At 40.0% G+C, this 143,670-nt stretch overlaps 10 protein-coding genes across 11 annotated transcripts; 6 read left to right on the top strand and 4 right to left on the bottom strand.

Moving 5' to 3' along the window:
* Positions 1 to 614: 614 nt before the first annotated feature.
* camk2n1 (calcium/calmodulin dependent protein kinase II inhibitor 1) lies at positions 615 to 1,683 on the bottom strand. The gene is made up of 2 exons (XM_062416372.1): positions 1,515 to 1,683; positions 615 to 688 (listed from the first exon to the last, which is right to left on the bottom strand). The coding sequence occupies exons 1-2, from the start codon at positions 1,681 to 1,683 to the stop codon at positions 615 to 617; spliced, it is 243 nt and encodes an 80-aa protein (XP_062272356.1).
* A 2,611-nt stretch (positions 1,684 to 4,294) lies between these two features.
* LOC133978054 (trypsin-like) lies at positions 4,295 to 8,587 on the bottom strand. The gene is made up of 4 exons (XM_062416395.1): positions 8,439 to 8,587; positions 6,954 to 7,095; positions 5,999 to 6,265; positions 4,295 to 4,465 (listed from the first exon to the last, which is right to left on the bottom strand). Exons 1-4 carry the CDS (start codon positions 8,585 to 8,587, stop codon positions 4,295 to 4,297), a joined length of 729 nt encoding a protein of 242 aa, XP_062272379.1.
* A 5,277-nt stretch (positions 8,588 to 13,864) lies between these two features.
* LOC133977304 (anionic trypsin-2-like) lies at positions 13,865 to 16,683 on the top strand. Its single transcript, XM_062415415.1, has 5 exons — positions 13,865 to 13,925; positions 14,142 to 14,292; positions 14,508 to 14,649; positions 15,052 to 15,309; positions 16,534 to 16,683. Exons 1-5 carry the CDS (start codon positions 13,865 to 13,867, stop codon positions 16,681 to 16,683), a joined length of 762 nt encoding a protein of 253 aa, XP_062271399.1.
* Positions 16,684 to 19,639: 2,956 nt separating this feature from the next.
* On the top strand, positions 19,640 to 25,423 carry LOC134004403 (cytidine deaminase-like). Its single transcript, XM_062443660.1, has 4 exons — positions 19,640 to 19,870; positions 21,935 to 22,046; positions 24,546 to 24,603; positions 24,900 to 25,423. Exons 1-4 carry the CDS (start codon positions 19,684 to 19,686, stop codon positions 25,029 to 25,031), a joined length of 489 nt encoding a protein of 162 aa, XP_062299644.1. The 5' UTR covers positions 19,640 to 19,683; the 3' UTR covers positions 25,032 to 25,423.
* Positions 25,424 to 25,474: 51 nt separating this feature from the next.
* On the bottom strand, positions 25,475 to 35,757 carry dnajc16l (DnaJ (Hsp40) homolog, subfamily C, member 16 like). Its single transcript, XM_062443592.1, has 15 exons — positions 35,396 to 35,757; positions 35,112 to 35,178; positions 34,800 to 34,945; positions 34,077 to 34,252; positions 32,710 to 32,894; positions 32,473 to 32,577; positions 32,200 to 32,358; positions 31,951 to 32,081; positions 31,578 to 31,755; positions 30,944 to 31,126; positions 30,764 to 30,840; positions 30,182 to 30,262; positions 29,846 to 29,935; positions 27,851 to 28,021; positions 25,475 to 27,567 (listed from the first exon to the last, which is right to left on the bottom strand). The coding sequence occupies exons 1-15, from the start codon at positions 35,572 to 35,574 to the stop codon at positions 27,069 to 27,071; spliced, it is 2,427 nt and encodes an 808-aa protein (XP_062299576.1). The 5' UTR covers positions 35,575 to 35,757; the 3' UTR covers positions 25,475 to 27,068.
* A 1,671-nt stretch (positions 35,758 to 37,428) lies between these two features.
* On the top strand, positions 37,429 to 40,859 carry b3galt6 (UDP-Gal:betaGal beta 1,3-galactosyltransferase polypeptide 6). The gene is made up of 2 exons (XM_062415989.1): positions 37,429 to 37,704; positions 38,202 to 40,859. The coding sequence occupies exon 2, from the start codon at positions 38,206 to 38,208 to the stop codon at positions 39,223 to 39,225; it is 1,020 nt and encodes a 339-aa protein (XP_062271973.1). The 5' UTR covers positions 37,429 to 37,704; positions 38,202 to 38,205; the 3' UTR covers positions 39,226 to 40,859.
* A 4,181-nt stretch (positions 40,860 to 45,040) lies between these two features.
* Positions 45,041 to 49,075, top strand: tmem167b (transmembrane protein 167B). The gene is made up of 3 exons (XM_062443671.1): positions 45,041 to 45,180; positions 46,276 to 46,407; positions 47,464 to 49,075. Exons 1-3 carry the CDS (start codon positions 45,171 to 45,173, stop codon positions 47,544 to 47,546), a joined length of 225 nt encoding a protein of 74 aa, XP_062299655.1. The 5' UTR covers positions 45,041 to 45,170; the 3' UTR covers positions 47,547 to 49,075.
* Positions 49,076 to 50,785: 1,710 nt separating this feature from the next.
* Positions 50,786 to 71,266, top strand: mapk14b (mitogen-activated protein kinase 14b). 2 transcript variants are annotated; one of them, XM_062443648.1, is made up of 12 exons: positions 50,786 to 51,171; positions 58,215 to 58,344; positions 62,283 to 62,341; positions 63,531 to 63,642; positions 64,221 to 64,250; positions 64,471 to 64,518; positions 64,634 to 64,748; positions 65,687 to 65,758; positions 67,182 to 67,261; positions 68,455 to 68,533; positions 68,792 to 68,965; positions 69,102 to 71,266. In XM_062443648.1, exons 1-12 carry the CDS (start codon positions 51,053 to 51,055, stop codon positions 69,167 to 69,169), a joined length of 1,086 nt encoding a protein of 361 aa, XP_062299632.1. In that variant the 5' UTR covers positions 50,786 to 51,052; the 3' UTR covers positions 69,170 to 71,266. The 2 variants fall into 2 exon arrangements, with proteins under 2 accessions (XP_062299632.1, XP_062299623.1); XM_062443639.1 differs by lacking the exon at positions 67,182 to 67,261 and adding an exon at positions 67,811 to 67,890.
* A 1,032-nt stretch (positions 71,267 to 72,298) lies between these two features.
* On the top strand, positions 72,299 to 95,508 carry srpk1b (SRSF protein kinase 1b). The gene is made up of 16 exons (XM_062443603.1): positions 72,299 to 72,338; positions 72,986 to 73,040; positions 85,717 to 85,844; positions 86,125 to 86,233; positions 86,646 to 86,733; positions 86,832 to 86,919; positions 87,859 to 87,965; positions 88,266 to 88,431; positions 89,709 to 89,734; positions 89,840 to 90,062; positions 90,232 to 90,684; positions 92,078 to 92,172; positions 92,347 to 92,454; positions 93,270 to 93,339; positions 93,565 to 93,657; positions 93,936 to 95,508. Exons 1-16 carry the CDS (start codon positions 72,326 to 72,328, stop codon positions 94,118 to 94,120), a joined length of 2,007 nt encoding a protein of 668 aa, XP_062299587.1. The 5' UTR covers positions 72,299 to 72,325; the 3' UTR covers positions 94,121 to 95,508.
* Positions 95,509 to 95,922: 414 nt separating this feature from the next.
* lhfpl5a (LHFPL tetraspan subfamily member 5a) lies at positions 95,923 to 99,287 on the bottom strand. The gene is made up of 3 exons (XM_062442769.1): positions 98,882 to 99,287; positions 96,301 to 96,537; positions 95,923 to 95,933 (listed from the first exon to the last, which is right to left on the bottom strand). The coding sequence occupies exons 1-3, from the start codon at positions 99,282 to 99,284 to the stop codon at positions 95,923 to 95,925; spliced, it is 651 nt and encodes a 216-aa protein (XP_062298753.1). The 5' UTR covers positions 99,285 to 99,287.
* Positions 99,288 to 143,670: the final 44,383 nt, after the last annotated feature.

Raw genomic sequence — 143,670 nt, forward strand, 5'->3', positions numbered from 1 at the left:
AAAAGACATATTCCAAAGGATCAATAAATAAAGTCTTCAACACAGAGAACAAACAGTTTACCAATTCCCACTTTGTGCAAGAAAATATGGGCTACCCTTTCCATATTTACAAACTGTTATTCATTTGCCCTCAATCAAAATGAAGAGCAGAAAGAACGCTATCGTAGGTTTGATTGATAATATATAGGAGAAGTGTGTGCTTTAGTTTTTATATTAGATTTATTTTCTATCCTGTCCCTGATTTCTGCATTTCGACAGCGTCGCCTACTTCATCCACCTAGCCCCCCCCTCCGCCCGTTGTCTTCTCCCACTTTTGGATTTATGGCGAAACCCTGTAATCGAGGGTGTGTTTGTTTGTGTGTATGTGTTCGTGTATGTTTTGGGGGGGGGGGGGGGGGGGTCGGTCCACCTGGGGGTCTCCTTCGCTGCCATCTCCCGCCCCTGCCAGTGTGTCACCCAGATGGTCATGACTGACTGGGAGAGGAGGGTGTGGAAGTGCTGCTTGCTGCCACATGAGAGAAAGTGCTTATATACAGTGTCTTTGGATTAAAACTGGTAAATATCGCCATAAAAAATTTCAAGAGTGTCTTTTGGGGGGTGGTGAGCCGAGCGCTCTAAGCCTCTGCCGGGGTCTTCTCTGTTCCATTTTTCAGTGCTTCCTCGTCGCCATTCTCATCCTCGATCACAACTGTGGATGACAGGGGAGAGAGTTAATGAAGGGGGGGGGGGGCTCATCTTGGTGTGGTGCCTTGAAAATTCACCACTGACTGACATGAAGGCATTAAAGCCCACAACTATTAGCACTGCGCTGTATGAGCTAAAGTGGTGTGTGCATGCATCAGAGAGTAAGAACATGCAAAAGAGAAAGATAACCATGAGTGTGATTGTGTGATGTGTGCGTCATGCACATTTGGAAATGTCTGGATTTCTGTGTCCTCTCACTGTGCACCTGCAGATTCAGTTCCTTCATGTCTGCCTGTTTGCCCATGTGTGTGTCTGTGCACTACTGTACATGCAACTGTGTGCCTGCCTGTGCATGTATGTGGCACCACAAGTGAGCCTCAATTTTTCAAGGACCATCAGGGTTTCATCAGGGATGCAGAACACACAAAAGCAAAAAACACTAAAAGTCAGATATTTATCATGCTAACACAAATCATAATTACTCGGCAAATAAATCATAATCATATCAACCACTTATTGAGGGAGAGGGCATTCAGCACAACTCTGTAAAGCAGCATTCAGAAAGCATTTAACAGCACGCATTGCGCATCCAACTTGTGTTGCAATGCGAATAGAATATTTTAAAAAAATAAATAAAAAAAACCTTCATCCCACACACATTCAAAGAAAATACCATTTCTCTGATCTTACACTCTGCTGTCCATGTCAAAGGCAACGATGTTGCCTATCTGGCTTCACACAGAGCCATCCTTAATTATGGTTCACTAGTAACCTATGTGCGCATTCAACACACAACCATACAAACGAAAACGCCTTAATTATATAATTACCCCGTTTGCTCCTGCCTATTTGTCCGAGTTTCGGCGGACGTTTATTCTGTGAGCCATTGAAGAAGTTGTTGGTGTCTTGAAGACGACAGGTGAAGGAAAGGTGTCCCTCGTCGCCCTCATTTCCATAATGACTCATTTTTTCTTCGTTGAAAGGCAGCACTTCCGACATCTCCAAATGCGTCTTTATCAGCAAGGCGCACAAACTGAAATGTATAGCTCGTCGCCAAGCTTGAACCCGGTCGTCTATAACAAACAAAAGGAGAAAAAAAACAATGCAATCTGCTGACACGATCTAGTTCTTTCTGTTTACCCCGAAGACACGTGTTTGTCTCCGTAGGTACGCAACAGAAATAACAGTAGAATCAAAATGTCCTCAATTTCCCCGCTCCTGGGGTTTCGGCAACATTATTAAAAATTTCCAGAGGGGTTTTTTCTCTGTGCGTATTGCTTTGGAAATGGAGGCGCATGTACAATAGAGCCGTGGAGCGCCCGCTGGTTTCGAGCGGCTGAACCCGTCGCACGGAAAATCTGAGGAAGAAATGCAAATTGAGGAGCGATGCAAAACACGGATCCCAGGGAGACCTGGCGAGGGAGCTGTACGGGGGTTTTCTGGTGCAGCCCAGAGAAGCTTCCAGCTGGAGTCGTGGTTTACCAGTGCTCCACTCTCCGGGATCTACATGCAATCAAACAAATGGCGATTTTATATTCAAAGATGGCACGTAAATGTGGGCCAGTACAGATCGTTGGTAAATGCCGTTTACGCGCCACCACCACACAACGAGACAGAGGTGTTAAATCTTAAAACCTGCTTTACACTTTTACATATTTTGTACTTTATTTGGCCATAATTAGGTTTGAAATATATCAGTCGAGTCGGACATCGCCAGAGGATGGCAGTAGTTTCATAGGCAGGGATGTGACTTTTGGCCCCATAGCGCACTTCCAGTTCCATCTTAAGGGCCTGCACCGTTTTCTCCTGTTTTAACAAATTCTGGACAACTATGTAGTATAATCGTGGAAGGGGTCAACAGCATGAGGGTTGAAACTAGTTCATTTAAATGATGTGCAGCTGGGCAAACCCCAGAACAGATGTTTGTTTATTAGATAATTTCATGTATCCAGACTTAATCAGATTTAAGTGAACCCTTGAAATGCAAATTATTAAAATATAACATCACACTGAGATGTTTAAAAGAAAAATAAACAAAGTATTCCTAAAGTGACTTTACTCTGTACATTTTGGTTTATAAAATGATGAGTTATAATAGTTTGCTTAAACAATGCCTCTGGATTTTCCTTCAGGTTGGAACTGACCAATTCTCATTGGATTTACCAAACGTGCTACCTGTAGTGTTTACTCAAATATGTCTTTTGTATAGGAACATAAACACAAAGGGGCAGTCTTACAAAACACATTTACAGTAAAGGATGGGTGTCTATTAAATCCTGACCGAGACCATCCTTTCTTAGAGCAACTTAACCAAATATTACCCAGACAATGAAGTGATAGGTGATGAAACAAGATATTAGACCCATACTATGCCTTCAACTATTCAAAGAGGAGGTGCAACTGTGGCACACCCACTCTCTGTGGACTTACAGACGCCATGATTTTATCAGAAGCTCAACTTTCATATCAGATCACCTGTCCCAATTCAATGTAAGGCAAAAGGGAACAAGTTTTTTTTTCGTAATCTTTTTTTACACAAAAAATAACTTACCAAATAATTTTAGCAGGTATAAGATCACACATGAGAGAGAGTATTACAAGAAGGTAGCACCTCTGATAATCCCTGAGTCAGTTGAGAAGTCAGATAAGAAAGAATAGAAGAAAATTGATGAGATTTTATAAAATGTGAAAAAAGGATATAGGAGAAAACCTGAAAATATCGAAACCACAGAACTCCCACAACAATGTAAATATACTACTCAAGCAAACCAATACCAGTCCAGCTGCTGTATTACTTCATAATGGGAGTTATGCAATGATTGGTTTGATAACTGGTTTCAAATTGTAAAAATGTCTTTGTAACATAAAGATATTTATGAATAACTAAGTAAAGATCAAAGTTGAAGTTAAGAAAAATCTTTCATTATTATTTATCAAACATTTAATACTAAAAGAAGCAGATAATCTGCTTCATTGGGCCTATGTGGCAGTGCATTATTCCAATTTTGATTGACTGTGGGTTTACAAATAAAACAAATGACCCCACAACTGTTATCAGATTGTGACTCAAATGTTGCTGAATCTCAACTGATGCATGAAAGTTTGTGACATGACATATTTCTACCACTTCAAACCAGTGAGAAAAGCACAATAAAAAACACAAAGACATCCAGCACTAAAGTCTGACAAACAGCTCCATGCCATCTCTAGATATATGAATATTTATTTTTCACAAGCTATGCACTTCATATCATAGAAATCACTTTATTTAGTCTAATAGTGTGATGGTCACAACAAATCATTTCTGTAGTACTACCTCTGCTGTGACAGTAGGCCCATGCACACAATTAACATACTGTAGCTGGCAGTGTTCACAACTAGATAACTTACTGTGAATATGAAAGCAATACTACTTCACGCCAGGTGAAAACTTAACATAACATAATCAACATTTTATTGGTATTAAAAACATTTTGAAAATAATCAGAACAGTGATTTGCAGGAAGCACCATTTCCACAGAACTACCTCTGGCCTGTGGCAGCTTCAATCATTTCAGGGGGACTGATCCTTTTCAGTGGCCATTTTAGTTAACACTGTTTTATTATTTTTTCAGTATTTGGTGCAGCGTGAGTAGGAACCGTAGATGACTTGGTCTATCCAGCGGCGGAATTTGGACACAGATGTGTAGACTCCTGGAAATTTAGCATTACCACAGCCATTGCCCCAAGAGACCACGCCATAAACACGCCCCCCACACACCAGCGGCCCGCCAGAGTCTCCCTGCAAGGACAAGACCACACCTTCCATCAGTTTCCATGCCACAGCCGTTAGTGTTGCTGTGATGCTGCTTTAGTGTCCTCGATTGGTGTTACAGGAAAGATTCAATTATAGGCTACAGTTTGACAAGAGAGGGGCCTCAGTCGCAATGGGTTTAAGAAGTATTTACTTCTCCATTATCTTACGATGTCCCAACAAGGTTAGGTCACTTCTATGTTATAAAACAGGATGGAAAATCAAGAATAGGATGGTCAATCCATTCATTCCCAAATTACATGTCTTGGTGCAAACAAAGCCTTACAAAAAAGCACATGAAAGCACATGAAATTCATATTTTCCTATGTAAAACAAGTCTACTACACTTAATATGTAAAATATTACATTTCAGAAAACCATATATGCCTCCATTATTTGAATTTAACTCACTTGTAATGCAGTTTCACATGGATTGACGTACATGGACTCATTTGGACATATCTCAGTGAAAAAAGCATTTCATTACACATGAAACTGACTGTAGACCAGTACAAACAAGAAATATAAAACAGTTTTCGTATTGATGCCTTACATGTCAATGCAAATGTAAATTATTTAAAAACTACACACGTCTTAATGTAAATTTATCACATGTGCTCTACTGCTGCTACTACATGTGATAAATTCATATGTTCTTCTTTTTAAGGGCCATGGGGAATTTTTACAGCACATTAGGGACCAATGGAGACGTGAGTTACAAAATCTCATAAATAATCATATGTAGCTGAACCTGCTGTGAAAAGCTTCTCTCAGTATTAACATTGTCATCAGGGAAAGACCTGGTTCACTGATTATTGCAGGATTTTTGGCTTATAAACCTTCATAAATTTGAATGGTAATATATTGATGCCACTTGGAAATGCCAACACACAAGTTGCTTACTTTTAATTAGTCATTCATCTCTTTACCTGGGGCAAAAATATCACCTACTGGTATATCACACATAGAATTTCTTGACATTTTCTTTGCACCAAAGACTGTGGCAAGAATTCTTTCATGATACAAATAACCAAATCAGTACATGCTGTTGTCTGTGAGCGAAATCTCAAAATTACAACCATGGATTCAGTACTTATGCTATTTCAGGTTGCTTTTCTTTCTTTATAATATACTCTATTATCATAACCAATACAATTCCTGAGGGTGGACCATCACGTCTGCTTAATAAAAGTTTGTATCTGAACCAACACTGACACAATCAACTGCATCTTCATATTGTCATGATGATAAGCTTCCACAAACTGTGTTATTGTTTCACTCTAAAGTGAGCTGTTGAGAAGAGGATGACCTTGTGGTATCTGATATTTACTAGGAATTGAGGCCCGTACCTTGGAGAAGGTTTCAAAATGGATTTAATGGCTATTCAAAGATCAAATATCTTGTATTTCACAGGGGTGCAGATTGGAAACATGCAACACCCACTTACCCTGCAGCTGAAACAGTTTAAAGTAGCTGCTTGACATGGACTAAAGAAGGTGTAACCTAAGTTGTCCCTTGTACCTTGCATGCATCTTTTCCTCCAGTCCTGTAGCCAGCACAGATCATGTTTGCTGTGATGTTTCCATTAAAGGAATCACTGCTGTTACACCTTGCAGTCGAGACAATGGGAACTGTGACCGTCCTCAGGGTGAAGGGTGCATGTCCTCCAGACAGACTGTTGTAGCCCCACCCAGACACCCGACACACCCTGCCTTCGACCACACCTGTCCCCTGCCGGGGAAGAGGTGCCAGGGACACGTATTTGTTCAGCACCATGGGGGCTCGTAACTGGACAGAAAATAAGAGGAGAGTTTCTGAGTGACACTGAGATGTTTTGTATGATTATAATGTTAAACATTATCTAAATATACTCTTTATCTTGATAAATGAATGTAAATGAGTCGCTCATAGTGATGAATTATCGTCCAACACATAAAAGGAGACTGAACATTGAGTTTACATTTGTCAGGTCGTCTGAGACACAATCTCAAATAAATGTTGGTCTGCTGGGCGTGCAAATGGGCAGCTGTTTGCTCACCTGTTTACCACATCAACTTTATAAGGTGATAATATGTAATTGTTGTGTGTATAGCTTGTTGCGCTGTTGGTATCAAAATAAACACACAGACCTCCATTGATTAAAAAAAAATCAATTCTAAGATGCTGAGTCTAAAGGCCATGGAAGGTTATGATGATGATGATGATGATGATGATGATGATGATGATGATGATGATGATGATGATGATGATGATGATGATGATGATAATGATGATATTAGATTTATTCAACTAACAATAAAATATAACTGTTTTAATGTTCTCTTGACTGATATCTATGTTTATATGAAGGTGTATATACTGCATATAATATTTCATATTTTTTAGCTTTGCTTTTCTCTGTGAAATTATTTATATCTTAGATAAATCCCTCTTATGTAAGGATTTGATAACATCTGTGCAATGCTTACTGTGGTACCTTAATGAGCATGATGTCGGCGTTGTTGGTGCTCCTGTTGTACAGGGGGTGTGTGACCAGCCTGTAGGGTTTAGCGTACTGCTCAGTACCCTCAAAGGTATTTACGATGTAGTCCCCCGCCACTATCATCATGTGCTCTGCCCTAAAACAAGGCATTTCCATTTTACATCACATTTATTAATAGATATAGCACATCATGCCTTTGAGATTTGAGTATTACTGACCACTTCTGAAGTGAGAAAGATGATGATAGTGTTTTTGTTGAATCAAATGGTTTATCATCAGAGAGGCGGGTGTGATGTGGAATTATATGCATTGCCATTATGACCAGGATTCAAAGTCACAGCACGTTGTGAGCACACCAGTTGACCGTGGCCGCCATGAGGTGTTTGTCTGTCAAGGAACAAAGGCTTACTGTGTGCAGGCAGGGCTGGGACAGTATAACAGAAATATGGCCAGTTCCCTGGATCCAGACAAGATCACACACACACACACACACACACACACACACACACACACACACACACACACACACACACACACACATCCTGATGATGTGCCAAGGTCAGCTGACTAGACCGCATCTGTGTGCTGTTTGACTTCCCAATGGCCTGTATATAGATTTACTTTGCATAATGATCAAGCAGCATCGTTTTGACGTTACCTACCCGTGGCAGAATGGATGTTTGCTTTTAGGCATCTGTTGGGACCATCTGCTCACAATATAAAATCATGCCAAGTTTGCTTCTACACACTGACGTCTACAGCGTCCACTGAAAGAATGCCAGTAAGAATGTCATTCCCTGTGCAAGTGTTTCAGAAACGGTTTGATCTTTACCTCAAGCAAAGTTCAAACAAAACTGTCAAGAGACATTTTAGATTCATGAGGGAAGTAGTATTTAAAAAATGATCTACACAGGAGGCGAAACCAGCCTTGACTTCTTGCTTGATGATACTTAACCAGCTAGTGGCTGATAGGCACAGCTGTGCTTTGAACTAAATGCTAATGGCAGCATCATGGTCAGCATGCTGACATGCTCACAGAGACAATGTGAACATGCTGATGTTTACTAGGTATAATATTCACCATCTTAGTTTAGCATGTTATCATGCTAACATTTCCTACATATTAATACAGTTGAGGTTGATGTAAATATTACTTTTGCAGGTATTTGGTGATAAAAAACCAAAGTATTGAAAAGTAATTTAGACCTGATGGTGCTAAAGGAGAATTGATCACCTAAGTCATTAGGAGTCATTATCTGGAGAACATGAATATCTGCACCAAACCTCACAGCAATCTATCTCATCATTGTTGGGACCGACCAACAAACTTGAATCGATGGATGGATATTCTTACAGATGAAGAAGTGTGTAATCTTCCCAATATGGAAATCATAACAAGCTGGGTAGGCTATTTTCACCCAACGATAACAGCAAAAACTGATTAACAGCTTCTCAATAAGTAGTATTTGATGTTCTTACCCTATGTTACAGTGTGCAGCAGTCAGCACCCAGTGCCTGTGAACCAACGATCCACCACAGAAGTGTTGGCCCCTGGTGCTCTGCAGTGACACAATGTATTTGATGGAGTTTGGTGCAGCAGTGTAGCCTCCCACTATACGGCCCTGCATGAGGACATGACCTGTGCGGACACACAGACATTTACAAGACAGGGGAGCTGTGGCAGACACATTTTTAATTGTCTTTCTAAACATTCTCAGTCATTCATCTCATAGGATATCTAGAAGTAGTGTACTGTCAATTGAACTTTCCCATATGTATGTAAAAACATGTCACAAATATGTCATATTCATATCAAAAATGGAAATGGTTCCTTCATACTTTATTCTGATGATTGAACTGCTAAATAATCTGAATGTCTACTTTGTATACATTGACTTTACCTCCCTTGGTATACATTTCACTAATGCTTTAAAAGTGTATCTTATAAACACAAAAAGATTTCAATGAACAAAAGGGAAACATGATGCGCAAGGCCCTCCCAAATCCCCCCCTCAAGCCAGTTGACTAAACCTAACAATTAGTGGTTTTCTGTCACCTGGGAGGCCATTGCGTAATGAAGGTAATCCAATATAACCTGACCTTCTAGTGTCACAGTCTCACTATGGGCTCTGAAACATTAGAGTGGGGGCTCTACCAACCACTCAACTACCATACATTGGCTTCAGGATCTACAGAGGAAGAAATGAAGGGAGCAGTAAAGACTGTTTCCCAGAGATATCTTCAATTTCTTCCTGTAAACGTGGGTAACCGCAAACTAAGAAAGCAATATAAAGGAATAGTTCAACATTTTGGAAACTACCTTTATTTGCCGTCTGACAATTAGATGAAGGTAAATATGAAGTTATAGATGTTAGCTGAGTTTAGCATAAGGACCATAGACTGTATATAAAGATGGAGGAAGCAAGGTGTGCATCAGAACTGTATTCAAATATCATTAACAGAATAATCATTTCCAAAATGACCACCAGCACAATTGTTAGAGGGTCTGAATTTCATTGACCATATTGTCTTGTTGAAAAACTTATTTCTAGACAAGATGACACTTTTTGAATAGGAGTCAGTTGGAGTCAGTGATCTTTTTTTGGAGCCAGCATCTAGTAGCCGTTGGTGTCGTTTCACTTTAACATACTTCTGCATTGACTTCAGCCTAAAACTGTTGTAGTTGCTTGCTTGATAAAGACTGGAAGGTAGGCTGACAATGTATGCAGGCAACAAAATCCACCTACCGGCACCTTGCAGTCTTTGTGCCAAGGTAATCTATTGCTGTTGGCTTCATATTTACTGTAGGCCTACAGATATGAGAGTGGTATCTACCATCTAACTCTCCACCAGAAGGTGAAAAAGAGTATCTCACAAAATGTCAAACTATTCCTTTAAATAAAATCTCTTGTCTTTTTAAATTACAAAACAGGGAAGTTTAAATAAACTCTGAAAGTAGCACCTGATTAAACATTTGACCTGATTAACATCAGCTACAACCATTAAAATGCAACACAATCCAACATTTTAAACTGAAGAAAGCATTGCACAGTTTGTTCACAAAACTGAAAAACATGTACTCACTGTGGACTGTTAGCAGGTCCAAAAGGATACCACATAAACACACAAGAGGATTCATTGTAGTTTTCGAGGTTTGGGTTCGTTCTACACCATACCTACAGCTCGACCACTGCAAACTGCAGCCAGACGACCTGGGTCCTTTGCTCATGTGCAGGGCACCCACTCCTTTCTGGAAACACTGGGATTCAGTCACGGACAACCTTGTTTTTCATTTCATCGTTTATCATGACATGAAAGCACCACGGTTCAACACTGTAGCATTGATTGAGAAGGAAAAAGAGGAAGAGAGCAACAAAGTTCACCTTCAAAAACTGCACGGCCCCCCTACCCCCTCCATCCTGCCACCACAGCACTATCACAACTCTTCCTCCTGACCCTCCTGACTTGTCGAAAGGCCTTATTGTTGCCATGGCAACACAGGGTACTGTGCCGGGCGGGTTCATCTATACTGTATCAGCATGCTCTGTCTGTGTCATCATCCAGGCTTATCCGTGCTGAAATATTTCAATGGCCTACTGTGTGCCGTGTGTGTGTGTGTTTGTTTGTGTGTGTGTGTGTGTGTGTGTGTGTGTGTGTGTGTGTGTGTGTGTGTGCGTGTGTGCGCAGGCGTGCGTGTGTGTGTGTGCTGTTTGTTCACGACTTTGTCTTGTGTCTGTGGGGAAACACGTCTGGGTCAAGACAGAACAGGTATTCTACGAAACCGTATGAGTATGAATCATCAATCATCATTGAATTTTTGTCGGCAGTGACAATAGCTCATTATCATCAGCCTGATTGTCATCATCATCATCACCACCACCATCATCATCATCATCATCATCCTCCTCCTCCTCCTCCTCATCATCATCATCAGCCTTCTGGTAAGTCAGCATCATCCACAGCATGGGAGCAGAATCTCCCTGACCTCCTCTTGTCCAACATTTAGTGCAAGCTAAATAATTGATGCTTCACCCGGTGGAATGGGAAAGACGGCTTTGTGTGACCTCCCACTGTCAGGTATTTCCTGGACCAACAGTCACCTGACACACAAAGCAAATGTATTGAAAACATGCCTTTTGGTATCTAGTCATTGATATACTGCATCATGGTTTTGGTGTATTTTTGCTACCACCCCAATACAGTGAAGATGACTAGAATATAATTTTATAGCTGTGAAACATTACTTGTAAAGAAAAATCAACAGCAGCCTCTCTTGCAAGAACAGTGTCCTTGTTATTCTGGATATTTCACAGAACAGGATATCAACAAGTTGTATAGTTTTCTAATGGTTTTAGAAAGTTGTTCCAAGGAAATTGGTTTACATTGCTGACATTGTTTCAGGAAAGTCAATACATATGAAGTCATTGCTTGGGAACCCTCTGTTTGGATTTCTATGAACACCTTTAAAAAGCAGCTGAGGACCAACGTATTAAGACTTTCCTTCTATGTATTTTTTCTCTACCTACTCATTACTTTTATACTGTATTTCTATTTTATATCTTGCTTTTATCTTTATTGTCAGGCACTTTGAAACTTTATTCACTTACTAACTTTACTGTTGTTGAATTGCTTAGAATAACTAGTTTGACATTTAGATAACACACTGTTTTTTTCAAGTCCAGAGTTAGTTGTGAGCATTGATAACACTCTCAGATATTTGGCCCTGTCAAGAAATTCCTGCATTTAAGATCCTGCTTAAGTAAAAAGTAGTAAAAGTACTATCAGAAAGTATTAAAACTAAGGTGTTTGTTTAGCAGAAAATCAGCCACTGATATCAGTCAGGTGTACGAACAAAAAAACCCCAAAGTGAATAAAAGTGACAGCGATTATTCGACCAATAAGTATTTGGTCAGACTACAGCCCTATTTGTCAGATATTTTATTTAGCCAACTGCAGAGGTCTTTCAAAACACACATTTTGACATGTCACATAGAAGAAGCGCAGGTGTTTGTGTGTGGGGTTTTTTTTATTTGAGTGTGCTGACCCTTTAAATATATAGATATATCTTTTTATAGCAACACAAAAGCCCGGATGAGAAAAACAAGTGTCTGAGTGACTACATTTCAGTGACACGTGCTGCTCTCAGACTGATGTGTCTACACTGCAGATACAGTTTTGTGCAAGGCATGTTCCTCACTTTCTCTCTGTCACACACACACACACACACACACACACACACACACACACACACACACACACACACACACACACACACACACACACACACACACACACACACACACACACACACAGACACACACAGACACACACAGACACACAAAGGCATCCTGTTTGTCACCTCAGCTTTGCACCTGAGGGAGAGAGAAGCGTGCAATATCGCCTTTCACCCTCACAGTTGGAATGACACCTTGAGGAGTGTAGACTGTATGGAGGCTATGAGTTACAAACCAAACACTCCCATGTGTGGGAGCTAAGAGTGGAAAACAAAAGAAACTGCTGGGAACCTAAATGAGAGTGACACCTGGGGGGATGGATGAGCATGGGAGAAGAAAGGAAGGACACAAGAGACAGGAGTTACAACACAGTGTGTGCTTGCTGGATCAGACTTATCAACATGAACACAGGCTAGGCTGAGGCACTGATTTAGCACTTTTTGCTTTTAACATGATTGTTTTATGTTGACATTGAGTCAACTGGAGGGGAAAACAAAGGTACAAAAGACATGCATTCACCTGAATATCATCCTGAGGCACACTTAATCCCTGTTCCATTGAAACTGGATTTCTGAGAAACGGTTTTCCATTATGAAGAATTAATATTGTTATGTCCAGCTGCATCTCAGGTTAATATATATCAAACTCAGACATCATAGTAACTTTTGTCCTGCCCCCTGCAACCTCATTGGATACACAAACAACATGTCGGGCGAGTATATTCTATAATTTGTCTGGCTTGTTGGGTTTCATATCCATAAAGCTTCACTTTGTCTCCACTACAAGACAATGGGCTGAATCTGTGACAACAAAGGCCTCAGAAATAGAGGCATAATGAAAGAGAAGGCGACTGTTTTTGCTCCCTTCTTTTTCCCATGTACTAGGTCAGACTCACTGCTCTCTATGTGTGAGAGACTCACTGCTTGTGACTTAGATATATGGCGGATAGTGGCAGGGAACAATGAGAGTGACAGATATGGTTACAGTATAAAAGAGGCCCGAGAGTTCTCATGCTGTACTTCATGTCCCGGTATGAGAGGAGTGTGTGAGAGTGTTTGCATCAGTGTGTGGATGCTGGACTTGGATTGTTTTCTCACTTGACTCTTAATAAGGTGAGGCAAATTTGCATTGAATGGATTTCACTTTGATCATGTGTTAGATTAAGATTAAGGGCTGCAGAGCAAATATCACTTTTTTATTTCAAATTGACTGCAAAGAAAGAATGCCATTAGTTAAAATGCCACCCTGAATGTATCTAATCTCTAGCTTCTGTAATTATAAATTGTAAACCACTGAACAATGATTATCCTTACTTGTTGTAGAAGTCTCAGCACACACTTTTTTACTTTTCTATTACTGCATGAGATCAGAGAGTTTTCTCAAACATATTTCTAGATTCTTCAGGGTGGCTGCAGAGTTGTGCAAGAGCAAATAAACTTGTTCTGCCATTCTAACGATCTTAGATGCAAGATGCTTTTTTATTTTCACATTTCAAACCAACAAAATTTGGACATTGTAAGCCCTTTTCTTTAAGTGTGCAATCAGTCAAATGAAAAATGGGAGACAACCCAGTGTTATTCAAGTCTTTCCTTCATGTTTACCAGTTTACAGCCTGTGATACTGACCACATCTGTCTGTGCTTTTTTCATTTTTTGTTTGGTAGCAACTAAGATGAACTTGGCTCCATCCCGTCAGCTCTCACTGCTCCTGCTGCTTGTTGTAAGCCTAACAGGTGATGAACAATGGCATCTACTACTGAGAATACATTTACAGGCACACAACTGGCTTCATGTAACTCTACCCAAGTAAAACCTAAAAGCTATGAGATTATTTTATATTACATATTATTTTAGATGTTATCATGTTATCATAAAGTGTTCTTTCATTTATGAATACAACATGATACTTTAGCAGAAGTATCTTCATGTCCTCCTTGTCTAACTCTCAGGTGTGACTGGGAACAGAATCATTGGGGGTGCACAGGTGTATCCCTACTCCATTAAGTATCAAGCCTCCCTCCTGTTCATGAACTACCACTTCTGTGGAGGCACCCTCATCCACCCACAGTGGGTGGTGTCTGCTGCCCACTGCTGGAGACCGTAAGTTACTGCAGTTCTACACTAGTGGCATTGAGAGGTCAGATGTACTTGTTGAAGCACAGGCTGCACCTTACATTTGATTTGGGCTCATAGCCTGTTAAGTGTAGAGGACAAACATTCAAATAATCTGTTCTAATTTAAAGTTTTACATGGTGTTGTATTGTTTTATTGTCCAAAGACAAGCACTTTAAAAATCTTATACTTTCCTCTTGTAGGAGACACCTGATCCAAGTGGTCCTGAATGAGCACAGAATCAACCAAGTAGATGGCTTTGAACAGTTGTTCAATGTCTCCTTAGTCGTCAGGCACTACCAGTACCAACACTGGACATTTGATAACGATATCATGCTGCTTAAGGTAAGTGAAGACTGTGAAATAAGAAAAATTACTCACTGCTTTTTAGTGTGCACAGAAGGATTTTTTTTTTAAATTGTATCTGCCATTCAAGAGCACTCCAACTATTTCACCACACCAGGAAATAAAGAGATAAAGATAAAGATAAAGAAGCTTTATTGTCATTGCACACAAGATACAATGAAATTTCGAAATGAAAATGTCTGACTCCCTTAGCAGTTTACTACCTATTGAACTATAAACATGTCTGAAACACATACACATTGAACCTTTTATTGGATAACTCACAGCCATAACCATAACCATAACCGTCTTCGCTCATTTTTTAATGTGAATAAATTAATGCCACTTTCAGTACTAGCTTTTTATAGTGACTGACTGACTGACATGTTCTCTCTGGGTCAGCTGGACCGGCCAGCCACCATCAATGCCATGGTAGAGCCAGCTCCTTTGCCAGCCCCCGATTCGCCCCCCTTAACTGGCCGTACCCAGTGCACAGTCAGCGGCTGGGGTGTGACCTGGCTCAACAGCTACAGCCTGTCATCTGTGCTGAGGTCTGTGGATATAGACATCATCCCCAACTGCTGGTACTACTACTACTTCAGGATCACAGAAAATATGATCTGTGCTGGCTCCTACCTGGGGGGGAAAGACTCCTGTCAGGTGAGGAATGAAGCCATTTAACAGAGAAAGTATGTGATTACTTTTGCTTGTCACAGCAACAGATAATCAAATACTGCCAGATAATGTAATAACATGTCAAAATGTGATATAAGTCTTGCACTAACCAAGACCGATATGCATTTTTCCGAATTGTTTAGAGATACATTCTTTGATTATTATTCTGAAACTTGGCAGAACAATTATTCACTCACATGGTTTCTCTTTCCATCTTACCACTATGCTGACGGTACCCAGCTCTACTTGTCCTTCCTGCCTGACAATCCTACCTATATCAATCAATGGTATCTCAAAATGGATGACGAAACACCTCCTCGGCTTCTCTGAGACTGAATTCCTTGTAATCCCAGCCAGTCCTTCTGTTCATCACAACCTTAATATCTAGCTCAGTCAACCTCTGCAAATGGCCCAAAATTTAGCAGCATCAAAAAGCTCACTCAACTTCTCATTTCTCTCCACTGTCATTCAGGTCAGAATACTAATGGCGCGTACTCTCCTCAATGCCGTCCTTCAGGTTTATGCGCCTTCTCATTCACTACAACCTGAAAATGAAAAATGACTAGTCCTACTTTGTGAGGCAGGAAATGTCAGTGTATTCTCGCGTATGTTTGATGGTGGAATAAGTTAACAAGCTTAATTCGGTTACAAGAATGTCTGTCTGTCTTCAAAAATTGCTTAAATACCTACATCTTCTCAGAGGTCTTATTTTCCTACTCTTACTTTTTGTATATATCTGTCTCCAAAAATAAAAATTATCATTTGCTAGGCACTTGTGTGTACTACGTTAGACCAAGTTGTGTCAGGTGGAACATGGAACTGAGTGTTGCAGAACTTATTCTCAAAGGCTCCTGCATTTTTTTTCCATCTACTGTTTGGTGCTAACCAAGCAGCACATTATCAGTTTATCAGAGCTTTTTCCCTTAAGACCGCTGCCTTCTATCACTGGAAACAAAGCTGATGAGAGAATTCTGGCTTTATTTGATCTGTTGTTAATATAGAAATATCGAGAAGTGCAGCTATAAAGGTTAATTGCACTGATAATATTTGTAACTACAGCAGGAAGACAAACACATATTTCCATTTATGAATCATAAGTTGTACATCATATAAAAGTCAGATTTTTCATCTGTCAAACACTTGTTTTATATTAACGTGTTACACTCCCTGAATGAAAAGGTTTTTAATGAACGACTTTTCCATTTTCAGGGTGACTCGGGAGGACCTCTTGTCTGTGACGGTAAATTTGAGGGTATTGTGTCCTGGGGCATCGGCTGTGCCTATGCTTACTACCCTGGTGTCTACACTAAAGTTAGAAACTACCTCGGATGGATCAACTGGGTCATCCAGAACAGCTGATGAGACTCTTTATAGCGAGCCCCATCAATATGAAGCTTTGAGTTGATCCTAATGAAATCAAAGGCCTAAATTTATATTTTTGTTGTTGTTGATGTTGTCTTTTATATAAACAATACTTTAGGTAGGAAAATAAATATATTTCATATAAATAAAGTACTGTATCTGTAACATACATACATCCCATGAGTGTGAACTCATTAAACACACATGTAAAAATACATAGTGAAGTGACTTTTTACCCATTTAGTGAACACTCGGGTTAATCTAAAATATTTTTTGTGTTTTCCAAAAGCTACACTGAACAAAAATATAAACGCAACACTTTTGTTTTTGCTCCCATTTTTCATGAGCTGAACTCAAAGATCTAAAAAATTGTCTACATACGGGTCAATGACGTATAAGGATTTGCAACAACTCAATTGTAGAATAATAAAAAATTAAAGCTGCGAGCAGCGTTGGGCGGGACCTCGCCCCCTTGCGCACGTCGGGCCGCAGCGAAACGGAAAGGTTTCCGTCGGGTGCATTTAGACGCATTCAGACCCGGGCATTTATTGGACACTGCAATAAGTAGATACACGTTACACACACGATCTCTCTCTCTGTCTGTGTAGACATTTAGACTGAGCAACTGAAATGAACTGCCACTTTGATGAGTCAAACAGGAGAGGAACTTATTTCCAGTGAAACCTGTAGATATGTTTGTAGTTCATGCTCATGTAATTCGTGTTTGATTTAGACTTTGACAGCAATGTCAGTGAAATAGTTGACAGACTGCACAGATATCTAAAATCATAATAATACAGTCAATAAACTTGAACTAGAATCAAAAAACTTCCTTATCAGGTATCATGACAAGTTTTCTCCACTGGGTGGCACACTAAGACCACAAATGAACCTGGCTCAGCCAACACACAGTCGTTGCCATGGTAGTTAACGACTGCAGAGCATTGGCAGACTGGAGATGTGGGATTGAATGGGAGAGGAACGGGGTGCACATGTGTATCCGCAGATCAAAAAGTGTAAAACATAGCCGGACCAAATTACACACATCTATAGATGAGACTTGTGGCTACATTTCGACGTTTGAATGAAGTCTATAGCTGAAAGTATGCAGGAATAATATATATATTTTGAAAAAGCCTGAAAAATCGTCCAAAATCATACATTTAAAAGGCAAACTGTGCACTTCCTGTTGGATTTAGGTCAGTGGTGTCAGCGTGTGATTTGTAGGTCTTGATAAGACAAACAATTGAGTTTTGGTTTGATCTTTCTACGACATTCCTATCAGGCGTAGTGGCCGTTTTAGTGTTTCTAGGTGGCGCTAGAGAGTTCGACGTTGTTTGTTTTTCCATTTTATTGAACTTATGGCCAGACCTGATGTGCATTCCACATTTGGTGAGTTTTGGAGCAGGTTTAGGGAGTCAAATTAAGGCGCAAAGAGGCGGTTGAAGAAACATAATAATAAATGGCACACTAAGACCACAAATGAACCTGGCTGAGCCACACACACAGTCGTTGCCATGGTAGTTAACGACTGAGCACATGAGGACAGAGCATGCACAGACAGCAGGCAGAGTACTGATTGAATGGGAGAGGAACAGTGTGCGCATGTGGGTCCACAGATCAAAAGTATAAAACATAGCCAGACCAAATTACACACATCTATAGATGAGACTTGTGGCTACATTTTGACGTTTGAATGGAGTCTGTAACTGAAAGTATGCAGGAATAATATATATATTTTGAAAAGCCTGAAAAATCGTCGAAAATCCCACATGTAACGGCAAATTGTGCACTACTGCAAAGAGGCGGTAGGCCATTTCAAGATGAATCATGGTCGCACGACATGACTTTTTTTAAGGCCTTTCGGCTCGGTCCATACAAATTCAATAGGGTCCTTGCCTCCAGGCAAGGGCAGGACTCCTCTGGAGTCCTCGCCCTCTTGCCTTTCGGCTCGGTCCCTAACAAGCATATCTAATGCAGTAGTTCAAACATTCAGAATGTTGTGTACCTGAAGATTCATATTATAAATTTGAAATGAAGTGATTTTAGTGGGTTTTTCAAGATTAATTGGCACTGGCCTTAAAAAAAGTCATGTCGTGCGACCATGATTCATCTTGAAATAAATTAATTTACTTAACACGCTTCACATCTTTTTTTTTTCAGTAATATAAAGTGTTTGGAAACAAAGTATTTGCATTTTTAAAATGTTTTTGTAAATGATGATCTTTTATTTATATAAAGATATTTCAAGATGAATCATGGTCGCACCACATGACTTTTTTTTAAGGCCATTGCCAATTAATCTTGAAAACCCCCACTAAAATCACTTTCACATTGTAATATGAATGTTCAGGTATACAACATTCTGAATGTTGAACTACTGCATTAGATATGCTGGTTTTATTATTCTAACATTGAGTTGTTGAAAATCCTTATACGTCATTGACCCATACACAATATAACAAAATATAGCAAAACCAAAAGTGTTGCGTTTATATTTTTGTTCAGTGTATGTAAAACCATGTCACAGATTTTGGACCATACCCATTTCAGGGAACATATTTGTCTTTGTAGCTTCCATTTCAGAGTGCAAAGAGAGGTTGAACTTAACAATAAAGATATTTATTTTCTCACACTGTGTCATCTACCTAGGACCTTATCTATTGATAAGATCTTATCTATTGTGTATTTGGTTGTTTTGAATAACAATAAATAATTTTACAGTCTATTTCAGTCAGACAGTTACAGTTTAATGTACCTGACCTTCCTGAACGTCATCTTTAATATCTAATCTGTTCAAAGTTGTACATGGGTAATAAATGGAGGACCAGAACCATCTCATATTACCTCATGACAGCGGTGTTGTCATCCCAGATAGTGATTGGCTGAGACTGCACACTCTCCCCCTCCCTCCCCTCTGTTTCTTTCACATTTAAAGCTGGGTCCCCATGACTCATTCATTGACTGAAAAGAAGCCTTCGAACCCAGAGAGGAAGTATGGACCAAGTCAAGTCTAGTGGAGAAGTGAAGCATATTAATGACCAAGGTTCAAGACAAATATCACTGGAAACAGTCAAAAAGCTGATCAAACAGTCCCAGCAGGCAAAGGAGCGCGCTTACTGCCCCTACAGCAAATTCAGAGTGGGAGCTGCTCTCCTGACCTTTGACAATCACGTGTTTGCAGGTGAGGTTCATTTGAAACTTAACATACAGAATGTCAGGGTCTGGTATGTGGGTTAAATGTGATTTTGGTATGAGGGTAAAAAGGAAATCATGTTTTACTTAATATCTGCTTTTTCTTAATTCTTTACAGTAATAATAATAATAATAATAATAATAATAATAATGATAATGCATTTTAATAGCAGAGAGCTGGTTGGCAGAGGAGGATCGGAGAGTTCTGGAAGGTGTGTTGATGTGAATAAGTTCAGAGAGATATGATGGCGCCAGGTTGTGAAGGATCTTGAAAGTGAGGAGTAGAATCTTAAAGTCAATGCGGGATTTGATAGGGAGTCAATGAAGTTGCTGCAGGGCAGGAATGATGTGTTCAATAGAGGGAGTTCTGGTTATGATACGAGCAGCTGCGTTCTGTACCAGCTGGAGTTTGTGAAGAGATTTCCGCGGAAGATCAAAGAGGAGAGAGTTAGTGTATTCTTTACAGCTAATAAGTTGTTTGTCACTATCAGAAATTAGATTTGAAAGAGTCATGTAAATCTAAAAAAAATGATGTAAAAGTTAACTATATTGTTCACTAACAGCAGTAACAAATAACCAGTGACATAACATACCAGAGCATGCCTGCTCTTTTTGCTTTGTTGTTGTTTGAGATCATCTAAGATGTGAGTTTGCTTAACTTTGTTAATAATTGCCTGACAATACACAGTTAACATTACTGGACTCAGTGAGTAAAGCTCAGCACAAACCTTTCAATGTGGCATGTCTCTCTACAGAGGGCCACTGATAAGCCTGTATTTTCACTTCCCAGTAAGGGCGTGGCTATATATATATATGTATGTATATATTTATATATATATATATATATATATATAGTCAACTATTTATATAGGGTATTTGCTACAGGAAAATTAAACCATCACATTAGAAAAAATTAGTATGTTTGATTTTTTATGAAATGGATATAGATTTTTTTTTAAAGATTATATTAAAAAAAAGAGACAAAAAGAGGCCTTTTCACCATGAAATGGGCTGTCTATTTACTTCCCTCCCTGTCAAACAGTAACTCAGTGGGTCTTTGTACTCGCAGCTATTTGCCAGCCATTTGGCCCCAAACATTTCTGCTGAGGGACACATGACTTGCTAAGCTTTGCAGCAATATGGACAGGACAGATTTTTCTTTGCCTAACAACTGACATGACTAGATTTGTCAGTGATGCAATTAGACAAGGCCATGTTAGTTCACTGGAAAGCATGGGCACAGATTTGGGTATGAACAGTAGGGACATGTCCGTACCAATATCAAGGTGTGTCTGGATTGTCTGTACCAATATTTGTACCACACTCAATCTGTTCACTTTTTAATGAAGAACCAAAGTATCAGTAACAGTTGAGGTTAGTTAATCAATCCAAACATTAATCTTTGAAATTATTGGGAGAAATATTTACTATTTAATGCCATATCTCTCCTTTTCCATGAGTGGATCACGAGTTATTATTATTGCATATGTGTAATTAAGACATAAACATTATTTAGAAGCTAAATTAGCTAAAACTTGTCTAACGGGACTGTTCATGACTGTCAAGCTTAATTTCATTATGAAAATCCTGCATAGAGACACACAGACAGGTGAGCCGCAGCCTCTGTTGAGCTCGGATGTTACAGTGAAAACCATAAGTTCAGGAGTTGAATAAAAAATAGTACAATACAAGTTATTGAGATGATTTAAAGACAGATTTGAGCATCACTGTGTCATGAAACGCCTGAGTTGTGTTGCCCAAATCCACAAACTGAAAGGACAGAATCTCAGATGAGGTTTGAAAACCTTACAGCAGAGTTACAGATCAGCACATTACCAACAGGTTTCTATATTTATTTTACTGTAATATTTATTGTGACAGTATATATTATTTTTAAATATTAATTTTGGTCTCTAGATTTATAGTTGAGTTGTTTATCAATAAAATAGAATGTGAAAATCAGAAAAATAATCATGTCCAGTTTCAGGCAATGCAGCAAGTGCATTTGCAAAGTGAGGCTTTTTATGTGTATATGTGTGTGTGTCCTTGGCAGGTTGCAATGTGGAGAATGCATGTTACAATCTGGGCATCTGTGCTGAGAGGAATGCTATTTCAAAGGCAGTGTCAGAGGGACACACAAGTTTCAAGGCGATTGCAATTGCCAGGTGAGCAAGTTCTATATTTCCTGTCAAGATGTTGGTCCTGTCTGCCCTGCCCTTGCACAATCATATATCCTGTATTACCAAACCATGACTCTCTGTTTTCAGTTTCCTTTTTTGCGAATGACCAGAATTTCCCATAGTGAGTCAATCTTTCCTCCTAACCTCCATTTGTTGGTCAAAGGTTGGCAAAATACATCATCAGAAGACATGTTGTGAAAAAAAAAAATTCCCCTATGAGAGAAAAGTGTTTTGATTCATAATTAACATTGGCCAATTTAAGGCCCATCCAAGCTGCCTTTTATCTAAAAAATCTTGGAGAAAGTTGTTCATTCTCAGCTAAAGTCATTTCTGGATGAGCATGATGTCCTGGAGGTCTTTTAATCATATTTAAAACCCTGCATAGCACCGAGACAGCTTTATTAAAGGTTTGTAATGACATCCTCCTGGCAAATGACTCATGATCATGTAATTCTTGTCCTGTTGGACCTAACAGCAGCCTTTGACACTGTGGACCACAACACCCTCGTGGCTCGGCTACGCCACCTAGTGGGAATCTGTGATACTGCACTGGAGTGGTCAAATCTTATCTGGCCGACAGAAGCATGAGTGTAAGCCAGGCGGGGAGTTCCGGTCCTCTGAAATGATGAAGTAATTTAAACTGCATTCTATCAAAAGGCCACCAGGGGGGGGACCGTTTTGGTGTCAAAAGGACTTCCGTCTCTATACAAGTCAATGGAGAATTCACCAACTTCTCACTTGATTTCTAACCTCAGTAAACGTTTTCAAAATTGTGTTTATGGTCTCAATCGCTAGTTTAAAGCCTTCTTCAATGCAGTATGATGTTCATTTTTGAAATTTTGGCTTCCCTGATTTTATATTTGACGATAAAGCAGGGTATGCATTAGGGCGTGGCTACGCTGTGATTGACAGGTTGATTGGTTCACAGGTTCAGGAGGGCGCCTCATGCCCCTCCTGATGCCCATATAAGTAGAATCCGTGTTTTAATTTTTCCTGGCATGCACCGGAAATTTTCAAGATGGCGCTGCCCAGATCCAAAACTATTGGCTTCCGAGCAGCAGTCCACAAACCAATGGGTGACGTCACGGATGTAACGTCCATTTCTTATATACAGTCTATGGTGTAAGCCTTGGAACTTCGAAATCCAGCTCTGCTCCACTGCCGTATGGGGTTCCACAGGGGTCGATTTTAGGCCCCCTGCTCTTCTCTCTGTATTTACTGCCACTGGGCTCCATCCTGAGAAAGCATGGCATCTCTTTCCACTTTTATGCTGACGAAAGTCAGATATATGTGCCGCTGAAAAAGAAAAATGCTTTCTCCCTCACACCACTTCTGGCATGTCTTGAAGACATCAAAGCCTGGATGGCCTTGAACTTTTTAAACTTCAAGGAAAAAAACCCCAGAAGTGATGTTGTTTGGTCCCATTGGCCCTTGTGAACCCCCTCCTGTTGACTGGCCCTTTGGCAGATTATTTAAAGCCAACAGTCTCAAACTTGGGTTTTAAGAAGGACAGTGATTTTAAATTGGATCGGCAAATCAGTGCTGTGGTGAAGTCCAGCTTGTTTTACATTAGACAGCTGGCAGAGGTGAAGCCTTTCCTCGCACAACAGCACTTTGAAACAGTTATCCATGCCTTCATCACATCTCGGCTGGATTACTGTAATGCACTTTATTTTGGAGTCAGTCAGTCCTCCATCACACCGCTCACCTCTTAACTGGAGTACGTAAGAGAGAGCACATAACTCCCATCCTGGCCTCCCTCCACTGGCTGCTTGTGCACTTTAGAGTCCATTTTAAGATTATTTTATTTGTTTTTAAATTTGAATTACAATTTTTAAATGGTCTGGCCCCGCTTTACCTCACTGAGCTCCTTCACCCCCACGCTCCTGCTCGGTGCCTCGGGTCAGCTGATCTGCTGCTCCTGGAGGTACCGAGGTCAAAACGGAAGCTCAGAGGGGATAGAGCTTTTTTCTGTTGATCCTAAATTATGGAAGGAACTTCCTTTAAATATTAGACAGTCCATTTTTCAAAACTTGTCTTATAACCCATTTTTATTCCTTGGCTTTCAACCGTGCATGAGACTCTGCTCCTGTTTTAGTGCTTTATGGTTTGTTTTTAGTTATTGTTTTTCATTTGTTTTAAAAACAATAAACAATTATTTTAGTATTTATTTCTTGTTAATTGTTTTATGTTCCTGTGTTATTTTATCTATTTATGTACAGCACTTTGTTTCAGCTGTGGTTGATTTAAAGTGCTATATAAATAAAGTTGAGTTGACTTGGGAATTAAAGCAATACTGTGACACACAAGTCTAAAACACCCAACAGAGGCTACAGGGTCTCTTTGTTCAATGCGAAGAGGTCTCCTGTTGTTTGTTTTCCTGTTTTAAAATGCAGACTCTTGTTACTAACTATGGCACATTTAGTTTGTTTCGAAACCAGACTGCAGGTTTTGTTTCTCAGCTACCTCATATTTTCTTTGCAGTGACTTGAATGACCAGTTCATCTCCCCGTGTGGTGGCTGCAGGCAGTTCATGAGAGAGGTACATTCTGTCTTCTGGTATAGCATAGCTTTTAGCTTACAGTCTGTAGATACAAAGCTTGGTCTTTACAACAGTGCAAAAGTTTTAAACTGGAGTTTTGGTTTCTGAGAGACTGACTGTAAATGTTTAATTACACTTCCCAGCACTAGCATGGTTAACAAATACTAGATGTTAGTTTCTTATTAACAAAAAGTCCAATCTTCACAGTTTGTCAGGACCACATAGATGACGTGAGAGGGAATATTTTGGGAGAGGATTTAGCTATTCGTTGTATTTTCTTTTGTTTTTTCTCACAGTTTGGATCAGATTGGGAAGTATACCTGTCAAAGCCTGACGGATCCTACCAGAAGATGACTGTGAGTGAGCTGCTGCCAGTCTCATTCGGTCCTGAAGACCTGTCCAAAGACAAAGTGAATTCCTTCCCGTAATTAGTGTTGGACCTGGATTCTAATGAAGACAAAAAACACATAACAACAACAGCAACAAAAACCACAAAATTGTTGGTCCCATAACATGAAATTGTCAAATATTGTGTTTAATGAAGGGAACGTGTATTGGTGTTTAGCAGTAGTTCCATTTATGGTAAATGTTTAATAATAGCATATATTTATTACTGTAATATTAATAAAACATCAAGATAATTGCCATATGGTTAGCGGGAAAATGCAATGTGCCTTAGTGATCTGTTCACCTGTATTTACATATTGAATGCTGTATTACTGAAGATAAAAATATTTATTAGTTTAAAGAAGCAGAAGGGAAATTACATAAATATCAAAGCAGGTCACACTTTTTAATAAATAAACTGTTTTAAAAGGTGTTTCTTTTCAAATGTTTCATCTCTAACAGCTGATATGGATATAAATGGTATAGTTAGTTCAAATGCCATAAAAAAAATAATTATTACGAGTTACAGTGTCAGCAAATTTTTTTTGTTTTTAAGCAGCAAGTGATTCAATTACACAGTAAAAATGACAAGACAGAGCAAGTGAAACATTTAAGTTACCAGTGCAAATTCACTATATATTTATTAGAGTTTTCAGGTCTACTTATTCCATGCGTTAATATTTACAGTGGTTTAAGGGTCCAGGCTTAAAAAGGGCAAGTACGACATGGTAGGATGTCTCGTTTCTCCCTGATTCAGACAATAATGAGAAGAACTTTAAAAATAATTGTGAAGTCAGCCACATACAAGAAGGACATGAAAAGACAAAAAGGCAGATTTAAACATTCTGGGTACCATTTAAACAAAATTATATTTCATGTCATCACAGCTCAAACTTTGCAGTCAGCATACTTAATATTTAATCCCTAAAACAAAACAGCATCAAAGACATGGCAACTTGTTCTGAGCAGCACTAGAAAACATTAGGGAGAACATGTATTCATCAGTCCTTAAAAAACATACTGAAATATGAGTGGTGGTACTATCTATGAAATAATTATTATAGCTGCTAACTATGCTGTGAAATTTTGTATGTGTTTAAACTTTGAATTTTAAAGGAGTAGAGGCAGATCTAACAATAATGAAAGGCTGATAAGTGAGTTCCACTGAAGGGTCCTTAAAAAAACAATATATCTATAGATTCAGTGCAAAAAACTGAGTTTTCTAGTCTTTACTCTCATTAAGCTGCTTCCAAAGAAAGTCCAGGTGGAGATCTGATGACATAAAGCAAAATACTCCAACAGAAGGAAACAATGCCAAACCTGATTAGAGGACTGCCAAGTGTAAAAGATGTGTTCAGCCTCTGAACTACTTCAGAGGCTCCAGGTGGTACAAATGACTTTGATGACGTGTCTGCTAAAGTTGAGCGAGAAAAACCTGCGCTTATCTCGAGTTGCATGAGTTCACTTCATGAATGTTATGAGACGAGAGAGGGAAATAACACAAAGTACTGGTGTTGAGCTGTAGCGCACACATACAAGGAATCACTACACACATACACAGGCTACAGCTAATGTTGGTACCATTGTGTCAAGTCTGTTGGCTGTGAAAACGATCCAACAGTCACATGTGCACGAAAAGTAGAGCGAAATAAAAAGATTTGCTTGGCCTGCAATCAGAACAGAGTGTATATGTATGTGCTATAGCTCAGCTCTGACATTTTAAGGAATGAATGGGGAGAAAATGTTTTTGTAGTTTTCCTCCTTCTGCCTCTGCACATTCATGAAGCAGCGTTATGCAGCTCAGACTTTGCCTTAATAAGCATTCATCTCAGATCTTTAACATGCACAGAGATGCATTTTGAGCCATCAGTCTTCATGTGACCACACTATCTAACAGACAAAATAATCTGTAAACAGGCTGCAACAGTTCGGTACAGAAACCTACCAGCGCCAAAGAGAACTAAAGTAATCCTTAGAAAACTGAAACATTTCTGCAGTTTTCTTGCTAAAGAACTTAATCAAGAGGCAAGAACATAAAGTGTAAAAGCTTCTATTCATACACCATTCTTACTTTGACCTCAGCTTTCTGTGGAGGAGCTGTTAGCAGCTTCACCCAGTGACGGCCACACAGGGACCTGCAATCTAGGTAAGGTACCCTCCATTAGCCTCTCCATCCACAGTCCAAGCCTGTCAAGCTTGTGGTGGACTTCTATGCTAGTGGCCCTGCTGGAGCCTCTCTTGGGGGGTGCCCCGTCCTCCCTGGAATGGGAGCGGGACCGAGAGTGGGAGCTGGACCTGGACCTGGAGCGGGACTTTCTCCTGCTGTCAGAGGAGAATGAGGTCTCAGACGTGGACGAGGCATCGCCTGGATCGTCCCCTGTGAAGACGGGCCTAAAGAGGCAAAAGTATTTCTTGTAGCCATTGAGGGCCAGGACGTAGCCAGAGAAGTCCGAAGACTCTTCATCCTCATCTGAATGGCCCTCGTTGTGCGCAACATCAGAGGCTGAGCGAAGGAGAGACGGCATCCAGTGGCGGTGCTTGTCAGCGTTGAGGAAGGAGAAGTGGAGGGTCTGAGTCCTGCAGTGGCAGCGGGATTTGAGATTAATAGGTAAAACAAGCAATGCTCGATGAAAAGTATGAAATAAGAGCATCTTAGTGGACGAGATACAAACTGAAGTCCCTGATGTTTAAAATAACTCCATTATTTAGCCTTAATTCTGTTATTTTAATGTTAATTATTACAATATCACTAAAGCAAATAGAAACAAAGGACAAAGATTAAGAAGCTCTAAACCACAAACCTCCACAATATGGATGCATAGCATTAAGATTTCCTGACATGTGCAGTACTAAGACTTACCCAGAGAAAGAGAAGACCTCCTTGGCAAATTTCCTGAGCAATGCATTCTTGGAGGCGTTGGTGAGCACCAGTACAACATTGATGTGTCCAGGCCTCAGCTTCACCAGGTTACTGGTGTACGTGATGTCTGTCAGCTCTGTCACCTCCACAAAGTCCTTCTTGGGAGGACGGCTGTATGGACCAATGACAAGTAGGATTATTACTATTATTTCTGTGGATTAGGAGATTTTTTTTTTTTTTTTTTTACAGTGTAGCTGCATTCAGATGGGATTGCTTCATGGCCAGTATCGAGAGAAAGAATGTTTACAGTGACTGATGATACTCTAAAGGTACATATAGCATGTGAGTGCTGCATTAAGACTGATTAAAAAAAACAAATTCTATTGTTTAAGCACCACAGAAGAAGCTGACCACATTTTACAGCAGTAAAGTATTTTTAAATCTCTCCTGGCTAGAGCCAAGTCCTCTTGTGAAGAACACAGTCAACAAGTTAATTATTGTTGTGGGTTTTTTTTTTTAACATAGCTCACACAACCCACGTGAGGTGATTGCACACAGCTGCCCAATGTTCTTAAATGTCCTCTTAACAGCAAAAAAGCAAATGGAAATGTTTCTATTTACGATGGATAGAGTTGAATCACTATATTGATCCTGGATAACCCCTGCCAATGTACACAAACAGTTATGTCTAAATGCAACAGTGATTTTATTTAAGAAGTTGTCTCAAACTGGCACAGGAGAGCAACTGAAACATCATGAGTTTTAAATATTCTTAATTATTGATTATGACATTACATATATTACCTTAATTATTATTAAAGTAAGGCTGGCAGATATGGAATACAGTTTGAATCCTCAGCAAAGCAAAACTACCTATCAGCTGGTTACAGACAAACATGGACAGACACAGAGAATTTCTTGTGGCATTAAGGGGCTGCTTTGACAACTCAAGGGTGTGCTTAAGTTAGAACAAACATCCCATTGTCCAACCACTTGAAAACACATCATTCAACTGCATAATAATTTTTAAGAACCACCATTCAGGCAGCAGGTGTAGGGACAATACACTTTGGTGCCCTTGCTCCTTGGTTCCCCTCAGTAGATGTTCTGCTGTCACCTTTGGTCAAAGTATTTTGTGTCCAACTTGTGTTTGCTTCATGTCAGGCTCACATGTTGTATGCCTGCATCACATGTTGTGTGGCCGGGGGTATCAAACAGCCCCTCGGTAAAGTTTGATTTATATTCACAGATTTGCAGTTCCTACATGGTGCAACACCGAAAAGAAATAATACAAAAATATTCAATAACTTCAATTGTTCAGTGTATATATATAGTATAGTGTCTCCAAAAATCTTGGTTATATTACAACGCTTAGTTTGGGAAAATGTGCTTTTGCATAATTTTGGAGAATTTAAATATTCATTAATTTCACTCTTGTACAGTGTAGTGTTCCCAAAATCACACTGATAATGAAAATATATTTCTTTGGTTTATTTTATTGATAATTGCACTTCAAAATACGTATGCATGTATTTTGTTATTGTTTTTGCCCATTCTATAGTTGTGTAGTGTAATTTTTTTTTTTTAATGATTGTAATTACTCGACGACACTGTAAATAAGTTTTAAAAACTCAGTGTATTCTCGAGTTTAAATAAAGCTTGAATGAATGAATGAATAATATACAGGTGACTATCTTTGCAAAGTTTTTTGACTTTTCTTCTGTTACATGTGATTAATAGTACAGTTCATTTATTTATATACTTTATTTCTTTTTACAATAATGTTAACATTGATAAAGACATTTTAATTATTTGGTTTATTTTATTGTAGAAGATTACACTTCCACATATTTATGCTGTTTTGGTTTTTTTGCCTGTGTTATAGTTAGTTTTATAATGTAATATATACTGTTGTTGTATAGTTTCATTATACGCCAAATAAAGCTTAGGGCACCCAAATTATCAGCAGCAGCCCTGTTCATGTTGCTACATTACCTCGAGGTAGTAGCTCTACTTGATGCATCGTCTTGAGTTTGTGGTTGCTCCTTTCGCTTTGGTGACCGCGGTTTGCTCTCACCTGGCTCACTGAAAACACACAACAGCAAAGAGAATCATCAGTGTGGACGCCAGGAGCTCTGACACCTTTAATAGGCAACAATATCCAGCCAGGATGTGACTCAGCTGGAGTCAAACTTAGAAACAATCATGTATGTAAAATAAGACAAATAAGAAGAATAAGTTTCTACTGTAGACATTTTAAGTAAAATAATTTCAACTCAAATGTTTAAGTGTACAATGTCTCAGACTGAAAAGGGACCATGCCTCTCTCACCTGAAGGCCTGAATGATGACGGTGCCGAAAAGAATGAAGAGAGCTGAGAAAATCAGCGACAGGATGGGCATCATCTCTCGCCTTGAGGGAAGACACATTCAAATCATAATATTATGTCCATGACTTCTAGACAACTGGGAACACATTACACAGTGAAAAAGTTCAATATAAAGTTATGTGCCTGAACAAATTTCACAATTTCTCACAAATTCTCAACACGGGATGTGTTTTCCATGATCACAAACAGGAAGTGATGTGCACTTATTATTTAGTGTACCCAAAGAAATCTCTGAAAATATCTTTACTAGATCACAAAATACCAATTTGTCCATCAGTACTGAGATGTACGATTAAACTTCTCCATGTAGCCTATTTATCCTACATGTGCATCTCAGCGTTGATGGGACACACTGAATATGTACCTACAGAGCCCCCACCAGATGGGTATGGTAACATTTAAATGCAGAAGCATGATTCAGCTTCCGATACATTTCAAAAACATCAGCAAAAGTGCACCACAATTTCTCTCTTTCTCTTTTTTGCATGACATGCTGGAGACTTCCTGGATGAGTGTTGTCTTACCAGTTTGAGTAGAGAAGGTCATCGTATATTTGAAGGATGTAATCATACGCCGCATTCATCCACTGAATGAGAAATATCTGGTGGGAGGAAATTAAGCAGAAAACAGTGACATCAATCCACAATCCGCTCTGGTTCAAATTTCACAGTCAGATTGATGTATATGTCTGCATTCTCTCTTACGGGGGCCATCTCGTTGTTGAGTTCTGGCAGGGTGGCATCTGAGCTCAGGTAGGTGGGGTCTTTCTGAAGAAGCTCCAGCTGTTCATGGAGGCGGTACTTGTCTTCTTCACTGCCATTCCAGCCACCACTCACAGAGCGGTAAAGGACCTTTCCAGCCTGACTCCGCCTCTCCAGAATCACCACCTGTCAGTGGTGATAAAAAGCAGTTTTCTTTTACTGTAAATTGAGGCGCTTCAGACTTTCAGAATGCAAACATCAGTAATCTGACACATATCAATTTCTGAACATTTTGTGTTCATCTGATACAACTTCCATTTTTGTGTGTCCTGGATAAAAAAGGTTTATCAGCAAAAATGTTTGTTAAGAGTGGAGAATAGAAATTTCTAGTTTTTTCAGATAGCTTAATTTGTACCATACTTATGATTTTAGCGACATGTTGGTGAGTTTGTGCACAAGACTAAAATCTGATTAATGCAGACTCCTAAAAACTTTTATTTAATAGTTTATTAGAGAGGTGTGAAGTGATATTTTTTGTCATAGCAATATTTATTTCTGACCATTATAACAAAATTCAGTTTGTTTTCCTGCATGTTCAGAACATATATGAAGGGTTTTACAGTACTCTGCAACTGACCTGAGGTGAGAGTGCATCCTGGTTTTGAAGCAGCGCCTGACACAGAGGCTGCTGTTGACGCTGATAAACGTATGCAAAGCGCAGCACCTCTTTTCTGTTAGCTGAGGCGAAGTCCAGGAAGGCCTTATTGCCCGGAAGAAAGGCCTGGTCCTCACCTGTGATCAGCAGCACACAGTACCTGCAAGCCATTCAGCTCAGTTAACTCCTTACATTTGTCGTATGATGCTAGATTTCAAGGTCAAGCTTTCCTTGTTTTACTTTCCCTTCTGCATCAATTTTACAGGAATACACAAGCAGAGAACAGGCAAGACAGAAGACTCCTTTGGGTTCAACTTAAGTGAGTGATGACAACCGTTGTCATATAATGTCTTACTTCCTTCGTCTGTGGAACTGCTTGACAGGACACAGCTCATCAAACAGCTGCTGGTTGATCAGCCGTGGCACCTGCAGGAACTTGTTGTTGGAGACAAATTCATCCATGATCTGCCGCTTCATCCCTCTGGCCTGTGTGAGAGGAAGCACAGGGGATATAAGGGTGGTAAAGCAAAGGTTGCAGTAGGACAAGGGACACGCTTGAAAAACAGCAACATGAATGCATCATTTTGTACAATGTATAATGTACCTGGATAATGTCAACTGGCTTTTCTGTGTCCTCCTTAAACAGCAGCATGGTGGGGGCGTATGTGTTAATGTTGAACTGCCGCAGGAGCCGAGTGTTGTGTGTGTCGCCCTGGTCCACATAGCCGAAACGAACATAGTCTCTGTAGGCAAATGCTGTTAACTGGAGAGTTGAGAGGGACGGTGAGAGCCCAAATAAATATTAAAATAAAGATGAGAAGATTAAGAACAATAAGTTTGCTAGTTGCAGTGTGTGTATAAGTGAATGAGAGATTACCTTGTAGAGTAGGGGAACATTGGGGACTTGGTCAAACAAGAAAACGCTGGGTTTATTCTCCGCATGCCAGTTATCCAAAAAAGTCAGGTAGTTGTTATCTGTGATCTGGAAAAGCAATAGAAATGTATTAATGGTATGTATATGTAATATATAATATGCATTCCTGCTAAATTAAATTAAAGTGTACTTTAACTGAAGAGCAGTGTTATTCACATGCACACATTGTACTAAATTTACCTTTTCCACCAGCCTTTGGGGCAGCAGGTCTTCAATGAACTGTCGCAGGTGCTCTCGTACCACAGCTTGATGGAAGAAGGTTACCCTGCCGTTCACCAGCCCGATGATGGAAGGGGCGCGGTGAGCTCCCAACTGGTTGGCCAGACGACGCTCATAACCCAAGTCCACAATGCCAATGCCCACACCTGGTGTAGAAGTTGAAAAAGACTGATATGTATCTCATACAGTAGAGCAAAACAAAGGCACTCTTGCAATGAAGGAACAATACAATCTAAAATAGTAATGGTAATGTGTTATGTCTACTTATAAACCTATAAACTGAATGGGTGACACAACTGTGAACTCATAGATGGATATTAGAGATTATACATTCAAATTAATCTTTTCTGAATGTTGCAGAAAATATGCCTACATGTCCAATTCACATATTAAAATTGGTCTGTGAAATCTGTAAAAAAATAACTATTCTATTGTAAGGTAATTCCTCTATTTCACTAAATAACCACCATGCAGCTCTGGGGCAAGACATAGTCTCTGGAAATAAGCACTCCATGCTGTGGGATATTTATCAGTCTTTGAAATTAGTGAGGCACTGTCTCATGGATCCGGTTCATAAAAAATGCATAGTGTTTTAGTGTCTTACAGAATCCTGTGTATCCACACCACTGAATACCACAGCAACAGAGAAAACAAGCCAATGTCGGCTTTGAGATAACCAAAAGGAAAAGCGTTGAAACAAAGTTCTGTTACACAGGGGAATTTTGTTAAACACTTTGCATCTAAAATGGGCAAAAGCTGCATTTGTCAAAATTTTTATATGAACAGCCTGTCAAATGTGTAATCTGGGAGATGATGCTCATAGTTACAAACCTACAAATTATTATTATTATTGTTAATATTAATAATAGATTATTAACATACAGCTTATGACTGATTTCTGTAGCATAGAGAAGTACAATGTGTTACATTAGTATGCAGGACATATTTCCAGTTGCCAGCCACTTAACTATTTCAGACCAAACATCAGTCTTAGTCTGAAGGGCGCTGGGAATGCTGTACTGCTAATTAGCTAAATTAACTTTAAATTCATCTCCAGTGCCAAACAATGTTTCACAGGGCCGAATGCCTCCCTTAGCTTCACACTCTGTTCCAGGGAACCAGGAAGAACAAATAAACCCTAATGAATAATTAAAGAAATGGGCCGCTCTGTGTAAACCATCTTAATACTCAGAATTGCATTTTTTCTAATGGCTAGCAACTGAGCAAACATCAACATTATATTATGATGCTTTTAGGAAAAGCAGCCCTAGTCCTGTGGGAGTGTGGACGGGGGAAGAGTGATGGGAGTGTAGTGACAGCAGCCTCACCCAGCGGCTCCAGCTCCTGCACTGTCTCCTTCCACACAGGCTCAATGTGGATGCATGCAAAGCACCACTCAGAGGTCACTTTGATGAGGTACGGCCTCTTGTGGCTGTCTGGAAGGACGTCGCTGTTAAACTGTGCGTGGTGAAGCAGGTACTTGCTGTCTGCAAAGTCCCTGGACCTGGAGGAGGGTCAGAAGCAGACAGTGAGCGTTTTTTCTTAAGCATTAGACTTTAAACGTAGAACTCCTGGTTCTAAATCTTGCTCCTTTTCTCATAAAAACATCAAAAAGGACAATTCTGCTAACAGAAATTTAGGAAGATAGTTTTAGAAAACATGGTAATATTTCTATCCTTATATTACCTATAATGAGTTCTAAAAATCTATATAGTTGGCTGCCACTTATCGTTACCAATCAATCTTTTTTTATTTAACCAGTAAGTAAAATGTTTCAAAAAGACAAATTCCACTCTCAGGTTAGCAGAGCTCAAACTGGTGTCATTAAATGTCTTATTTTATCTGTCTTACAGGCAGAAAACATGAAAAGTCATAATCATGCTAATAATTTACACCTCTAACATCAGTGTCTTCACAAACATGTGACAATGAGACAATTCCCTTCAACACACAGGAGACTCTCATCAGTGTTTTCTGATTCTGAATATTGTCGAACAAAATTAAACTGATAAGTATATGAGTGATAGACTACACATCTGAACTTGGCGTACCTGGGGAAATGGAAAAAAGACTCATCAAAGTAGAAGCTGTTGTGGAAGCTGCGGAAACCTTGATGCTGTGACTGGCCGAAGGGCTGGTTTTCATCCATCTGTCCATAGCGATCAAAGTTGGATCTTCGCTCCTCATTGGACAAAATCTGTATGTGACAGAGAACATAGGTGAGACGATTGTGCTCTTGATCAAATGTTATACTATGATTTAAAAAAAGAGGAAACAGACTGTCACATAGAAAGTAAGTGGCATCAGCTGGAGCTACAGTACTACGTGAAATGTGACGCAGAGCACTGTTTGATTTCACTCACCTCATATGACTTTGAGACTTTGATGAACATGTCCTCTGCCTTAGGGTCTTTGTTCTTATCTGGATGCCTGAAAAAGCCCATATAGGACACCACTCATCACTGTTAAGTTATACAGGGCTTCAAAAAACGGTGTTATCTGAGACCAGATAACCTGAATAAGCCCAGGTTTAGATGGGTTACTTGATAAAAAACAGTCGTTCATGTGTCAAATGTGCACTGTAAACTAAATCATAGCCATGGTGTGTGATGGCCTAGCTAGGGGACTTCACATGTCAGTCACTCACCATTCTTTAGCGAGGTTCTTGTATGCCTTTTTGATTTCTGCTTGACTGGCACTCCTGCTGACACCGAGGATTCTGTAGGGATCATACTCGGAGGCTGTTTGCACCAGCTGCTCACTCAAAACGAGCAAAAAGATGGCGAGCAGTATGAGACATGTCCGAGGATGTCTCTTTACCGTCATCGTCCAACGTTAACGTCAATTTACGCTAGTTAGCTGCCGGGCTAATGTTATAAAGCTATGTAACGGATATGTGTGTCAAACTAAGAGCATACATTATCGGATCTGTTGACTCTTTGAATGCTACGTTTAGATAAAGACGATATACCGGTGTTTTACTACGATGATGAAGCCATTATTTTTCTAGCAATTGCTGGACATTAACAAACCGTCAGTGTGGCGTCTGGAAGGAACCACAGAGCTTCTGGTTTAAAATTTCAAAATAAATGAGGAAGTAAGTGAAAAAAAGATTTGAGTCTAATAATACAAATTAAAAAGTTCCACACAATATATATCCATAACTTTTTCCCAAAAAAAAGTATTAGTGCAGAGAGGCTGTGAGAGACACGCTGTGAAAAGACGCGATAAAAATAAACAAAACCCAACAAACCCATAAAACTGAACATACAAACAAGCAAATAATAATGATACAAAAGTCACCTGATAGTGATAACAACAGTGATAACAATATTTATTATAATAATGCAAGCCACTTATTGTTGCTAAGAGCAGTCATCTCTTTTTCTGTGTGTGTGTGTGTGTGTGTGTGTGTGTGTGTGTGTGTGTGTGTGTGTGTGTGTGTGTGTGTGTGTGTGTGTGTGTGTGTGTGTGTGTGTGTGTGTTTGTGTGCGCGCGCCCGCATATAAACACTGACCTTGTCTGGACCAGTAGTCCTCATAGGGACCCCTGTTCTAATGAGGCAAAATATCATTTGAGGTCCTGGCAAAGGTTACTAGGGTTAGGCTGTCTATAATGAATGGAAGTTAATGCTGGATAGCTGTCCAAACTTGTGTATGTGTGGGTGTCCATGTGTGACAGAAATTTAAAAAAAGCAAAAAAGAAGCAAAAAAGAAGCAAAAAAGAAGAAGATTTAATTAAAAATCAACTGAAAAATAGGGAAATGATTCAATCAAAAAACAAACAAACAAAAATAAGTATATTACGTGCCAACAATGAGAAACGGCGGTACTAGGGCTCAGGCAGAGGTCAGCACATACCCATGAATATGGGTGGCATACTCACAATACATAGTTACAATATAATAATATACTGAGATGGGTTTGGGTATGTGAAGTGCCCGATATTTGTGCAAACAAAATGTGAATAATGGGTTAGTAAAGTACAATCTGAAAATCACAACATTTAGGAAATGAACTAATGTTGGTGTTTAATAATCCTCCTACACTGGTTAGGCCCTACATTTATTGAATAATTCATTTGATCTGCTCATTAATAGGTACAAATCTGATGCTGTAAATTAATTTACTTAATTAATCTACTTATGCTTGTTTCCTCTGGTGCTCAGTAGGCCTATGCATTAAGTTCCTGAAATGCACAAAGACAAGCACAGTCACAAAACTAATGTGGAACAATTCTCTGCTCCTCTGTTAATTTTATAACATATACACATACATTGAAGCTAAAATGTATGATGTCCGGTCGTGCTCCTGCTGCCTCCACTTAACTTGACACTGCTACAGTAGATTCAGTAACGCGCATGCTCAGATGAACCCCTGACTGCAGCTGGATCTACTACATGGATGTGTCCCTTCCTTCTTCTTTCTTATTTTTGACATTTCTTTTCAAAAATGTCATCATTAACAAACATTTTTTTGAAAGTATTTCTTATTTTTATATGATGATATAAGGAATGTTCCTAATAATCACCATTATTGGAAGAAAACAATCTGTGTCCGTGTCTGTATTTATTTTGGGTCATTTTTGTCTTATTCTCTTAATCCAGGGGGCTTCACTTCCGCTTCCTCTTCGTCACAGCCGCATAATCTGACTGGCTTCACTCTACGAAAGGAAAAAAATGAACACATCGATGTCTGACCTCCCGACTCAGCCAGCAGCACACGATAAAACCTGCGTATTGTAACCTGAATCAGCAGCGCCGCTAAACAGAATGGTTTCCCTTTCCCATTGAGACCAATATGTGTAGCCTGTGTGTGTTTAGTTTGAGTGCAGCGAGCTCACAAAGTGCGCAGAGCGTTTTATCTCGGTAGCTGACGTGAACGCTAGCTGTGCGAAGCGGCTGTCTCTAAATCTGGCTCCTTCAATCGCTGAACAGACACCTCTCTGTTGGCTAAGGTAACCAACAATCATCTTGATTTCACTGCAGCTTACCACACTGTTGTGACACATATATACATCATACTGCTCAAATGCTAAGACTACTAAAACATGGAAGTGCAGCTGACAGGTTCAGTGATTTTAAATGCTGACCACCACTAAAACTGAAAACATAACTAGAGAGTTTTTATCACCCACCTGATTGGCAGGTTTAATAAACTGATTGTGTCTCATGCAGCACATGAGATGCACAAACAGCAGCTAGACAACATCTCAAATCCAAATAATCTTATTTTCATCTGTAATGTACACAACCACCACAATAACTGTACAGTACTGCTATTACAGTCTGTACCTTCATTACAGATTTGTACTTTGCATATTTTATTTTTAGTAACCTGATACAGTTTCTTGGTAATGCCTGCATAAATGTATAGCTGATATTACAGCTCTGGTACCTGGTACTTTGAAGTACATTAATACTAATAATATTTTGTATGTTTGTTTTTTGACAGCACCATGTATTTGTTACGTTTAGTGTGCCGCCACAAGACAGCCCTGGTCATTGGCACTGTGTGCAGCTTTGCTGTAGTTCTTGTCTTCTTGGCCAAATGTACCTCAGAAACTTTGAAACAGGGCCATGCAGATCCTCCAGGCCTAGCCCCCCATGCCATTGCATTGCAACCCCGTCCAGAGCAGCATAATCCCTCCTCCACATCCAAAGACTTGTCAGCATTTCTCGTGGTCCTAATCACAACCGGTCCTAAGTACACTGAGCGCAGGAGCATCATCCGCAGCACCTGGCTGGCCAAGCGGGACTCCGATGTTCTGGCCATGTTTGTGGTAGGAACTCAGGGGCTTTCCAGCGAGGACCTTCAGAACCTTAACACAGAGCAAGGGCGGCACAAAGACCTGCTCTTAATGCCTGACTTGCGAGATTCCTACGAGAACTTAACACTCAAGCTGCTTCACATGTACTCCTGGCTGGACCAGAATGTGGAGTTCAAGTTTGTCCTCAAAGCAGATGATGACACATTTGCTCGCTTGGACCTCCTTAAAGAGGAACTGAAAGGGAAAGAGCCCAGCCGGTTGTACTGGGGCTTCTTCTCAGGGAGAGGGCGAGTGAAAACTGCTGGGAAGTGGCGGGAAAGCGCTTGGGAGCTCTGTGACTACTACCTGCCCTATGCGCTGGGTGGTGGCTACATCCTCTCGGCTGATCTCGTGCGTTACGTTCATCTTAACGCAGGCTACTTCAAAACGTGGCAGAGTGAGGATGTGTCCCTGGGCGCCTGGCTGGCACCAGTGGATGTTCGACGGACTCATGACACACGCTTTGACACAGAGTACAAATCGCGTGGTTGCAACAACAAGTACTTGGTGACACACAAGCAGAGCTTAGAGGACATGTTGGAAAAGCACCAGACTCTGCAGCGTGACAACAGGCTGTGCAAGGAAGAAGTCAAGCTGCGATTGTCCTATGTGTATGACTGGAGTGTGCCACCCTCACAGTGTTGTCAAAGAAAGGATGGCATTCCTTAATGTTTCTCCTTTTCACAAAGCTGAAGTTGGCTTCCACTTTGGAAAAGTTAACTGATAATGTTCCTCTGCCAGTTCTCTGTTGTTACACCATATTAAGTTGTGAAAAGGGAGACACAATAGTAAAAGACTTCTTGATGTTAAATCCCGTTTCAGGTTGTAAAATCCTGAAAAAAGGGTTATTTTAATGTTACTTTGTTTTCTCCATTCAAAACATGTAAGAGCAAGTTAAGCTCAAAAACTACTATACACAATATTTTTTTCTCTGTTTTCACAAACCTAAAACCGGGTTTAAACAATCTTTAGATTCACCATGTCAATTTATTCAGGGTTTGACAAGTTTAATGGTTGTTGAGCTAGATCTGGTCTAATGTGGTTCTAGTGGACAAAAGCTAAATACAATTGCCCTTCTTGTATTTTCACAAACAATACAGGTTTTCACAAATATGTTAATCCAGTCCATGTTTGACAAATACAGTATTTTTCTTTTTTAAATCCAAACCTATGTAAGGTGGTCTGAATGGAGAAAAAATCAAATCACCTTATTTTCAGCTCTCGCGGAGTGGGGTTTTAAACAGTCCTGGATTTTTTACTACTGAGTTTCGCAACTCTTAAGTAGTGTTACAGCAGAGACTTGGCTGAGAAATATTATTCCTATTACTCCCAAAACACAAGCTAAGAGTCAGAAGCCAATTCCATGTCCTTGTGAGTTCCTTCGGCCTTGTCATGTTGACCCATGGTCATGTCAGTGCTTTCTTTCCCGCCAGCTGACCACATTGGTGGCTTACTTCTCTCTCTCTCTCTGTCTGTGCTTATTCTGCTGTACCTCTTGCTAAATATGTTCAAACACTATGAGATATGTTTCGAAGGTTGTTTCAGTGTAGTAGATAGTACAGGGGAACACAGACGGGAGAGTCTTACCTTGCCATGATGTCTACATTTTGGTTGTGAAAGAAGTTTTTTTTTGTATTTTATTTATTGTTAATTTATTATGCAGCAAACCCAACACACTGTTATTAGGTTTGGATAGAGCCACAGTGGATGTGGTTACTGCTTGTGAGTAGAATTTGTATTTATAAACATGTCGGGACATAAAATTTACAGAATTTAATGGAAAAGAAATGTCAAGCTTTTGTTTACGGTCAACGGTACACAAGGTGTTTCATGACTTGCACAGAATGTGTCAGAGAAAATGGTTGAATGTGTTTTATTCAGCAGCTGGCCTTCTTATTCCCTTTATGTGGGGAGTTAGTGATGATATTTACATTTCCAAGGCAACAGCCACACTTTAAAGTGGAGGTCAGTACACTTACTGTGCAGAGATATCAAGTTATTTGTGAATGTTTGTTTGCAGCGTATCACAGATTCAGACTGAGAAACTCGATATAGACCAGCAGCTGGCACTTGGTCACTTTTTTAAACGAGAAATATTATTTTAAAGTCAATAAATCATGAGTTATTATTTGTTTTATTATTTGTTTTTTGTTTTTCTGATGTTAGGCTCTCCAACCCAAACTTGCCCTGTGATGACAGTAGCTGTGTCCCAAAGCTTTGACATATGTGCAGCAGCTTTGATTATCCGGTACAATATGTTGGTGTACTGGTTAAGTAATTAAGGAATGCTGATTTTTTAAAAAGTGCTGTTAGATTTTTGTGAGTGATGACATGACTATTTTCTCACTGTTGTCACTAGCAGATTCAATACGTTTCAGTGTTTGTTTTTGATGCTCAACCTCCCTGGATGTTTTATTAAAAAATTTAAATGTATTATTGTCGACTATATTCTCATATATTCACTTTATATGCACTACTTCCACATTCAATTACATGCTTTACAAAAGGCAGAATTGAATCAAAATTACAAGAACACAAAATGATCTTTCTATAATATGACAAAATACAGTAACCTAACTTTCTAAAGTCAGATTAAGGAAGTTTCCATTGTAAAAAAAAAAAAAAAAGGTTGATGTCTTAACGCAACTTTGATTCTGGAGGAAATACATTTTACACTATGGAATGCTACATCTGAATTCACATGGTACATCCTGTTTAACGCTAACTCTCAAATCAATAGATTAATGTTGTATATTCCAGTCTGAAATATAAAGTTAATAAATCACAATTTTTAGTATATAAAACGTAATTGTGTGTGTGAAGGCTGTGGTTATCAATCAAAGATGAAGAGGTACAGTTTCATAAAAGCATGTGTTCCCATAGTTCTGGTCATCGCGAGAAACAACTCTGGATATGCTTCAGGGTTCGTCTCACACGGATAAACTCTGGTACATTCAGCAGACTCTCACTCCTCTTCTTCTGCTCCAGCTCATACTGCAAGACAGAATTATTCCTTAACAAAAGTAAACTATCTACAGGCTAGCTGACATATACTGAAAAAGTAAAAGGAGCATTTCCCAGGTTGTGTGGTTTTCCTATAACCCAGAGCTCACTTACAACGTGTAATCTTTGCTGTCTTCTGCGTAGTTTCACTTCCAAGTCGGAGGGAGGAAGGAGGGCGAGCTCCCTGCGCTTGTGCTGCTCTCTCCGTTTGTTTTCCAGCATGCACTGCAGCTCCGGCCTTTTTCTGGGCAGCAGACCTCTGAGGACGCACAAACAAAAGCACTGATAGGAAGGTGGATTGCTAGATTAAGAGATTAAGAGTTTGAAAACAGTGTAATTACAGTGATGTTAAAGGAACAGTTCAACCAAAAGAATAGATATATAAATATAAAACTTCGCCGGAATTTGACTGATATACAGCATACATTATTTTTGCCTTCTCAGAGACAAGAGAGTGAAATCATCGGCCCCCTGTTGAGAGATTAGCAGTGATGTCTAATGAGATGTTGTACCTTTTGCTTGATCTGTGTTAAACATCACCTAAGCATGTTGTTTATCCCCCAACCACTGCAGCAAAGATTATGACTACTGACGGTGACTGTCACTTTAGATTCATGAACTTGACTTTAAACTTGACTATTAATAGTTTTGTGCTTACCTCTTCTATTTCGGAGGTCCATTTTATGCAAAATCTGAATGAAAACAACACAAAGTCAATTTCCAAAATGAAAACTCAAATGATGTAAAGATCAGTTATGTTTAGAGTTTACAACATGCATGTTTACATGGCTTAATCCCGCCGACCCTCCATCACTGCTCAGCATATCCAATAAGGTGCAACATCCAGGAATGAACATTTCTCAACACAGCAACACAAATAAGGAATCATGGTATCATGATCATACTGTATAGTTAATATGTTTCATGGATACTGTAGAAAGAGGGTCACAAGTCAGGATTTCTATCAGTTAATTACTGTTTTCAGCTACATCCAAGTCAGAAGCAGTAAATCATGCAAAATACCATCAGCATGGTTTCTGATCATTTCACGCAATAAAATCTGTAGCATGCTTTGAAAATATTTTTCCAAAATTATCATGGTTTAAAGCCCTATTGTTCTTCCGTTCTTTGACTACCTGAGCCCAGAACAAACATCACTTGTCCAAACAGAGGCATAGGCAACGCAAACCTGCTTATTTATCTCTTTATTCTCTGTTTATGATTAAACAAATTCAATTTACTCACTATTAATGAAAATACATCACATATGAATGTCAGCATTTCCCCCACCTAATGTCATAAAAGTAATGAAACCAATCTTACCTGTGTGCTGTGGTAGAGGCGCATTGTTGAAAAGAAAGATGTGCTAAATTATTCTCTCTCAGAAACAGAAGCTCCCTGTTGTGCAGCAAGCTGCAGGCAGTGTGAGGCTGATCTGAGCAGGTGTGCCACCTGTCATCAAATCTTATTAACTGTCTTACGAACCTTTGTTCCATCCATGTTCCCTTCAAGAGAGAAACTTCTGTTGTCTCTGAGGCAGGAGCAGCATATGGATGGATTAGGATAATGTAATATAAAGATTAAAGTAATGCAACAAGAAATACTCATAAAAAAACAAATATGGCTTTTGCATTGCTACTTCATGGATCCAAAGACACTCTTCTTGCATGTTGAATCTATAAGAATATTGTTTTATTGAGCAAATGTGTATTAATCATGTTGGTTATTATAGCCACTGTACAAAAAAGTGAAAAGTTTTGGATTTTTCTGCAATAATATCGGAAATATAGATAACTATCCTATTGACTTGCATTAAAAGTATATAGAAAACTCCCTGGAACCAAAACAGAGGACAAAATTTAATTTTCTTGATCCAGTGGAGGAATCAGTGCAGCAGTGGCAATTGACAGTTTCAGTCCTACTAACAGAACTGCTTGAAGTACAAGTGTAACTGCATGGTATTGCAAATCACAGCAGTAGAAAGAGCTTTGACTGCATGGGAAAATTCTATTGTTAACACTCAGTATATATGTGATATATGGACATATGAAAAAAGTACACTTAAATAAATGTAGGATTAAGATGTAAATTATATTTGTAGAATGTTCAGACTTTAATATGATCTTTTATCACCTGTCCCGTGCTTTTCAATCACCTTTTCAAAGTGTCCTTTTATCAACATGGTGATTTGCTTCCATACTAATTTCCTAAAAGTTCCTGCCAAATCTAGATCTAGATTTCTTTTTGACATTAGACTTTTTTTTAGTTGATCAATGTTAAAAAATCCATATGACAACCGAGTACTTTGAATTTCCTTGTGTGTGAAATGTGCTATATAAAAAACTCCAAATATTGCTACAGTATTTTTCAACTCATAAAAGAAACGTGGAAATAGTCACACTGAGTTTAAAACATCCCCAAGACTGGATTTGCCAAGTTTTGTTATCAGTAAAGTACATGAACAGAAGTACATTAGAAGTACATTACAGATATACTGCTATACAGATATATTTACTAAAACATACAATAAACTTTATAAGTGAATGCTTTGTTGCTTGGTCTGGATAAATAACACAAGGAAATGTTCATGGTTAAAGCTCTGCATAAGCAGTACAAACAGTGCAGGCGCCCTGCTCGGCACCCTCCTGACATGCTGAAACTGGAGCTGTTTCAACAGAAAGCACTGCAGAAAGGCTAATTATTGTCTCTCTCCATGGTGCACCTCAGGATGTGAGCTGGAGGTGGCAGTGTAATGGTGTCAGCTCATGTCCAGGTTCAGAGCTGCAGCAGAGCCAGCCTTTTTCGCCAGTTTGCTAATCCTGCATTTGTATTCCACCTGCTGTAGGTGCCTCCATGTTACTTTACTGCAGAAAGCAGCGTGCTGTCCACATCCTGTAAAATATGTTGTATGCAATAAAAGACCTGAGTGCCCCAAACAATTATATGTGTATGTGTATGTGTTTATTACCAGGTTCATCCATTTGCTAGTGATACATTTTCCCAACTGTGTAACTGCACTTTTTTAATTTCCTCACTAAATATGATATGTTTTGTCATGGATTACTCTGAGAAATATAATATAAAAGCATGCTATGAAGCCTGTAAGGAATAATTCAGTTTCACATTTTTAAAATACGTCTCAGCTTTGCTACTTATGTTCCATGCAAAATATTCCCAACAAAAATGGAATACTTTATCCACGCACACAGATATGGTTGTCCTGAGTTTCCACAATAAAGTAATTTTATGAGAAGAGTACACAACATAAAACTATGAGATGCTTCAGCTTTAAACTGTTCAATGTTATTGTGTATCAATAAGCTAATTTTATGGAGAGGTGCAGGGAGCTGTAAACCATAAATTCCAGTAGGTGGTAGTAAAGCTGGATGGACAAAAACAAACACAAAACATGAAAAGGCAGCGCTGCAATTCAAAGGATGCCGACTGCCCTAAAAAACCAAAGAAGAAGAAGAAGAAACCGGAACTGTCAACCGAATGACTGCGAAGCTGCGAAGTAGACTGCATTACATCTTTACTTTGTAACACATGATGGACTGCTAAACTAAAGGAAGACACAGTGATATAACATCGTCAAAGAGCAAACTGCGAATATGACAAATGGTAGGTTTACTGCATGGTGATACTAGCTAAGAAGTGACATGTAAGTTACTTATGGAACCGGAGGCTAACGTGAAAGCTAATGTTAGGTTAGCTGTAGACGTGGCCCTGTAAACACTGTCTGTCGGTGAGCACCTGAACTTATTATTCCCTTCTTATTTTATAATTGTTTAAAATTTACAAATTCACTGCACACCTGGCAGTCCTTGGTTAAACTTGTGGATTCAAATCTGTTAATACTGATGACACCGCATTTTTGTCAGGCAACAAGGAAACTGGCTAACTAGCTTCGACTAGGACATCGGTGGCTAATGCTAAAAATGCCAGATAGTTGATTACATGATTACACCACAATAATACAGGGACTGTCTGTCTTTTAAAGAAACCCTGTCTTTTATCAGCGTGAAACTGGCTTTAACTGCGGGTGGAGGTACACCCAAGTTTAAATGATTACTTTCGTCTCATGATACTAACAATACAGTTTGTACATGTAGGTTTAAGGGAAAATCCACTTCAACCCAGATTGATAATTGTGGTGTTTTCATTACTTTACATTGTATTATATATATCAGACACAAAGCAGCAGTAGCAGAAATAAACACCTGTCCCCTAAAGCTGGACATCAGTATCAGAGCAGTAACAGAAGACGCCATTTAGGGAACAGGTTTATTGAAACAAAACGTACTTCCTTGGCATGTAGTTGTTTTCTTTTTTCTTTTTGGATATTAGATTTGAAATTAAGATATATACCAGTATACCTGTAAAAAAAAAAAAAAAAAAAAATCCTCCCAAAAAAACCCGTCATAACATCAGATGTTTATGAAGCATCTACAGTACTTGTTAGCATCATCATTTACAGTCTGTCTCTTTACTTTTCCAGATTAAGAAAAATTATTTTAACATTCACATATAAATACTGTTTTGTTCTACAGAAGAAAGGTTTGATTTGTTTATGTTAATTATAGCATTGGCATAGGCCAGTGATTTTAAACTTTTACCTTTTTGTCAATGTTCCGTCTAATTTAATACAACTAACAGGTTTGTTTTGTATTGAAGTGGACTATGTCAGTAAGCCCAATTATTCATACTCCTCCATAGTGTACTCCTTCGATGGCATCCTGGTGTTTGGGCTGCTGTTCATCTGCACATGTGCATACCTCAAAAAGGTGCCTCGCCTCAACAGCTGGCTGCTGTCGGAGAAGAAAGGAGTGTGGGGAGTCTTCTATAAAGGTAGGTAAAGGACTTCACACATTAACAGTATTCCGGTTCAAGACACATCTGTGATGAATACACAAAATGAATGTGAAACTCAATCTTGATTAGATGGTGCCATTAGAATAGGAAATACGAAAGCGGGGAAGATGTTAGACATGTCTAAGAATCCAAATCAGTCACTCAAATAGTCATGCACCATCTTAAAATGCATTTTAGCTAACATTTAGTTAACATTAGCTTCAATGTACCATCAGCAGCTAATTTATAATCCAGCACAATGAATTTTAATTGACATTTTGAGTAAACTATAAGTAAAGTGGGTGATATGACAATATATACAGTGACAATTAGTATACCATTTATACTAAACTAGCTGTCTCTTTAATATATAATTGAATCAGGACTTTTCAGGCAATGTTGCTTTCTGATAATATAGAAATATTGCAAGAAATAAGCATCAATTTGTTGCAGTACTGTGAGTTTTGAGGTATTTAACTCCCTGGATTAACCAAAAACGGAAAGTTTCATAATTGGATTATCTTTCTTTTTTTTCTTTTTTTTTTGGTGACCAAAAGTGATTTGACATAATCTTTAATAAAATTAATCATATTCAGTTTTTGGTTGGATATCCTTTGCAGTCAATGACCCACATACAGTACGTCAGCATATTCCCTAGTGATACTCTGCCCAGCCCATGCTGCACTAGTTGGATTTATGTCAGCTGGCTGACTTTGCCAGTCAAGATCATTTGATAATGTTTATGAAAATTATTTTTAAGCTGTGTTATTTAGGTGTCTTCATTGCTCTCCTGCACTGTCTTAAAATTGGGAGGTGTATGTTTCAAATGGGCAACAGTTTTTGCACACTCAACTGTTAAAGTCATAACTTTAATCTTAGCCAAGGTTTTATGACAAGTCCACTGAACTGCAGTACAGATTCAAAACATCAGAAAATGTGTCATACAATTTACATTGTACATATTTAGGCTTTTTAGATTTTATTAATTTGCATATCAACACTCACCTGTATATTTAATCACTCATCCTCTTAATCCTCCATCTCTCTTCTCAGCTGCAGTGATTGGGACGCGGCTCCACATCGCTGTGGCGGCTTCTTGCCTGGTCATGGCTTTCTATGTGATCTTCCTGAAATGATAGAATTAAACTGGAATAGAAAGGACTGGATGGGTGCGGGCTGGGGATGGACTCATCTCAGTGGTCATATCATAAACCTTGTTCAGGGACACCTCTTGGATTATGTGACCTATGAAGCCCCATTGCCCAGTGGACCTATGTGAAAGACAAGTCAGTGCTGCCCCCTTCTGGTGAATGGGTATAACTCCTCCCTTAATAATGTGTGTGCACTACACTACAGACATGAAGACATGAAGGGCATCCTGAATCTACTCCACAGTTATTACAGAGGAGAGAGCCTGATGGGTCACGTGGTATCATTCTGTTGTTGGGTAATACTGTTTATTGTCTTCATCCACACCCTGTAATTATTTATACTGAAGGATGCACAATATGAAAGGGCAGTGTGTGAAAGGTGTAACGTTTTACATTATACCTGTATAAAACCTAAAATTAGCCTAGCTGTATATATTTGGAAGAAAATATGACCAATAAAGATTTTCCAGAGGTTATGTGTGATCAAAGTGAAAATAATCAATTATGCTTGCTCCCAGCTATTTTGTCTTCTTTCAAGGGGTGGAGGGGGAGATAAACAAAGCTAATATATAAAGGTGTTTATGTGTACACTATATTTTGCGCTTTAAAAAAACAAAAACTTTTCTCACAGGGAGCAGTCTGTAAGATTTAGTGGCATCTTGTGGGTGGACTTGGCAGAAATGGAATATGATATTCTTAAATATGTTTTCAGTAGTGTGTAATCCCATGAAAATGAGAATTGTGTAATAGTTACCTTGGAATAAGTCCTTTATATCTACATATAGAGTGGGTCCTTTTCCACAGAGCTTGTCATGTTAAAAGGCCGTTTTTCTACAGTAGCCCAGAACAGATGAACCAAACACTGTCTCCAGAGAGGACCTTTTGTGTTTTTCATGAGTTTGGAGGCTTGGAAGGGGAGGGTGAGAAGAAAGCTATTCAGTTGGTTGCAGTCTGCAAACTCACTGCTAGATTTCACTTAATCCTAAAAAATCGCCCTTTAAAGGATGAGTAAATTAACTCCATCATTGCATTAGAATGACTGACATTAAGTGCTAAAAGTCAATACTTTTGCAATCTGCAATGTCACCACTAGATGCCACTAAATCATAGAAACTGATCCTTAAACAGTTCTGTTGGGTATCTGATTTTTTTTTTTTTTTTTTCATGTTTGAAACACATTTTTGCAAAGATGTATACTGTACTTACTCTGACTTGATGTATCTAATCTGGATAATAACATTTTTGATGTCGCAAATTGTTACAAATGGGCCTGTAGGTCAATTAGGACAAAATGTTTTATCACAATTGTAGAGTCACAGAAGAGTTATAACTTAAAAAGAGGCATCTCAACATCGTGAACATTGAATAACTGTATCAGACTTGCCTGGAGATTTAAATGCAATGCCAAATAGTGATGGTGCTTCTCAAGCCATCTTCATTATATCCTGTTATTTCCAAGTTTAATAATGCCACCTTATTTTTTATTATTGAAAGAAGAAAATGTTTAGGAGGGGTTGCAATGCAATTTTCAGTAAAATGTTAATCAGACAATTTGTGTGTATGTTGTCTTTATGAAACAAATGTCAGATTTCAAGTGACACACATGGACTATAAAAAGTATTCACATTGGTCCCTTTGGGATTAAAAAAAAAACAATTGGGTTTTATAACTTAATCACAGTGAATGCATTTATATGTTTGAATTGAATCAACAGAAAGTATTGACACTCTTTGAGTCCATATGTAATAGAGGCAGTAGAGACATACATCAGTATCAGCCTTGCACATCTGACATGCGCATTTTCCCCCAAAACTCTTCTTTGCAAAACTAGTCCACTTCCGTCAAGGCCCTCCAGGACTGTGAATAAAGAGCAGTGTATCAGGTCTTGCCACAAACTGCATTAGACTGAGGTGTCTCATAAAACAACAGTTGCTGTTGTTGTTAGACTTTATGTTTGGGGTTGTCTTGTTGGAAAATAAACCCTCTCCAAAGTTCCAGTTCTCTTGCATACTGCAGCAGGTTTCTCTACAAGATAACTGGATTTTGCTGCATTCATTTTGACTTCACAAGCTGCAGAGACAAGTCCCCACAGCATGTTGTTGCCACTGCTGTTCTTCATGGTGGGCTTGGTGCAGGGTTTGACTTTCACTAATCATAGCTTGTAGTGTGATGGCCTAAAAGATACATTTTCATCAGTCTGTAGATTTTGTTGCAGTCTCCCACATGATTTCTGTCAAACACCATCCAAGATATCATTCAAATTCTTTTCCAGTAGTGACTCTCTCGTTGCCACGATGGCAACAGTTTTGTATACACAGTGTCTGCCGTCTCAGCCAGAGAACTCTGTAACTCCCTTACAGATTTACAGCTGTGCCATATATCTATTTTTTATGGTCCTCATATGGACCTCACTGCACTCTTAGTTGCTTTGGAAATGGTCTTGTATCAATAGCCAGCCTTGTTTAGAATTCATTTGTAATGTTTATCTGTACTCCTTATTTGATAAATTGACTAATCAGCTATCAGCTGCTGTGCGGTGTAAATAATGCAAACACCTTTTGCATCTTAACTGTAATTTTCTTAATGTTTTATATGTTTTTTTATAATATTGCAGCACTTTCAGATTCACTGCGAATGAAAAGTGCAGCACAAATTAAATGAATTATTATTATTAGCTGATTTCCATTTATGCAGCATTTGTAAATGAACAGCTTTAATAATGATCTTTAGCTGTGCCATAGTCATTAGTATCATATTTAGTTGTTCATTTGGAGATATTTCTGACTTTGACAGAGTATTATATGTTGATGGGTATCACCTTGAGCAAAAAATATGAAGTTCAAGATCATCGATTTTTTTTTCATGCGTTAATGCATGAAAAAACAGTAACAGTTTTGAGGCTGTTTAGTCAAGAGTTGGTTAATTTCTATCACATATCTGTCACTTAACACCAGTGTGCTTGTTAATTTGCATTACTGCATTATCTGAGATTCCTTGAACAGGTAAACCATCATCAGTGATTGACAGCGAGGGAGATTCCCACTCATATCCACAACAGCAGGGACGGGTTATCCCCTGGTTTCCCAATAGTGACTAAATTCTCGCGATACAATAGTTGTTGCTGGGGAGCGCGCGGTGACGGAGAGACGTACGCGTTCACGTTTCCGCGCGCCCAGTAGAGAGCGCGAGAGCAGGGCGAAAAATCCAGCGAAAGCTAGTCCAGCCTGACCCAAGCGCAGTCTGTGGAGGAAGTTGGCTCCAGGAACCCCGACGTGCACGGAGAGGCTTTTTTTCTTGCACAACTGCACCTTGTTTGCACGACTGGGCGGCTGAAGTAGTTGAAGAGCGTCTTGGTGGTGAGTTTTCACTGGAGAGCAGCACCGCACCACGTCGTGCCACACGGGGAGGAGGAGAGGAGAGAAGAGGAGACAGGGCTGAAGTTTCCGCTGGCTTGTTTTGTCGCTGCGGGGCTACTGGTGAAATCCGCAGGAATGTCGCAGAACGAGAGACCCACTTTCTACCGACAGGAGCTCAACAAAACCGTGTGGGAGGTCCCGGAGCGCTACCATAACTTATCTCCCGTCGGCTCCGGTGCTTACGGATCCGTATGGTAAGCAGTTGTTGCAGAGTAACTATCGAGAGCACGGTTGCACAACGGATCCCCACCACCCACAGAGGCCCGCCAGAGCTGCCTCCCCGCGGGGCTGCTTATCAATCTGTGTAGGGTGGCAGTGGAAGACCGAGGGGGGTACAACTTGTGCCTTTTGTTTACATTTTCGTACTGTATGAAGTGATAGCGCATCGTGCACGCTTCGGGGCGGCTCGTGTTTTCTCGGCGGGTGGGGATTACTCTTGTTTTTGTGCACATTATTTCGCTTTGCTGTCTTACTTCTCTTGTCCTGTGAACACCTGTTTTGTGACGCTACTTGTACATTTTCAATTGGGTCCTCCACAAGCAAGTATATTTGAATACTTAAGCGTTTAAATGTGCAGGCAAACTGTTTTTAATCAGTCTCTCTCCCTCTCGAAGAAGGGCTCATCAGTGGCATGTCCATGCTTGCATCATCTGCTAAAGTGGTGCCTCTCCTCATGAGGTCTGATCTGGGCTCGTTATACAGTCTGAGTTTACCAACACCCAGACAAACAATCGTCTTCCACTAGAACGGCATTGTCGTCCTGCATGTACAACCTGGTACTTTGTACATCCGCACATTGCATGCATTATGCATTTTTCCAGTTGGGTGCAGCCTGCAGAGTGCCAGAAGGTCACGTGGTTTTCAGAAAGTAGGCCCCCTCGTGCATAGTGAGAGCTTTGAATAGGATCCCGTCCGACGACGATGATGATGACTCTAGAATGATGTCACCCTTTCTCCCGTTGTGGTGCACCCATGACTCACAGTCCCGAGGTGAGGTAGTGGCCTCAGCTATGACGCCTTTTTAGTCATCATCAGGACATGGATGGCATCGTCCTGTAATTATAACTTCACTGTTAATTTTAGTTGAGCCGCTGAGCATGTGTCCAGTTATTAGTGGTGAACAAAAGGATAAAGCATGACCTCATTTCGTACCTAACGCTGTCACTGGGCAAGAAACTACCAGTGCAAACGAGAGACACTTGTGTTTACAACATATTTACTAATTAAAATCTATATAGCACGTATTCCTGTAATGTATGCTAATTATATGCATTTATGTCAGGACTAAGAAGTACTTACAAATGAAAAAGCAGAGTTTATCTTCCCTTAAATCAATTATCTCTGATCAATATCTTTATGTCTGCCCTTGGTGCTCCACAGTTTGCACAGAAAAGGGCAGACTTTATCACTCTAAAGCTGCAACTAATGATTTTTTTCACTTGTGTAAAGTGTCTGAGTATCTTGAAAAGCGCTTTATAAATGTGTTATTGTTATTTTTTTTTAAATATTAGCAGACTTATTTTTCAATCAATCTACTAATCAATCAAAAATTGCATTCTCTGTCTTATTTGCTGCTACTCTGCCGTTGCCTTAATATAGTTGCCTATATTTCACCACCTCAGCAAGGACCTATCATGTTTAAACTCACCTCTTAAAGACTTCATATGGTCACCAAGCCTTTGGAATACTATAGCTTACAATAAAAGAGGTATGAACAGCAGTGCCTTATAAAAACCCCTTCAGAAGGTATCTGAAAAGTATAAATAACCTCACAACACTTACTCTAGCATATCCCGGCTGTTGGTCAGCTGGACATACATGCACAGTCGGTCAGTTGGCAAAGTCTTTGTTGTTGCTGCCATGACTTTCCTCAGGCTCTCAGCTGGAATTCCTCCCAACTTATAAATATGGAAAGTGCACAGACTATGTGGGGCTTTTTAATAGTTTTTCCTTGTCAACCTGCCACTCAGATGCAAGGCTTCTAAGAAAACCAACCCAACACTTTTCCCTTACTTCTGAGCCTTATTTTGTTTGCATTTTAATATCAGACACGGAGGAGATGCAGCATTATTGTGTGGAAAGAGAGTTTGCAGTGAATGCTGCAGGCTGGGATTACAGTATGGACTGTGTGCAAAGTGCCTCGTGTTTTTCACTGCAGATTTATCAGCTGAGCAGAAACAAGTATGAAAACCATACATGCCCACTAGGCATGCATGCATATTAAAGCAAAGGCTCATTCTCAGCTCAATATGGCTCTATAATAGCACACTTTTCTTATTAAATGATGCAGAAATCATCAAAGGCAATCATTAAGTATCAAAACATGGAACACTTCCTTGCAAACATTTTTATAATTGATCTTTGCAAGTACACTCATCCTCAAAACCTATTGACATTTACAACTGCTGCTGACAGTTTTCTGCAAATTTGGAACAAAAAAGTCTGAGCAAGGCATGGTCTTCTTTTCAATTTCTCACTTTTAATAAAAAAACCGGGGCCCAGGAAGTCGCCAGCTTTCACACTTGTGTTTAGGGTAACCTCTGTTTTCTCTGAGGTCTCCTTCACTGTTTTCAGCATCTAGCAGGACGTGCATTTCTTCACCAGTTTGTTTCAGTTTTGAAGCACTTCTTTTTCTTGTTCTCATGCCCACGTGTCCTGTAGTATTTTATTTGTTGACTTAAGAGATAATGTATAGCTTTAGATATTTCACTGATAAGACTGTATTGCAAGAATCTGGTGACAAGGTGCAATATTGTGGCAACTTATGGTTGACACTATTGGTTTTAACTAAATGTGTGCTGACTTGTCTCCAAACAAACAGGGGATTTAAGTTTAAAACCCAGCAATTTTACACGACTTATCACCAGCTTTCAGTCATGTGAGGTACATGACTGAATGCCTCTGTGATGTCAGAAGAGTAAAGCCATTCATTTTAGTATAAAATAATGGATCAGGTTTTAGAGCTTGAACACAATTTAGCTTGCTGACATCATGACTGTTTATAAACTTGAAAGAGAGAACTTTTCAGCTGCCAGCAGCATCCAGGACATCACTGGCTTCCTGCTTTTTAACATATGAACTGCAGGGGAGCATGTGGTTGAATTATGTAAATCCCTATATTTCAGACCGTATAAAAGAAATGAAATATGCCAACTCTGTTTAACCAATGATTTTTAATATTTAAGTTTTTATGCACATATACTCTCAATTGTTCTCTATAAATAACCGTGCAGTTAAAATGTTTTAGATGAACATCTCAGCAAAAATAGCCCAATAGTTTCCCTCAAAAGGCTACAAGTGTACCAGACTAAAACATTTCAACCACGCATGAAAGATGCATAAACTAAGAGATTTCTTTTTAATTCATTATTGTGTAAATGTTTCATCTGAAGTAGTCACATATAAAGAGGAACTTTATGGTTTAGTCATGTTAGACAAGTCAAGGCCTACATAACTTGTTGTCAGTAGGGGAGCTAATCAGTTTCATCTGTGAGATCAGGTGGACACTATGGTTTACCATCAGCAGCAGCTCTGTGAGCAGAGCTGATCAGAAGATGAGTGTGTCTGTGTGTTTATATGCCTGGTAATAATTTGATTACAGCTGGAGGATGGAAATACTGAGATTATTGCAGCTGCCATGTAAACATCATAACCAGGTTATGTTACTGGCACTGAGATCATAATCAGAGTAAACAAGGCTCTTTTAACAGAGCTACACTAATACGTTATTTGGAGTAAATCATATGAGTAAAAATGTCAGTAAAACAAAAACAAAAACTTCACTTACAGATAAAATTGATCATTGTGAGAATAGTCTAGTCTAGTGTTTGCTGACAAAGATATAGATCTGGTGATGTGTCACTAACTACAGGAAAGCTGATGGACAGGGAATGTGGAACTGATAATATTGCTGCTGAACATCCAAAACATGCTCAAAACAACTTGTTCTGCTTCTTGCTGCTTGCTTTTACTGGCCATGGTGTTCTGCCTGACTCTGTTAGTCATAACTATAAACATATTTAAATACTGGTATTTATAACTGCTATTGTCTTGTCAATTGTTTTATGTTTGCAACTTATTATCAAGGTGGCTGTGAAAGCAAACATGCCACTGCTATGTTCATACTTGATTTAAAACGTTGTCAGACATTACAGTTACAATGTGACTATTTGCATGCCAGTCACAAAAAACTTACAGGAACTCAAAACTGAAAGGATTTGTGTGGTGTTCAGTATGTTCACATGCTCACATCATACAGGTTAGATGGGGTATTTCTGCATTTGTCTTTTATGTCGTATGTAGCAGTTAAATGCTTGTAACACAGGTTGTGTTATTAGTAACGTAACTTCCAATCATTGTAAGTACATGCTACAGTGTTGACTTTTATGTCAGATTTAATACTGAAAAGAGCAAAGTGGTGATAATGGGATGTAATTAGAGGCTGGAAAAATGGTAGTTCTTATGTTCTGTTAAGTGGAGATGCACTTAAATACTTAAAGTCACCTTTTCATCCTTTTACAGATGACATAATAGATGACAGTACAATATCGTGTTAGTGTTCTCATTTATATACTTATGACAACACTTAAAATTACAGTCGTGAGGCTGGTATTGTGAGTGTTTGTCGGCAGAAATGTATCCACACTAAAGGTGAAACGATAAGTTGATGAATCAATTAGTTGGTTGAAAGAAAAATAATTGGCAATGATTTAAATAATGGATTAATTAAAAGAAAATTCACGGCAAAACATGATAAATGTTTTTGTTCCAGCTCTTTAAATCTGAGAATTTTCTGTGTATCTTTAGAAAGTGAATATCTGTGATTTTTGGGCTGTACAAAACACGATATTTGAAGACATTACCTTGAGCTCTGTAAAATTAATTACTTTTTGACATTTTATAGACTAAGCAATTAATTGATAAGTTAAAAAAAAACCAACTGGGACGTTAATCAATAATTTAAAAAATGCTGTTTTCAGCCCTAATGCACAAGTCAGACTCTGATAAGGAGCGTTATTTATACATGTATGCATGTAAAGATATGTTTATGCAGTGTTTTCATCTGACTAAAAGCGACAAAATTAATAGATTGCACACAGTTTTGGTGAGTCTGGTGTTTATTTCTGCACTTTAAGGATGACAGTTTAATGCAATAACCTTCATCCTTTTTCTATTTAAGCTCTTGTGCTCCTTATAACAGAAAAAAGTGAAATAGCGACAGGATGGACAGGACAGTGTTGTACAGACCTCTCAAGAAGTGATCTACAGCATAAGTTTGTCTGTATGCTCAGGCAGCCTGTCCGAAAATCACTGCTTCCCTGTGATGCCGGACTCATAACATTGCTCCTTTTACAGCCCACGTTTTTATGGCCATTTGTTATTGCACCTGCATTTATTACAGACTAATTGGACAGGGTAAACTTAGACCTGTTTTGTTTGTCCTGCAGATTAGCAACAGTTTTAAAGGCTGTGCACATGTCACTTTTTTTGTCAGGCAGCTTACGTTTAGTCTTGTGTTTACCAAGAATGGGTTTTCCCTTACAAGTGACACACATACAAGTTGTTCTGCAAGGCTGGAACATAGAGTACACTGAGTGTGGGAGATTATCTCTTACTGGGGAAAACACACTCTTATCTTAATGTTCTTATTATGGAAGTGTGGCACTCAGGATCACAACTCAGTCATCAACACAGATTTATATTCAGTGATTGTGATAGAATAGAACATGTTGAACTCCTGTTCAGTTATGGATATAAGATAAGATGTGAGTTCAAATCCAATCATTGTGTGAAATGAATCTCTTGTCCTCCTTTAATAAGTAGTGTTGACAACTTAATTTAACTGAAAGGTCAATAGTTCAGGCTGTTTTAGTGGCTTTGCTCTCACAACTGCATGAACGTCTTATAACCACTCCCTGCAGCGGCTCCCCAAATCAGTTTCAGTCCGTGATCTAGTTTGCAAAAGCAGTTTGGCCACAGTGAGTGGAAACAGTATGTCTGCAAAAAACTGAGCTCCGATTTTTCTTTTACACTGATTTTGCAATCATCCATTTCTGACGAAGCTTTTAGCGTTTGACCTGGAAGACATGTGGTTTATTGTAAGTGGGTTGTGTTCCCTCAAAGATACAGGAAATGCAGCGATGTCATGCTTCTCGGGGAGGGGGGGCAGGGCCCATCTGCCTCTCTTTATCTCTACCAGTCTCATGTTGTCTCTATCTCTGTCTGTCTGGGGACAAGTGTCTTGATTTTAGAGTTTGTATAAGATTTAGTCCTTGATTGTAGCAGAATAATGTTTACTATCTATCCTTACAGGATATTGTACAACTTTTAGTAACAGCATTCCCTCATTGTTCATTTTACAGCTATAGAACAAGACCACATGTCACTTTTTCTTTTTCGCCACACCTGTTTCAATAACAATGAGGTATTCAGTTACACCATCACACTGAGTGAAATATACAAAGAATGAAAGGATGAATGAGGACCAAAGCACACATTGGACACTCACATTGGACAGCTTCAGCAGAATTAAAGGGCAGGTGCTGAGTTCAAATTGGGAAATAGAGTCACATACCTGATTATTAGACATATTTTTTGTTTGTGTGCGTTATAATTTCTTCATTATGTAGTTAAAATAGTACTTGTAATGTTTTGAAAGATTGGATCCACAAACAGACCTGCTGTAGTCAACAGGGCATTTATTGAATCAGTTAAGAATAATCAATTCTCAAATGGAGCTGTAATAACCCACATTCAGTAGCAAATGGCAAGTGGTCTTAGTCATCGTGGGCTAAGCCAGGCATTTGGGGTTAGCCTATGTTTATAATGCCAGCTCCCTGAAACATGTAAAGAGCATTTTATGAAAAAAAAGATAACGCTGTCTGCTCAGAATCCAAAATATCCCATAAATTCTCCTTCTTGTAAATAATAAGTGGATTTTCATACTCTTGTATTGTTGTACGCAATGCAGCTGATATCTGACAACCAGTTCAGTCATGTTCCCCATACAGCCTCAAGCTGCAGAGTATAATAAGAAGCGAAACCAAGAGCTCAGTGTTATGCAATATTTGCTTTGTTTGCTGGGCTCTTGCCACCTACGCAGTCTAGTGGAATATCTCATCTTCTGTTAAATCAAGGGAATGTTTTAGTTTTTTATACGACAACCTTTATTGGCTGATGAAGCGTGCTTGCTTTTTACATTTAACACCAGTTTTCAAACTCTTTGTTTGTCTTTCAGTTCAGCATATGACGAGAAGGCAGGCGTGAAGGTAGCAGTGAAGAAGTTGTCCAGACCCTTCCAGTCCATCATCCACGCAAAGAGAACATACAGAGAGCTGCGGCTGCTCAAACACATGAAGCACGAGAATGTAAGTCACCTGCAACCGACCCACCCCCAACCCCCAACCTCAAATCTCCTGACTCCTCCATTTATGTGAGTATTTTTATATAGCTTTACAAATCAGGAGGGATCTTTAAGAGAAAAAAAGTATGTTAATGAAGTTGCTACAGGTTTGCACACTGAGTGCCAACATGAAAAAGCAGTCATCACTCACCACTGCTTACCTCATTACACTGACTGTATTTCTGTTGACTTGTGGCAGATAGTAACTGAGCTCATTGAAATCTGCCTTCAGGAACGTAGCTATGAGACGGAAACTAGAAACTGAAACTACAAAACAGGAAATAAACAGCCATGTTTGACAGTTCAAGCTGTAAAATAGTTGCAAGAGAATCCAAATTGTAAGTGTAAAGTTAACCTTTTAGTTGCCTCAAAAGTTAAGATTTTTGTTCACATGGGCTTCTTTTTGAGGTAGCAACCCCACTTAAGGGCACTGTAATGTACTGTGTACACCCACAGGATGGGCATTTGTTGACAAACTGTGGTTTTGACATAGTCACAACAACCCACAGTCACCCAGTTCACTAGGTAACCGTCAGTATGTACATGCGTGCATCGATAGACAGACATTCACTCTGTGAACCTCTGAGGAGTGGAGTAGACAGGTGAACTGCAGAGCAGAGCACGGGGCGTGACTTAGCACATCACTCTCCCTCTAGCTGACCTGACAGGCCACAACAGGCGTTAAACACTATCATTGGATTTACAGAATATCTACACAATGTAGCCTAAAGTGGTTTCTAGTGTCAGTTTCACCCATGTCAGTATAAACACACATTGCTGGCCTCAAGCAAAGATGGGCTGTGGTCGGTGTGATGTCCTGTTAGAAAAGGTTTTCCCTGCGAGTGATCAAAGCATGTTGGTCTGTACCGCTGAGTGAGTAGTGAGTCACCAAACAGGTTTACAAGTGCAGTCCCATCATCCTCTGTTTGTTACAGCAAACAGAGGTTTAAAGATTTATATCGTTTTACTTCAGGGCAGTGGCTTTAGTTCCTCTTCTGCAATAACTGCTCTGTTTTGGTTTTCTATGTCCGTATGTGTGCATGCAGACACCTGCCCACAAACAAAACACAATCACAGTTCCTAGATGCTGTTATAGAAAGGTACTAACATTGTATGCCATCCAGTGCTTCGAGCTCATACTTTGACCAAATAGTGTGGTTTTCAGTAAGTCAATTGGGTTGAGTAAGACTAGAGGTTTCTGTTAGCGCTGGCTTCTTTTGAGGGGGAAAAAAAGGTGGAAGTTTACACTGTGAAGAGTTTGCTCAGTAGTTATGTGTTGTATTACAATGTAAGCCATTGTAATAGCTGGAAAAGGCATGTTATCAGTGCTTACTGATGAGTGACAGGGTGACAGGGTGAAATGGTGCTATCATAAACCTGCAGGCGCAGTGAAGTGAAGCAATTTTAAATGACGTACACACGCACACACAGAGGAAAAAAGAGCTTGCAGCTTGAAGAAGTTTGGAAAATTTCAAAGGGGAAAACCCAACAGCAATTTAGGGCCGACAGTACAGCAGATCTCACGGTGAGATGAAAAACCCATCTCTTGACAGTTTATTTAATTTCATATGAATATTACTTTACATTCTCCTAATTGTCTTGAAGAACCCATTTCACACCCTGGAATTCATGCATTGCCTCTTCAGACTCTCGAAATGCGGTCACAGCATATGTTTGTGTCTCATCAGCCTAATAAATGAGTGAGAGGAGATTATTAGCAACATGACTTAGGATTGTTGATACTCGAAGCATGCAGAAACAGCTTTAAAAATAGTCAGAATCAGAAGCTGCGGTGCAGGAGTTAAATGTTAAATAGATGAGATACAGGGGACACATGCAGTTTGTGCTTGCATGCACATGTGTTAAGATGAAATTCTTCTAAAATTCAGGCCTCTTTATCTTGAGAAAAGTTTCCCATGAAAAATCACATCCCTTGCCAAAACATAATTTAAACTAGCTGTGGTTCAGTCTGTGCACACTCAGCTCACACAACATAACTTGTACTGAACACTGTTTTCTATACAAGCTCTTATTTTGATGCAGGAAGAGCTTGAGCGCTCCTGTTGTGGTATTAGTGCTGCATGGTGCACTGGCACTGCTTATAAAATACCTCTGTGCATTCATTTGAAAAACAAGTTCTACAGAGGACGAGGATTATGCAGAATCAATGCCTACAGTATATCTCTGTGCTTATTGCAAAATGTTGTTGTTAAAAAAATATAGATAAATATGTCTAATAATGTTTGATATTTTACATAATAGAAATGCAGTTAGGTTTTTTTTCTAGTCTGATGATGCAGACACCTTATTTAATGAGTTATAATGTTGTTTGTGATCATTAATGAGCATGTTGTTGTCAGATTCGGTTGCAGCTTAACAGGGGAAATTGCATCAAGCTGTGTTTTTTGCTCCTAAATCATCAAAGTGATTTTAATACCTACCTATGCTTTACATGGAGAGGGATTCTGTGTTTCGCTCACACTGTTGCCAGGAGACTCTCCGGGTTTTGATTTTGGAAAGCCTGTGCAGACCAATCAGCTGTTTGTCGTGGCTCTGGTCCACCAATGAGCTGTAGTTTTGTGCCCTGTGTGGGCGAGCTGCTGCTGTGTTTTTTTTAATACCTATCCACCTCAGTCTCTCTCCAGGGGGGCGGGGGCAGGGATGGCACCCCTGGCTTCAGGCCAGCGTGCCTGCATGTATGAGTACAAGTGTTAATGTAATACACACACACACACACACACACACACACACACACACACACACACACACATAGACATATGATCATCCTCCGTCTTTGTTCTTCCTTCCTTCACTATGTTCAAACCTGAAGCTCATAAAAACTAGTTTGTTATGCATATGTATTGTAGTAGAGGTGCAACTAATGCTTATTTTCATTATCGATTAATCGTTTGGTCTATAAAATGCTTGAAAACAGTAAAAAATGTTTTTCACAGCCTCTTGCAGCTCATCCAATTACCTGTTTTTGTTCAACCAACCATCTCACAATCCAAACATATTGAATTTACTGTCACACAAGACCAAGAATAACCATCACAAATGATAAGCTAGAGCTGGAATGTATTTGGCATGTTCTACTTTAAACATGACTTCAATGATTAATCAATTATTACTTGCCTATCCATTGTAGTGCTTGAAAAATAAGTTTTAAAAAAAGAGTAAAAGATCTTGCAAATGACACTTTAACACATGTAAACCCTTTGAAATGTTAGTGAAGTGTAACACATTCAGAAGTTGGAACAAATGGCCATTGTTGCACCAAGCATATGAAACCAGTTAGATGTAACCCAATCTAATATGATACATGACTTCTCTGCTAGTGTAAAAAATACTTTCCTTTGTTAACACTTAGACACACCATTAGCACATTACTGGTGCCTGTCCTTTCAGCTTGATACACAAACATAACTAGATAATGTTCCTCCGCTTCCTGTGAAATCATATCTGTTGTGGTTATCTGCCCCATTTATGCAATTAAACCACTTCATAACCAAAATAAACCACAGGGATAATCTAGTGGACGTCATTAAGTATAAAAGCAAGTCCTTGAAACTGGAGGAGTGTAACAAAGCAAAACTGGACCACCTGTTTGACTAAATAAAATCAAAGTCAATATATTGCAGGACAGGATAATATCAAGCTTGTAATTCAGTAAACACCTGGTTGAAATGTCACACAGTTTAGAAGTGACACTAGAGCTGCTGTTTGTTGTTTTGTTGTCCTCATTGACCCTACCGGTGTCTGTGGGATCAAAGGGGAAATTAAATATAATGAATAAAGCACTGACACTCAATGAAAACCATACTTTTGTTAAATATGAATATGTGTAATATAACACACTTTTGCTGATGTGTTCTGACCTTTGACCTCTCCTTTTGTCTTCAGGTGATCGGTCTATTAGATGTTTTCACACCAGCGACGAGCTTAGAGGAGTTCAATGATGTGTAAGTCACACTTTCTATGTCTGTTTACTCCTGCCTTTTAGTTCTTTCCTTTGCCTCTGACTCCTTGATATCTTTTTCTTTTGATCTCTTTCTCCTCCTCTCTTCAGCCTCAGCTTCTTCTATAGCTTTAGTTTCCAATGAAACAATTCATATCAGCAGATGATTGCAAGATTAAGATTAAAAGTGAGGCTGGTGCTATAAAGGCAATATAATAATCCTGCATAACTTCATTAAAGTCCAGCATGTGGCGAGTTTTACCAAGGTGAATGTAGAGTGAACATGTGCACTATGCACATCATGGCTAGTCTCCATGGTAACAGCCATCTGGCAGACTCGTGTGTGTGTGTGTGTGTGTGTGTGTGTGTGTGTGTGTGTGTGTGTGTGTGTGTGTGTGTGTGTGTGTGTGTGTGTGTGTGTGTGTGTGTGTGTGTGTGTGTGTGTGTGTGTGTGTGTGTGTGTGTGTGTGTGTGTGTGTGTGTGTGTCTGCGTGTGTGTGTCTGCAGAATACTCAATCAGCGTCCTTGAATTCTCTGCATGGTGTGATGTCATCAGCATGTTGCACATTTATTGAAATGTGAGATGAAGCTGTACAGACACACAATCGCAATCACAGACATACAACACTGTAAATGTGACCTTTCTTTCTGGTGACGAGTACGATGGTGAAATCTAACCCCTGTGTAATGCACGGCAGAGAAGCAGATGTGCACACACAATGCCCACACGGCAGTTTATAAGTGCTGTCTTGTTGTAGAATGAGGTCAGATTGAGCGGATATACACAATAATTGGCCTTTTCCAGCTGATCTCTTGGCTATATGCCATTAACACTGCAGTATCAAGAAAGGCATCCAGCATCTTCCTGCCATTGCTCTTTCCAACCTTTTTATATCACTTTCTTACCCGTTTTCTCTTTCTTAAAGTTCATGAATTATATATGAACACTTTTTTTTCATATAGGAGTTGTTGCACAGAATAGAAATACAGACAAGTTGTAAACAATGTCATGTATATTAAATAGTTTTTACAAGTAGTAATAACTGTTCATAATAAAGTTAAAAAAAAGAAGCTTTATAACATATGTAATAATGGTAAGTAGAAATAAATGAAATAAAGTAAGCTGTAGAAGATGAAGACAGACGTGCCAGAAGAAGTTGGACACTACATCTGACTGACTGTATAATTTGCAGGTACTTGGTGACCCATCTAATGGGGGCAGACCTGAACAACATCGTCAAGTGTCAGAAGCTGACTGATGACCACGTCCAATTCCTCATCTACCAGATTCTCAGAGGCTTAAAGGTCAGTTAAGCTCCCAGTGTAACACGATTTCTCAGCTTGACACTGACCTCTTATACCCAGCTTATCAGTAAACTTTATTAAACCACTTAAGTGAGGTTATATTAAAAGTACAATTCTTTATTTCAGATTTTATTGAGTAGAAATGGCACAATATTAGAAATGTAAGAAACCTTTATGATTCGGCATGTATGAAACCATCAGATCGTTGTTGGTTTCAGCTAAAGTTTTGGTCTTAGGTTTTTCTGCAAGCTGTTGAAGTTATGGTGCCTGGTAATGAATTCTGTATTGAACTTAACTAAAGTAAGAAGGACTGAGGTCAAGGTATCTGAGGAAGAAGTTATTGTAAATCATAAAAGTACCATTTGTCCCCATGATTGCTTCACATGCTGTGCTCGATTTCGGCACATCGGAAGTGAGTAGCAGTGAAATAGCAGAAACTGGAGTAGTTTTGTTAACTTTTGTATCTGTGAAACATGGAATCACACACAGAAGCACAGTGAGCTCCCATTATTACCAAAAAATTGCAAATAAAATGCACTTCACTGTAATCATCATTATTTTATTTTTTTCTCCCATAGTACATCCATTCTGCAGACATCATCCACAGAGTAAGTTGTGACACTGTTGCATGTGTTTTATAAAAGGCTCTGAAGTCTGAATACATGTCTGGTGATACTTCACTTCTTGAAGTGGAATCAGTTACAAGGTCCCATTAACAGTCATTATCAAAAGGCTGAAACAATAAATACTATCTGTCCTATATGGTGTGTGTATGGTGATACTGCTCTGTTGCTCGTCATCATTTCCTTCTTTCTTTTTTCTCCTCAGGATTTAAAGCCCAGTAATCTGGCCGTGAATGAAGACTGTGAGCTCAAGGTTAGTGTCAACTTGAAATGTATAGAATTTGGAAGGTGTTGAATGATGTTTCCTCATCTCACTTTCCCCTTATGCCTCTGTGCTTCTTTTACACTCAAACATCTTGATCTCTCAGATCCTGGATTTTGGTTTGGCACGGCACACAGATGATGAAATGACAGGCTATGTAGCCACCCGGTGGTACAGAGCCCCAGAAATCATGCTCAACTGGATGCACTACAACATGACAGGTATACACACACACACACACATTTTGTCATAATGTTTTGCACTGAGAGGAAATTAAACGTTACGTCATGTGCAATTTCACATAAATGACATTTTGTTGAAATAGGTCACAGACATCAGTGTGTTTTTGGGTGCAATTGGTCACAGAGTTCACAATTCAACATGACATAAGGGCAGACAAATATTGAGAAGAAAATAACTAAAATATATTTTGTTTGCAATATAAACACACCATTTCACCAGATATATGTAGCTTTTTCTTCTGTAGTGCAAATTGTTAAAAATATACAGTATTACACAAGAAATGATTAGAGTGAATTTGGAGGAACTAGGACAACGTTGAATTTCCTGGTTGACTCAACATAATGAGACATTTTCCTCAGTGAATGGTATTTTATTCCGCTTTGCACTTTTCATATGTGACTTTGTGTTGGTGTTGTAAATCTCCACTTAAAGAACATGTGTGACACTGTAAGACACTGTTGACAGAGTGCCTGTTTTGCTCTACATTTTCTTTTTAAAACCAAAATATTTCCAAAAAGCAGTTTTATTTTCTTCTTTTTTTAAACAATCATTCATTCAAGTGTCTTGTGCACTAAATTTAAATGCATAATCACACAAAACACTTTTTTTCATTATATGCATTCCCAATTTATTGTAATATTAAACCTTATAAAAAAGATGAACTATGAAAGACTCTGAAATAAAACAAAGATTTAAAGAGCCTTGTACTGATCATATAAAGGTGCAGCTTATTTGCATCATTTTGGTCTGTCGTGCAGCTGAAAAGCTTGAGCTTGGTGAAAAAAGATAACTAAAGACACTTTGTACAAAAAGTGAAAATGAATTTAATGTGACCAATAAATATGAAATAGACAGGTTGTATCATGCTCTTAAACAAACATTCACTATCCTGCATGTTTCCTTTTCATTGTAATAGTGGATATCTGGTCGGTGGGCTGCATCATGGCTGAACTACTTACTGGTCGGACGCTCTTCCCTGGCACAGACCGTATCCTTCCATCAATGTCACTGCTGTGCAAAAATTAAGTGGCTCCTTGGAGTCAACCTCTAGGTCTCTGGTAAATGTCCAAGGTGGCAGATGGATGCATAAAGCTCTTGTATGTATATCCTGTACTTGATTAGATTTATAGATTAACTGCATGAGTTTTATTGTAACCTGCATTCAAGGCCTTTACCCAGACCCACACAAACCCCTCAGTATTTCAAACACACTCAAAATGTTACCTGTTTTCAAGCACACTCAAAAGCATTGCTGACTATTGACTTTTGTGAGCTGCATGCCATAATAGTGAAGTGTGTGTGTGTGTGTGTGTGTGTGTGTGTGTGTGTGTGTGTGTGTGTGTTAGGAGTTAGTCCCCTGTGGTCTATGACTCAGCACTGCCCACTGTTGTCTCTGCTGCTTCTCCACAATACGGTTCACCTTCCTGTTTCCCTTCAACAGAACTACCCATACACAGCAGCAGAGCTCAAAGTTGTTTTACAAAGAACACACAGTCATTGTTATTAGGACACACTGACACACACATCTTCAAACACAGAACTTGGCACACAGTTCTGAGGTCAAAAACATGGGCTGGCTGTTGTATAACAGGTTTGAAATTCCTGCTCTAGATGATCAATCAAGCCATCCACCCCCTCACTGCATGCTCCGTGGGTGTGTGTGTGGTCGAATACGTGCCATCTCACCAAATCTAAATCACCAGCAGGGGTGGTAGAGCTACCCACCTACGGAGCTCATCTGAATACACAGAGCAGGCTAGTCTGTCTCCTCATCCTTCTCAATGAAGGTGATCTCTGCACACGTGTACACAGGCTACAGGTGTGTGGTAGGCAAAATGAAATCATCCTCAAAACTGCACATTAAAACTGTGTGGAGAGGCTTATTTTTGGCTTTTTGCCTTATTTTGCCAATACATTGTGTTAAACTCTTGACTTTTAATGTGGATTTACAGTCTATTAAAGATGGCCAGCACATTCATTTATTAATGATTATTCAAAGTTGTGCTAACTTCCAAACATCAGTGATTCTGAAATTGACTTCAGTATGTTGTTGGCTTGCATTTTGCCATTTAAAAAAAAAAATGTTGCATTGATTGCATAATGACCTAACATTGCATGACATGAAAAGAGGAAAACGACTTTCCTTATGTTTTGCGTTCTTAATCAGCACTGAGGATCTGTGGTGTTCATGGAAATTTCTTATTCTTTCAGTATTTATTAAGTATTGTTGAACACATGCCAGTTGCTACTATCTGGGTTAACTTTTTTTTCCTTTTCCTTTTTACCTCAGAATCAAAGAAGGAAAGATTTTTCAGGCACAGATGACAGCTTTGACTGTTAAACCTCTCACCCCTCTCTCCTTATCCAACACCCTCCATCCCTTCCTGTTTTCCTTCATGTGAGTGTGGTAGACATTGATCAGTTGAAGCTTATAATGATGCTGGTTGGAACCCCAGGGCCTGAGCTCTTGATGAAAATCTCTTCAGAGTCTGTGAGTTTTGAGCACCGACCCATCCAGTTTTGTTGCTCTGCTCCTCTTGCCTGTGTTTGTGTTGCCTCTGTGTTGCCCTGGCAAGAGCTAGTGAGTCTCCTACTTTTTTCACACTGCACCTCTTTATGCTCTAAAAATGTGTTTTCTAAATGGCTTTATTGCACTTGAGCACAAGGCTTTGATTCCCACTTCTCTTTAGCATGTACTATGAGCTCATACTAATCTCTTTATATGACAGAGTAAGAGGCCACTAGTGCAGCTCTGGGCTACAGTGTCCATAAATCTCTGTAAATACCTCAATACTCCATTACAGGTTATAGTCTGTCAAGGGTTGCTGTATGTCAAAACTAAGAAACTGTCTTTGTGTGTGTGTGTGTGTGTGTGTGTGTGTGTGTGTGTGTGTGTGTGTGTGTGTGTGTGTGTGTGTGTGTGTGTGTGTGTGTGTGTGTGTGTGTGTGTGTGTCCCCTCTTCCACCTCCTCATACATAAACTCCTAACCACCCCATGCTCTATGACTTGTTATGATGCCCCTTGACCCAGAAGCTGTAGATATAAACCAGCTGCAGCAGATAATGCGCCTGACGGGGACGCCCCCAGCCTCCCTCATAAGCAGGATGCCCAGCCATGAGGTGAGATACGTGCGCCTCCTGCCCTCCCACACCCACTGGCTCTTCCCCAGCTGGAATCTGTGGGGTGGCGTTCGAGCCTCAGACGTCTAATAGCTGATACTCACGTTTACATCCAAGACAAATACTGTACCGATAGACTTGATGTATTGTTTTAAAGTATTTCCTCCCATTCTTTTTGCATTGTCTGTGTATTAGCCCCTGCTCTCACTCCACTTGTTCCCCGTTTCCTCTCTGACTCACCATGCTTGTCACAGCGAGGCTTCCAAGAGTGCTTTGCCAGAGCAGCCAGTGTATTCTGATCGGCAATCTGTCTCGATCCTTGGAAACACATCTAGAATCTTAAAAATTGGGGCATGTTGATTTATGTGTGAGATTTGGGTTTTAAATTAATTGACAGTGCTCACAGCATGCCTTACTATAAGGATGTGCAGTTTAAGTCATTTTCATATCAGGCAAATTTTGTAAATGAAAGTTTTTCAAATGATTTTGAATTTTCAGTCGTGGTGCCATTTTATTTCTTTATGATCTTCTACAGTTTAGCTGTTTTGTTCATTTTTCTCACAGGCAAGGAACTATATCAACTCACTTCCCCATATGCCCAAGAGGAACTTTGCTGATGTATTTATTGGTGCCAACCCTCTTGGTGAGTTGCTTTTTCAGCGTCTTCCACACTGACACCACTTCTGGCTCACTGAGGCCCTCTAGTGGTATCACGAAGTCCCTGTTTTGATGTTGAGGGTTTTATTCAATTACTGTATGTCTGTCCAGTAGAAAAATATACTTTTCATAGCTTTGTATTAACAGTTTTAATGCTAGATTAGAAAAGAGGGTTTGGATGATTCTTAATAGAGTCTTTGTATGTCTTTCTTCTTTCACACTCGTCATTGTTGCCGCGCTCTAGCGGTAGACTTGCTGGAGAAAATGCTGGTGCTGGACACAGACAAGCGGATCACAGCGTCCGAGGCTCTGGCCCACTCTTACTTTGCCCAGTACCACGATCCAGAAGATGAGCCTGAAGCAGAGCCGTATGACCAGAGCTTTGAAAGCCGTGAGCTGGAAATCGAGGAATGGAAGAGTAAGTTGGCATGTTGTTGATAGTTGAGTCATGTGTTTGTTAAGAGAATTTGAACTGCTGGGAGAAAAAAACAGGTTATGTATTCAAAAATATGTAAATAACTACAAATATAAATCCCCCCTTTTTTATCTGTCAGGGTTAACTTATGAGGAGGTAGTCAGCTTTGAGCCACCTTCGTTTGATGGAGACGAGATGGAATCGTGAGGAGGGCGGCAACCATTGTTTTCCAAGAAACACTCTTTAAGGACTATCAGTCTAATGTGACTATCCACCACTCTCCTCACACACACACGCACAACCACGACATTCAAGTGCCTGCCGTCATTCATCTCCGGGGGACGTTGCGATTTCAGGGATAAAACTTCCCGTTCATCCCGTCCTTCACTTTTTGCTGGTTTTGTTACTTTCTCTTTGCAGCCAAATGCGCTGAGGCAGACTTTAATCCTCCTTTATATTTTTAGTGAGTTTTTACATCAGACATTTATTATTTATATAGTGTCCCCTCTTTGATACAGAAAACGAGTATTTACATTTCAGTATCTTAAAGCGAATTGGATTCTGTATTTTATAAAGTTATACAACTTAGCAGGAATTAACACTGAATGAAAAATAAGTTGGATTGAGTAGTTTGAAACAGTGATGTGTCTAAAATGTATCTTTCCTCCAAACATTAGAATTACATGTTATTTCTATCAGTGCAGAGACCTGATAAATATGTGTAAATATGACAGCAAACAGTATTTGTACAGAAGTACTTCAGTCAAACGAGTTACCACATTGGTGTAATAGTCATAGCTGATCCCTTGCACAGTATGAATTTTATAACCAGAGTTTAGTCAGATATGCCATATAAAGAAATATGTAATTTAATACAAGTATGTATTATAGCATTGGCTAGAAATATGTGAAATATTTACTTCTCAATGGCACAGATTCAAGGCACAGATTCAAGGCTTGTTTTTCTTGTAGAATTCAAGGATTTACAGCTTCCCTTTTTTAACAGAAGTCTGAGTTTGGAAAAAGTGTGTATCCATTAGCTCATTTCACTCACACACATTTTAGATTATAGTCTCTACTCCTTTTGCTCTGTATAAATTCTTCTTTTAGCACTTCTGTTGTTTCAGAGGAATGTTTCAGCATACAGTCACCCTTATCACAACCTGCAGTACCACTCAAGCATGATAAAGCCAGAAGTGGCTTGTTAGTTTTGATATTTGGTGTTTTACATCATATCATCTGACAATGTACTTTAATCATATTGCATTTATAAAACATAGTACTATTAATGTTTATTGAATGTTGGGGGCGCCAGTCTGCCCTGTATTTATGATCTCTTGTCATGTTTGTATATCGATGTAAAAGAGAATATTATTTGTCAGAATTTAAGGTTCTTTTTATTATTTATGGAGAGCTCACTGTATCGGAAACCAAATGTATCATCAATAATCTAATACGTCAGTTAAGCCGTTGTGACTGCAGTTACAGCTTGTATCAGAGCCAACAATGTCGTTAAATTGTTGAGGACAACTATAACTTTTCCAATCAGATTCACATTCTCTATGTGCTTCAAGTACATCTTGCATTGGCAGACAAACCACTACTCTTTACACTCCCATTTCTTTAGTGTAAAACATTGATGGAGAAAAAAAAGAAGTGTTTTTTTGTTTCAAGTAATGTTTTTCATGTGAATTATTTTCACATGTGCCATACAAGCTTTATCCACAGTTGCTCTGGCTAATCAATCACACAATATCAGTGTCTTCAGTTTCATCAGGATCTGCTTGTTCCCATGTAGTGCTTTTTCTGATGTATTATTTTATTATTTGTGTGTTCAAATCAAGATTTGATGTTATTCTGTGATTCTGAAATATTAATTGTTTTTTGGGTAATGCTAGAAACATATTTGTCATTCAGTTGAATAATTTAGTAGGGCACATGTTTGTGGGAAAGAGTGTACGTTTACTCACTGGATGCTGAAGGGCAAAGCTGAAGCCTCATTGTTTGTAATTAAAACAACCGCATCAGTTTGATAGGATATTTATCTCGTCCATATCCCAATGTCAATAGTTAATTTGGTCATTGGTTATGCTTTCTTTGCCTGAAATGTGTTCCTATCTTTTTACTATGTTCTATACCACATGTACCAAGACAGCAGGCCACGCCACCTGTAAATACCACCATTAGAAAATAAAAGCTACTATTTTTCAAACCTGTAACAGTGTACAGTTATGTTGTGCCACAGTTTAGCATGCTGGTACCAGTAGGCAGCAGCATAGCATCAATACAACAAAACCTGTAAGAAAGTGAGTGAAAGTGAAGAAAGACAGACATAATTAAAATGTAAATAAAACTAAGGTTGTATTGAGTTTATTAAAGGAGTCTCTCCAGGTTTCACAGATCAAATAAAACAACAAAATATGGGTACTCACATAAACACACAGGTAGAATAATCCTCATAGAATAGATACACAACAATAACAGAATCAAGGTTACCTGTCAGGTAGAAGTCAGTTGAGTCTGTAAAGGGTTAGAATAAATATGCATGAAGTAAGAAAAAAGAGTCAGTGTATGTCCTCAGTATGTTAGACCTGCTTTAGGTGAGACACCTTCACAGTGTAAAAACAGATTGCTGTCTGAATGCTTCATGCAGGCAGATGGCTAATTTGATGCTTTCCTCAGCTGCACTTATGGGCTCTCACTGTAATTTGATACTAGTGATATTTATGAAGGCCCATGGAAGAATAAAATGCTAGAAATCCTCAAAATTAAGATATACTTAATAGAATTTTAGACAAACTTTAAAGGACAAGTACAATGTATCAAGTCTGGCCTAACAACACAATATTGACTGAAATACATTTATGCACAGGAGGCGGCCTGTGGATTTTGTTCTCCATCATTTACATTGTTAATAGCCAGTATGAACAATTATATACAAGATTACAAGAAAAAACTTTTATTGTTCATTTGGGCTTCTGACTATTGTTTTAGGACATAGCTGAAAAACTGTGAACCCATACTTTAACTTGCAGTGCAAATAATACAAAAAGGGATCCTCTAATATCCATGACAGCACATACCTTGGTAACGGACATCTTTTTAGTAAATGAACGTCTCAGAAGTTAGCTATGCTGCAGCTACAAAATAACCAATATGACAAAATCGTAAATAATAATGTCACAAAAAGATACTACATAAATACAATCAGCTGACGTCCGTTTTTGTATAGTGGAGGATACAGTACATTTCTATTCACTCCGCCCCGTGTTGCTCACTCCACTGTGCTGGGTCGTTCATTTTCGCGCACTTCAGAGTTTCCAACAGTCCGTGAACGCACCACCCCTCCTGACTGTTATCAGCATGGAAAGAAAAGGTAACGTTGCTAATAACTCTGAAACGCTTTTTTTTTTACAACCGGTACTTGTAACACACTCGCTGCTTTTCTATACATTTCTCCTGTAGATTTATCCTCATGAAGATTGTTAAATTGTCTCAACAAGTCACGTAACAGTTGATGAAAAGTAAAAGTGGACCATGCGCTCTGCTGAGTGTGTGAGTCTGTGTTAACAGCATGCTAGCTGTAGCATCAGGCTAGCATGTGATACTGGAAGAAGTCTCCGCAAAAATTTCACACAGGTTTGAGTGAAAAAAATAAGCAATAGGGTCCCCAACGTCATGAACAAATGTAGCAGTGCTCCACATGACAATGGACAAACTATGTGTGATATTTACAGTAAAAAGCACCAAGTAACTGTTAGCTGCTAACTTCAAATGCCTTCTTCTAAGAGCAACACACCGCCGAGTCCGGTTTACTGAGCTGTTAGAGAGGCTTTTACTTCAGCTAAGTAACCTGCCACACATATGGTGGTTAATATAACCCGCAACAACCAGTTTTTGTTCACACCTTTAGCTCGGGCCCTTTTCTAAAAGCATTAAACAGCTAAATCAGGTGGAGAAACACAAAAATATGGCGTTGAGTTGTCGTGTTAAGCCATATTATTCCCTCTCTCTGCTTTACAGTACTCGCAATGCAAGCAAGGAAGAAGAGGACAAGGCCCAGAAAACCTGGCAAAAAGTAAGTTGAAAAGCTTTTCCTGTTTGTTTGCATGTCACGATTTACTTAATGGTCAGAAAACACACAGTAGGAGGTTCACTCATAAGCGCTGTTAAACTGCATTTTCTCACTTGGCTAAAAAACTTTGCTCATAGTGATGATTTGTTAACATGAATTGATGTGATGTGCAGTTCTCTCACTTGCTGCTGAGGTTTTGGTGGATGCAGCATCAGTGTACCTATGAGCCAGTTTGTGAGGTGCAACAATTTCTGTAGTATGATTTAAAGGTGCAGTGTAAAGAACGTTGGGGCATCTAGTGAACTTGGAAGAAATGCAATATAATAAGCATGCTTTAATGAGTGTATAATCACCTGTTAGCTTAGAATGAGTCCTTTATATCTACATAGTGAGCTTGTTTTCTTTCATGGAGGCCGCTATGTTGCACCGCCATGTTTCTACAGTAGCCCAAAACAGACAAACCAAACACTAGCTCTAGAGATGGCCTTTTGTACTTTTCCCAAGTTTTATAGCTACCGCAGGTTCTCCTACACACTTTGAAGGGGAGGTTGAAGAGAAGGGTATTCCGTTTGTAGCAGTCTGCAACCTCACTGCTAGATGCTACTAAATCCTACACACTGGTCCTTTAAAGGATGAGTAAATAAACTACATCAATGCTCACAAATGACTTTGATAATCAAGTGCTGATGTAGTTTATTATTTAGGGTATGGCAGTCATTTAATCCCAGTCGATACTTCTAATGGTTCCCTTTTAAGTGGATTTGACTTGACATATAAAACATAAAAGTTACAGGAGCCTTGATGTAGACAGAGCCAACTGAGCTTTTAATAACATGACCAGGAAAAACAGCAGACCGCCCTTGCTATGTTGAACCCAGCATGTAAAATTGAAATGGTTGTTTGTTTACGCTTAGTTCTGACAGAGTATCAATACGCTTGAGAAATGCGGGAGATGTAATTGTTACATGATCCAAATCAGTTCAACACTCCTGCATGAATGTTTAATGTTACATGTCCTGCACTTAATCAGATTTTTAAAGCCCAGATTGTTATTTAAGAACTGTAAAGACTCACTTGGAAAAGCTGCTTGGAATTTCTTCTCTAATAGTTGTTGGATTGTTTAGATCAGCATTTCAGCATTTCCCCAACTCTAATTAGCTAATTAGAATAACGTTCATTGGTTACACATCACAGGCAATGCCCAAGGACGAGAAATACTCCACTCTGTTTTTGAAGCTTTTCACCTCTGTTGCAAAACAATTCGCTATTGTTCAATACTAAATGATTAAACAAAGAAGTATGGAGGATTAAATTAAAGTAGAAAAGCAACAATACAATTGAATTATTAATACAATTTCCATGAATTGGTGGCAATGGCACCTAGTCATTTAGAAATTTAGTTAAGATGTTTATTCATTTTATGACAGTGAAAGGTATAGTTCATCACTATTGATGTGCTGAAGTTACCCGAGGCTAAATGTAGTCAGAATAATCCTGATGGGTCAGCAGCTTGTAAGAACAGCTAATTTATTCCGTATAACAATCCTTCGAGAAAACACTGCTGAAATAATCAAATACCATCAAATCCATATGCATGACCACAAAACAAAAAACAAACTGCAAACAAAATGATAAATAACTGCATAATTGAAATGAACCAGCTTAACATAAATCCACTGTGTTCTCGGCATTGAATTCATTCACTTGCTGTACTAAAGTGAAGATATTTCATTGAATCACAATGTGATTTTTGTCTTGTTTAGAGAATCTCATCTATTTTAATTCCACTCACCTCATTAGTCCTTGACTTTATTGCACTCCTCTTTCTCCATCAGCTCTCCACCATTGCCCACCACAGTATCACCAACCACTTATAATAACTACTGACAATCTTGTAAATTTGCAGCTCTCTCTCCACTCAGTTTTACTCATTTCCCTCCTCTCTGCCACCACGCCAGTCCACCTCCTTCCTCTATGAAGATGTATTCATGCTTAGTCATTCTGCAATCTTGACAGTTATCTCCGGCCAAGTACAGATATCACACAATTAACCTTTTCACCACAACTCTGACCCTGTCATTCACCTGGGGATAAACATACAAAATGATACTCAGTGTTGAACCAGTAGGGGAGGGGGTCAAATGGGCCCATTTGTACTTTTATAAGGAGTCACTGTTCCATCCATTTACCGTGTGAGTGTTACCAAATGTTATGAGAATTAATATTAGACATATTTCAATTTCGAGTACATTGAGAATTTACAGTGTAGATTTATAGGAAGTTATACAATCATAGGATGCAAAAAATTGGACAGTCAAGAAGGGGTACCTCTTTATTTTAATCAGCTATTTGAAGTCAATTTCAAAGGACTTCATCTTTCATCTGTGTCGTCATATTACTTACAAACTTAAGTTTCTAATCATTACAGTTAAAAGTAGGATTATATTTAGTGGTGAATACTATGTAGTTGTCCACATGTTTTTTAAGGTGGACATGGTTGCAATGGTTTGCTGTAGCTCAAACCCTGTATATTAAATCATATGTCTGTGTTGATGAGTCATAGATAACATTTTCTCCCACCTTTTTAAATTTTTTTAAAATTAAAGTAATTGATGACTAAGAAAACATTACGCCACAGCCTCAGAAAATGCTCTGTTGACCAAAGGTTTTTCTTTTTTTAGCTTAGCTTGAACACAGCAGCAGCATCATCACATCCTAAATTGATGCTCATCGCTAGAAGGTTAATCTTTTTGGCTGTTACTAAGCTATGGTTTCTTCTAAGTTTCATGGTACAGTAATTTTAAGGTTATTTCCGGGATGACAACAATGGTGTCAACACAGTCATCACAACATACAGGCTCAAAATATGAATTAACTTCATTTTTGTTGACAGTGTGGCTCCGACTCAACAAACACCGCTCTGTGACATTTGTTGACATTATTCGCAACTACTACAAAATGTGACATGTCAAATATTACATGCAGTTTTCAGTATAAAATGTATAATTTCAGTCGATGACCATCAAGCAAGCGACAAGCATCCAAACATAAATCAGCTCCTTCACTCCTCTGTCTCGCTCTCTCTTGCCCTCACACCCATCACGCTTCTTCCCTCCCACTCTTTCGTGTCAGTCGCTCTGTTGTGGCTGCTGTGCTGAGAGGACGCAGCAGCTACCGTTGAGCTGAGCAGCCAGGGGAGAGGAGAGCTGAGCACAGACCTGGTCCCAGGTCACAACAGTCTTTGGCTTCGCTTTGATGTGCCACTAGACCCAGTTTAGCCTGATATAGGTTGTAGCATAGCTTAAGCATAGTTTCACCCAAGTCATGTGGCTCCTGGACTGGATCTTCTCCATCAATACAGCTGTGGTGAAGCTAGCCAGTGGTCTCACATGCAAGTGAGTAGAACTGTGTGTGTGTGTGTGTGTGTGTGTGTGTTTGTGTGTATGTGTGTCTGTGTGCGCGCACGCTTAAAAGAGGAAGCAAGTTTGAGACTTGAGACTCATGTCTGTACCGCTGGTTGAACCTGTTATGGTCGGGGTCATGGCAGTAGTGTGTGTGTGTGTGTGTGTGTGTGTGTGTGTGTGTGTGTGTGTGTGTGTGTGTGTGTGTGTGTGTGTGTGTGTGTGTGTGTGTGTGTGTGTGTGTGTGTGTGTGTGTGTGTATGTATGTGTGTGTGTGTGTGTGTGTGTGTGTGTGTGTGTGTGTGTGTGTGTGTGTGTGTTAAAGATGCCAGTTTACATGGAGCTTGGCTGACTTATTGATGAGCTGATCCATTTTTGATTAAGGAGCAGATGCTGGCTGTTGTTGCTCTGTGAAGTACCTGACTACCTGCTCGTGTGTGTGCGAGCGAGCGAGGATGGGATTGCTGATGTCCCTGGTGGAATTTTGCAGGCATCCTTTTAAAGAGCTCCTTGTTCAATTCATCTTGTTTATTTTACAATATCAGCATTTCTATATCACCTCAGACATGAAACCACTTGTTTCTCTAACTTGCAGTGCCTCAGATGTTATTTTAGGACTACGTGTGCATTCAGGAGACTGAATAGGAAGAGCCTCTATTGCAGCCCTGCTACTCTCTGTTGTATTTTGCTTTCATCTCTCTCTCTCTCTCTCTCTCTCTCTCTCTCTCTCTCTCTCTCTCTCTCTCTCTCTCTCTCTCTCTCTCTGTTTTCTCTCAGCCATAGCTGCAGTTCATTACATAACCCTTCAAATCTTTTATCATCTGCAGCCCACTACAGTTCTGTGTCCCTCTCTTTCTTCCTCTTGCTCTCTGTCCTCACCCTGCAGGTTAACGAACCATCAAATCAGTGGCAACAATATGTAAAGAGGATGCAGGTGGCTTCAGGCCATGAGGATGATGGGTTTTCAGGTTTTTAAAGTACAAGAAGACCTGCATTAGTCTAACTGACTTTGTAGTATACACAGCTGTGTGTCTTTCTCTCAGTATGATAAGTCTTTCAAACATTTTAATAGTGATATTTAGAATCAGAATTAACCTACAAAGCTTTGCAATGTATTAATGATGTAGCATCAAACATGAAAATAATACCCACTGGAGAACATTCCAGGGACTAATAAATGAAAAAGCATTGTCTCTATACACACAAATACACTTTTACGCTTTAAAAAACGCAGGTGGAGTGCTGAAGTGAAAGTGCTGCAGCACACACTTATACAATTTCTGTGCAATGCACCCTCAGCTCCAAAGTACAGTCACCTAGTGCTGCTGTTTCATTCTGCTGCCCAGGCACTTGGCATTGATTATATCTGAAGGGTTGGTGAGGAGGGGAGGAGGAACGGGTATAATGTTTTGGCCACATTCCATCCCCCAAAAGCTCTTTCTTCATCCGTGCCCCTGTTTATTTTGCTCTAGAGATCTGATAGGGCTGGATGGGCGGAAACCATGAGAGCAGGAGAAACCAGGAGATGCTGACACACTCTGTCATGTCAGATATATGCACAGGAGTGATAGAGATGTCAAGTGGTGGTGGGTCTGTATTAGATTTCAGCCCTCACTGGCACAATAACTATAATAGCTGCACTTAAACTGACCATTAGTGTGTTTGTCTGCAGGACAGCTTCAGCTGCAGCTATTGTTAAAGGACTAAAGAGGTGTGAAGGTTTGTTAGATTGTAGGTTTGGGATTGTTGATTTTTCTCTGTAGTGTCATTGTATACTTTGTGTTTTCTGTGCTTTCTCATTTAGTGTTCATCTCTGAGAGAGACAGAGGATTTCATTGCACTTGTTTTTCATCTATTTTGAAGTAGTGAAGTTCATGAGTCTCCAAGAAATGAAAATTCAGACCTTCAACTCTAATCTAATGAATCTAATCGAATGTCTAATGAAGGCACTTCAAATGAGGACTTAGCTTGTAATCCTGTGAAAAAAGGTTTTTACTTAGACTCACAATTATTTTAATTATCTGATTTTAATCTGATTATTACTTTCTCGATTAATGAAGAATTAGTTTTGTCTATAAAATGTTTCAAGTTGGTAAAAAAAAATGTCCATCAGAGCTCCGTGTGACAACTTCAAATGTCTTGTTTTGTCTCATCGTCAGTCCAAAATCCAAGTTCATTCAGTTTTTATTATATAAAGCAGCACTTTTAATGAGCTGGGAAAAGAACACTTGTGGAAACTCTGCTTGAAAAGTAAATTAAACAATTATTTCATAATCGAAATAGTTGTATATATTAATTTGATCTCCGTTGACTAATTGTGAAAAGAGCTTCTATCCACTCACAGTAGGAAAATACCCTCCATCACACACCATAAAGCCCTTTTTTGTTGTAGCTGGAAAATCACAGGTGTTCTATTAAAGCTTTCAGGAAGTCAATTCAGTCACATGACTTGCACAATAGCAGCTTTCTGAAATGTGATGCAGCTCGTTACTGATGTTATTAATTACAGCTGTGCTTTTCTCACTGTGCAATGCAAAAATGTCTGCTGTGGAAAAAGGTCTATTGTCTGACATGTGACATATGTTACATGTTGCATCTTGTTAGAAAATATCAAACTGCGCTATGAGGCAGACTGAGTGTCTGAGGGGCTGCTTGTCACCGCAGAGTCCAGCAGTGTGGTCAGTAAATACCTCACATGCGTAATTGCTTTTAGCTTCTTTTTTTTCTCTTTCTTAATATGTTAAATAAACACACAACACTTATATAAGATGACTGTGGAGTTGTTAGACTCACTGAATAAAATGTATGACAAACCTGTTTACACCTAAGAATTTATTTATTTTTACATTTTTTTAGGGGGATTTTTGACAAATGTAAATAAAATACTGTTGGGCAATGGGATGTTAAAAATCCATCAGTCCAACATTTGAAAGTGCATCAGTACTGATATCTGTTGCTATTATGTACTAATACAATTGATTTGACATTACTGACAAAAGCACAGGTAAGTACTGACCTCTGCATTTGATCCACAAGATAAAGTACATGTTTGTGTAATACTCTGACAGCTCAGACATGAAAACAGATAGTGTGTCTCATCTTTTTTTTTTTTTTTAAGATTTTTTCTGGCATAGACTCCTTTATTTTAGCGGTAGACAGACAGGAAACACGGAGAGAGAGGGGAGAGTGACATGCAGCAAATGACCTCCGGCCGGGATTCGAACCGGGGTCGGCTGCGTATATCCGTACATGGCATGCGCTCTAACCACTCGACCACCTGTGCGCCTGTGTCTCATCTTTGATCAAAACAAAACTTGATCACTGTACAATCAGCTAAAATAAAGGGATATAATCAGTGAAAGAGAAGATTATATTAATAAGTCACAGATGGGCAAAAGTAAAATAAAGTTGAGTCTGAAGCCATTGCCAGAGATGAAAGTCACATGCTACAACCAGAAACTCTTTCCAAAAGTTAAAAGACCAAGAGTAAAAAAAACAGTGTACAGATAAAGCCATGAGTGATATGACAGTGAGTCAGTAGTGATGGCAGTCAAACATTTGGGTACATGCCTCTGGTGGTGGTGGTGGTGGTGGTGGTGTGGTGTGGTGGGGGGGGGGCTGTCCTCTGAATCTTATCCAGTGTGCAACTTGATTTGTCAGATAGGGATTGCATACAGAGATTAAAACCCCCCCACAAAAAAACGTGACCCATATTTGTTAAAAGTACTTTGAGTGGATGCAGAGAAATGCTGAAACACCCTCACAAAGATCTCAATGCACTTCAGCATGAAGAGCAAACCCTGCAGAGCAGGGCATAATGAGTGCGCAACAAACTGTCTCAGTAGCGTCGCTGTTTCATTGCAAAAAAAGACTGGCTGGCATGTGAGCTGGGGAGGGTGATGATGATGATGGACAGATGAAGAGGGGATAGAGGGAATGGGGTTGTTTTGGTCAGAGAAGGAGGAGGAGGGGGTAGCTGATGTCGTCCCTCACCTGCAATGCAGTGCTGGGCTGCATCAGCCAATTATCTCTCAGCTGTCAGTGAAAGGGGGCCGGACCAGAGGCTGACGACAGCCAAGGAGAGTTCTCGGTCAGAGAGAGGGAGAGAGAGAGAGAGAGGGAGAGAGAGGGAGAGAGAGGGAAAGAGAGAGAGGGAGGCAGGCAGTCAGTTAGTGTGTGAGAGGAAAAAGTGAGAGAGAGAGTCGGTGAGTGTGGTGTCCTGAGCTCCAGGACTCAGAGCCTGCAGCGGAGCCTCTGCGTTCCTGCTCTTCCGTCTCTTCTTTCTCCCTCTCCTCTCTGCACTTATATTCCCCCCCTCTGCTCCTTTTCATCCTCTCTTTCTCTTTCATCTGTCTTTCCTCCTCTTCTCATTCTGTTCGCCACCCCCTTCCTCTGTAATCTCTGCTTTTCAGTTATCAGCACTGAACGCTCTCTCCTCCTCCAGTCTACTTTTCACTCTCAATCCCTGTCCCTTTTTTTGGGTCCTCTTCTGAGCTCTTTTTTTCCCCCTCCTGTGCGGATGGAGTGAGAGGATTTTTTAAAACACCTGTACTTTCTCCTCTTCTCTCCTCCTTCTTCCATCACATCCCATGGGCATCCGTGCATCTTGCAGGTAAGAGTGCTGTGGGTGTGTGTGGGCAGTCGTGACAACCATAGTCAATTTCAGGTTATCCTGAGACCACGTAGTCCAGGTAGAGCTGGGCGATGTGGACTAAATCAAATATCATTTTGCCGTCCAGATGTTTTGATTGTTGCAGTGGTCCTTGAAGTATCCTGATTCTTCGTGTTCTTGTTGTGTGGTCGATCAGAGGGCATTGAACTGTCCGTCAAGCTGTCAGTGTACCGCAGTGAGAGAAAAAAACTTGCCTGTACAAACCTGAAAAGCATTCAATGTGTCAATTATCCTGTTGGATTCAACATGTTATTTTTAAGTCATCTGTATCTCTGCATTTCTTCTTCTCTCCATCCCTCATTCTGCTCTCTACTCAATGAACATAGTGTTAATTTCGGAAGCTATTTTTAGATCCAGCCCTTGAAGGTCCACGTGTCAGTTTTTTTTTTTCCTGTCATCTTAAATATTTACTAACACACTCAGCTGACAAAAGGACATTTTAATTACAGCCATGAAGAATCATAAACATTTAAATCTACTTTTAGTTGGTGAAAATACTTTATATTTGAAAATATTCTCAATGAAAACTTGGTGAGCTTTGGTCTCACTTTATTCAAGACCAAGTAAGAAATTCTCTCTTCATATATATTCGTCGTCCTCTCACATTCACCAAAATGAAAATATAGCGTATATGCAGAGAGGAGCTCAGACAGAAAGCAGGATAAATACATGGCAGTGATCACAAAGATTTTAAAAAGTGTCATTCATCAATAATGTAAAAAAGGTGTTTTTATTTTCAGTCTTTGAAACACTCTTGTCTATTTTCATCAGCAATAGTCTTGTCCGTTTTTGTTGGCTAATGTTAATTTTCACTACACTGAAGTTGTAGACCACCTTTTATTCATATTCATCAGGAAGTTATTGTTACTCAAATGCTTGTGTGTTCTTGTATGTGAGGCACAGCAAGCAGGACAGAAAATGTAACATTGTAATTTTAAGTGCAAGTGAAAACAAGAGGAGGATATGGACCCAGGTAATGTTTGAATACATCTGTATGTTGTGTGTCTGTAAATGTAAACACACTGAATGAAAGACAAAACATTCAGACCAAACCAAATAATGCAAGTTTTTCTCCCATCAGTGACACTTTTTTTTTTCTTTTGAAGAATTGTGAGAAAAATCTAACAGCAGATGGGTGAAAATTTAGAAGCATGAATACAAATCTAAATCTTTTTTGGCTCAGTATTTTTTTCTTAGTAGGCTGCCTCCTACACACATGAACCAGATCATTAATATCAGCAGGCTGATTTCATTGGATGTTATTTTGATTATCACTGATACATCATTAGTCGCTTAAATGTGGCAGTAAATAACTTAATTAGCTGCTTTTTTAGATTTTGTTTTTCATTGTTAAATACAGATATTGGTCACTGTGTATCTAAACAGAAAGCTTGCTCTGAGGAAATAAACACTGATTATTTCACTGATGGACTTCACTTCTAGCAAAGGACCTCATTTATTAATTAATCTGTGCACCTCTGTCTTCAGCTCAGCATCATAATTGCTTTGTTTCCCCTCAGGAATCGTAATACAAACAACAGAGTTCAGCAGGCAGCTGAACATGACGCAGCTTTGTAAGCATGTTTTTGCTGAGATGCATCCAGAGTGGTGGTTCTTCTTAGACCTAAGCCAATGAACTGATTAGTTAGACATGCTAATCCTAATGACTTTAACACAGTTTTCAAGCAGATCACAACAAAGAAGTTTCATCCAAAGTAATCAAACTGAATTTGTTGCCTCCACCGTTAAATTACTATTTTAGAGGCAGTGACAGTTCCTTGTAAACTGTTTATTTCTGTGGCTGTACGGCAAAGTCAGCTGCTTAGACCGTCTCGTAGCTTAAGAGATCATATCTAACTTGCTTTAATTAGCTATAAATCCTCCTCAGCAACATCGCCAGTTTTCAGTTTGACTCAGTAAGTCACGTCCAAATGTGCAGCAGAGAGTTTTTACAGAAGACCACTGAGAGGTTATTTGAGGATTGAAATTGTGTTAAGAAACACAGTTTTTCTTGTGAGGAAAACATCTGTTCACACTGAGTAGGTATAACATGATTTCTTGCTGGAAGCTGTTGGCCATTTTTACCTGCACAGCAGCACATTATGACCAGCCCTCCTTTGCAGGAACACAGTAATTAGGTCTCAAATGTAAATAAATGGATAATAATGCTCTCTGTGCAGGAATGCTGGCCCAGATTGCTAGTCATGTTTCCAGATTTAGCATTTTTATCCAAGCTAAATTTAATTATAATACAGCTGTTGGTGTTCAGACAACATGAAGCAGCAAGCAACGAGCCAAGCAGAAGTTTAGCTCATTCTGCTGAGGGATGAGGAGGAATTTGCACAAAAATATGTTTAGTTTACATGATACATGTGATTGCTCCATACTGGTTGGCCTAAGGGGGCATGGCTCATGATTGGTTGATCTGTGTCTGTGTTATTGGTCATATTGTAACTTCATGGTGTGCATGTGGTGACAGTGCAGTCCCCTCTTTCAGCACCACGGACAGCACTGAGTGTGCAGCTGCTTCAACAAAATAAAAACTGTTCAGTTTATCCAAAAGTAAGCCATTAACCAAATAGATCACAAAAATAAAGACAGCTAACGATTATTTTCTTTATCAATTAGTCTGGCAACTATTCTCTCTATTATTGGTTGGTCCATATAAAATGTCAGAAAATGGTGAAAAAGGCTAATCGCAGTGTCCAAAAACCCAGGGTGTTGTCTTCAAATCAATAGTCTAAACACAGATACACTCAGTGTCCAATGATCAGAGCTGGGAACAGTGAATGTTTGGCTTTTGATTGAAAATAGACATAATCATAATCATTTATAAAAACAGCTGTGACTCTATTTTCTGCCGATTGATTCATTGATGAATTGTTTGATCTCTGATGATTATATGTGGCAGTGATTGAACTTGGTGCAAGTCTTAACTTTGATGGCATGCTTTACTAACTGATGCAGGTAGGTGAAGCTGGAGCAGCTGGATACTTTCCTCTGGAGTGCTGATACCAGTGATGTGCTACACCTTCAACATCTGCAGGGGCTGCTTGTTTTACTTGTTTGATATCTAGCTCGGCAGTTTTTAGGGAAACACACACAGTCTCTGTTTCCTTCCAGTGAGCTGTAGTGTAGAAGCAACTGGAGAATTAGCTTTAATAATTTAATCCACCATGTTCAGAATCACACAACACAACCTTTTCATTTAAGCATTGTTGAATCACCATCAGTTATTCAGTTCAATTAATGTTTAATGGTATTAGGTCTTGGTCGAAGGACTCTAGTACTTTCTCACTGTTTTATTTTTGTGGTGATGCTCCAGCCTCGGTTAGCGGGTTTGAGGGGAAAAAATGTCACTTATCATGCTGATTGTTTTAATTTGATTCAAAATTCAATTCAATACTGATGATGTGTGTTTCAGATGAAAGTGCTAAAGGAAATATTCATTTATTCTTACTAATACCTGAAAGCGTGAGGACTACAAACTGGATTTAAGACAGACATAATCATTGTTTTTATAACAACAATGTATCAATTGAAAATGTGTGATAGAGCCGTCGTATTTAGAAAAAAGTAACATAGTCACAGTTTCAAAACAGCCCCTCAGATTTTCTGGTATTTGGCAGCACTAAAATATTATGAAGCTTTTATTGCTCACTGTTGTTACAATTACGGAGTTGCTCAAGGGAGAAATGAGCTGTCCTCGAGTCCGGTGTCTGCTATTTTTGCCAGAGCTAAAATGACTTTTGTCTCTTTTTGTTTGATTTTTTTTTTTCGTCTATGCTGTTGAATTTTGCTTACTGTACTTGTTGGCTCTTGTTTTGTGTAAAGCACTATTTGTGTATGTCCTTTTCTTTGACGCCAAGCTGACATTCACTGGTGCTTTAGATTGATTTAAAATGATCTGCAGGTATACTTTTTGAGCTGCTAGAAGCGTTTACAGAGCTGTTAATGCGGCTGTAGACTGTTAGTCTTGTTCAGACAGGTTGCTGTGATTTCTGGACATAGTTTTGTAATAGAAACAATCCCATATCAATGCTAGACGCTGATTGATCTTTAGTATTGATGTTCTGGTGTAATTGCCCCAATGTTTGCTCTCAGTCTTGATCAATCAGAGTCTTTAAGTGGTGGCTTGTAGCGTTAAAGTCTTCTTTTTTTCAATACAATGCTCAACACTAGTCTTTACACTGTTCTGAGAAAAAAAAACATCAACTTTGCTCTCAGTCTGTTTCATTTTGGTCATTTTGTGCTTCCACGACTGTTCTGTCCTTACAGAAATATCAAATAGAATCTTTGCTTGCTTGTGATTTTGGTGAAATGAGAATCGATCTTTATCTACTATATCGCGTATTAGTTTCTTTGGATTAAAGTTTGGGTTTTTTGAGAAAATGCCTTCTGAAAATGAGATATGGAAACCACATTCTCGATTCTGTCGTCTCTGCATCGCTCTGTTTCTCTTTTTGTCGCTCTGGGCCTTTCCAACAACGTCTAACCCTTTGTCCCACTGTCACTCTCCTCCTTTTGTGCTTCCTTTCTTTCCTTCCTGCATGTCTGCATTCCCAATTTCTTCTTCTTGCTCTCACCATACTTCTTTCTCTCTCAGACCAGAGCCTCACGGTCGTGGAGGTGGCTCTCAACCGGGTCAGGCAGACTCTCCCCTCCCAGAGCAGGATGAGGAGATCCTGGGCTCTGATGACGATGAGCAAGAGGACCCCAACGACTACTGCAGAGGTACGAATCTCAGTATAACTTTGCCTTCAGATATCAAATGTGTTTGTGTATGTCTGAGCCGATCAGATAAACAGATGAAATATAACAAAACCTGATTCAATGTTAAATTATGAGAAGACCGAAATGTTCTTCCAAAACAGTTATGTGCATATTTATGTGTAGGATAATGCTTTTTGTCTCAAATCCTGCTGCCTTTCAGCTTCATGTAAACACACACACTCAATGTTCTATAATTAAAGGACATTTTTGAGTGTATTTGTGTATGTCTTTCTTTGGGCAGGTGGATATCATCATGTGAAGATTGGAGATCTGTTCAATGGGAGATATCATGTGATCCGTAAGCTGGGCTGGGGGCACTTCTCCACTGTGTGGCTGGCCTGGGACATCCAGTAAGTAGGCTCCTCTTGACTACATGGAACTGTGCACAGAAATGCGCAGAATTAGTGGACCTCACAAAGCCATAGTTTTACTGATAGCAGAGAAATGTGTTCTCTTGATACTATTAAAGTGACCAGCTAGCATGTAGATTTAAGGTTACTGTGTGTATTCATAAGTAAATTATGGTTACAGTAAGAGCCAGGAATTTCAGTCATGTTGTTTCGTAAATATGTAATATGTATTGATTATAAACATAAGATTTATGTAAATGATTTTGAAGAGGAAATTATGTTATAATGGTTTATAAAAGCTTTTTATAAAAGAGTTTTGTTGTTACAGTCTTTGATGCAAATTTGAAAGAAGTGTAAGTGGTCGTGATGATTGCAAACATTTATTGGTCGTGTGTGTGTGTGTAATTTTCAGGGACAAGCGTTTTGTGGCCATGAAGGTTGTGAAAAGTGCTGAACATTACACAGAGACGGCTCTGGATGAGATCAAGCTGCTCAAATCTGTAAGGCACACGCTCATCAAAAAGACTATTGTCACACTGGGTTAGACTCAATTCCCAAACATCTTACAGTTGTGTGTATGTGTGTTCTTGTTTTCTAGGTGAGAAACACAGATCCCAATGACCCCAGCAGAGAGAAAGTGGTGCAGCTTCTAGATGACTTCAAAATCTCTGGCATGAATGGCACTCGTATCCTCTGGCAGGGAATTTCCACTATGGAGTTTTCCTAATATGCATTACATTTCTCTCATATCTAATCATACCTGCTGAGCTGGATACAGCAATATACACAATATTATTTATATTATTAGTTTGAAGAGTTACCTTGTTTTTAATCAGATCAAAAATAACATTTGACACAAGTGACACAATTGTACCAAACTGAGTGCCTGGGGATTGCAGGAGCTGTCGTGACCCGTCATTCTGTGAAGGAAGGGAATGGTGCATTAACAGCAACTTAATTGCTTGGCATTTTTCCATTTTTGTCTTCCATGCTGTTGCCGTCTCAATGTGACTGCTTGGACATACTAATTACACTCATTCCAGGCCAAATAGCTACTCTAGTGTTGAACATCCAAGGGTAAGACTGCGTCACCTCGGGCTGGATATTAATTTAGCTCATCCTTATCGTTGTGCTTAAAGTCCACATTTGTCCGCATTACATCTAAAACGGTGATCTGCCAGAATTATTGAATCATCAATCTGGCTGTCCAAAGTCTACTTCAGTTTCAGATCACCCCCTAGATTCACACCCTGCTCTGCTGTTCGTGGTTCGCAGATGTTAATCTAGCTGTGTGCTTTGACACGTCCTTGAGCGTCACAGTCCCCGATGCACCGACGCTCATTCCATTCCTTTCTCTCCCATGCGATCCAGTCTACAGCTGTGTGTTCAGGCAGTATGCCCAGACATCCGCTGGAAGTCAAAGTTAACTTTTGTGACATGCACAAAAAGATTGTAACAATAGTAATGGACAAACCATAAAAGGTTATTGAAGTCAAGGTATGTGCCCTGAGAAGGTATGGGAAATGATTAGTGTTCAGATAGAGTATGAATTTAGAGTTTAATAATCCATGTAATCCATTAAAGTCAGCCCTGTTCTATTAGTTCTTGACTTTGGATCTCTTCAGATGTGTGCATGGTGTTTGAGGTGCTGGGCTACCACCTACTGAAGTGGATCATCAAGTCAAATTATCAAGGCCTGCCGCTGCCCTGTGTGAAAAGCATCATACGACAGGTAATGTACAGCTGCGCTTATCTAACAACATATCTCTTAAATATCATTAATCATCCTTCAAATGGGAAAATTTTGATATCATGCTTTGGTTTTGGTGCAGTGTCAGTTAGACTCTTGTCAGCGCTATCAACCAAAATAAAACACTGGTACATCTCTGTAAGACAGTATCAGCTGTATTTTATAATAATAATAATATCACTTATTCAGCCATAGTCTAAAACCACGACACGCCTGATGGGTTGAGGAACTTTACTGTTGTCAGTGGCTGATATGTTTCACTCTTATGGTCCATCTCTACAGGTTCTTCAGGGTTTAGACTACCTCCACACCAAGTGTAAGATCATCCACACAGACATCAAACCAGAGAATATTCTTCTGACTGTCAATGAGCCCTACATCAAGAAAATGGCCGCCGAAGCGACGCTGTGGCAGAAGACGGGCGCTGCACCTCCCTCTGGTTCTGCAGGTCACAACCTTTCCTTTCTCAGTGCTCCACAAGTTTTGTGCTTCTGTCTGCATTTTGCTGACAACTGCGAGGTTAGCTGCTTAGATTACAAAGCTGGTCCAGTGCTTTCCATTGTTTGATTGACAAGTTACATATTCGGTGGTTCACTGCTCAACAGCCATCATCATCAATAATTGTTAATACAGCTTTAACAGCTTTACATTTAAATATTTTAGGGCTGTCCCCAACTCAGGACTTGAAGTCGTCTCAGACACTTCAGACCAATGCTTTGACCCTTAAAGGCCTACTAAACAACATTACATTATAAATTTGTTTCTTTCCTCAATACATTCTACTGCGAGAAATATACTTAGGTCTCTGCCCAGTTATTGCAGTTACAGTACAATCAAGCACACAGCTAACATGAGTCTCATGTTTTAGCTGTAAGACTTGCATTTAATGCTCTTGTTCATCATTTGTGATGTGAAAACATCAGAGAAGTAAAAAGTGTGTGTCCTGGTATTAGTGCAGGTATAAAATCTAAGCGCAGCACTGAGCATCTTTCCTTCTGGCTGCTAAGAGTGCTGTCAGCCGATGAGTTGATCACACTGGCCCGTGGAGGAGGAGAGAGTAGAGACGTCTGTTTAAACAGGAGTTTAGCTGCCTTTGCTTCATTTAACACTGGAGCTGAGAGCTCCAAGCAGGAAACACTCTGCCTCTCCTGTCCTCTGTCTCCATCATCTCTCTCTGTTTCCATCACAGTTCTGTATTTAGGTCATTTAAAGAGAATAATCTGTAAGTTAACAGGCTGTCATGCTGTTACTCTGTGTATTATGACATGTAAAAAACGCAGTGATTCAACTGAAAAAATGCCAGTTGACTCAGGGATTTATCAACTGATGCTACCGACTGTTGTCAAGAGGCACCAATGGGCTATAAATTGAAAATAAGATGATTTTCCAGCTCTATGGTCTAATCCTGTGTGTTTGATGTGTAGTAGGTGTTGAGAAACTTGAGGATTTATACTTAAAAGTATGTTTAAGTTTTTAATAAAAGGGGAGTTGGGTCACTGTGTGTTGGTATGAGTCACCACTGGATTGGTTATGGAAATTACCAGCTTGCTCAGAGGAGTGTGTGACTCCTGCTGAAGCTGGTGCCACTGCAGAAACAAGTCTATTAGTACAGCTTGGTGTGAATCAACTCAGCCACCCAAGCAGAATACTAATTATAGCGAGGCGATGGATATGCAACATATGTCTTTTACCAATGTAATCCTCTGTTTTTCCTGTTTCCTGCAGTGAGCACAGCCCCAGCACCCAAACCAGTAAGTTATGTTTTTATCAAGTGATATGAGGACTTTGTGGAAAATACATTTCGAGTCAAGTCAGTATAATAAAAAAACCTCTCTCCTCTTGTTCCCTTTCCCAAGATGGCCAAAATGTCAAAGAACAAAAAGAAGAAGATGAAGAAAAAACAGAAAAAGCAAGCAGAGCTGCTGGAGAAGAGGATCCAGGAGATGGAGGGAGGAGCAACACCCGAAGGAGGAGAGGAGGAAGAGGATGAGGAGACGACAGAGACCACAGAAGACACCTCTTCAACTACCCTCTCCATGTCTGCCACACTGCAGGACATCGTTAACCATACTATCACAGGTCATTGATTGGATTAGATTTAATTTAGGCTTTGATTGAATTTGAAGATTAAGAATATTAAGAAATAATAGATAATATCTGGTATAAGCACTAATCAATAATCATTAAGTGTATCTTGATTTAAGAATTAAATTGAGTTAAATTGAATTCACGCTCCTCTGTGCTGTAGACTCGACTGCAGACGAGCAGCCCCAGCAGATGTCTGAAGGAAGTGAACAGAGAGAGATTGCAGCCGAGGAAGAGAACAGAATGGAAGTGAACTGCAACGGCCACGCCTCCACGCTGGAGAGTGAGGCCAGCCCGGAGAGCAAGGTGCACAGGACCAAGAAGTCCACAGAGGAGCTGGAGGACCAACAGAATGCCGACCAACAGAATGCCAACCAACCGGAAACCAAGACCGAGGCAGACGACACATTACCCAGTAAAGAAGACCACCAGGCCTGTAACGGTTCGTCCGAGGACCCTGATCTCCACACACAGCAGCTCCCAGCTACTCTCAGCCCAGACTCTGTCACTGTAGAGATAAAGGAGGGAGACAAGGCAGAGAAGAAGGAGGAGGAGATGGACACTCAAGGGGAAAACAAAAGAAAGGATGATGAGGAAGAAGAAGATGGCCAAAATGGTTAGTTAAAAAAATTTTGATTTTGGATTTCCTATGCATGATTTTCTACATATTTCCTCATTGCTCAACATGATGTATTTATGTTTTGTCAGAACTTCTCTACAATTTCATCAGAAATAATTCTATGGTTTTGAATAATGCTTATTCACACATCATATGTTGTCTTGTTTTAACATGTGGCCATCCCAGGAATGCAGTATAACAGATAACGACACATTATAACATTTAATAATTCGAAATGACTTAGTTTTTTTTCACACTTTGCACTGAATTGTGCAATTTGTTGTCATCACACCTCTGGAAGGATTCGATATTATATTCAACAACATGAGTTTATTAAAAGCATACAATAGCACATACATATAATGCAGTGTAAATCACACTGTGTTTCAGTATGCATTAATTCAATATGCATTACAATGAGGAAAAAATAAACAGTATAGCCTCAGCTGTAGTGTCCCACCAAACAGCAGTATAGTTTACAGAAATAGATGTAGGTGAGCAGGCTGCATTAGAAAACAAAGATTGTTAGTAAAAGCTAATACAGTACATGTATTGTTATCAATTAATCAATGGAGAAACCCTCTACTGTAAACTGTAAGCTCTCGTACATGCAAAGTAGCAGCCTCAAGTCTTTGTTTATATTTGTGATCCACAAAATGCCCACCCCCAAGATGGGATTTCTTATTTTTGCCTGTTTTTTTGTTAACTAAGCAGAACAACACAACACAATGACAGTGAGGCCTTATTCAAGCCAAATCAGGCAATGCGGTGAAAACACCCTCCCCATACATCTGATGTTTTGGCCACAGCAGTGCTGCACCGGCCTGTAGCTGTAAAGTTGAGCTTTTTGAATTTTTGAAGAATCACAACTCGACGTCACTACGGCGAAAGGCTGTGGTGGCCAATCACAGCTAGAGATCAGACTAATCAGAGCTGCAAACTCTGTCATGAGAGAGTTCAAAGGCATTAGGGGAGGGGAGGACATTTCTCTTCCTTTGACAACGTTAGTTAGACTTCACTGTCAACTTCCTGACTCATTTTAAAAAAAGATAAGACAGAGCAGCTGTGGTCAAGCAAGTTAGAGAGGGAGTGCTGGCAGCGAGAAAGCCGGTGAATCAGATCAATAAAATGTTATTTTCTGATTGTTTCACAGCGGTTACATTCTAGAGCACAAATAAACACGCCCATGCCTCCACACACCTCCACTCAACCCTGCAGCAGTCTGACGCACTGCCTGATTTGGTCTAAATACAGCCTAACTCAGACAAACAAAAGTAGCTCCCTTAACAGGAATTGCAAAAAAATATAATGTTTCCAACATTCTTCTCCCTTCTTTTCTAACACATCCTCTTCTGTCCCTGCCCCCCATCCCTCCTCATCTCTTTAACAGGAGCATCAGGCAATTTGTTGGTAAACCCCCTGGATCCTATTAATGCTGACAAGCTGCAGGTTAAGATTGCTGACTTAGGCAACGCCTGCTGGGTGGTGAGTAAAAATATACCATAGCACTTTATTTTATTTTTTTATTCTGAACGCTTATCGGTAATTTGAAATCTTGAATCTCTATCTACTGCAAAGTTTCCCTGTGTTTTAAATATGACCCATTTGAATGTCAAAATACAATTCATAAATTGGCACTGCTCCTTCTTCCTTCCACAGCATAAACATTTCACAGATGACATCCAGACACGGCAGTATCGTTCACTCGAGGTTCTTATAGGATCTGGCTACAGCACACCAGCAGACCTCTGGAGCACAGCCTGTATGGTAAACAAACACAAACAAACAAACACACACCTGCAGAACTGTAAGGAATCTGCTGGAAAGACAGACTGGAGTGATTTGAACTATTAAAGGGACCCTGTGGACTAATCAAATTGTTACACTATGTTCACCACGCACCAAACATAATGCTTTTATCCTGCAGGGCTTTGACTGCCACCGACTGAGTTTTAATTCAAGTTTGACCTAGACAGGAATCTTTGAATTTATTAGAACCTGTTTGTAGATCAGAAGCTGGAATACTTTACCTTAAACAGAGAGAGAAAGAAAGAAGAAATGCAAATTTGGCCAGAGATGTGATGTAATCAAGTGACGTCTGAGAACAACACCTTGATCTAGTGACGTCACAGCCCTTGATCATGACTTCCCCCTAATATTTTATCTATGGCTATGTCTGAATATAGACCCTCCTCCTGTTGTGACTCTTCTCAGTTAACATTGTCACCTGACCATCTGAGAACCGTCATACTGTAAGGTCTGAATGCAAATGCTCTCCCCTCCTGCCTTTTGTTCCTTTGTTGATCACTGCCTTGGTTTTACTGTATAAAATGCCTCCATTTCATTAGTCAGTCCACTGTCTCAGACCCACTCTGTGTCAGTGTGCTCACCAATATCCCGGGATATCAATAAACATCCAACACCACAGCAAACTTTGAACAAGGACTTGAGTATAAAGCTGACTGAATCTAAAACCCTCTTTAAGGATTTTGAAGAATCATGACAAGACGCACCAACACACATGCTTTAAAACCATACTTAGGTTTATTCAAATACTACTTCATGTGTGTTTTTTTCCTCAGGCATTTGAACTTGCTACTGGAGACTATCTATTTGAACCCCACTCCGGAGAAGACTACTCCAGAGATGAAGGTTAGTGTTTACAAAATGTAAGATATCAAGCTCTAACACAGGATTATTCCAACTGACTACAAATACTCAAAGGATTGTTAATGACAGATTCATTTGAGGCATTATAGGCTGAAAAATCTACAGACAGAAGACTAAATATTTTTGACACGTGCGGCCGATTTATATTAGTCAGAAAGGACTGAATTCTCTCATTGTCCTCTCTGCTTTGGTCTTATCTCCCTGTAGATCACATAGCGCTGATCATCGAGCTGCTGGGAAAAGTTCCTCGGAAGCTGATCTTGGCAGGCAAATACTCCAAGGAGTTTTTCACCAAGAAAGGTAAACGCACCCGCCTCACCACCAGCCGCCTGCTGTCGCTACATCCAGTGTCCTTAAAATAAACTCACGTATTCAGTGCAAAAGTTACTATTTCAGAGTGAGCACCTGACAGCTAAAGGGAACAACCATCTGCTCTGTTTGAGGACAAAACATGCAAATGAAATCCAGTTCAGCTAGTTTAAGCCCAAAGAAGTCAAAAACTCTCAAACACTCTATATAATGCCCTAACGTTCATCGTTGTAAGTATTTAAATGTAATTTAAATGCCTTTTGTCCCAGGTGACCTGCGTCATATCACTAAGCTGAAGCCGTGGGGTCTGTTCGACGTGTTGGTAGAAAAGTATGAGTGGTCCAAAGACGAGGCCTACACCTTCAGCAGCTTCCTACTGCCCATGCTGGACCTGGTGCCTGAAAGGAGGGCCACAGCAGCCCAGTGCCTCTCCCATCCGTGGCTCGCATCATAGAGGCCACCCACATGCACCCTCGCCCCTTATATTGTGACAGGATCCATTTGGTTTGAAGATTCTGGGCTCAAAAACATACACATAACAAAACACATTCATTTCGGCAAGAGCCTGTGACTGCATTGTGCCTGCATCCACCCTTCATGGCTCTTAGATGCTACCAACACACACTTAAATACACATAAAAGAGAGAGACTGCTGAGTCTTTGTCCAGAAACTGATGGATTACACTGGTTATAGAGGGAACCCAAGGTCGTCGTCTTCCTGTATTTATGGCTCTTTTTTTACTGGCTTCATACTTCTATAGCTTTTTTTCTCTAGTTATTTCTCTCCATTTTTGAACTCTTTCTCTGCAGCACGTTACTTTGTCTGATCTTGCGGTACTTTTAGATAGTTAATGGATGGATTTAAAAGGAATTAGCGCCTGTCTGCAGTTGCAGCAAGGTGACAAGATGTCAATAAAAACTCAAACATTGCTATGAAAACCACATACCATATCATTTAGATAATTGATAAAGCCAAATGCGTGTGTGCTCGTTTGCCAGTCATCATGTTAGCCATGCCAGCTTTTATGCCTTTGTTAATTCTTTGAATTAATAACTGTGCAATGCTAACAGGCATGAAGAGAGACTAGTAACATTCTTAGCACTGTTAAGTAAGCTTTATCCTTGGGAAAAGAAACACGTTTTTTTACATTTGTATAAAGGCTGAACAGGAAGAAAGGAGACTGATCTGAAATCACACTCTGAAATTGCAGATTTGTCATATTATACATACTATTCTTAGTTTTCAGCATTGTTTTACATTGTCTTTGGAAAAAAAAGCCCTTGGAACAATAAAATGTGAACAACCTGTAGATTCCTTCTCTGCTTCATGCACAAGCTGGCAACAGAAAACTTGCAGTTTCATACCTGGTTCACTTTTTGCTTATAAGAAAGGCTTGATGTATCATTTCCTGCATTAACATTCAAACTCTATGTGGATCCAGGTCCAGTGTGTACAGTAGATTGCACCAAAGAGTTGGCCTTTAATCTCTCCCTCTCTGCAGCATAAGCTTTGTACAGTGTCCAGAAGAGACTGTCAGTAATGTAGATTAAAGGCACAGACTAAAAGGTTTGAGCGTTCTTTTTTTTTTTCGTGGGGGGGCCTTGATAAATATTCAGGTGTTTTCCAGATGTATGAAAGCTGAAGCTCTGTTTCAGGTGTTTCTACTGCACACTGAGGTGTTGGATTTGAAAATAATAGATTGTATTAATACAGATGCTGTAATAATGCTTTTAGTCCCCTTAAAGTAATGTTACCCGCTGTTTTTTCTATAAAGTCTCCTGCTCTGTCCATGTCTTCCCCTCTAAATTTTTCTGTAGGTTACAAAAATAAACATTTTTCAAAATCTACTTGGAAATTTTTTTGCTTCATGAACCATCATTGATGGGATAACACAGGATGACACAAACGTTTGGATAAAAATCTCCTTAGTTGCTTTTTTTTTTAAAACAGTATTCAGTATTAAAATGCTACACAAATAGTCCTTAAACATGACCCTACAGATACACCTTTTTGAAAAGTTGAAAACATGCCCATAATATAAAAAACATGAAACACTGGTAAGATGAATACTGTCAGACTCTGCAATTGACATGTTTATTTAAAAAATGTAATGGTGTCACTTAAGACAGTGTGCTTAGCATTTAGTTACAAGGTATGGGTAAAAAAAAAAACGAATCTTTGAAACATGTCTGAATTCCTCATGTCAGTCTTGATGAAGTTTCATCTATCTCTTCCCACTTCTGTCCACACGGGGCCTAGGCGTCATCTGTGGTTGAGAGAAAAACAGCATTACTAGAAAAGATGAGGTGATGTAATTGTCAGCTCAGGCAATGTTTTTGATTGTTTTGCTCTCGGCTTAGTCAAACCTCAGAGCTTCAAAAACAAAGGTCCTTGATGGTTCAAGGTAGCCCAGTCCCTGCTCCATCTTATTTTAACCCCAGACAATGCAGTTAACTGTTACACCACCCCCACTGCAACCTATAACTCTCCCCCTGCTATCTCCCTGCTGTCCAGCCCTCGTCTGAATCCATTTCTCTTTTACTTCTCTACATGTAAATCTTCATCAGGCCTATCCCCTCCCCTCCCCTCCCCTCCTGTCCCACAGTTATGCCACCCTGCCTCCAATCTGGTACCTTTTCCCTCCACCTGGAAGTCTTGGGGCAGCAGGTTGTCCTGCCGGCTGCCTAGGCTGAAGGCAAGGAAGGAGAGGATGAGTGAGTCCATGATGCTGATGATGGCCAGTATGTAGGCCCAGCGCACCGTGCAGTTGCCCAGTGTGTACTTGTCAGTCCGCTGGCCACACATGCGCTTCACCTCCTCCGAGTCCCAGCCGTCGGGATAGATCATGCAGCCAATCACCATACACGTACCTGAGAGGGAGGAATGGGATCAAATTGAAGGACTTTTCAATTATTTCCTGTTTAAGGAAATATATAGATTTTAAAAAACGAACGAAATGCGGCAAAATGAGTCATCTTATATGCCTCTGATCTCACTGATGATGTAGTGAAATGTATCTTTAAAATCATATCACAAATGCTTGCTTTATAATATCACATGATGATTGAAGGCTGGAGAGATATTCTAACCAGACACACTGAGAAATTCTGATGCTATATTTTAATTCAAATCAAGTACTTTTGTCATCAGTCATTCATTTTAAAAACATGTTTAGGCTTTGACATTTTCAAATCCAAGAAACTTTCTACAATTTTGATGTTGAATTTTGTGTTTGATTTCTATAAGTGACATGTTAACTGGGAAAAGAGCATCTAGCTGCTCTGGTCACAAACCATCAACCAAACAGACAAACGTGCCAGCAGAGAAATTAAGTATACACACTCCACTCATTCATGTGTGTTGCTTAGCAACTCCAGAGCATCTCAATTCCATGAGATTAACTTGTTCATTCATTATTGACTCCGCAGGCCAACAGCCAGCCTTGTGCCATCCCACCACCGTGTGTGGAGCCTTGTGAACTATCAGGTGACAAGATGAAACATTAGCACACAAACACACGTCTCACTTTCACTTTCTGAGCCTCACACACACTTTCACCTTCACTGACTCCCAAATTTCTCACGTTCACTTTTTTTCTTTTCATTTGAAGATAGATAATAATTAAACTGCAACTTCTCATGGGTTTACTAACACACCAGAAAGTAAAATTGTGATACCATCCAAAACAAATATACAGCAGGTATACATGGTATTACATGATATTAAATCATTTTCAAACTGTACATGATCCAACCTGGGATCATGTACTGTATGTAATCTAAATGACAGTCATTATTATTACAGTAATTCTGCAATATACAGACACACACTGTGACAGCACACCTCCAGGTTAATCTTATTATTTCTTCCATACAGGCTCGACCTTTCACTTCCAGCTTCATCTGTTTAGTAACTGCCTCATGTTTCAAAAACAGTCATGTTTCAGGTATAATAACTGGAGCCTTTTGAGGATTGTGCTCTGGGTTCCTACAATTTCCCAGTACACACGATGAGAGTATCATTTCAGTCCGCAAAGGGAAAACACTGAAATGTTTATTTGTTTGTTAGTTCATTTAGACTTGATGTTTCCTGGATTTTGTCAGTGCACCGTCAAACAACCTTGATTATGCAGCTGCATCTCTGTGGGTGGTTTGTTTTATACTAATAAAATATGGGGCTCAAGTGTCCTTGAGAAGATAAAAAGGACAGCAAATTAAGGCTGGGGTCTAAGGTTAATGTTGATAACCCCACCCTGGTTAGATTAGATTTAGTTTGGTGTTATAAGTTTCCTGCATAACACCCTATGATAAAAGGGACCCTTTTTCTTAATCTCTGTGAAATCTTTTGAAACTTGCTTTTGGTCAATCAATTCATTTGAATTTAACTGGACATTAAAACCTGTTTTGGTCAGGCCTTTTTAGATAAAATTAGGCATATTGGGAATGGTCAAAGGTTAACCCTTAGATGCATTAGTGGGTCAAAAATGAACCGGTGAGGTTGTTTTCTTGCAATATCTTCGTAATGAAAAGTTGTTACTTTTTTTTTTACTTACCTTTTATACATTTTACGAAACTTTTTTTTATTACTACCCCAAGCTTCCATAGGCATTCATTTCCTATCGAATTTCATGGGAACTTTTGGTTCTTATCAACTGTGACTGTCAGGAATATATATTTTGTGGACCACACAGATAGGCTACATGTTAAAAAAAGTGAAAAATAAAAATATTTCAAACATGAATTCACTTGTGTGGACCAAAATATAATACAAGTGATTATTCTTACCAAAATGACAAAAGTGGCATAAAAACCCATTGATTGTAACACGGGTCATTTTTGACCCACTTATAGAAGAGTGTATCTAAGTTAAGTGAACGAATGTAGTAGAGGAATAAAGGTCCTAATCAGTGTGCTATTACATGTATGCTAGGGTCCTTCAGTTTCTTTGCTTGAGCAGAGCAGACAGAGATGCAACCCATAGCCTATCTTTTATCTTAATACTTTTTTGTGTATTTGTTAATAATTAGTGCACTGCATAGCCTACTAAGTTTTGCATTTGACATTTCCTGTTCATCTGCAAAAATACAGTATACTTTAGGATTATAATGCATAACACCCAGTTCAAATGTTATGGAAACTGCCATAATGCCAGACAACATGCACAAGCAGAGTATGTTCTTATAAGCGTTATGGGCCAAGCTCAAACTCTGCTCACTAGAGGCCAGCTGCATCCAGGCGCAGATCTTATACACGCTGCCGGCGTTGCAGAAAAAGAAGAGACTGAAGCAGACGATGCTGGCCACCACTAGCAGCATGGAGATCCCCACGAAGAACATGGCTGTCTTAAAGGCGCCGGACGGGATGGAGCCAAAGTCCAGCGGGCTCCCTTTACAGGTGAGCTCCGAGGTGAGAGCGTTCCCGATGCAATAGTGGAAGAGGCCGAAGTATCCTGCCTGCGGCGTGTTAACGCTGTCTCCGATCCAGTAAGGCTGGATGAAAATCACCACGGTGATGACGGCAAAGGTGATGGTGAAAACCGTCCACAGCACACCTACCGCCCTAGCATTGCGCACGTAGTTGGTGTGGTAGATTTTGGCCGCCTCCTGAGCCGGGAGCATGATGAGGAGAGGGGGACCTTCAACTGTCACCTCCTGGATAGTCTAAAAAGTTTAAACAAGTGAGTGAAAAAAACTCCTTGGATCGAAACTGCTCTCCTTTTTTTCTGTTAAAGAGTGAAAAAGAGATCTCACAGTCATTTGTTTCCTGTTTACAAAGTTGACATTTTAAAATTCCATCTTTCCTGTGATGAAGTGCTGGATCAAATGCGACTGAAGACGTGGAATAAGTTTCTCTGAAGTCTCGTTGTATTCAAAACCAGGGACGGCTTCCATGCAGTGCTGGAAAGAAGCTCCCCTTTCTGAGGCTCAGGCTGTCTGAGGGACAGGGGTGAAGAACGATGAAAGACACCTGATACATTCAGTTAGTCCCATCAGCATGGCCAGCTAAAGGCACAGGCCATAGGCTATAGGCAGTTGCCCAAGGCACCACCTTATCTGGTTGCCCCTAGAGGAAAAAATAAGATAAAAACATAAAATATAGAAATGATGGGTGCCCTTCTTCATTTTCTGCCTTGCCAGGTTAAAAAAAAAAAAAAAAAAAGAAGTAAATAAATATATTTTGCACTCCTGTTTCTCACAATTTTTCATGAGCCCTGCCCCTGTGGGGCCAGGCTTTGAGATTAGCGCCAGGTGCAGAGCTATCACAAGAGTGAGACAGGGCACAAGACGAACACGAGCCAGTGTTGGAGGAGTTAGTATTGTATGAAAAAAATAAAAAGCCAGGATGATCATGACCCGTGTCAAATCTATAAGGTGGGATTCAGAAACTTTACCACAAGAACCACAGATCTCAGCAGTTTTTTTGCAGACCTCAGCAGTTTTTGGGGTATAAAAAAGGGACACCTACATTGTATGTTAGATCATTTCTCATAGACTTTGTCTGTGTGTTGGTCTCGGGTTTTGCTGCCGGCAATAAAACTCAACTGAGAAGCCTCCTGGTGATTTTTCAAGACTGAACATTTTTTTGAACAACTGATAAGAGTCCAATTGACCAATTTGACCCCACACCAGCAGTAGGTTTTTCTCCAGTACTCAGAGGGGTGGACGGTTATTTCTAACCCTTGTATCAGCAGGCAGGGTCTTTCCTCTTGGGAGGCTGCAGTCCTCATATGATGAATGATTAATGGTTAAAATATCTGCAGAGTAGAGTGACATAGTGTAAGCCTGTACAGATGGAAACCAAGTCTCCTTTCACTCATAAGGGCATAGGTTACACTGCAAAAAGAGATGTGTTAAAAATGATATGTTGTGTATAATTTTTTAAACAAATGTGGCGAGTGTGATCAGGGACTACACATATTGTCTCAAATTTAACACAATCAATGCGAGTCATTTTAACACGTAAATTGTGTCATGTAAATTTACACTTAGGTGTTGATTGTAACTGGAAATGATCAGAAAATGACTAATTAATGTGTTATTTCAACTTAATGTGAATCTACCCCAATGAGAAATCATATGTGACAAAGGACATTCAGAACACATTAAACACAAGGACAGTTGCATTCAAAAACAAGGACTCCATAGCACTTAAAGAAACAGAAAGGGAGCTAAGAACCAAACTGAAAAATGCAAAAATAATACACAGACAGCATTTAGAGGACACTTTTAAAGCAAACAACCCTAAGAGAGTATGGGATATCATGAAATCTATGACTGACATGTCTAGCCCAGCCAAACCTATTGTTACTGAAAATGAAGCTTCCTGTGCTAATGACTTAAATAATTCTTTGCTAGATTTGAATCAAACAAATAATTCAAGTGCATAGACATACTCAGAACAGTTAAACAGAACAGACAGGCAGAATTATCATCACAACCAAGGAGGTAAGGAAAACTTTTCAACATACAAACCCAAAGAAAGCCACAGGACCTGACGAATGCGGCTCTTTTCTTCTTAAGAACTTTGCCTCTGAACTGGCACCGGTGTGGCAACCAATCTTTCAGGCATCCATTGACACACATACTGTTCCTTCACCAAGGAAAACCTCCTATATTAGTCCAATACCAAAAACCCAATGTCCAAAGGAAACAAGGACTTTAGGTCAATAGCTTTGACCTCAGTGATCATGAAATCACTTGAAAGAATTTTGCTCCGGTATCTGGTCAGCACTTTGAAAGACCATTTTGACCCATACCAATTTGCCTATAAACAGGGCTGTGGAACAGAGGATGCTGTCAGCACACTGGTCCATCTAATATCATTAGAGACAAACCCAAGACATACGCTAGAGCCCTATTTTTAGACTTCTCATCAGTATTCAACACAATACAAACAAATCCAAGATGTGTCCAAGATTATCTTGCAGAACCTGAATTCCTTTGTAATTCACTGGTATATTTCTTTTCTCACTAACAGGACCCAGTTTGTTAAGGTTAATAAAACCCTCTCATCTGCCATTACAACTAATGAAGGAGTCCCGCAGGGCTGTGTGAGTTCAGCAGTGTTTTTTTACTTTGTACACAGATGACTGTCGCATAGAAACACCTTATCAGTACATTCTAAAGTACTCTGATGATACAGTCCTTCTGTCTCTTTTAAATCACTCAAGCACTACTGAGATACACCAACAGAGGGTGAATAAAGTGGTAGAGTGGAGTGACATTAATGCTCTTGAGATCAACAAACAGAAAACAGAGGAAATTGAATCAGTATTTCTTAAAGGATTTTAACTGCATGTGAATATCAGAGCAAATTGACTTGTTACCGTTGTTCCAGTAGGTGATGGGAATTAAATATAACATTAACATGACTCAGACAGTTTTGCATGTTGCAAGAAGTGTGCATATGACTGTAAAGGATCAGTGTTTAGGGTTTTGTGGCATCTAGTGGTCAGGTTGCAGATTACAACCAACAGACTCAAAGATTCCATGAGATGACAAAACACCTTTCATTGCAGCCTTTGATTAGTAGTCAGTAGAGAAACTGCGAGGGTCTGAATTACTTGTGTATGTACAACCATCTGACACTAGATGGAGCAACATAACTGCAAACCCACCGTATACGCCTACATCTGCTCAGTAATGCATTAAATTGAATGGGGCATATCTATAAAAATACAAAATAAGTTTTATATGCATAAAATAATGTTACAAGTGAGTGGGAAAATACACATAAATACCCTTTAAGCCACACTTACTTAAGGAAAAGTACCAAAAGAAACATATTTATATGCAGACAGTATCATATAATGTACTTTTTATGCATACTGATGCATTGAGGTGAAGCTCATTTAAATTACTTCAATACTTTTAGCTACATACAGGGTAATAATCTGCCATACAATGCGTTGTATTTATAAGCAGATGATTTGTATATAAAGTTCAAAGTTCTTAAATGTTCTGGATTGACTGACCTTCTTATCTTAAGTAATGATGGACTGTCTTTTCTCTTTACTTATTTACTTAGCTGATCATTTCTTGTCATAATAGGGATTACTACAGTAGTCAAATAGGCATATTTGTTGTATCCCAACACTACCTCAGTACAACATTACTGATGGTCTTAATGGCATTAAGAAGGGAAGAATTTCCACAAATCACCTTTTGATGATATGCACCCTTTTAACTAAAAAACATAACAGGTGATGGCCCAATGAAGCTGGTTGAGATATTGTCAATATTGTCCAAAGCTGTCACCAACAGAAACAGTGCATACTTTTGAGGAATCTAAAACATGAACAATATTTTGGGTTGTATAACCTTTTGTTTAAAACATGATTACATAGGTTAAATCATAGTTTTACTGTCTTCAGTATTGTACTACAATGTAGAAAATAGAAAAAACAAAGAAAACCCCTTGCATGGACAGGTGTCCAAACTTTTGACTGGTACTGTATATTGTTTGGTTTTTCTCAACACCTTTAATTTAATTTTCAGAGATAACTGAGGAAAGTGAAGTGGTACTGGTATTTTTTTGTCCAAAGTACTTCACACCCAGATTTCATGTCTAATAGGCCATTACATTTAAAAAAGGAAGTAGCTATTGGTACCGATTGCTCTGTGTCAATCGTCTGCTTATTGTTGGGACAGAATCATTATCCCTGCACATTACTAATGATTACGCAAGATCATGGGATCAATTTCAAATTGTTTAAAAATGGAAGACTGTTTTTGCTTGCAGGTAATACAGCAATCCTTCTCATCATTTGGGTTAAAATGGTTAGATTTAGGCACAAAAGCCACAGGGTTAGGGGTAAGGAAAGATCATTGTTTAGGTTACAATACTAAAATGCCTGATGTGCGAGTAAAAAATGTCCAGTTAGTGGTCTACAGGAGGTCCAGCACTAAATTCTGGAAACCCATTCTGTACTAACAAACTATAAACTACAATTGGTGTGAAAAATGCTGTAATGTTACACATTCGATCATCACAATATGTTTCTCCATGCCTGTTCTGGGCTTTTCTTCAAATTATTGGCCCACATATTTCTTAGCTGTGACAACACATTAATGTATTGATTTAAAGAAGCCCTTTTGCATACCTAATGCTAACATATTTGACCTTTGGGTGGCCTTCAGATCGTAATCAAGCAACACTTCAATGCAATAAGCAGTTGGTTGATTTAATGATGGGTTAGTTAAGCCTGACTTTTGACCAGAAAATGGTTTTATTATATAAATGTATTCTCTCTCAGCTTAGTTTTAGTCAATTAAAAAAAAAAAAAAAGTTAATCTATCATTGAAACAGGCACATATAATAGGTTGATATATAGATCTGCAGCAGTGTATATTCATGTGTATGCATGTGTGGGCACTGTTGTGTCAATGCACTTAGCTTTATTAAGTGATACTGCCCCAGAGTGAGAGGGAGGTTGTTCATAATCAAATTATTCGGGAGCAGCAATCCAATTTTCCGATACAGAATGGAGTGAGATTTCATGTGTGTGTGTGTGTGTGTGTGTGTGTATGTGTGTGTGTCTTAGTGGGATGTTTGCAGACAGAGGTGCGCTTGGGATTTCATGCTTTCTTTGCATGTGTGTGTGTTTTATATTTTTTATGTGTTTTCTCTGAGAATGCATAATGTGATCAAACATGTTAGTCATAGTTCTTATGGATATATCAGCTATAATGGTCCAGAACAGTGAAATGACAGAAAATCACAATCCATATCTTAAAAACCAACCAACCAACCAACCAACCAACCAACCAACCAACCAACCAACCAACCAACCAACCAACCAAACAAACAAACAAACAAACAAACAAACAAACAAACAAACAAACACATCTTTTAACATAATACTAACAAACTTTGTGTCCTAGTAAAACTTTTCCATAGAGCTCTGGTTGTGTGGCTCCAAGGGGATTTAGGGTGTCTGGTGATGCTCCTTATCTCCCTTTTTGCCTGAGGTGGAAGCTGTGTGTATCTGTGTGTGTGTATGTGTGTGCGTGCGTGCGTGCGATTAACCCTTTATGCCCTCTATAGGCGCTCTGTGCTTTGAGAGTCCCTGAGAGCACAAAGAGGCTTTTCTGCCATTTCAGCATCTCTTCCTGTCCCTTTCTGTCTGCCTTCTTCAGAGGCTGTTTCCATAGAAACGAGGTGCAGGATGCCCTTAGAGAGACCAGGGTATGTGATGGGGTGAGAGATGTTGGGCAAACAAATAGATTGGATCAATTTATGCATTGACTACATAGTTAGTTAAATGACCTTGTGATATTTGATGAACATCCACATGCAGAGCTGAATTAAGTCTAAATCCTGTTTAATCTGATCTCAATAATTAGATTTTCTCTTGAATTAAAAATCTTTGATATTTTTACCTATGTGCATTGTTATTAACATTAGTATACATAATTGTAATGGATAATTTGTATTGATCATTGAAGATACTGTGCATGTGAACAGAACTGATGCTGACATTTTTAATACCATTTATTTAATTTATTAATGTTTAATGAAGAAGAAAAAGCACAATGTTTTTCCTGGAGTGTTTGTAGGAGGTCTGTACCTCTCTTTTGTCAGCAGACACAGTGACACACTATGAGTCTTTTGTGAGTGTGTGTGTGAGAGAGAGAGAGTGGGAGAGAGAGAGAGAAAGAGAGACTCCTTGTTGACCTTCTCCTCTCATCACACACACACACACACACACACACACACACACACACACACACACACACACACACACACACACACACACACACACACACACACACACACACACACACCTCAGTCTGATGCCCTGTGATGCAGCAGTAACTCAGTCAATGAGTGTCACTACCTATCTGAAACACCCTGAGGCTACAGCAGCCACTATGAGCCACCCTCCAGTCTCCACCCAGTCACGGTCCAGCAGGAAGCATCAGAGCCTGGGCAGAGATGGAGCAAAGTATGGGGTCAGCATGTGCCCTGAGGATTGAAGGCGAAATATAGGTCTACTGTACAATGGATCATGGTCATGACTCATTGCTGATCGCTTACCCCTGTTATATCCTTTGGTGACTGGTGATTGTGTGTGAACATATATATGATCTACACATCTACAACCAGGCTGTTTGGGGCTTCATATTTAAATTACAGTACATTGGTAAGCACAAATGTGACACAAAGTAGCAGAAAACCTGTAAGCTACACCAATAAAATATCAATACCAGATTACATATTTTCATATCAAGATACAGTTTAAATGTTGCTTGTTTTCTGTAAGTTTTACAATTTTCATAGCTGATTTATTGTAACTAAATGAAAAGAACAGTCACATTTTGCAGAAAGAAATACACAAATTTGTTTTCATGCCAAGAGTTACATAAGAAAACTGATACCACTTTCATACCTGTAAATATAAATCTACAGCCAGCAGCTGGTTAGCTTAGCACAATAACAGTGGGAAACCGTTTTTTTTAATTTGTCAGAAAACTTGACAAAAATGGACATTTTGCAGTTTTCCAGAGGTTACATTTGGGACTGTTTTCCTATGAGTTTCGATATCGATATTGTGACAATATTGTAGGGATGACTATTTGTGCTTAAACAGAATATTTACCCAATGAGATTTTTGATCAAAAATCATCAGTAATGTGGATATAATGACTAAATAGATACATACAAATAATAAAACAGCTAGAACAGTGTGGTAAGTTCAGAAAATTACATCACTTTACTGTATTGCAGCCTTTAAAACCAGGAAAAGACAACACTCTTAAACCATATCATAATATTACAACATCCAAAATCTAAGATGATATCTTATCTCATGTCACAATAAAATGGATATATTGCCCAGCCCAACTCTGGACAGAGCCAGGCTGGCTTTTGCCACACCTCCATTTTTTATGCTAAATTAGCATTAGCTTTAATTACTGTATATTTACTATGCAGAAATGAGTGTTATTAGTCTCTCATCAAGAAAACAAGTGTTCCAAAAATGTCAAAATTAATTACCTTTAAATATTACATGCATGCAAGAATACCCAAACTATCATCATGTCATCAATATCAAGACATGGAATCAAACACTTTGTCATATTTGTAAATCTCAATATCATTCAGTAATTTCACTACTCCCACTGTAAATGGTGAAAACTGAGCTGTATGGGGTGATGGGACAAAGCACTACAGGGGGTCCAGCACTGCCAATAACTGGCAAGGACCTGCTCTGCTGTGTGCAGCTGCAGCTGACACACATAAATCTACAACACATAAGCAGCTCCTCTGTAACACACCATCAAACATCCCCACACACGTATTAAACTCAGTCACACATCCCCACTGTGAAGGAAATGGATGGAGGCAAAAAATACACGTGAAACAACTGTACATAATTCAACTGCCTGACTCTTTCTCCGCCAGTCAGTGAGCAGTCAAAATGTGTATTTGAGCAATCCTGGCCAATTCAAGCAGTTTTGTTACGGTAGAGAATGGGAGATTAGTATATGGAGCTTCAAAGTTGAATATAGAAAACGCATGTGAGGGATTATAGACACATCAAAGAATAAGGATGGAGAATACATTAGGGTGCAGTTTAATTTTCCATCTTCTTCTTCTCTCTGTTTCGCTTTCACTGAAAAAAGCAACATAATGCTTTGGTTGAAGCAGTGAAAGAACATTTTTCTTGCACTGAATGCATCTTAGCTTTTGCTTTATTCACTACACAAGGCTGATATATGAGGTTTACATAACATACTGAAGACACGTTAGCATGACATATTGGAAATTTGGGAGGGGAGGATTTTTATTTTAGTTTTTGGTGTTTACATTACTGTCTATCAGTGTGGCAACAAATTAGATCTTAATTTAAATTGATGTATTCAACTAGACTGTATTCAACTTGAAAACTAGAAAATGATTGTGGTGCATTGAAGCTGTGAGTCATCTTCATGTTTTTAGGTCAGGATATAATCACATGCTGAAGAAATACCATCAAATAATATTCATGAAGTGGATTTATATATATGTGTGTGTGTGTGTGTGTGTGTGTGTGTGTGTGTGTGTGTGTGTGTGTGTGTGTGTGTATTTGTTGCTGGAGCAGGCAGAGAGTCAAATCCAAGCTGGAAAATGAATTGCTGACTTCACCGTGACTGACGGAACCTGGGGGAATCTGGAGTGATTGCATTTGAATGCCTCTTATGTAATTAGGGTGCTGTTATTTTGACTATGTGTAGCCCTAAATATAGGGATTATACTGCAGTTTGGCAATTACAATATTAAAATATCTTCAGGGTTTTATAACCCACACAGTACGGTTATGAAATGGGCTTTTCACATTGTAAAGGGCTGAGGAGATGGCTGGTGGCCGGCTCGCAGCAGATCTAGGAGGATTGTAGCTTTATCCACAGAACTGGATGTTAATCTTGTGTGGAATCCAGCACTGCGTCTGATGGAGAATGTTGCCTGTGCAGCACTAACATCGCCACCTGGTCCCCGGGACACCAACACACGCACACACACACAGTCGTAAGCTCCTCAGTGTATGGGCTTATAGTTCATGGAGTGTGTTTCATAACATACAAGTGATTGTTGTTTGTGACTGTGCAGGGACTGTTTTGCATTCAGATAGAAAAGTATTATTCAGCAGTATGACAGAGCTGCTTTATCTATTAACTAATTAAACTAGAAATCCTTGCACAGTATGTAAAGGTGTATGTTTCTGCAGTTGTGAAACTGAAATATGTACGTGTATTGGGAAACAAGTTGCTGAAATTCAGACATGACTGTCATTGGCAAACTGTTGTGATCTCCTCACGTCTGAGGATGAGTCATTGATAAAGGGGAGGATTTGGAAAGTTGAAGTTTTCTCCCATGCTGCAAATGTAGGTCTGAATCCTGCCAGCACAAAAAACACTGCCAGCATCAGGACAGCTGTAGTCGCACTGGCCATGTGGTTAAGTCATTTTGCACAGATCATATAAAGTACAGTGCCTTATTGTATTACCATGTTAGAGGAAATTTAATCGAGGAGGGGAACTGATAGGTTAACATTTAGTAGTAGGCCTATAGGCCCACAATAAATATTGAAAAGAACAAAGTGTGGATGGAGAGAAAGGATTGTAGAAGTGCATCATTTTGACGTAACTCAAGAAGAGAAATTACTTTAATTTCCCCTTTTGAAGAATTGTGACTCAGCATGAGGGGGAAGTGAGCAGAGTGTAACTTCCTATCCAAACCAGAGCAAATTGACTCCATCTTCAGCTTGAACATAATAACCTCTGCATGAGTGTAAACCTTTGACCTCAGGGTGTTTAAAGCTGTGGCCCCTCCTTTCCGTCATGGGAACAGTCTCTCTCTGTTTATGGCAGTTAACGGACCTCAGATGTCGCCGCTGGCAATCGGTGTGTTGCAGGTTTTGGATCGAGGCTGACGGCGGTGGGTGTGTGGCTGGGCGGGGCTGCATAGGCCTGTTGAGCCCTCTGATTGGTCCCTGAAGCTAACTGAGGGCGGGCTTACTTCAGCAGTTGGCTGTAGTGCCTGTTCATCGAATATAATTATGGTGCTTTCAGTGACTTCTCGTATTATTGTGCTGTAAAGTTAAGAAAACGACACGTTACGCCATAGTATATTTGATTTTTATGCAGAGTTTGAATTTAACTGCAACACTTAAGTACAATTTTTAGGTAAATATGTTATTTTTTACTACATCCATTTGTCTGCAGTAGTTACTAGTTTTTTTCTTTAAAGAATAAAGGATGGTTACAACTATGAGGTGGCCAAATGAACATAGAAAAAGTTTTTGCCTGCTGTAATCATTCCTCCCATTCATAATGACCATTAGAAGATCCCCTCCAAATGCGTTACAATGTAAGTGATGAGGGGCAGCTGACCAGCAGCAACATTAAAATGTTGTTAACATAACGCACCAGTGATAATATAATAGTACACTGCTATGGGACCTTCTTCTGCATAATGAGTACTGTTACTTTTGATACTTTGGGTACATTTTGTTGATAATGCTTTAGCTAGTACTTTCACTTAACTAGAATATGTCACTGTTAGGATTTTTCATATTGTAGGTAGCCTATTGCTACTTTAACTTTAGCTTTACTTAATTAAATTACTTAATAAATGTAATAACTATTTACTTGCCGCCCACTGGCTTTGTTTGCCCATATGCATATTACTTGTTTTGTATTTGCATAACCTAACAGGGCAGCTAAGCGAGCACTTCAGCTAATGATTATTTTCATTATCGATTAATTGATTAGTTGTTTGGTCAGAAAATGTCAGAAACTGGTGAAAGATGTCAATCAGTCTTTTCCCAAAGCCAAAAGTGCCATTTCAATTGTCTTGTTTTGTCTCAATCAACAGTCCATAACCCAAACATATTTAGTTTACAATCACAGAAGACTAGAGAAACACGAACACATTAATATTAAAGAAAATGGAACAAGGGATTAAGAAAAAAGAAAAAAAGATGAACCAACTAATCGTTGCTATACTGTTTGTATACATGGTGATGGGTTTATGATTTATGGGTGAGTTTAAGAAGTGGCAAATGTGTTTACGTATTTCCCTTTCAATGTTTTATTTCTGATGGAAATGATCCCCTCTAACACTTCGTGGCCAAATGATAGCTGCTGGGAGGTACTGAGAAGAGGGCCACAGCCCACTACACGGGCGATCCAACGGTGAATCCAATATTTCCGATAGTCCCTGAAGGCCTCACGTACCCCCTCCAGTTCACTGTCTCAGCGCTCTTTCAGCTTGTTCGCGTCTCTCTGAGAAGAACGGCGTGTCTGTGTAGGAGCGCTCACACGCTTCACTCATACGCACTTTAAACAGGATGTAGCTACTGAGACAGACCACAGAAAGAAAAAAAAAGAAGCGGGTTGAAACTTTGCAATATGACAAACGCCAGTAAACCAGACATGACCGCCACAGCGGAGGAGAAGAAGACAGGAGGAGTCCCGATGAGGCAGCTCACCGCCGGCAGGTCTTGACGGCTGCTCCCGTTGACCTGAGACACCAGCACCGCCGCGCTGCTCCTTCATGCCGCAGCAGTGCTCCGTTTACACCCACTGAGACCCAGATAGAGCCCAGATACTGGTGAAGCTTGAAAGCAATAATGGCGAACCAGGGTGACTGCTGTGTGAAGGTTGCGTTAAGGTAAGCCTCCCCGACGTCTGTCTTCTGGTAATGTGCCGACTTTAGCAGACCACATTGTGTCTGTGCCTCCAGTTAAAAGCATCATGCACAGCTACAGTCTTATTTTACTGTTAACACTCCTTAATATCTCCCCCTGTTGTAGGATAGAGCAGGTTACACAGCTACTGCATAGTACAGGAGTACTACACCTTGTTCTGTAAAACATGGGTGGTGCTCTGCACAATATTGATAAGGCAAAGCATGTATCAGTGCCATGCTATCTCCATATGGCTGTTTTCATGTTGGGGGGCATAAGCTCTCTACAGCATTAGCCCTTGTTGTGTAAAGCAGCGGTTTGTATTCAGGGTTTAACATTGGGTGAAGTGACAAGGACAATTGCAGCCAGGTGCAGAGAGGAGAATGGGCGTTCCTCTCTAAACCAATTCCTATATTGTTATTCTCATAGGAAGGCACCTGCAGTCTCACTTCATCCTAACACTGGCTATAGTGAACGCCTTACATGTGCATGGCTAAGTTAGCTCCATCACTATGTTTTAAAAGCACAAGATTGCTGTGTGTGTGTTTTTTTTCTCCCCCCCTCCTGACTCTGCAATTGAGCACAAAGAGATGCTCTCCTTCAGAGCTGTGTCATTCACTGCCTTTGTTGGAGATGCACCCAAAAGCTTGGGCAGCACAGCAGCTTTTGAATTCATATTAGGAGATAGTGTTGTTTGTGTGTATGTGTGTGTGCAAAGGTTAAATGTAGACGCAAAGGGATCATATACATGTGCATGTGCTGGCACGTGCTGGGTGGCAGCCTTTGAAATTGACCGAGTGTAATCAGGGCTGCTTCATGTTCATTTGACAGTGTGAGGCTGAGTCGGTGGTCTTACAGGCTCACTTTCTGTCCCTCTCATGGCTTCTGTACATCAGCGGATGAATGGTTGCTCTACATGATGCATTTGTTTTCTTTGAGTGTTGCTGGAAAGAATGAAACTTGGTAGATATCTCCTTCCTAATGTATAGAGACTGGAGTGATATCTAACTATTATTCATTCTGCTGGGGTCTGTATTGAATTCTTTCAACAAAACCCAGTTTGGGATCCATTGATTAAACTTTGTGGGGGTTTAGGATGGGGTTGGGCACAGTAGAGCAGCCTTTTAAGATGGCCCCATTTCCCCCAGGGGAGGTTTTAGAGTCAGTTGTCAATCAGGCGTTGAGTGAATCTTTTTTGTGCTTGCTCACAGCGACAGTAACAGGAAGTGGGGTAGGAGGTGCTGACAAAAAAAAGAAAAGAAGAAAAAAGGTGAATAGAGAAGCTGCAGAGACAGCTGGTGACTGCTGCTCAACCGAGGTTATTGATTAAAGTCTGGAGAGCAAGTCAGAGCCTTGTTGTCAGAGTGTGGGTGAATGAGTGAAGGTGACAGATATCACTGTGGGGTGTGTTAATCTGTCTCCGTGTTTTTTTTGGGTGATGCAACACTGACAGAATCATCAGTGTGTATTTTCGTTGCTATCATGCAGGGAACTCGTGGTTCAGCCTGGCAAAGGAGGGCAAAATCAACACATGCCACAGCCACACACAAGTCAGCCGTCACCTACAGTATTAGCGTAACTTTCACTTTGTAATTAAACGTCTGCGTTTGTGTAATTAGACGACTACACTGGTGGGCGAGCTGGTGCTGCTCCTTTTCATCATGTGCGATCAGCATCTATATTTACATGCCCCATAAGTAGCACCAAAAAGTGTCTGTGCATTTGACAGGAAACGGGGAGCACACAAATAAACATACAGAGAAGGATAACTTCCTGTGTAGTGATAGTTTTCCAAATGACCGCTGAGTGTCCTTTTTCTTTTCCCTGAGAAAGTCGGCCGCTGATAAGAGAGGATGGTGTTTAATTGCTCCCATATTGTGCTGCCCTCGGGCAGGCTGCATAAAGCTTACATTTCTGTGTTTATGTGTGTATGTGGAGGGTAGAGAGGTTGTAGTGAGGGCCAACCACACACACACACACACACACACACACACACACACACACACACACACACACACACACACACACACACACACACACACACACACACACACACACACACACACACAGAGAGTCTGAGTCGCCAGCATCCATTTCCTGAATGTCTGCCCTGCCTCCCCTAAACAATGTCCATCTAACCAGCGACATGACCTACAATCCTGCATTCAGACCTGACCGCCTGAAAAATGGATCTGGACACACACACACGCCCACATGCACACACACACGCCACACACACACACACACACACACACACACACACACACACACACACACACACACACACACACACACACACACACACACACACACACACACACACACACACACACACACACACACACATTTAAGTCAATAGTTCTGCATTGCAGTCAAGTCAAACATGACGAGATGCATGTAATGTAACTGTACTAAGTGGCCCGTTGTTAAATTGCTCCTGGTTTGGCTGCTGCATCTTTATACAGCTGCTCTAACTTACAGGATAAGCTTAGTCTAATGCTAACGACCAATAAGAATAGAAGACTCTCATAGGCTCACCCACACTGCTCACACATAGACATATAAGTAGTTTCACTTCACTTCACTTCACCTCAAAGTGCCTCCCCGTGTCGTTGATGTCATGTTGAGTGCAGCATTTTCCACAGATTGAAAGCTATAAGTCAGGGCTGGCTCTGAGCGGGCATGTGCTGCTATAGATGTCAATATTTCAGCTTTTATGTTTCTACATGTACATCAGGTGTAACTTCACGTGAGAAAAAAAAAAAGACTTGAGAAATCAGCAAGGAGTCTTTTGTGTTTCATGCATTTGTGGTTCAAAATCATGACAGTGAGGAGTACAAAATATTCAGTGTTTTTCAGAATCCCGAAAGGGTAGAACACCAGAGTATTTTAGACTATTAAGACGTAGAGCCTTTTGCCTTAAGGGTGATGGGGGCTCAGCTGAGAAAAAGGTTTGCTTTTGTCTCTTTGGTCCTCTGCTAATGTGTTAATCGACCGGCTCAAAATAAGACTGTACAAAAGGGCTATTATATCATGTCTATGCCAGATTTGTTTCCTTATGAAATGTTGGTTTAATCTAACATGTGCACTGTCCTGCAACGTTTCTCATAAATCCATAAATGTGCTGCAAAGTTTTGCCCCTACACCAAAACACAGGCTTCAAAACAAAACAGGAGTAGTGCAGTACAACTGCGGAAGAGGCCCCTCACAGCTGATACACAAAGGCTTTAAATGGGACTTTAAAAAGGTGGTGTTTTGTTGTTGGACGTATGTCCTGTGTAGGCTACCAGTCTCGTCTGTTTCCTGTGTATGTTAATAGTTTTGCCACACAGGCTCTGTCTGGGTTACACACCTCCCCAGGGGGCTGCCTTTTAAATGGCTGGACTCTGGTGGGAAATTGTGTTTTTGAGTGTGAGACGAGTTGATCTGACTACAGTACGTGCTGTACTGGTCACAGGGTAGTGCTGCAATGTAATCTCCTCATCCGCATTCTTACACTTGATCTCAACATTCGCCCCCCGAGTCCGACCAGCTTGCTGCAGATTCACAGTCACAACTCAGAAAATAGTGAAAGTTTTGCTTTGTTGATGGGAGTCGCCTGCTTGCTGCCAAAGTTCTTTTTAATCAGTGATTTGGCCTCAGTTGAGGGAAGAGGAGCAGGAAACATGGCAGAGCACATGCCTGTGTTGGCCGACCACAGCTGTGCATCACTTCCTCTTCATGCCGCCCTGTTGGTCACATAGTTTTGTTTTTTTGTAGTTGTCCCTCAAACATATTAGACCTAACAGTTCTGTGTGAATGCCTTTTGTGACAGGGGTACTAAAGAATCTGCCTGTTTAGCACTGCTTGTGTGCATGTACATATGTATGCATGTGTCACTCAGGGAAACCTCTGAAATGAGAACTGAAAGTTGGGTGGTAACATCCTGGGTACACAGTAGATGTTTGCCTAAAGACAGTGATTCTGGGTGTTTTGTACATCACCTGGTTTATAACAGTTGGCCTGTTGCATAATCAGGCGGTACAGGCTCAGAGGCTTTGCAAGCAGATTGTGGTCGACTGAGGAGACGAACCAGGCCTGCGGGACAAATAAGTCAGTGAGATTGCCACTGCTACACTCCTTAATCCTGGTTTCCGAACAATAATGCAGCTCCTCTTAATGACACATTTGGTGATGGGCATTAATAATAGAAGCTGATTGTGTTTCTGAAATGGCCAAACTAGGGAACTCAGGGAAGCAGTACTCGCGTGTCCTGAAACCCTGAGCATAAGTATTTAGAAAAATAGATGAATAATGTCTGGGGCTTTGACGTTACAATGAATTGTGCAACTTGTCTGTTGATGAACTTCTCCCTGCGAAGTGCATAAGCACTCCCAAATGGTGTGCTGCTGTTGCAGAATGACTTCCTGCAAAGGCTGCTGCTGGACTATCTGCACTTCCTGTTCACTTCCTGCTTCGTGAGCTGCTGACATGTTCAGTTATAACTGAAGGCTCAGTGGAAGTCTGGAATTGAAAGAAAATAGATTAGATCATTTTTTTCACAAACCTTCCAGGAATTAGTGAATTTCCAGAGTGAGAACGACAGCTGAAAATCATGTTCCGTCATGACTAAAAGGACTGTTGTTTTCTTTTATGTTCAAAAAATGAAAAAAAACTAATTGATCCAGAGTGTGCCAAGTGTGATGTTGTGTCATCTCAAGCTTCCCTCGAAATGTTGACCCCATCCTTTTATTTGGTCCTGCTCAAGCCTGTCAGTACTGAGTAAAATAAAGCCTGAAACTGTGACCAAAAGTTGGAATGTGACCAACTTTGTCTCTCCCCCACTCTTTCCAACTCCTACACATACACATACACACACACACACACACACACACACACACACACACACACACACACACACACACACACACACACACACACACACACACACACACACACACACACACACACACACACACACACAGATCTGTATTTATTTGAGTTCATCCATTTGAATTCAGTCAGGAATGAAAGGCACTTCTGTCTGAACAGTTGCATTTTTCTGTTATCAGGGTCTCATCATATGTCAGCTGGAGCTGGTCGTATAAACAGTCTCAAATATAATCATTCATAGAGTCTAGACGCAAGAAAAGCTTCTTAGAAACTGTGTGGCAGTCCTAAGAAGTGATGAATACAAGTGATGATCCTTATTCATTAGCGTTAAATTAAATACATTTCTTTTCAAGCCCTCTGTGGTCTGCATATTTTGATAAACCCAAAAACCAGTTTGTGTGTGTTGACATTGTTGTGGTCACTTAAAAATCACAGGGGATCTATGTGTGTGTGTGTATGGGTGTGTAGAAGAGGCCCTTTAAACACAGCACCTCTCGGGTGAGCATAGACAGAGGACACAGTGTGAATGAGTCTGATGTCACTGCAGGTCTTTGTGCTCTGTGCTGAGTTTGCACACACACACACACACAGATAAAGACACACTGAGCAAGGACAGAGAATTGGATGGTAAATGTGGATGAAGACCTTGCAAACTATATTTTTTTTTAGAGAGGAAGGGGGTGGCTGACAAAAAAAATACTGGTCTCCATCTTCTGAAAAGAGCAATGCTTTCTCTGCAATTCAAAACAACAAAGAAAACGACAGAGGAGGGTGGTGGTCAGAGGGGTGATGAAGCAGAGGGGGGCAGAGGAGGAAAAAGGAGCAAGTGTCTCCTCTGTTGTCAAAAGGGCTACTGTAGCGTGCAAATATGAGCTTGTACCCAATCATGCAATGAGTGTGTGTGCACGCATGTGTGTGTGTCTGGCCATCGTGTGTATGAATAATTTGGGCACAGCTGCACATGTTTGCCATATTCCCGCAGAGGGAGGAGGAGGAGGCAGAGAGATGAAGGCCCTCAGGTGTTGTGTCTAGACTGTAGAGGGTTTATTCACTTCTGTGTTTGAATGTTGAATATTCTCTCTAACAATCTATAATTATTATCTTCTGCTTTTTTAAATAATGAACTAGACATATAACCTCACTTGACAGTTGGTCCCTGTGATAGGAGTGTATAGTTCATGATTTCTGCTTCCTCTTCTGTTTTATTAATTACAAGATCTTTTTGTGTGCCTTTTTTAAAACATACACACATCATAACTCAGCCTCTCAACTGCTTCTTGAAGCACTGCACATGGAGCAGGTCAGCATTTCTGTGGAAGCGCTTTACTGGCTTTTTCTGTCTCTGCATCCCTCTGAAATTGATTAAGTCCAGTTGGCAGTGTTTTTCATTTCAGTGAATTTTATTTTGCCTCATATGCCATTCCTGAAGTGTAAATATTATAGACCATTATAAACCAGACAAAAGATGTCTGGGCTATCATATCTCTGCATTTGTGCCAGATTGTGTACTGTGTGTTGATGTGCATGCTTCAATGGAGCTGCTGTTAGTGTCTGCTGTGCAGATATAAAGGGGTGGGGTGTGTTTGCGTGTGTGTGAGTGTGTGTGTGTGTGTGTGTGTGTGTGTGTTTATGTGTGTGTGACCAGCTGGCCCATAATCACCTTCAGTGCTAAGTAGCTTAATCACTCCTGGAGTTTTTGTCTGAGTTTGTTTGTGTTGTTGTGTGTGAATGGAGAGACGACAGCAGGGCAAGACTTTAAAATCTGCTTGACTGGAATTACAAGTGGTGTTATCGGGCATTATTCACTGTTTTAAGAAAAAAAAAAAGTAAAATATACATTATACATTTTCTTACAGGGCTGTTAGTATAAGCTAAAGTTTGACAAGTAGGTTTGATAGCTTTTTGAAAAATATCAGACATAAAATCTTAAGATTTTCTTTTTATAGAGTGATTAAAAAAAGTCTAGGCTAATGATGTAGGACACTGGCAAGACTGTTTGGCCAACAGGCTAAGCTACACTTCTTGTGTGCTGCGTGCAAAGATACTTATAAGGCAAAGCATTTGCTAATGAATATCACATATTATTAAGACACAAAACATATTCAATAGGCATAAAAGGACAGTTACAAGTCCAAAATTCACTCTCCTTTTAGCACTGTTTTGCTTTCGACTAACTTAAACCACTAATATCTGTTTCTTTAGCTGCTAAATGATATGTTCACCAGTGAGTCGCTATCTTTGTCAGTCTGCTGTTTGGTGCTCGGCAGGTAATGTGCAATGAGTTTATTAGAGATGAGATAAAAGGAAAACACACAGCATTGCACCTTCTTAGAATATAGACTTACACTAAAAACCTAGTCAAACAGCTTTTCTGGTTGGAAAGGCTAAATTAGCTAAATGTGGCAGTAGCTCATTATGTTGTCTGGCCTACTGTTCACTTCATCAGACCAATAATTATCATTTCAAGGTCATGTATGTATCACGCAATTCTCTGGACAGACATTTAAGGACAGTTCACGTGTACCTGACAGAAAAGCTGGGACTTCAGCCCCTGGGTAAGTTCACATACCTACAGACGGACAGACATGGCGCTAGGCTACATTAGCACTCGCTCATGCTAAATGTTGTCTGACAGAGTGGGAGGCTGGGCTGGTGGTAATGCTAACCAGCCCTCCAGGGAAGCAGACAGACAAGCAGAGTCAAGGCAGCAGTCTGCAGTTCAGCCGCGTATGAAAGAAAAGGTGAACTCAGCCACGTATTTTGGCAGCTGTGTGTGTGCCTATATCTCTTTCTTTGACTTTGCAACCTTTGTTCTTGACATATTTCCAACTCAAACATACAAATATTTTGTGATTTTTAGTAGCCTATTTAGTGTGGTTTGGCATGTGTTGAGTTTAGTGTCCTTTAAGTCACATTTCACATGTGATAAATGTACATATATTTATAAATGTGGTATTTAAATTAGAACAAAACATATTACAGACCCAAAAAACAATTTCACATGTGCTTTTTTGTAGGCATACTAAATACTATGAAAGAAAAATGATACTCATGAACACATTGTGACTCTTTGTGTGTGTTCAAGACTGTTTTCTTTGTTGCAGTTTTGCTTTTAATTGTATTTGCATGGCGTCCCATGAACTCAAATTAAACACAGTCATGGTGCCAAAGAGCACTTTGAATAAAAGCATCCAATATCCATCAAGACAACAAATGTTATCTTAATGGCCAGTGCTTCCTCTTTCCAACCCTTGAAGTTAATTGGAATCAAGCAGAAATTGGCTAGCACCTCGCTGACCTTGACAAGGCCGTCTGTCATAAAACTGTAGGAAAGGAAGCTAATTTGATTCTTTCTTTCTTGTGCATCCACCTCCCCCCATGGAGCCACAGACAGTAGACGAAGGGGGGAGTAGGGAGGGGAAATGAGGAGGAAATGGGGTGGGGATTGACCCAGAATCAGCTCCGATGATGCGGACTGATGTGCCCTTGTAACAATGAGAGATGATCATCTGAAATTGAGTGATGGTTACTTGTCTTTGACTGTAGTGAGAAGTTAGTGGCACATTTTTTGCATTGCTTGATGATCAATGAGCTGAAATGGAAGTAGATTATATAATTCATTTTTAAATTTGACAGTTATTGATATTATTAATACTAGTTTTATATAAGTATTCAAGTAAATTAGAGGTCCTTTTTACGCCAAAGACCTTTAAGTATCAGGAGTGTGATTCTGTATGAGGACATACACAAAATAGATGTGATCTATGATTTCTGCAGTCTAGGCTGACCACTGTTGACTGCTTTGTGTTTTATTCTAGTATCGTGCTGCTCATCTTTCCACACAGCCATGTCCCAGTTTACCTGATAGTTGAAACCCTTAACTGTCCCACAGATCTCCCCGAACTCTTTGCTTCTTTTGTCATTTATATTTGATGGGGTTTTCATGGCACATGAATGTTTTTTCATTCCTTCTATTGCTAGGACAATATCCAAAATCAGAGCACTGAGGTCACAATGGTGTGTTGAGACAGGCCTTAAACTTGTCTTTTGAAAATAAATTCCCGATGGAGATGGTGAGCGATTGTAGCTCAGTTGGCTGATGTTTCTTGAAAAGTCGACCTGGCCCTTTTCCAGACAATGTAGGACATTTCTGCCCTTGAAGTCTGGCTCGGTTGAGAAAATGCCCATGTTAACATCAATGAACCAGTTCGCTCATTTGTGCTCCAGTGTGTGACACTGCATGCTAACACAACCAGTCAAACCAATGAGCACAGAGTATGTGAGCCCTGCTATCCCTTATCGCCAGTTACCAATCGCCAACAGTGCCTCAGGCTACAGGGTCGCCAGTCTGTGAGGTTAGGTCGATAGATAAGGTTAATATGAAGGCTATGAACAGTGGCTCGCATGCACTGTGTGTCTGTGTGGGGTGGTGAATAAACTGCTAGTCAGCCATCAGATGAATGTGTAAAAAATGGATTTCACTTTAATCTAGACCGCAGAGGTTGTCATTTGAAGTTATCATTTGTTTGATGGGTTTGAACCTAGCTGATCAAATAGACGTTAATATCTGTAGTATCTGATATAGAACGTAGCTGTAAATAATGTTCATTACTCTCAATTATTTTTTAAATTAAAGTCATTATTTCAAATTGCTTGTTTCAATTCAACAATATAAAATGCTGAAAAAGCTAATTTAGAGGTGATGTTTGCCAATTTAGCTTGATAAATAAAAAATATATATTAAATATTAAAAATATAATAATAATTAAATATCTAGGCTTTGGTGCAACACCTCAAGCCTGTGTTACAAACTAAAGGTGAGGAGTTTCACAGACAAAGGTGAACATCAGGCAGGGAGGGTCTAATGAAAAACATTATCTGGTTGCATTGTTGGAAATGTAGGATCCAGTGTTTTTGGATTAAAAGTCAGGATGTCCCAGCTTCTGCTGCTTTGATTTGATGAGAATTCAACTGAAAACAATTGTTGTATGTATTGTTGTCTGCAGCTGCAACTGCATCCTACCAAGTCCCACATGATATAGTTTTTTTTTTACCCACAGTTTGTGGTCGTTACAGTGGCTTTGAGGAAGCATTGAATCCCAGCAGGCATGACACTGGGACAATCAGCTTGTGTATGTCAGCATGGAAAGACAGACGCCAAATGGGGAGTGGCAGAAGGTTGCTACTCAGAGTCGGCCTGCAGCCACCTGGGCAGGCCAGCTGTCCACGCCCAGTGCCTGCCTCTTGCGACCACTGCCCTGCTTCTTCTTAACATACTTCCAACATTCTTCCTAGCTTTCCCATTTACTTATTGCCCCCAATTCATCGCATGCATCACTGCCTCAGTTTGTCCAAGTGGTCCTCATTAGTGCTTTCTCTTCCGGTACTCCCAGCCAGCCATTTATTTTCGTCTGTGTCACCCCTCCTCCTGACTGCACCTTCCTCTATATCCTGGTCCTTCCCTGGGTCTAAATCAGAGACCAAGTTCAAGACCTCCTAAATGGTATTTCTCACCCTCCATTCACTCTTATTTGATGCCAGCTTATTTCATTCGTAGCTAACATGACTTCATCTTGCCAGGGACTAGGCACAGCAAGGTGCCAGTTTCTTATTCCTGTCCTGTTTTTGGAGCAGCATACAAACTTGTGTTAATGTTTGTTCGAGTGTGTGTGTGTGTCTGTATTTGGCTACCAGCCTGTTAGCCTGCTGTGATGTCGTGCCCATGTGGAGGATTGGAGACTGAAGCGAGAGACAGATTTTGTGGTACATGGCCTTCTTCCACAACCTATTATTACGCTCATATACATGTACAGATACTTAACTGATTACGATAAGAGTGCAGCGCAGACATTAAGGGAAAGGCGTCTTACACTGACAGTGATGGATCAACCAGGAGATAAACTGAGAGATGAGATCGCAGGGAGAGAGACAGTTGATGGTTTTATGTGAGGAATCACTGCAGACAGCTGATCCAGTAAATCAGTGGGAGTACTGATTAAATGGGCAGCGGGATGTAGAAATGCCTACTGTCTCTCCATAATGAAAAATGGTACTTTTCAGCTGTGTTGTGCTGCGCTTGTGTTTGTAGTACAGTAACTCTTTGATGAATAGTCTTTAATTAATGAAAGGAAGATGTTAGATACATCAATCCTTAATTAATTCATGTTGAGACGGGGAATTTGAAATCCTCTAATTTCTAAAAACAGCATTGACTAATTAGGATGTGAACTTGACAGACTCGAAAGGACAGATCTCTTTGTTAGGCCAACACATTTTTTTAAACCCTATTTCTCCCCTGTAATTTTTCCTGGTTCGAGGTGTGTGAATTGTAATGCAGTGATCAAAGGGGACCTGTTTTTCTTTTTTTCTTACATCATTACGCAGGCAGATAAATCAAAGTCAGGGGTAGAATCACATGTAGGACCACACATTTAGTCTACCTATTGAAATGTCCTTGTGCGTTATGCTGTGTGGGCAAGACAAAAAGGGAATTAAGAATTAGGAGGATCACTGAGTGCAAGAGTAGCATCAGAAATAAGGAAGAGAGGTCTTCTGTGGCCAGACACTTTAATTATGCTGGCCATGGACTCTGTAGGCTACAGTTCATGGCTCATAGTTCATAATGTGGCTGTTAGGCTACTTTTGAGGGGTGATGCGAGAGGAAAGTTCTCCAAAAACAGGCCATTTGGGAACTTACAGACTGAGTATTCTGTTTTTTATGAATACAGATGGGTATTACTGATGTACATGTATTTGTATTTTCAGGGTGTGGGTTGTGCATATGATGATTTTACATATGTGTGTCAATCAAATGGTTACTTGTCTGGTTATAGCAATAAAATAATGTGATTTATTTCTTTTCATGACTTAATTTTTCTTACTACTATTTCTCTTTTTATGATGATTAGTATCAGCTGGTTGTTAATCAGCAGCAGGTCCCTGGCTGTCTTTTAATAGGGGTCATACCCACAAATGTCTCAGAAATGCTGAGGAAAGCTTTAGGGCTGAAATGCGTCCGTTTCCTTCTGCTGCTGTGCATTTTTAAAAGTGTTACACACTTGCGAGTGCTGACGACTTAATTTGTTAATTAGGATGTGAGACACTATGTATGATAAATATTCATGTTTGTGCTTAAACGTATTCTGGAAACGTATTTTAAAATGTAGGGAAAGTACACACTATAAATACATATACTATCCGATATTTAAAAACATTATACTGAAAAATAGGATGCCAGAATAACCAACATAGCATACAAGTATATATAAAGCAATTTATTAAAGGAAATTCATGGTTTTTAAAGAATATTTCCACACTTTCATTATTAACCTCAATACCACATTTGAACATTGTACAGTACAAATTAGATTGAATAAAAGCTTTTTGTGAGTCCTAAAGGTGAACTAATGTTTCGTACAATCCACTTACCAGCTGACCCTGCAACAAATGCATGTTATTCATTTTGCTAAATGTTTTTTCCATCCTGTTTTGACCTTAGCAGCTAGTGGTCTGTCACCCCTCCACCCATACTGCTGCACCTCAGGGGCCTCTCTCATTTCATCCCACAGTCAATGATATGCCCAGTGCTCCTAACCCAAAATAGGCCAAAGCCAATTTCCTGAGTTCTCAGGGCGTTTCATGTCAAACATGCGACAATCCTCATGAATTGCCATATTATCCTCCTCTCTCCTACTCTTGTTCTCATTTTCCCCCTTTCTCTTGCTCCCTCTGTGTTTCTATCCATTTCACTATATGAAGAGAGTTTAATAAGAAAGAAAGATGCTGATGCAATGAGAGTGCAGCAGAGAGATAAATGGTTCAAAGAGCATCAATCAGCACGTCCTGAATGGCTTTTCAGTGGTTTTGTATCAGGTGTACAGTGTGTCAAAGGCTGCTGTTACATGTTGCCAGGACACTGTCAAACACATTCAAAGACACGTTGCAAACATTGCAAAGGTATCAGGAACTGGGGAGGATAAAAAAAAATTGAATAAACTAAAAGGAGATAATTAATTTTAGTGCTGCCTTCTACTTGATGTGTCCATAAAGCTGATAGTCTTACTGTGCTTTAACATAAGATGCTGCTTAAGAGCAAATTATAAAGTCGCATAACGATGTAAGCATCTAATAAAGGCAAAATTTCCTAAAAGCATCATTCAAATTTCTTATTTTTCTTCCTTTCCTTTTCCTTGATGAATTTACATTTATTGGGCGACATCTCCAGTAATCAATGTTAAGAAAACATAAAAATTGGCCTGTAGATTTTTATTTTTAAGGTAACATTTTTACTCACAGTTGTAAACTTCTTTCTGGGTATCTTGTCCCAGTTGCTATGGGAACACAACCTGGATGTGCTCACACTGACAGTGATAAGAGCGCTGGGTTTGGCACAGGAAGTCAAAGAGAGAAAACAGACACTTGACATTGAGTACAATTGGACCTACCTCTTCCTAATAGGAGTGGAAATGGGAATTTATCATTTGGGATTTTTAATATATAACTAAAATGTCCTGAAGGGGGAGTATACCTGCATAGTTTTTATGAATGCTGATATTTTGCTTTTTTTGTTTTTTGCTCTGTCTATAAGGAAAAGTAATAACAAAAAAGATACATTCTTGTACCTGAAAATTCTGCGCATTGCCATGTCTGTGGTGCAGACAGAAACACACAAAAACACTACTACGGCAGTTGGGTTAATCCTAATCTCAACTCTCACAATGACAAAGCAGTAATCGGAGGTGTGTACAAGCCAACAGAACAGAACCAGATGGAGACACTGTGCTCCTGTTTATGTAATCTCTGTTTGGCTAGTTGCATGAAGTTAAGCCCTTTCAGAAAGAGAAAGACGGTTTAAAAAAAAAAGAAAAGGAAAGGGTTTATGACTGAGGCAATACCAAGGCAGAATGAACCATTCTTCAAAGTTCCTTTGAGTTCAAGGACAACTGTCCCGTTGAAGCTGCTCAGTGACTACTTCCATGTTGTATACACAGTTGTGGATGTAGCGTGTTACGTAGCATGTTTGGTCAGACAGAAATAAAATAAGAGGAAGAAATGATGATAACCATTGACATGCTCACATTGAATTAGGACTGGGAAGTATATTGATGGTATATTGATATCATGATGTGAGACTAGATATCGTCTTAGATTTTGGATGTTGTAATACTGTTTAAGTGTTGTCTTTTCCCACTGTTACATCCCAGTAATGTAATTTTCTGAACTTACCACACTGTTCACGCTGTCCTTTAACGACTTAGTCATTATATCCACATAACTGATGATTATTTATCAAAAATCTAATTGTGTAAATATTTTGTAAAAGCATCAAGAACTTGCACTGTTGAGTGTGAAGTTGTTTGGATGAGTGATTCTTGAGGAGCAGTCGTCCCTTTCCCAACAGTCATGTTATGAACGAACACTGCACTGGTAAACTTGTAAATATGCACAGCTCTGGCTTTGGCAGCAGTTCAAGGAGCATTTTCATATTCATGTTCATTCAAGATCAATTCGAGTGACTTATTTGATAAACGGTAGCCACTGCTGTAAGTGTTTGTGCATTATTTCATGGCAAAGTGCTGTTAGGTTTTATGATAAATTGCGACTATGATGAATGTGTTTGTGTGGAAACTGCACTACAGCAACTGTGCTGCAGTATGGTGGGGCTGAAGACCACCGGGATACCACTGACAGGCATTGGCAGGCTTGGAATTAGAGGGCAACACTTTTCAGTATAGTTAATGTTCCAGATGGCTGTAATGTGACGCATCACAACACATGTTGTTTGAATACATAAAGAACATGGATTCCTCTTGTCTGTCAGCCTTCCTGCCACTGTAGACTGTATTTCTCAGAAATGATGAGCTTTTAGACCACATGGTGTATTGGACACCGCAGGTTTAGTGTTTAGGAGAGAATGGCTGTTGCATGAGCACCTGGTCTAAACCAACACTCATTATACAAAGGAAATGAGGTGTGTGAAAGAGGCAGACAGTAGGAGAGAAGTGAAGATCTGATGACAGGTTTTATACTCTATCTCCCTGCTGAGAGATTATTAAATGAGTGGGATTACAACAGGTGAATATTAAGTCTCACCATCTCCAGCTTTGCCAGCCCATGTAGGGAAAAGATGTTCAGGATCCAGCAGGGTTTGGTTTTAGAATGGAGCTGCAGTGCATCTACATATGAATCCAGAATAAAAAAGTTTTTGATCCATACATCATGTTAAAACACTTTATTTCATCCACTTATTCCCTATAAGCAATGGTAAAGTAATCTGTTTTGCGTTTGGCAGTTTTAGTTGATTTTATATAGATTAGAGTAAATTAGATACTTAGATACTTTATTACCATTGCAGGCAGTAATTACCAGTACAACGAAATGCACCTTTAATATCTAGCCAAAACAGTAGCAAGGGCCTGTAGATATAAGCAGATAAATGATATAAACAGTATACAGTAGAATTAGCCTGCTATATAATGTGGTGTATGGTGTGCAAAGCTAGATGTTTAGTACAAGTTCTGAGGTAGAACAAACATAAACATGAGGGTGCTAGGGTGTCCAACACGAGAAACCTATAAGATACAGATAATGTATATGCATGATCTTACAATATTTAAACGGGCATTCATTTATTTTCTTGGCCTCTTTGGAGCAGCATAATAAGATGAACCTAAACAGCATTAATGCATTTTCAACTTTAAAACTTTAAAGCAGTTATGCTTATCTACACGTGCAGGACACTCTTTTAGCTCTATTTTGGTCTCCACCGTCTCTTAAAGAAAATAACTGTTCTTTAACTGCTAAATGTTCCACTTTGTTCACCTGTTGTGTCTGCTACTTGGTGCTGAACAGGTTGCGTTCAGAGCTTTTTTTGCTAACAATAGATGCCAGAAGCCGCAGTCACTAAAATGACACTCCACAGAGCTCAGGGGAACTGCAGAGCAGAGAAATATTTTTCTGTGGGTTTAGTCACAATGACACATTACACATCCGATCTATCGCTAATGTAAAAAAAAAAAAAAAAAAAAAAAGTTAATGCAGCTTTAATACTTCACGTTGTCATCTCCGGTTTATTTGGTTTTTCAAAGCTTGTCATCAAGCTGTGCTTCAAAACATATTAATGAACTGACTAAGCCCATATGAGCAAGACTGGTATGCTTTTATAGAAATAAGGCATGTATTACCACAAATTGCAGTAAACAAATTGTTCAGTCAACCTTTTTATCTGTTTAAGACTTTGGTGATGTAATTTAGATGCACTCTCTGCTTCTAATCTTAAACATCTTGATGCAGTCTGTCATTACATCCTTAGGTTCATAACTAGGGATGGCTTTAAGACTTCATCATTGTATTCTTCATGATAAAGTTGGGTGGCAGTCGTTGGCGCAGAGAACAGCACTGCTTTCTATTTATTTACAAAGCACTACTTGGAAAACGTCCCAGTATCTCACATGTCTTTTTAACTATACATCAATGTTACACTGCACTAGGTCCAAAGCCATCATGTTAGCCCTGAGGTTGGGAAACTGGCTTTTAAATACTCTGCTCCACACAAGTGGAACAATCTGCAGAACCCTGTAAAATAAATTAGACAAGCTAATTCCTTTTTATCAATATGAATGTCTTCTGACTGACATAGAGCAGCATGTGTTTTTGAATGATGTTGTCCTCTATGTTGATATCTTTGACCTGTTTGTTGTTTAATCTGTTGATACTCTAAATTTGTATGCTTTTGTTGTTTCTGTATGTATTTTTATGGTTTCTGTTGTTCTTATATACGATCGGTGTGCTTTTATGTGTTGTGTACTCAGGGCGTCCTTGTAAAAGAGAGTTAAATAGAGGTTGAGAAAAATAACTCTTTTGTAGGCAGATAGACTCATATTAACAGTTAAGTTCTGCTTGATTGCATTCAGTTGCCTCACACATCCATATGTATGTGACCTTCAGGACAATGTGTATGCGTAAACCCCAGTGAATTTCTGTCTTTGTTTGGATAAACAGATCTGAACGAAGAAATGTGGGCTGGGGGGAAGGAAACTAAAAAGATGAGGCTCTTTTGGTCATCATTTCAGGTTCTCTGAGCTTTTCACAAATCAGTTTCTGTTTCGCATTGAATGAGAGGATCTTTGGGAGACATGAGCAATGACCTTGAGATCAGCACCTTCTTTGCTTTTTAAAACCTGACTCTAAAACCACTAAATCGATCTTAATCTACTGCCCCTCCTGTGTATATCTCACTGTGTATACATGGATTTTCTGGTGTTGTTGTAAAACCACGAGCGCTTTACAGACCTAAACACTGCTCAGCATCTTTACAGTGCAGTTAGTCACCTGTAGAGCTTTTATTGTTTAACTGTCAGCACAACCTTTGCTGGGTGGCAGACTGACAATTGAGCAGTCTGTCAACAGTTATTGGATCTGCTGTGTCAAGGGAGGAGGAGGGGGTAACGGGGTGTTTGCAGTTAAAGCAGTTGTTAGGGAACAGACACAATGCTTTTCATCGTCTCTCACCACATGATAGGTATGTGTTTTTCCATTATGAATGTGAAATTTGACTGATATAAAGAAAGAGAGAGGAAGTGAGGCAGCGAGGAAAGGTCCACACTAGCGATTAGCCTCTGCTGTTATCAGGAGAAAAAGGAAATGGAACAGGCCCCTCCACTGCGTCTGCCATTGAAGCTTTTGTCCTGCTTCTCTGTTTTCACTGGCAACACACTGAGGGAGAGCCGCGAAACAGGCCGAGGTGGGACGATGAGGACAGGAGCACAGAAACAAAAGAGAAAGCCAAATGTTGTTTTTGCAGCGATGATAAAGCTAAAAAGATAACAAATAACAGGGAGAGAAGGAGAAGTGAAGATGGAATTGAGGCCTTGTTTTGATGAGAGTAGATGCTCTGATAAATGGACAGAGTATTAAAGGAAACATGGGCGCTTCGGCCGGCTTCCTCCGCTGGTTCTGTGCCAGATGAGAAACAACAGAGCGCTGAAACACTCACAGCTCAAGTGAATGCGATTAACTCGGTCTCTTTATGTGTGTGAGAATGTGTGTACTATGTCTTTACTGAAGTGTTTACATTAGGAAAATGAGCTCTTTGGCTATCACCGGTGTTTTCTTTGAGGGTTGAGTGAGCATGAGTGCACACACAAACACACACACACACACACACACACACACACACACATACATACACACTCATGGGTATTACTGGCACTCGCTGTCATTGGCAGCGATCACAGTGAGCTGATTTTATTGGTACTCTGGGCTCGTTGGTGACAGACTTGGCATTTGGTCCAGGCTGTTTTCTGGACTGTGATTGGACAACGGGTCAACAGTTGAGTGTCAGGTGAGGATTACTGTATAATCAGGACTTATTGGATATAAGTATTATGTAATTTGAACACCACTACAATACCATTATGTTTTACTTGTGTAAATAGAAACATTTGGGCACACAGTTACCGTTGCTGCACATTAGTCCCTGAGCAGTTTGTGTGGTTCCCAGGGAAACTGAAGCCTCCTAAAGTGTGCCAGCTGAAGGAAAAAACACTAGACTAAGACTCTATGTTTCTATTAGCATGCATAGTGAGTGCATAGTAAAAATATAGTGGTACTAGCAAAACTATTTCCTTAATATTAGAAAAAGCATTGAAAGGGCAGCATTGTGACTTTTTTCTAAAATGTTTTCTACATGTTATTCAATGTAACTATTAGTTTACTCTGCCAACTCTTGTTAATTAGCTCCAGACATAAAGTGAAGCTTATGCAGTTGTCGAGACATTTCACTCAAAACTCAAAGGTATCAAGTCAGGTGATCGCCGTCAGGATTCAGCCGTGAATAACAACATTTCATAATCCATCCAATAGCTGTAGTGTAAATACGTGAATAAATGAAATACAGTCCAAAATCTGCAGTGTGTCTTGACGTAAATCTGGAAATTTCAGATTGAAATGTGAACTATTTTCGGTGCTGAAAGTCAGTACTATTTTTGATACTCAGTGCTGAAGACACATGTTAGTGTTTTGAGGTTTGATATCCAGCTTCTTCACTCCTGCAGCACATTTATCACATGTTGCTGACCCTTCGCTGCTCTTTTCTTCCAGCCCACATATGTCTCCCATAACCTGCCACTATCCCTACTTCTACATTAACCTCTACATCTGGATACAACATGGCACACTAGTTGCACCGGTGTCTCTCCCTGCTCTGCAAGTCTAATGTGTGACTGATGTATCACTGAAGCATCTCCATGAGCCTCAGTCGTATGATGGAGCCCCCCCTGGCAGTTAATGGCAGTTGTATGGTACCCTGCTAACTGTTTCCACATGCCCAAACTCTGAAGATGAAGCCAGAACATGTGGGGCATAAACACAGTATGCCAGTGTTTTTTTCCATGCTGGATGGTAAATCATACTTGAAATCTGTAGAGCTGACTCATATTTTTTTTTTGTCACACCTTGAAAACCTACATGTTACATGCTGGAGTGTCAAATTTCATACAGTTACGCTTTTTGGTTTGCTTTCCGCATTCAACTTTGTAATGTTAATCTGCTTAAATTTTTAAGGAAATTTAAGGTGTGAGTTTGTTGTAAATGTCTGAAAGGTCTTGAGGGCTGTTTTTGGTATTTTGAGAGGTCAGCTGCCTCCCACATGTCACAGTTTACTTCACTCTCAAGTCATGCATGAATGACTTTTGCTGCTATCAGGGTTTGATATGCCAATTAGTGTGTGCACATGTGTGTGTGTGTGTGAGGGAGAGAATGTGTGCGTTTGTTTGTTTATTTGTTTGTTTGCCTTTTTGTTTTTTATGGGTCTGGTCCTAATTAACACTATTGGGTTTGATAATTATCGTAATAAATGAACTCCCTCAGAGCTTGTGTATAATGAGTTTCTGGCTTTGTGCGTGTGTGTGTGTGTGTGTGTGTGTGTGTGTGTGTGTGTGTGTGTGTGTGTCTAATAGAACTGGGTTTAGGGCTCATGACAAAAAGATAAGGTGTTCTGCCCTGAATATGTTTTATATGTTAAAAGACACTTAAATTGACTGTTGAAACGTTTTATTGTTGCAAAGGTATTGTGGAGCTTTTATTTTGAAAGCAACCTAGTTACAGGAAGCAGGAAGTAACAGTGTAAACAGTGAGAAGAAATGATGGCATGTTTGTACCATCTCATGGCTGTTAATCCTTGAGTAATCCTTTGTGTGTATCCCTCAGAAAGCAATGACTGTAAGTGTTATACATTCTTTACATGTTAAACAATTTATATTGATTTATATTGACGAGTTTACTGATATGTTTTCTAAGTTTGTAAGAAAGTAGCAGTGTAATGTGTTGGAGCCTGTAAGACAACTGTACCATCATATACTTACCTGTTATTTCATAGCAGTCCATCAAAGCATTTTTTGTATCTTTCTTTTTTAGTTTCACTCCGATTCAATGCTGTCATCCTGACTTACCTGCTGTTTAAGAAGTCAATAAAGGAGCAAGCACGCTCACTTCCTGGCTCTTGAAAAGGAGTTTGGCTGGCTGTTTATCTATGTCAACACTTTAGAAGTAAAACACATAGAGAGAACAGTACAGTGAAAAGTCATACTGTCAGAAGGATTCATCTGCCACAGTTTTGGAAGCCCAGACAACACAAAGGGATGAAAAAGCATCATCAGAGTCCAGCTCCAAGGGCACATCTTCTTCCAAGTGCTCAGTGGCTAGTGCCGCTGCTAAGGCCAGAGCTACAGCTGAAGCCGCACGCACCAGAGTCACATTCGCACAAAAAGAGTTGGAATTGAAGAAACAGAAAGCCAAGTTAGATTTGGAAAAGGCTACACTAGAAGCGAACCTAGAAGCACTAGAACTGGAAAAAGCAGCTGCTGCCGCCAACGCAGAGGCTGAAGTTTTAGAGGCTGCAGCAAGAAAAGAATGTGAGGACATGCACAGCGTCATCAGGTGCGACGTCTCACCACAGTCAATTCGACAGCGAACAGAGGCATATCTGGAACATCAGGCTCAGGTCAGCTTCAATCCTAACACACCTGCCCCAGACACATCGCCCCCTCCCCATATCGCAGAGACACAGCAACTGACAAGGCAGGAGGTCCCTGAATCAAGTCCCGCCTACCACCATGATGGCTCGCCCACAACGTCAAGACACACACACCAAAGACAGTACGTATCAATACCAGTGCACCAGACACACCCGCCTGAGCACCCAAGCTCACACCCTCATTCCTCCTATAAGCCCTATCAGGAGCAACCCTCCTCTCCATTCAGGCATGCAAGTTATTCAGACCATTCTCCTCGGAACAACCCACAGGGCTCTGCTATTACTCCATCTTCTAACATGATAGACTTTGCTAAATATCTGGCTCGCAGGGAGTTAATAACAACAGGTCTTACTAAATTTGATGATCAGCCTGAGAGCTTCAGAGCGTGGCAGTCCTCCTTCTTTAACGCCACTCAGGACTTAGACCTATCAGCTAGTGAAGAGTTAGATCTACTGGTAAAATGGCTGGGAAGGGAATCATCTGAACATGTTAAAAGAATTCGAGCAGTACACGTCACCAACCCTCTAGCCGCGCTTCGGCTGTCTTGGACAAGACTCAGAGAGTGCTATGCCACCCCTGAAGTGATAGAGAGTGCTCTATTTAAGCGGCTGGATAAATTTCCTCGTCTCACTTCAAAGGAGAACATTAAACTAAGAGAACTTAGTGACCTGCTCATGGAGCTGCTCTCAGCTAAAGAAGACGGGTACTTACCTGGACTCAGTTACCTTGACACACCTCGGGGCATTAACCCCATCGTTGAAAAGTTGCCACCAAACTTACAAGAAAGATGGCTGTCTACTGGGTCAAGGTATAAAGAACATTACAGAGTTTGTTATCCCCCGTTCTCTTTCTTTGCTGACTTTGTCAGCAGTGAGGCAAAGGCCAGAAATGATCCCAGCTTTGTCTTGATGAACAGCAGCCGTACCCATTACCGTAATGAAAGGCCCATAGCAAAGCATGATGGTGTGAAGACAGCTATATCTGTCCATAAGACAGACGTGTCAGTAACAGCAGGCTCAAGCTCGACGTATAGAGCAGAGATGGAGAAGAAAAGTAGTGGTGATCCAGCTAAATACTGTCCACTTCACAATAAAGCTCATCCTCTGGAAAAATGCAGAGCCTTTCAAATGAAGCCGCTGACAGACCGCAAAAAATTGCTGAAAGATCACAGACGATGTTTTAGGTGCTGCTCTGCTACTCACATGGCCAGAGAATGTCCTGTGGAGCTGAAATGTAATGAGTGTGAGAGTGACCGACACTGCACGGCCATGCATCCAGACGCTAGCCTCTCACCAGCAGTGTCACCTGCGACTGAGCCAGACATAGAGCAGCTAAACAACCAACCTCCAGAGGTAACTTCAAGGTGCACTGAGGTATTTGGAGAAGGCCTCCCAGCACGATCTTGTGCAAAGATATGCTTGGTGCAAGTTTTCCCACAGGGACAAAAGGAACGCTCAGTCAAGATGTATGCTATCCTTGACGACCAAAGCAATCGCTCCCTGGCTAGAGCTGAGTTTTTCCAGCTCTTTGGCATCCAAGGAACCCCTTCACCCTACTTGATGAGAACCTGTGCTGGTACCATTGAAATGACTGGAAGGAAGGCAGTCGGTTTTCAGATAGAAGCAATGAATGGTGAAGTGTGTTTAGACTTACCGCCACTCATTGAATGCAATGAGATCATGACCAATCGTTCAGAAATCCCCTCACCAGAGGTTGCTCTTTCCCATGCTCACTTAAGACCTGTGGCACCTCACATCCCAAAGCCTGATCCTGAGGCGCAGATCCTGATCTTACTAGGGCGGGACCTCATACGTGTTCACAAGGTGAGACAGCAAATCAATGGGCCACACAATGCACCTTTTGCCCAGCGTTTGGATTTAGGGTGGGTGATAGTGGGGGAGGTCTGCATTGACAGTGCTCACAAGCCCACTGTAGCTGTCTTTAAGACCAACGTCCTGCAGAATGGACGTCCATCTTTTCTAACACCATGTCAGAAACACATCTGTGTTAAAGAAAAAGCGAGCTATGGCGGGGAGCACAGGCACGGCCTTTCTACCCATCAGTCCAGCTATTCTGCCAACAGTGTGCCTGCCGAAGACAAACTTGGATGCAGTGTGTTCAGGAGAAGAGAGAATGATGACAAACCTACTTTGTCTTTCGAGGATGAAACATTTCTGGAGATCATGCAGGAAGAGCTCCAGAGAGATGAGAAGAACAGCTGGATTGGTCCCTTACCATTCAGGTCACCCAGACCACGCCTTCCAAATAACCGTGCTCAAGCCCTCTCTCGCCTCCACTCCTTGCAACGTACACTGAACAAAAATTCTGAAATGAAAGAACAGTTTGTTGCCTTTATGGAGAAGCTCTTTGAAAACGGACATGCTGAGGAAGCTCCCCCTGTCCCCGAGAATGCAGAGTGTTGGTACTTACCCATTTTTGGGGTGTATCACCCCCAAAAGCCGGGTCAGATACGGGTTGTGTTCGACTCGAGTGCACAAGAATGTGGCATCTCCCTTAACAACGTCTTGCTTTCAGGCCCCGACATGAACAACTCCCTCCTTGGAGTACTGCTCAGGTTCAGAAAGGAGCTTATTGCCCTAACCGCTGACATCCAACAAATGTTCTATGGGTTTTTGGTGAGGGAAGACCACAGAAATTACTTAAGGTTCCTCTGGCACAAGGATAACGATCTTAGTAAGGAGGTGGCAGAGTATAGAATGCGAGTCCATGTGTTTGGGAACAGCCCTTCACCTGCAGTGGCTATATATGGCCTTCGGAGAGCTGCCCAGGAAGGTGAACAGAAGTACGGCTCTGACTCTCGCCACTTTGTCGAGCGACACTTTATGTGGATGATGGGCTCATCTCCCTCCCAACTGAAGCCGAAGCCATTGATCTGCTCAAGCGCACTCAAGCTTCACTGGCAGAATCAAATCTTAAACTGCATAAAATCGCCTCTAACAGTGTCGCAGTGATGCAAGCTTTCACACCTGGAGAACTGGCTGCGGGCTTAAAAGACTTGGGCCTTGATGAAGAAGTGCTTCCAGTACAAAGAAGCCTTGGTTTGTGCTGGAACATAGACTCTGACACTTTCACATTCAGAGTTGCAGTCAACGACAAGCCGTTCACCCGCCGTGGAGTGCTATCCACCGTCAATAGCGTCTTTGACCCATTGGGCTTGGTCGCACCAGTGACCATCAGGGGGCGAGCACTGCTCAGAGAACTTTCTGCTGACGTTCATGAATGGGACACTGAACTTCCTTCAGACAAGTTAAACAAATGGGAAACATGGAAAGAATCACTGCAGGATTTGAGTAGCCTCCATCTTCCCCGCTCATACATACAACAGTCTCTATCCAGTGCCACATACACAGAGTTGTGTCTCTTTTCGGATGCTTCTAGCTGGGCTATAGGAGCAGTAGCTTATTTGAGGGTTGTCTTGACAGATGGGCAGTGTAGAGTTGGCTTTGTGCTCGGGAAAGCGAAGCTAGCCCCTCAACCAGAGCCCACCATCCCTCGCCTCGAACTATGTGGCGCTGTGCTGGCCGTCGAGATGGCTGAACTGATCCTCGACGAGCTTGACCACAAGCCAGACGCAGTGAGGTTTTACTGTGACAGCAAAGTTGTCCTCGGCTATATACACAATAACTCTAAGCGATTCTTTGTGTATGTACACAATCGTGTTCACCGGATACGCAGGACAACCTCCCCCCAACAGTGGCATTATGTGCCTACGGATCAAAACCCAGCTGATCTGGCCACCAGGTCTGTGCCCGCGTCACAGCTCACCAACAGTATGTGGTTTACAGGGCCAGAGTTCCTTCACAAACCACTTCTGGCCGAAACAAATGAGTCCTTTAAGCTGGTGGATCCTGAAACAGATACAGATGTGAGACCTCAGCTGACCACCTTTGCTACTCGCATAAGTGAATGTAAACTTACCTCAGGACGTTTCCAGCGCTTCTCCACTTGGGAGTCTTTGCTGAGAGCAGTTTCCTTCTTGATCCATCAAACTCATTCATACAGGTCTGACTCACCGACTACATGCAAAAGATGGCATCAGTGCAATGAACCTCGTAGCCCAGAGGAACTGGCAGCAGCCAAGCGGGCCATACTCAAGTCTGTACAAAGAGACACTTATTCAGAAGAGTACACTGCACTACAACAGAACAGAGCAATTTCGAGATCAAGTGCAATCTTGAACCTTGATCCCTTCATGTGTGATGGTCTCTTACGGACTGGGGGACGTCTGAGATATGCATCAATTGAACCAGAGGTGAAAAATCCAATCATTCTCCCAAAACAAAGTCATGTCACAACATTACTGGTGAATCATTACCACACAAAGGTGGAACATCAAGGAAGGCAATTCACTGAAGGTGCAATAAGAGCTGCAGGCCTGTGGATTGTTGCTGGTAAGAGGCTGATAAGTTCAATCCTTCATCGCTGTGTCACCTGCCGCAAGCTGAGAGGAAAACTCGAGGTCCAAAAGATGGCTGACCTCCCTCCAGAACGTCTAAGCTTGTCACCACCATTCACATATGTGGGATTAGATGTTTTTGGTCCCTGGGAGGTGGTCACCCGACGCACTAGAGGTGGCGCAGCTCAGAGTAAGCGGTGGGCCATACTTTTCACATGCATGAGCACTAGAGCTGTGCATGTGGAAGTCATACAGTCCATGGATGCATCCAGTTGCATCAATGCCCTGCGAAGGTTTTTTGCCTTAAGAGGACCAGCGAAACAACTGAGGTCAGATCGAGGTACAAACTTTGTTGGAGCCAGTTCGGAACTAGGCATGAGACCAGATGATCCAAGTCAAACCAACACATTAAAGTACCTACATGAGAATGGTTGTACATGGGAATTCAACCCCCCGCACGCATCTCACATGGGAGGCGTGTGGGAGCGCATGATTGGCGTAACCCGGAGGATACTTGATTCCATGTTCCTGCAAACTAAACATACTCACCTGACTCACGAAGTGCTCTGTACTCTAATGGCAGAGGTGTCGGCGATAATCAATGCCAGACCATTAGTCCCTGTCTCTTCTGATCCTTCCTCACCAATGCTGCTGACTCCTGCTATGCTCTTGACCCAGAAACCAGGTGTGCCTGCTCCAGCCGGCAGTTTCAATGAAAAAGATCTCTTCAAGTGTCAGTGGAGACAAGTGCAGGCACTTGCAAATGAGTTTTGGACCAGATGGAGAAATGAGTACCTCCACACCCTTCAACCAAGGCGTAAGTGGCACACGGCATGTCGAAACCTGGAAGTTGGAGACATTGTGCTACTTAAACAGAGCCAATCACCCCGCAATGAGTGGCCAATGGGTTTGGTCACTTCTACCAGTCCAAGTGGTGATGGGAAGGTCCGCAAAGTCGAGGTCAGGACAACATCGCAAGACAAAATAAAGACATTCTTAAGGCCTATCTCAGATGTGGTCTTACTCCTGGCAAAGGAAAGTCAAAGGTCAAGTTAGGAAAGTTAAGTCTTAAGTGGCATCAGTAATTGCCAGACGGGGAGTGTTCTGCCCTGAATATGTTTTATATGTTAAAAGACACTTAAATTGACTGTTGAAACGTTTTATTGTTGCAAAGGTATTGTGGAGCTTTTATTTTGAAAGCAACATAGTTACAGGAAGCAGGAAGTAACAGTGTAAACAGTGAGAAGAAATGATGGCATGTTTGTACCATCTCATGGCTGTTAATCCTTGAGTAATCCTTTGTGTGTATCCCTCAGAAAGCAATGACTGTAAGTGTTATACATTCTTTACATGTTAAACAATTTATATTGATTTATATTGACGAGTTTACTGATATGTTTTCTAAGTTTGTAAGAAAGTAGCAGTGTAATGTGTTGGAGCCTGTAAGACAACTGTACCATCATATACTTACCTGTTATTTCATAGCAGTCCATCAAAGCATTTTTTGTATCTTTCTTTTCTAGTTTCACTCCGATTCAATGCTGTCATCCTGACTTACCTGCTGTTTAAGAAGTCAATAAAGGAGCAAGCACGCTCACTTCCTGGCTCTTGAAAAGGAGTTTGGCTGGCTGTTTATCTATGTCAACACTTTAGAAGTAAAACACATAGAGAGAACAGTACACATTTCATACATATTAAACCATTTCTCACATCATTCATTTTACACACAATGGGTTAAAACTGACCTCTAACAATTAGAGACTGTCTATGCTGCCTGATCAATATATACACATACATACAGTAGATACCACATCGGGTGCTGCTGCTGTATTGATTATCTCTATCGGCTGTTACAGCTTCATAACTCATTGACTTATCAATCAATTCTCCAGCTGTTGGGTTTCACACAATAGAAGAGACATGTATGTGTAATAAACAATACTTTACTCTACAAAAATGATGTTTTTTATACTAAAATATGAGCTTAACCCTCCTGCTGTCCTCGAGTCAAGGAAGGACAGGAGGAAGAAGGAAGGAAAGGAGGGAGAGAGGAAGGAAGAAGGAAAGGAGGGAGGAAGAAAGGGAGGAAAGGAAGGAAGGAGCAAGGAAGTATAGGAGGGAGGAAAGTAGGAGGAAGGAAGTATAGGAGGGAGGAAGAAAGGGAGGAAAGGAAGGAAAGAGGGAGGAAAGAAGGAAGGTAGGAGGGAGAAGGAAGTATAGGAGGGAGGAAGGGGGAAGGAAGTATAGGAGGGAGGAAGAAAGGGAGGAAAGGAAAGGAAGGAAAGATGTTGGAAGGTAGGAAGGAAGGTAGGAGGGAGGGATGGAGGGAGAAAAGAAAAGAGCAAGGAAGGAAAGAAGGAAGGGGGGAAGGAAAAATGGAGGGAGGGAGGTAGGAAGGACAGAAGGAAGGAAGAAAAGGGGATGGAGGAAGGAAAGAAGGAAGGGAGGAAAGAGAGGCAGGAAAGAAGGAAGGAGGGAGGAAGGACAGACGGAAGGAAGTAAGGAAGGAAGGGAGGAAAGAAGGAACAGTCAAAACAGACGGGGTCAATTTGACGACACGAAGCTTAATAGCTGATTTTACTACAATTAATTAAAAGTTGAGTTGAGTTTTAAGGGTTTTTGGTTTCATCTTTCTAAATTAATAGCTAGATATCTTTTAATTTTCCTTACACATAACACATATTTCTTGCCTCTGCACCACTGGTTTGATTTTAACAAACTACCAGGTCCCTGTAGATATATATATATATATAAAGAGAAAGAAAGATGAAAAAAAGAGGAGAGCAAACATTGGATTGGTATTTTATTGAAGCTCTAGAAGGCAAATAGAGCTCCACGGACAGACCACCACTAATCCCTCATCACCGCTATCTCTCCTCCTCCTGCCATCCCTCCACTACCTTTAATGTTTTAGCTTAGCTTCAGGACTCAGTGCACAAAATCAATACGATTAAGTTGAGCCAGACCTGTGACCACACATGTACACACACACACACACACACTCATACACACACACACACACACACTCATACACACACACACACACACACACACACACTCACTCGAGACAATTTGTAGTAAGGGGGGAAATACAGGGTGAAGTATGTAGGCTCTGAGTGGAGATAAGCAGACTTTGAATTGCTATCTGGTTACTAGAGTGTGAACGTGGAGGGAAAAAACAGTTAATGGCAATGTGTGTTGTGTGTTTTGTGTATTTAATTATGTGTCCTTCATGCTGATAAAAGTGTCCGTGAGGAAACCTGAGAACTACGAGACCCGAATCCATCACGGGGGACACTATCACCATCTACTTCCTGGAGGTGTTGGACTGGAGGTTTCCCAGGTAACAGTGCTGCTATAATGCCAATTGATGTCAAAGAGGAGGGGGGGGGGGTCTGCAAGAACTAATGCTGATCACACACACACACACACACACACACACACACATCACAGACATGGATATACTAAATCCACCACACCAGGGTTTCCAGATCCTGCAGAATTGAAGGCATACATTTATTAAAACCTAAGTCTTTTTTTCACTGTTGTCTGCTATCAAAGATCTTAAAGGAACCTGATGTATTTCCCATAAGTGAGGTTGTTGTATACAGGCTTGCGGAGGATCGGAAGTAACTGTATTCCGCTACACTTACAGAAAAAAAAAGACATAATCAGATTTTTTACATTATGATCCTCTGCACCCGGATCCTACGGCTTAACTCTCTCTTCCCCTTTCTCTCTTTTTTGTTGTTGTATGGTTTAAAGGCTAACTGTGTAATCTGAATTAATGCATGCAACTAAGTCCTGTTTGACAATTTAGTTCAATTCCACAAGTCTGAAAACCCAATTTGCAATTTGAGATTCTTTCCCCCGGAGGAAATCGGACACGTAGACAACACCAAGACTTGGGGCGAGGTCAAACATTCATTAGATCAAAAAGATCCTTTTTTGCAGCTGCCGTGTGAATTCACTGCAGTCCTCCCCTTGGGTTTTTTTTGCAGACGACGCCAATATGTCCTGGATTTTTTTAGGTATATCTATACCATGTCGTATTTGCACCAAAGATGACAACACACAGTTTTGTGACTTCTGGAAAAGGAGTCGTTTATTCTGCACAGAAGAAGAGACTGACAGGACACACACACATGCATCTTTTATAGGCGAAGTGACATATGCCAAAACACATCACCTGTTAGAGATGTCTCCTGTTTTTAGCTCACATGCCTGGCTACTCTCACCTATCAAACCTTGCTTCCAAACCTATCCTCTTTTTCCTGCACTCCCACGCTACGCCTTCACGATATCCTGCTCTTAGGGGTATTTCTGCACATACTTCTGCACTACCTTTGCAACACCATAATTACAGGTACATTTAGTAAACATGGGGATTACAATTTTAAAACACACTGACAATAAAGAACAAAATACTACCATGCACTGTAAAAGTCCCAAACGTGGGCAGAGCAGAAACAAGAGGGCAAATTAACTCACTGATCCACGATGGTCTGAGGAGAGGATGATGCATGACATGTGCAGGTGCACACAACAGGCACACATGTTCAGAGATGACAGCGTGTCCCCGGTCACTGAACACGTTAAATACTGAATAAGTCAAAGAAAACTCAGACTTCATACAGCCAGAGGGCCAGGCGCTGTTTCACCAGAGGCTTTCCCTGAGCATGTTGAATATCACAGCACCGTGCATTGTGCAACATTTGCAACAGCTATCTGCTACGTTTTATGGGCCTACCCACAAAAGATGTTGCGTTAATATGCAGCTGAGAGCAACACACAGCTGTCTGCAGCATCACACAGCAGCTGAAACAATAAGTGTGTCTCTAAACTGAGGAAAAGGCTGTTCGCATTTACCCACGTGGTGCAGCAGCGGCAACTTAATTAACACCGAATCGATCCAGATGTGACGTTAAATAATGTTCTGTGCTCTGCTGCACATCGACACAGATCAGCTGTTACTCACAGGCTCAGGTTTATACCGTGGGATTGTTTATAATAAAGCAGCCTGAGTCCCATCAGAGCTGTCAGGACCTTTGTATTTTTAAGTAGCCCAGTGTCTGACTGACGATTTCACCATTGATGTCGTAAAGTATCAATTCGATATCATTCAAGCAGTTAACAACTCTTTGAACACACCAATATCTCCACTAATTACTCTGGTTTTTGTCAATTAGATGTTTTTTATTTGCATAGAAAGTGGCCAATTTTGTGCCCAATGTGTGTTTATTATTGCATATTTAGTATTGCATTAATCCTAAAGTAATTAAGTTCTATTACTTTAATATTGTGGTAGTTGGATTACATTACTGACTGCATTTTTTAACAGGTAACTATAGTAACCGTATGGGAATGCACCTTTAAAGTAACCCTCCCAACCTTTGTCCTGTTAACTTTTCTCTCTTTGCAGGTTTGTTATTGATACTCGCATATAATGATTGCGAATGCTTATTGGAGCAACTTCTCTCAGCTTCCTGTAGCAGCTTTATGGCTAAGTTTAGTTTTAGTTTAGTTTATTTTGCATCAACAGTTACAAAGAACAAATAATATGCAATGCAGGAAGAGGCAGAAAAAACCTGAATTTGGCTTATTTAAAGCCTCTGCATAAAAAAAATTGAAAAGATGAACCTGTATGAAAGTTGCTATATAAATAAAGTTTGATTGATTGATTGGCTTGTTTATTCCTCGGTGTGTGTATTGATATATTTACTTTATATTTTACATTAAAATGTTGACAGTTTTTGTTGTTTTTTACCTTTTGTAGAAGTGAAAGATGCAGTCGTGTGTGTCTGTAGCCGACCTGCTGTGGATCACGTTTGCCTTTAATCAACAGGGAGTAAAGTGGATGATGATATCATAGTTTCAGGTGGATGGGAGACAAATTGAGCCCGATGGTAGCGGAGATGCCCTTCACTTCTCCTCCTCCTCCTCCTCCTCCTCTTTCTCTGTCAGCTCAGACAATCATGCTTCTTGCTGAACACAATCAATACACACACCTTCTTTTTTCCACTTTTCTCTGTCTCTGTTCTCTCTCATTCCCTCTGCTTGATGTAATCTTCCTCTGATGCTCACTCATTCATCTTCACTCTATTTCAGCAACTCCCGTCCAGCGTTCCCAGGAGTGTCCGCAGGGGGGGGGGGGGAAAAGTAGAGAGTTTCTTCCCGTAACTGATCAAATAATTCAAATCACTATATTCTCAGCCCATGTTAGCACATAGATGGTGTAGAGATGATATTTGGTCTATTTTGGACTCATAGAAGGTGCAACAATATACTGAAGTACAAATTGTAGCAATAGTGTTTTTGCTCCCTTTGAATTTCCTTCATTTACAGACTTAAATCAGGCTCTCTGTACTGTATGTGTCACCCATTTATACCAAATTTACCTTCTTTTTTTGCTTGACCCATATCTATTGACATGTGTTTTATTGAAATAAATACTTAATAGTTTTAATAAGATAGTAGTTGTGAGGATTTCTTTTTATGATGTAGCAGTGAAGACTCTAATGGCTCTAATGGTTATACAATAAACCCCACAGTTCCATAAAGTTCTGCTCATCTTCACTTCTTCTGAAATGATGCCAACGCGGAAGTAACCTAAAACTGCATTCTATCAAAAGGCCACCAGGGGGCGACCGTTTTGGTGTCAAAAGGACTTCCGTCTCTATACAAGTCAATGGAGAATTCACCAACTTCTCACTTGATTTCTAACCTCAGTAAACGTTTTCAAAATGTGTTTATGGTCTCAATCGCTAGTTTAAAGCCTTCTTCAATGCAGTATGATGTTCATTTGGGACATTTTGGCCTCCCTGATTTTATATTTGACGATAAAACCCAACTAGTACAACTATCGACCTTTCGTCTCTCTTGTTGTTGTCTCATTTTACTATGATGCATCCATATTTGCCTCTACATATGTAAGGGTTAAAGCTCCCTTTTTTAACATACCTTTGTTTCTGTATTAAGCCCTTTGTAAAAGTTTAGAAAGTTGCTATATAAAGTTATCATTATTAGTATTTTAGCCTTGTCATGTGTTGTTATTGTTCATTATATTAAATCTCTCCTGTCCTTAAGTAGTCATTTTAACCCGTAATATAAACGTTTTCCTGAATTTAATACAATTAATTGATTAACCCAAATCATGATCTTGCCCTAAACTTAACCAAACCTTAATTTTTTTTACCATTTTCACTTCATTAAACTTATTTATTTTTCAACAGGGATTTGTATCTGACTGACCAAGCACACACAAATGATGTAACCCCCAATTATTACTAATAGGGACATAATATTTAAAAAAAAAAAAAAAAAAAAACAAGTGTATGTGTCTCTCTGTGTTCATGGTCCAGATTCAATGACTCTTATTTTGTCATTTATTATTATTTCAACAACCTAACCTTCAGTTTATAACCAATCTTCTGACAGCAGTGATGGTGAAAAGCTTCATCTGCACACAGCTGAGCAAAGTTCCAGCTCAGAAATCCATTTTATTATCA

This window comes from Scomber scombrus, chromosome 3 (assembly GCF_963691925.1).
Source record: "Scomber scombrus chromosome 3, fScoSco1.1, whole genome shotgun sequence".
NCBI lineage: Eukaryota > Metazoa > Chordata > Actinopteri > Scombriformes > Scombridae > Scomber > Scomber scombrus.

What these genes read in the sequence shown, in the direction of transcription:
- LOC134004403 (XM_062443660.1), top strand. Translation starts at nt 19,684, where the DNA reads ATGGACCAAGTCAAGTCTAGTGGAGAAGTGAAGCATATTAATGACCAA. An exon ending in TGACAATCACGTGTTTGCAG is followed by an intron (nt 19,871 to 21,934) that starts GTGAGGTTCATT and finishes TGTCCTTGGCAG; the next exon opens with GTTGCAATGTGGAGAATGCA. An exon ending in AAGGCGATTGCAATTGCCAG is followed by an intron (nt 22,047 to 24,545) that starts GTGAGCAAGTTC and finishes TTTTCTTTGCAG; the next exon opens with TGACTTGAATGACCAGTTCA.
- dnajc16l (XM_062443592.1), bottom strand. Translation starts at nt 35,574, where the DNA reads ATGACGGTAAAGAGACATCCTCGGACATGTCTCATACTGCTCGCCATC. An exon ending in CAGTTCCACAGACGAAGGAA is followed by an intron (nt 31,756 to 31,950) that starts GTAAGACATTAT and finishes AATGGCTTGCAG; the next exon opens with GTACTGTGTGCTGCTGATCA. An exon ending in AGTAGAGCTACTACCTCGAG is followed by an intron (nt 28,022 to 29,845) that starts GTAATGTAGCAA and finishes TGGTCCATACAG; the next exon opens with CCGTCCTCCCAAGAAGGACT.
- b3galt6 (XM_062415989.1), top strand. Translation starts at nt 38,206, where the DNA reads ATGTATTTGTTACGTTTAGTGTGCCGCCACAAGACAGCCCTGGTCATT.
- camk2n1 (XM_062416372.1), bottom strand. Translation starts at nt 1,683, where the DNA reads ATGTCGGAAGTGCTGCCTTTCAACGAAGAAAAAATGAGTCATTATGGA. An exon ending in AATAGGCAGGAGCAAACGGG is followed by an intron (nt 689 to 1,514) that starts GTAATTATATAA and finishes TGTCATCCACAG; the next exon opens with TTGTGATCGAGGATGAGAAT.
- srpk1b (XM_062443603.1), top strand. An exon ending in CCCAGAAAACCTGGCAAAAA is followed by an intron (nt 73,041 to 85,716) that starts GTAAGTTGAAAA and finishes TTTCTCTCTCAG; the next exon opens with ACCAGAGCCTCACGGTCGTG. An exon ending in CCCCAACGACTACTGCAGAG is followed by an intron (nt 85,845 to 86,124) that starts GTACGAATCTCA and finishes TTCTTTGGGCAG; the next exon opens with GTGGATATCATCATGTGAAG.
- lhfpl5a (XM_062442769.1), bottom strand. Translation starts at nt 99,284, where the DNA reads ATGCTCCCGGCTCAGGAGGCGGCCAAAATCTACCACACCAACTACGTG. An exon ending in CTGGATGCAGCTGGCCTCTA is followed by an intron (nt 96,538 to 98,881) that starts GTGAGCAGAGTT and finishes CCTCCCTCTCAG; the next exon opens with GTACGTGTATGGTGATTGGC.
- LOC133977304 (XM_062415415.1), top strand. Translation starts at nt 13,865, where the DNA reads ATGAACTTGGCTCCATCCCGTCAGCTCTCACTGCTCCTGCTGCTTGTT. An exon ending in GCTTGTTGTAAGCCTAACAG is followed by an intron (nt 13,926 to 14,141) that starts GTGATGAACAAT and finishes TCTAACTCTCAG; the next exon opens with GTGTGACTGGGAACAGAATC. An exon ending in GCTGCCCACTGCTGGAGACC is followed by an intron (nt 14,293 to 14,507) that starts GTAAGTTACTGC and finishes TTCCTCTTGTAG; the next exon opens with GAGACACCTGATCCAAGTGG.
- LOC133978054 (XM_062416395.1), bottom strand. Translation starts at nt 8,587, where the DNA reads ATGCAGGGCCGTATAGTGGGAGGCTACACTGCTGCACCAAACTCCATC. An exon ending in CCGACATCATGCTCATTAAG is followed by an intron (nt 6,266 to 6,953) that starts GTACCACAGTAA and finishes TTTTCTGTCCAG; the next exon opens with TTACGAGCCCCCATGGTGCT. An exon ending in GAGGAAAAGATGCATGCAAG is followed by an intron (nt 4,466 to 5,998) that starts GTACAAGGGACA and finishes TTGTCCTTGCAG; the next exon opens with GGAGACTCTGGCGGGCCGCT.
- mapk14b (XM_062443648.1), top strand. Translation starts at nt 51,053, where the DNA reads ATGTCGCAGAACGAGAGACCCACTTTCTACCGACAGGAGCTCAACAAA. An exon ending in GCTCTTCCCTGGCACAGACC is followed by an intron (nt 65,759 to 67,181) that starts GTATCCTTCCAT and finishes TGAGTGTGGTAG; the next exon opens with ACATTGATCAGTTGAAGCTT. An exon ending in TGAAAATCTCTTCAGAGTCT is followed by an intron (nt 67,262 to 68,454) that starts GTGAGTTTTGAG and finishes TTTTTCTCACAG; the next exon opens with GCAAGGAACTATATCAACTC.
- tmem167b (XM_062443671.1), top strand. An exon ending in GTGGGGAGTCTTCTATAAAG is followed by an intron (nt 46,408 to 47,463) that starts GTAGGTAAAGGA and finishes CTCTCTTCTCAG; the next exon opens with CTGCAGTGATTGGGACGCGG.